General features: G+C 44.5%; 1 protein-coding gene, 1 long non-coding RNA gene and 1 pseudogene across 3 annotated transcripts; 2 read left to right on the forward strand and 1 right to left on the reverse strand.

The window, feature by feature from the left end:
• Window positions 1-9,141: 9,141 nt before the first annotated feature.
• Window positions 9,142-15,288, forward strand: LOC123953089. 2 transcript variants are annotated; one of them, XR_006820805.1, is made up of 4 exons: window positions 9,142-9,307; window positions 10,705-10,791; window positions 13,113-13,454; window positions 14,999-15,288. It is a non-coding gene; the product is annotated as an uncharacterized LOC123953089 (long non-coding RNA). The 2 variants fall into 2 exon arrangements; XR_006820806.1 differs by lacking the exon at window positions 14,999-15,288 and adding an exon at window positions 14,062-14,287.
• A 13,730-nt stretch (window positions 15,289-29,018) lies between these two features.
• Window positions 29,019-104,098, reverse strand: CLIC4 (chloride intracellular channel 4). The gene is made up of 6 exons (XM_046018531.1): window positions 103,851-104,098; window positions 62,888-62,997; window positions 50,868-50,993; window positions 44,758-44,864; window positions 31,888-32,069; window positions 29,019-31,157 (listed from the first exon to the last, which is right to left on the reverse strand). Exons 1-6 carry the CDS (start codon window positions 103,920-103,922, stop codon window positions 30,993-30,995), a joined length of 762 nt encoding a protein of 253 aa, XP_045874487.1. The 5' UTR covers window positions 103,923-104,098; the 3' UTR covers window positions 29,019-30,992.
• LOC123947589 lies at window positions 54,338-59,090 on the forward strand (annotated as a pseudogene).
• Window positions 104,099-144,179: the final 40,081 nt, after the last annotated feature.

Here is a 144,179-nt window from a genome sequence, read left to right on the forward strand (position 1 = left end):
TAACCAGGCTCTGCAAACTGGAATGTGCTGTGCTCACAAAAAGGACTGTTAGGAACAGTCTAAAGATTGTGAGCAATGGACATGGGAAACACACCAGGGCCACGAAACCAGAACGGGCCACGTCGCCCAAGGAAAAGAGCCAAAAAGGGAACCGCGAAAACAGCGCCTCAAGGCTCAAACCCCACTTCCACACATGGAAACATCTGTCAATCTGTGGTTAGAGCCGCCGTCCCAGCTTGGCCGCTTGGTCATCTCAGAATGGAGAAGTGGCCATGGGAACGGCATCCTCGTCTGTAAGGGGCTGACGTAGAGGCTGGGACGGAGGGTGGGGGCCGAGGCGCCAGAAGCTGAACCGAAAGTGTCCCAGTGAGGCCGTTGCACCCTCTGCCCAGCTGTGCTGTGACAAGACCACATGACCCACAGTTAAGGAACATGGACTTCCCAGCCAGAAGCTGGGTTCAAATCCCAACTTTGCGCAGATCCTCCAGCAGAAAACCTGGGATTAATCATAGATACTTTCAGGGTCATTGAGAGGATTAAGTTAGATAACGTATGCACAGCCCTGATAGGCTAGGCATCCTGGAGGTGTCTTTGCAACATGGTGCGGCCCAAGGCCATCCAACTCCGTGTCCCTGGTGAATCAGAGGGGCCGAGCATGGAAGTCCACGTTTACTGTGACGTGGTTAGTGTTAAACAGAGAACGAAGTATGAGGTGCTCTAGAAAGGCACAGGGTGTGCCCGAAGGTTCCTGGAAGAGCTCAAACTCATCAGATGGGTAAATTAGCCAAGCCGTGGAGGGTGGGAAGGGCATTCCTGGAAGACATGAGAGCGTGGGCAAAGCCTGGAGGCTTGAGGCAGCCAACTGTCCTACTATACAAAGGGGCTGATGCTCTGAAGACAGATCCCTTGGTTTAGGTGGGGAGTCGCAGGGAAATTTCTCCCTTATTCTGAGCCAACGTTCATAGTCAGCGGGCAATGAAATGGGCTGTTGCTGCTCCTTCCAGAATTAGAGAGTGAGCTCCCAAACACTGGAAGCATTCAAGGACGGGTCATCACTGGGCCAGTCCCAGTTCCCTCGCTTCAAACACCTTCCTTCCTGTGTTGCAGGGCGGCCGGTGTCTGTGGGCTGCATGCCCAGACTCCCTTGCCAGTGGGTCTCCAGCTGGGTTCCAGCCAGGCAAGGCACAGTTGGGGGAGACAGGAGAAGAGTATAAAGAGAGAGAAGCTGGAATCTTTCTCCCCAAATGAGATCGCATCTCCTCCCGGGGTTCCGGGCTCTGCTGACCCTGCCACCTGCCCAGCTCCCTCCATCCCCAGGACAGTGACAGGTTTCCCACATCAGCTAATCTCTGGACTGACTCGTCATCCCCTCTTGGACTCTCAGCTCTCCCATGACCTGTGTAACTAACTCCCTACATTAAGTCTCTGTCTGAAATACCTAGAGTGTTTCTGTTTCTTGTTAGGCCCTGAAGGACAGTAACCCTCCTGCGGTCACGTGACCGAAAGTCCTAGCCGGGAGGCTGATCCGGAAGGAGACTCTCACCCAGCCATCCACGGCCCCCTCTCGTCCCAGTGCCACTTCTGTCTGATGGGGACCACAGGCAGGCCAGCCCTATGCAGACAGGTCCTGGAACAGAAACCAAACCCCAGCCCCAACTCCAACCACCGGAAAAATCTAAGAGCCCTTCCATGGTTACCCAGAGTGGAGAGAGTCAGCTCTAGATCACAGAGAAGAATTGCACAGAGAGCTGGAGAAGGGCCCTCTCGCTCCAGTTTTAGAGAGTGGGTCCTGCTTGCAAGGCAGGCAAGGCCTCCAGGAGCCCTGGGCCAGCATCCCCATTTGAGGGTCACAAAATGGGCCCAGGGAGGGAAAGTGAATTTTTTGAATTCCCAGCAGGGGAGCAGCAGAGCAGGGGCTGCGAACCAGGTGTCTGGGCTCCTGGCCCGGGGCTCTTTCCCCCTCACTGTGTTATCTTCTCCTAGCCTGCCTCTCAGAAGCAGGAGCCCTCGGGGTCACTGCCAAGACTGTGTGGCCTCTTGATCTCAACTGGGTGTTGCTGTGGTCCAGCAGCCCGTTTTGGGATGTTTCCTACACGGGCCTAAGGGCATCTGGGCGGTGGGATGCCTGTAGCATTGTCTGAGAGTGAAAAGCTAAGGGTGACCTAAGTGTCATCAGCAAGAGATGGGTCACAAGCATGGCCTGTCCTCCCTTTATGTCCCTGGGCAGCCACGAGACCGCATGCGGAATGACCTCCGCCCGTGGCATTTCCACATCGGAGCCCACGATCGGGTGTGCGTAGAGAACTCTGAGCCAAGGTCAGTGCTGGGGTAAGAGGAGGTTCTGCACTGGGAATAATGTGCTTTTCACTTTAAACCCTTCGTGCAGGCACACCATTGTTCTAAGAATAGTTAATAAAATTGTCTTTAGTATGTCACTTAAAACATAAGAAAAAAAATGGGTGTGGGCTTTATGTGCCAAGTGGAAACAGGGCCCAATCAATGAGCTATCACTGTGTGTAGAGTGCCCTTTGGGAGGAAAAAAAAATTACTTACATATGGGGTGGGGGGGAGATGCCCGGAAGGGGCCACACCAAACTGTCAACATACCTTAAGATTTGGGGAGGGGGAGGGCAGAAAAGGACACTGCTTTTTACTTTACAGACTTCTGAATTGTTTCACTTTTTTTTTTCAATGAACTTGTTTTATTGTGTAATTAAAAGAAAAGAGGGGAAAAAAATCACATTTTCAGTTACAAATGCCTACGGTTGGCTGAGGTCACCTGTGGTCTTCTTGGCACATGGCAGACTCAGCCTGACCCTCCTCTGCCTTAGAGGGAGGAAGGGAGGCCAGACTAGGAGCCCTACCTTTATGTTGCAGAAAGCTGGACTTTTTAGGACACCCAAAGAAAGATACGAATGAAGGGGGTGGGCCGCGTCATCAGTTAAGTCCACCCCGCAAAAGGAAGCTGCGAGGGCCCTTGTGTCTTATCTGCTTTCTGCACCCAAAGTCTGTGTTCAGGCCTGCAGGGTGGAAGGTCAAATAAGAAGGTTGGATGTGGGAGACAAGGAGACTGGGGGGCCTGGAGCCGCCTGAGGGATGATGGCTAGAGAGACGAGAGAAGACCGAGGTGCCTGCAACTTGGTAGTGGATTAGACGTGCCTTGTGCTCCACGCGGTCCCAAGAGAAAGGACTGGACCCCATGGGAGGGGACCCCCAATGCATGGAGCTAGACTCCACACCAGAAAGAACGGGCCGTTGAGAAAGAACAACGAAGCTGGAGGCATCACGTGCCCTGATCTCAAAGCCATCGTCATCAAAACAGTGTGTGATTGGTATAAAAACAGATCAGTGGAACACAATGGGGAACCCAGAAATAAACCCACACAGATATTGTCCATAGACCTATGACAAAGCAGCCAAGAATACCCAAGCGCAGGCTCTTCAACCAGTGGCGCTGCGGGGAAACTAGAGAGCCGCCCGCGAGAGAATCAAACCAGACCCCTCTCTTACACCGGACACAAAAATGAACTCAAGGGGATGAAAGGCTTGAATGTAAGACCTGGAACTATAAAACTCTTAGAAAAAACATAGATGGGAAACTCCTTGACATTGGCCTGGACATCGACATTGACATTGGTGATAATATTTTGGACTTGACACCATAATAACAATAACAACAACAAAAAAACAAAAGCAAAAATAAACAAGGGGAACACATCAAACTAAAAAGCTTCCATAGAGTAAAAGAAACCACCAACAAAATAAAAGGATAACCTACTGAGTAGAAGAAAATATTTGCAAAACATATATCTGATAAGAGGTTAATATCCAGATCACAGAAAAGAACTCATAAAACTCCATAGCAAAAAACAAACAAACAATCCAATTTTAAAAAGTGGGCAGAGGAACTGAATAGGTATTTTCCCAAAGAAGATATCCAGATGGCCAGTAGGCTCCTGAAAATACGCTCACGGTCCCTCATTGTCAAGGACATGCAAAATCAAGACCACAATGAGATATGGCTTTACACCTGTCAGAATGGTTATTATCAAAAAGACAGGAAATAACAAGTGTGGGGGAGGATGTGGAGAAAAGGGAACTTTCGTGCATTGTTGGTGGGAATGTAAATTGGTGCAGTTACCGTGGAAAACAGTATGGAGGTTCCTCAAAAAATTAAAAATACAACCACCGCATGATCCAGTAATTCCACTTCTGGGTATTCATCTGAAGAAAATGAAAACGCCAGTTTAAAAAGACATCTGCACTCCGTGTCCACTGCAGCATGATTTACAAGAGCCAAGATATGGGAAACAAGCCGAGTGTCCATCCATGGGCTAATGGCTAAAGAAAATGTGGTCTCTAAATACAAGGGAATATTATTCAGCCCCAGCAAAGAGGGAAATCTTGCCATTTGCAACAACACGGATGGACCTTGAGGGCATTAGGTTAAGTGAAATAAAAGAGACAGAAAAAGACAAACACCGTATGATCTCTTATATATAGAATCTAGAAAAAAAACCCAAAAGTAAAAACAACCGAACCCGTACCTACAGAGAACAGATTTGCAGTGCCAGAGGTTGGGGGTGGGCGTGGGGGAAATGGGTAAAGGGGGTTAAAAGGGACAAACTTCCGGTTATAAAATAACCAAGTCGTGGGGATTTAATGTACGTTATGGCAACTATCGTTAATAATACTGCATAACTGCAGTATTATTAGTAGTATTGCATATTTGCATATTCGTATTGCATAGTATTGCATATTGCATAATTAGTATTGCATATTTGAAAGTTGCCAAGAGACTAGATCTTGAAACTTCTCATGACAAGAAAAACATGGTGGCCCTGTGTGGTGACTGCTGCTCACGAGACTTACTGAGGTGATCATCGGCAATCTACACAAAGATCGAATCATTACGTTGTAGACCTGAAACTAACATAATGTGGTATGCCGATTATGCCTCAATTTTTTAAAAAAGTTAAAAAAGAAAAAAAACAAAAAGCTGCCAATAGACCAACCCGAGATGGAATGAACTGCCTTGAGAGTGAGCGTCCTGTCATTGGAGGAGATCATGCAGACGCTGGGCTCTGGCCAGCAGGTCACCGTAGAGGCGTTTCAATTGCAAGATAGACAGGTGGATTCTCTGACGTCCAGAGTCCCTTCCACCCTGAGAGTCGATCCTGGGACAGGAGGACCCAGCAGGGAGACAGCCCCGTTCACTGAGTTCTCACTATGCGCCCAGCGCTGTGCGAAGGGTCTTTTCAAACTCTAGAGGCTCAAGCCTCCTGGCAAGGCCGAGAGCGGGGCGCCCCTGCTCCACTGTTCTGCAGATGAGGGAAGGGCTCAGGGGACCAGGTCCCTCAATGTCACCCCCATCACCCTCCTAAGCCGCAGGTGCCCAAATCAGCAAGGCCTGCCTCTCACTCGTTTCCCCTTCCCCAAGAAGAAGCAGTCTGTCTGGTTCTCTTTGTCCTCATAAAATACGTATTGTCTTAAATCAGCACACATGCATTTTCATATTCTTACTTTAAATTAGAAAAAAAAGATGAAGGCCTCAAAAAGGTGACAAGAAAAACACAATAAACTCCCATGTCCCTTTCACCAACTATTAACGTTTTGCTGCATGTGCTCTCCCCATGTATCTACACTTCATTTTGGGGGCCCATATGCACACATTAGGACCCTTCACCCCAGATGTCCTGGGTGCCTCCAGAGAACAAGGACATTGTGTTACATAACCCAGGACAGCGATCGCATTCAGGAAAGTTCACATGCACAAATCCGTTCCCTGATATTACAGTCCACATTCCTTCCACCACCTGTCCCAACCCTGCCCTGTGCTGTCATTTTTCCACATGCGTGTTTCCAGTACTTGGGTTCTTTTCCCCATTCCCGCTTCTTCCACTCGGCCCAGGACATGAGATCCCTACGTGTCCCTGCGGCACGCGGCTGCCTTGCCTCCAGCTGTGGCCTCCCTGCCTCCCCCCACCCAGTCCCCCAGCAAGGGACCCCTGCCACAGACAAGCTGTGCGGGATGTCGTCCTACCCTCCCCTAGAGCAGTGTTGCTCAGACTTTGCTCCCAAATGACCTGTGGCTCTTTTTTTTTTTTAAGGTTTTATTTATTTATTTGACAGAGCAAGAGAGATCACAAGTAGGCTGAGAGGCAGGCAGAGGGGGAGGGGGAAGCAGGCTCCCTGCTGAGCAGACACACGGATTCAGGGCCTGATCCCAGGACCCTGAGATCATGACCTGAGCCGAAGGCAGAATCTTAACCCACTGAGCCACCCAGGCGCCCGACCTTTGACTCTTGTGAGAGGTCAGAATCTGGTTCGGTAGGACTGCAGTGGGGCCTGGAGATGGGCATTTTGGACTCACTCCCAGGAGAGGCTGACGCTGTTGGTCCCCTCTTGGAGCCGTGAAGTCCCTGTGCTTGCTTTTGCGGGGGGGGGGGGCGGGAGGTGGGGGTTGGACCAGGAGCATGATGGCCGTGTCTTGGAGCTGGCGGACTTCATTGTCACAGAGCATGGCCACTCTGAGCTCTGTAACAGCTCTCCCTTGTCTGGGCCCCAACAGAGGTCCAAGCTCTGCTGCCTCCCTCGTCCCTCCCCCTAGACTCACCCCCCCCCCCCCCCGCTGTGACCAAGGAGGGTAACTGAGCTGCAGTTTCCAGGGGTCAGCACTGAGTCTCTCTGTCCCCGAGCCATGCTAGCTCCTGCAAGGCTGGTTCCAGCCCTCTGGGCAAGACACAGACCCCTGTCGGGGAAAGGCATGCGGTCTGTGAATAAATGAAGACACCCCGAGCTGAGCATCCCTTACGGTAGTCACAGACCTCGTCCAGCCCTCTGCCTCTAGCTGGCCTCTGCTTCACAGCCAAGGAAACAGAGGCACAGAGAGGTGGTGCCGCTTGCCCAATGCTGCACAGCCAGAAAGATGGGAAGATAGGGACTCGTTCCAGCTCGGAATCACAAGGACAAAGCCAACGACTGCAGGAGCTTAAAAGTAAAAACAGCTTCAATCAGACCAATTGCAGTGGGGAGAAGATGACATTTCTAGAAGGACGCATCTTGCTAAAGCTCATGATCCGTGAAGGGGCACTGGACCTTTGGGGGTTTTTTGAGGATGCAGGATTTCTGGGTTGACCAGGCCAAGCCCTGCCTGTGGGGTGCTGGGGGCAGCCTCGAGAGCCATTCTGGAAATGTGTCCCTGAGCCTCTGTGGGTCCAGCTCCAGGCCCCTGCCTGGCCTGTCCACGCCCCTCCCAGAGCCCTCCCCCTACTGCACCTGCAGACCTCAGGGCTCCTCTCGCCCCCTTGCTGGTCCTGCTTTCCTCCCACACCCTGTTCCTGCCCATTAACCCTTCCCCTTCATCTTCCTGTCAGGCCAGAGGCATGAAGGGCTCAGGCAGAAGCCTCATCCGGCCCTGAGGGGGACTTTGCACGCAGGCAGCACCCAACAGACTCTTGGCCAGGGTGGGGACTGAGAGTCACATCAGCAGCCTTGGAAAAGCCACCTGCCATCTTCCCTCTGGCCCTGCCTCCCATCCCTGCTCTGCCCTGGCCTCCCCGGTCAGACTCGCTCGTCCCTTCCTTGGGGCTGTCCATCATTTTATGACACGTGCCCCAAAGAGCCTCTGCAACTGACCTTTCACATCCCAGCCTCTCTCCAGAGGTCACCTCCACAGAGAGGCCTTCCTGGGCCCAGCCACACCAGCGTCCCACAGCCCGCCCTCACCACCGCCCTCCAAACTGTCTCACTGGCTTCCTGGCTGACTGTCCTGCTCCAGCTCCTGAAAAGTCACCTCCAGGGACCAGAACCTTGTCTGTCATGCTCGCTGCCCTTCCTTCAGGCCCTGGAGAGGTGCCTAGCTGGAAGCAGGTGCATTACAGATACCCCTTTCCAGAACGAGTAAGCAGTACTTTACAGTTTACCTGCTGTTTTCGTGTCCACCACATGCTCACGCCACGCAAGCCTGCAAGGCAGGTAGTTTCTCGCCCCCTTCAAAGATGAGCAAACGGAGGCCCCGAGAGGTAAAGGGACTTTCCTGAGGTCTCTTACCCAGGAAGTGGCACAGCTAGAACACAAACCCAGGTCTTTCTGACATCTTGTTCTCGTGAACACATTCTTCGGGCTTTTTCTCCCCTTGTACGAGGACTGCGCTCTGGATCCCCGCCCTGCTGTGCCAGCCGCTCGGGGACTGCTGTGACCAATGTCCATTTAGGGGCCAACAAGTCCACACAGGGGTCCACCATCTGCGAGGGAGCTGGACCACTAGCCTCTCGGGCTTCATCTTCCTCATCTGTAAAATGGGCATCTTTATAATCCTCACAGCCTGCTACAGAGTTCAATCCATGGAGACTATTACTAATGTTATTCTATTTGTATGTATATGTCTTCAGTACAAAAGTAGAATCCCAGAATACAACAGTAGTATTTCTGTTACAAAAAAAAAAATAATAATAATAATAAAAACACTGCAAATAAAGGGACAAACTAATGCTCCAAAAGGTAAAGACACCTGCCCGAGGTCACATGGGAGGAAGGAGCAGGACCACACCCCAAAGCAGGGTTTTCCAGTACCAGGATGGCTGAACCCGCGTCTTCTGGGATCCATGGACCACTTGGGACTGCCCAGCCCAGCTTCCTTCTTTTCATTCATTCATTCACTCCTTCATTCAGCCTTTGGGACGGGCAGCCCTCCTGTTGTGGTATAGACATTCCAGCAGCGGCCTGACATTCTAGAAAGGGGGTACGAGAAATGGACAGCTGTTCCCGGATGTTGCCAATTCCATGGGTCCTGCGGGGAGACAGACTCAGACGAGAAGAGGGGGGGATCGTCGGTTTAGCCTGCTTATAGTCTTAGAGGCAAAAACACATTTCTGCCGTCACTGTAAAGAAAAACCCACAGCCAGAGCAAGTCCACGACAGGCAGAGGGGAGGCAGGGTAAAGCCCCATGAGAAACCAAGGGGTGTGGCAAGGCCCACCAGAGCTGGTGCCCCGGCACTGGGATTGGGAAGGGGTCAAACGGGGGAAGTGTGAGCCCCATTAAAAAAAAGTCCCCGGACCCAGAGGTCATTTCCTCCTGCACAGCAGATGCATGATTTTTTATATCTGGCCAAACATGGGAGTAACGCAGGTTGGGTAGCCAAGGGGCCAACAGGGTTGGGGGGAGGGAGAAAAGAAAACAAGGTGAAGTGGAGTTTTACGAGAGGCACTAAGTCCCCTCCCACGAGGAATCACGGGCCGCTAATGAGGACAACTCCGGAGAGTCTAGGGGACCGAGTCAGGGGAGACGCAGGCGATCGGAGAAGGGTGAGTAAGAATGCACGTGCAAGTGTGTGCTCATGTGCGCGCGCACACACACACGCGCGCACACCTACGCACACACACAGACACACAGAAAGAGATCCATGTTGGGGAAAAAGGCATCAGGGGAACAAAGCAAGGTAGAATTCTGGAACCATCCCCCGAAGAGTCCTTTCCCGTAGACCCTTCTGCGGTCTGGGACCGTGGGCAATGAGGCAGAGACTGCCACTGTTGCGGGGGCCACCCAGAGTCATGGTCACCTGCAGGGAGCCCGGGGCTCACTTCCTGTCCCCCACGGTCCCCTCCTCAGGCCTGGGAACTATGTCTGGCATAGTCTCTCTCTCACACACCGTGCACACTCACACTCATTTACACACGCACGGCTTTAATTTCTTTTCCTTTGAGTGGGTGGAGGGAGCTTTGAAAGGTCCCCCATGTTCGCCAAAACGGTGGGCTCCCCGCCCCCTGGGCTGCGGTAAGAGATCATTTTTCCCCACACGTGGAGTTGTGGGAGGGCCTAGTGAAGCTTATAGGCACTTAGCACTGTGCCCAGTACAGTCCCGGTAAATGGGAGGCGTTATTTTTCTTTTTTGTTTGGGAGGGAGGGGCACAAGGAGAGGAAGAATCTTAAACAGGCTCCACGGCCAGCACGGAGCCCAGTTTGGGGCTCCATCTCACGACCCTGAGATCGTGACCTGAGCCAAAACCAAGAGTCAGACGTTCAACCAGTTGAGCCACCCGGGCTCCCCGGCATTATTTTTCTTTTTATCATTGGCAGTGACCCTGGGAGGGCCTGTGCGAAGGAGATGGGAAGGGAAAAAGGAATGAGGAAGCCAGGGCAGGAGTGGTCAGGGAGCAGCCGAGGGTAAGCGTCTGCTGTGGGGTTAGGCCTCGTGCAACCATATGGGAGACACCTGGGAGCCAGGGTCACCATGCGCCACCCAGACTGGCAGTCAGGAAGGGAGACTGGAGGTGCATGACAGCAAGGACAACGGGGACACCACGTCCACTGCTGAGCACTCTGGGGAGGGGGCAATGTGCATTCTGTCACCAGGAGGAGGGAAGGAAGGTGGCCTGGGAGATGCCTGGTGTCCACTCAGTTGTGCCTTGCCTTGAACTGTGTGAGAGTAGACTCACCACTGGCCACTCCAAGCCTCAGTTTCCTCTCTGGGTGTCTGGGGGCCCCATCTCCACACAGATCTCTGGCTGGCTCATGCTGGCACAATCCAGCAGCACTCCCTCCGCCCCCTCCTCACCTCCTTACCTCCATAGCTGGGGGCCACGGCCAAGAATTTTTGCAAAGTGCCTCACCCTCCAAACAAACAAACCAGAAGGAGGCACGGCCTAAGTGTCTTTTTGGTCTGCTGCCTGATCTCCTTGAAGCCCTGACTGATTTCTTTCAGTTGTAGAAAATATGAACTTACCAAACAATTGAGAAACAGCCCTGAGCTCTGATGTTGGCTGCAGCGAGACGTTTGTCCTGGGCAAAGGTAATCTGGCAGGTGCCCCTGCCCTTCCGAGCTCCCACCCATCCAAACTGCGGAGGCTCTTAGTGAGTTCGTCAGAGTTGACAGTGGGTTCTGCCAGAAGGGAGTGCTAGTCTGAGCCCTCGAAACGTGGGCCAGCATCTGGGCAGGGGGGGCAGTAATTGCCCATTGTCTGAGGGACGGCCTTGGGGTGGGGGGTGGCCTCAGAAGCTGCTCCCAGACCACACTCCCCTACTTCTTTCTGGAACATGAACCAGAGGCTTCAGGATCCCCTGACTCGGCTGTCAACCCCTGCAGCCCCTCCAGGCCCAAGTCGACGGTCACGGCCAGGATAGGGGGAGCCGAGGGCGAGTCTGGTTCCGCCGCCCATCCTGGGCCGCTCAGCTGGCAGGGTGACCAGGATGACTGGGTGCCCACATGGGCCACACCCAACCACACCTCCTTCCTGCCAGCCATCCCTGCGTCTGATGCTGCAGGGACAGGGAGTGACAAGACTGGGCCCTGTGTTGTCTGAGTCACAAGCTCCTGATGCCTTCCTGACCCCCCCTTTAGCCTTCAGGTGACTCGACTTCTGTCTTAGGGGCTCAGGATGCCAAGCAGCCCCCAGTAGTGACAGTGGCTAGATTTGGAGATGCTCTTGCCGCCCAGTGGTTCTCAAGGGGGCGGGATGGGGGCACATCGGGTACACCTCCGGGGGAGGTAGAGGGAACGACTGCTCAGCTCCCGCCTCAGACGTCCTACATGGAATCCCCAAAACCCTGGCATCCCTGAGGTAGGCTCCCAGGCCCCTGACAATTACAATGGGGGACACAGTTCTTCAGGCTTAATCCCAAGAGCCAGAAGACGCAGGATGGAGCCCTGAGTCAGCCCGTTATGGGGTGTGGAAACTTGAGCACATAGCTGGACCTCTCTGAGACCGTCTTCTCATCCCTAGAGTGAGGGTAATACTGGCACCTCCTCCACGGGGGGCATGAAGAAAATACAAGAGCCCTCCATACAGCCCTTGGCACTGGGCTCGGCACAGAATGAACTCTCAATAAACACCAGCTGTTACTGCTGTTGCCATGGGGCGGAGAGGCCGCTGTTAACCACCACCGAGGCCACCACCCTGCCTGCTCTCAGGACACGGTCTCCTTCTGCCCTGCCTCGCTAGCCAGATTATACCCCTCCCAGTCAGGACTGCCACAGGCGGTTGCACAGCTCGTACACTGCACAAAGTGCTGTGGCTGGAATTGGAGCTCAAGTCCCAGTTGACTCTGCTGCTCAGCCAGGTGCACTGGCATGTGAGCAGTGCCCAGAAGAGACACATTTTCTAATCTGTCCCAAAGGGGCACACAGGCAGCAGCAGGTGACTGTGGATCCCTGGCTGAGCTTGCCCCAGCTTCAGCCACTCTCAGAACCTGGAGCAGTGACTGCCAAGGTCAACCACTCCAGCCGCAGCTCAGCCCCTCAGAGAAGGTAGTGGCCAATGGAAGGCTCTCCATCCTTCTATAGTAAGAAAATGCCTGTCTACAGCACCCACCCCCCTAGCCCTGCACCTCCACAGTCCATGCAGGCTGCAGAAACTGCAGTGTCTCTGCCTGACAGGCCCTGGCAGGAAGACAACAGTGATCCATTGGTTGTAAAACTGTATCTATATATTTGGCAGACAACTTGGGGCATCTGAAAATCAGTTTATTATTAGGTGAGATTAGAACACGGTAGTTAATTTTCTTAGGCATCGAATTGTGTAGGACAATGTCCAGATTCTTAGGAGATGAGGGCTAGATTATTTAGGGATGATGCGTCATGATGTTTACAACTTCCTCTGAAGAGTCTCAGAGAAATTGTATAGATACAGACGTACATACGGATATAGAGAAATAGATGTGGGGAAGAAATGCTCATAAGCAAACAAATATGGCCAAGTGTCAACACTATTATGTCCAGGGTGTAGGTATGGAGATATATGTTGGGCTATTCTATTTTTTTTTTAAGATTTTATTTATTTATTTATTTGAGAGAGAGAGAGAAAGAGAGAGAACACACACAAACAGGGGGAGGAGGAGAGGGAGAGGGAATCCCAAGCGCACTCCGAAATGAGTGCAGAGCCTGACGCAGGGCTCGATCCCACACCCCCAAGATCATGACCTGAGCTGAAACCAGAAGTCGGATGCTCAGCCAACTGAGCCACCCAGGGGCCCTTGTTGGACTAATTTTGCATCTCTTCTGTAGAAGTTTTCATAATAAAAATCATGAAATATTTTTATTTCACGCATAATTTTTGTAAAGGAAATGGTGAGAAATCTCCCAGGGTCAGAGTTCTCTCTGTCTTCCACCCCCAGCCTGCACTGTGGTCTTCCTTTCCGAGAGAGACCCTCCTAGGCAGACCCCTGCCTGCTTCGGACATATGGAGAGTGTCCTCCCAGGGCGACGCCTTAGAGCCACTCAGAACCCAGGACCCGGAAGGGCAGATCATCACCACTTCTGACTCAGTCCTCCCAGAGGAGCGTAGACGCACAGCTCTGTCCCCCGAGTGCCCTCCCCTTTGGGATCCTCCTTTTGAAGTAAGGTCTTCCTTCCTGCATTTTGTATAGTCGAAGAAACTGGAAATTACATGATTGTCCATGAGTAGAGATTGGAGGCCTGAACTGAACAGCTGTGTACCTGCACGTTCGGACACGAAGGTAGGTCTGTGACATTCCAAGTGAGGAAGCAAGCTGCAGAGAAACCTGCAGAATTTGTTGTTTTTAAGAGAAAACACTAGGGGGGACGCCTGGGTGGCTTAGTTGGTTGAGCCACTCAGGTCATGATCCCAGGGTCCTGGGATCGAGTCCCACATCGGGCTCCTTGCTCAGCAGGGAGCCAGTTTCTCTCTCTGCCCCTGCCTGTCACTCTGCCTGCTTGTGCGTGCTCTGATAAATAAATAAATAAATAAATAATAAAATCTTTAACAAAGAAAAACCAAAACACTAGGTACATAATGATCGTTGTGTGTGCCTAGAGAAAGATCTGGAAGGTGGCCCACTGAACTGTTCACAGTGGTTACTTTAGGAGAGTGAGAGTGGGTGGAGGAAGAGAAACTTTCACTCTCGCGTCAAACGCATCTGCGTGTTTGGAATCTGTTCACAATTCTCAAGCACACACCCCAGAGCCCTCACTGCATGTCGGCAGCATAACGACGCCCTCTAACACTCACGCAGCTCCCACTATGTGTCAAACGCTGTTCTAAGGACCTCATGCCTATTAACGCATTTAATCCACATTTTCCCCGCCATCTTTCCCAATTTCGAGGGGACGGAGGCACAGAGCTGTTACGTAACTTCCCTGAGGTCACACAGCCTGTACGAGGCGGAGCTGGGATTTGAACCTGAGCGGTCTCTCTCCAGCAGCGCTGCCACACGCTGTTGCTATCCCCTCGGAGGCCTCTTCCGGCACTGTTTCGAACTCTCCCAAAGCTCCCAGAGGGCTTCTGTGCCGGGCGCAAGGACTCTAAGAGCCGCTGAGGAGGCCGACCCCAGTTGGCCCAGGTACTAACGCAATCGAGGCTGGTAGGTTCGGCCTCTTCTTTTCTAAGAGGGAGGCAGTGAGGGCACCAGAGAAATAAAGAAGGTGGACTCTGGGTAAGGCCCTGCAAATTCCAAAGCCCTTTCTCCTTCGCACGCACCTGCGGTGCCACACAATGTTAGTCCTTGGAAATCAAGGCCCTTCTGCTCCTTCGGCAGATGAAGGAACTGAGGCCCAGAGACAGGGAGAGCCCCACGTCTGGACGGGTTTGGCCGGGGCCTTTCAGGGCAAGGGAGGAGAATAAAGCCCCAACCTGTTGTCCAGGCCTTCCCCATCTTGCTTTCCATGGGTGGTGAGGACCGAGCCTTGAGTCCCGGGGGCCTCCCGCCGGCCACCAAAGGGGAGGCCGTCTCCAGGACACCCCTCCCAGTGTGGGACCCCATGGCTCCCATGCAACCCCCATCCTCAGCGTCTCTGGGTCCTGGACAGAGGTGTCACACTGCCCCAGAGCCACACCTTAGAATTCTGAGAATAAGAAGCGGCCCAACACCCCAGAGGAGACACACCCAGATGTTCGCGGGGGCAGATCTGGGGCGTGAAATTGCGGGTAATGTTTATTTCCTTCTTTGTACTTTCCCACACTTTCCAATTTTTTATTTGGTGAACACGTATCACTATTATAATTAGCCAAAGAATACCGGACTTTTTTTTTTTTTTTCTCCAGGAGAAACCAAGGCCGCATCACAGGACTCATTTCAGCCGGTGAGCGTAAACACTTGTTAACCTAAGAAGAGGACATGGGAGAGGGAGAGAGACAGAGAGCCAACATCTGTTGTGAGGTGCTGGGAATGCTACGTCCGTGATCCCTGTCATCCTCACAACCAGCTTGGGCATTTGGTGTTATGACTCCCATTTTACAGGGGGGTATACTGAGGCACAGAAAGCAACTGCTGTTCCCACCTCACTATGCTGCCTTTCCTTGAGGTCATCTTTTGACTCGGGAATTCCATTCCCAAGGATGTATTTCTTTTTTTTTTTTTTTTTTTTTTTTTTTTTTTTTTTTAAAGTGCCCCAAGGATGTATTTCTAAGAGCTACTTCAACGGAATTCGAAAGCTGGAGGCATAAAGAGGTGTGTGCCAGCAAACTACAACAGCACACACCGTAGGATCCAACAAGGTGATAGAAGACGCTATAAAAAGGGACCTTCGGCCATGGGGAAATAGTTCCTCCATCCGTGGTAGCCAACCCGCACAAAGGCCCTGCCTCCTTCTAGTCGCAGGCTTGTGAGGCCCCGCCTCACGCTGAGTAGGGCTGACTTGGTGGTCAGTGGGCTACAGGGGAGCGACCTCAAGGAGACACCGTGAAAGATGTTGCAACTTTCACCTCAGTCTCTTGATGGCTCCTTCAGGGCTAAGCCGGTGGCCACCATGTCATGAAGAAACACAAGCTGCATGACAGAGGGGCCGGGGTGGAGAGGCGCTGAGGCCTCCCGCCAACAGCCATGCAAGTGTGCCATCTTGGGAACGGAGACCCCGGAGCCCCCTTCCAAGCCCAAATGAGCTGCTCCCAAAATTCTTAACCCACAGAAATGACGAGAAAGTAAGCGTTGTGACTGGGTGTCTGTGAAGCTGGAGAGATCCTGGCCAGACCAAGGACATGGGTTCTTGTGGTCTTCTCGACCCTTGACCTTTCCCTAAAGCTCCTCCATGAAATTCTTTGATCATTAAAAAGAAAAATTAAATTAAGTGAATAAATGTCATTTTTTAAAAATTTAATTTAAAATTTTAAAGATTTTATTTATGTATTTGACAGAGAGAGATCACAAGTAGGCAGGCAGAGAGGCAGGCAGAGAGGGGGGAAGCAGGCTCCCTTCTGAGCAGAACCATGTGGGGCTCTATCCCAGGACCCTGAGATCATGACCTGAGCCAACGGCAGAGGCTTAACCCATTGAGCCACCCAGGTGCCCCGAATAAATGTCACTTTAAGTCACTTGGTTTGGGGCTAACTTGTTCCACGGCAGTGGATGAACCATGCCCCATGCAACGGAATGCCGTGCAGCAACGAACGTGAAGGGGCATCTGCTCCGCATGACGTATGACAACATGCGTGAATTTCCCAGTGTTGAGCAAAAGAGGCCAGATAGCAGACACTATTCTTTGTGATTTTATGGATACAGAGATCAAAAACTCTCAAAATTGGGGTGCTTGGCTGGCTCAGTCAGTGGAGCTGGAGTGATCACGGGGTTGTGAGTTCGAGCCCCACATCTGGTGTAGAGCTAACTTAAATAAATAAATAAATATCAATCAATCAATCGTTTTAAAAAACAGTCAAAATTAATCTGTGCTATCATAGTAGTGGTTCCCTTTGAGGGGTGGCTAATGAGGGGGGCCAGTCAGGAGGGGTCCCCCAGGGCTGATAATGGCCTGCTTCTCCATCTGGGGGCTGTTCAGATCATGGGTGTGTTTAGTGTGCAAAATTCCATCAAGCTATGCATTTGTTACTAGTCCGTATAAACACCCTATTTCAACGCGAAGTGTTTTAAAATGACCATTTTACATGCATTGTAGAAAATCTAGACCCCTGTGACCAGGCTCTGGTCGGTGAGCTGGGAGATCCTGCCCAGAGATCTCTGTCCTACAGCACACATGTGCACAGGAAGGCAGGATGGAAACAACTGGAAATGTCTGTGTGGGGGAGGCAGGGATTCCAGGCCATCCTTACATCTTTAAGGATTTCATTTGCCATCTTTACATCTTTCATGATTTCCTTTAAGAATGTATTATACTGGGGGCGCCTGGGTGGCTCAGTGTGGGTTAAAGCCTCTGCCTTTGGCTCAGGTCATGATCTCAGGGTCCTGGGATCGAGCCCCGCCCCGGCTCTCTGCTCGACAGGGAGCCTTCTCCCCTCCCCCCTACCCCCCTCCTGCCTTTCTGCCTACTTGTGATCTCTGTCTGTCAAATAAATAAATAAAATCTTATAAGAAAAAAAGAATGTATTAAACTGTCTTTTCAAAGGAATGAACTAAAGGGCCAAGAGGTAAGATACGTTTCTGCCCGGAGTCAAACCAGAAACGACAGTGTAGTCCTCTAAGCAGTGAGCTTTCTTATTCACCCCCAATCTGGCCACCCAGAAGAACTTCCCAGAGATTTTACAAATTGCTCAAGTGTGGTTTCTCTGGCAGGATTGGTTATTGCAATTATTGTTTACATTAAAGGTAGAAAAGTGAAGGCCTGTTCCCAAGGTTCACGGAACATAGGGACTGGGAAGGGAGAGAGAAAGTGTCGCAACATCATGGGCAAACAGAGCAGGAAGTATCACTCTGCCATGAAGTAAGAGGAAAATCTGCGGCCCTGGGAGATTCTTGCCAGTGCTGATAGTGACAGAGTCAGATCAGAAACATCACCCTCCAATCCCAAAATGGCTACAGACACGCAAGAAAGAGGAGAGAGTTCTCCAGTTTTTCTGAGCTATGAACTTTGCACTTCCCAGAGAGTTTTCCAGAACAGGTTCCATATTGGTCACAGTAGACCTCCAATGTTCTGATGTTCAGCGACCATCCTGAAGACACAGAACCTGTTCGTGCAGCCCCTCCCCTATGTTCTCGCCCAGCTCGGAAACCCTCAGTAGCTTCCCTGTTTGGAACCCTACAACACAGCTTTTAAAAGCATCCCTGATCTGGCCCCAAACTACCAGTCCATTCCCAGCACCCAGAGTTGCCCCATCTCTGGCCTCCAGGTCAAGGTCCCATTTGTATCCCTCACCTAGGAGCTCCCTTCCCCAACTGCCCTGTACTCGGGCAAGGGCTTTCTAAACTTCAAAGCTGTGGAAGAAACCACAAAGGAAATGTTTGACAGATCCGTGCTACAAAAAGCAAAAAATTCCGGTGTGATTAAAAAATACAAGCAAAATTAAAAGACAGAGAACTGGAAGGAATGTTTGCAACAAATACCACAGACAGATGGTTAGAACCCTTAATTTATGAAGAACCCACAAAAATCAATAAAAAAACACACAAAGATGCTCATGGATGAAAAAGCAAAGGACATAATAAAAAACAAATATAAGAGGCCAGTAAACACATGGAGGGGGAAAAAAGGATGCTCCATCTGTCCAAAGGCCCAAGAAATGCGAATAGAAATAAGATCAGAAGTTAAGATGCCATGAAGTGAGCCCAGACACTGCTCCCTGCTAGCTGAAGAACAGAGAGATGGCATTTGCCCCGGGGTTGGGGGGAGCGGGGGAAGGGTGTAAACCAGTGTGATATTTCTGGCAAGACGCTTAGTGTTATTTATCAAAAGCCTGAAAAATGTTCCTACGCTCTGTCTACATAATTTTTTTTTTTTGTCTACATAATTTTTTAAGCCACTTACTTAGCAACTTTCCAGCAAATAACCTGGTGATACGTGTCCAGACTCTTAAGAGGTTCATATGTCTGGTTCACATTTCTGATTATTTTCTCAGAAACATGGAAGTTGAATGATGGTCAAAGATGCACGCACTGAGATACTCATTGCGATGTAAGGGTGTGATAACAGAAAGCTGGAAACAACCTAAACACCCGTCCGTCAGCTGGGGAATCAGTGAGTCAATTATGATGAATCCATGGGACGGAAAACGTTAGGCAAATAGCCTTATAATAATCGAGAGTTCCAGAGGATGCGGGCAATGCTTAAGATATAATAGGTTTGTAATGGAAAGTAAGCTGTAAATCTTAAAGAAAAAAAAAATCCTAGCCAATAGGTGGGAAAACACATCATGAATGGGTGCCTCTGGTGGTGAATTTGGGGAAAATTTGTGTATGTGCTTCTTTACTTTTTTCTGTACTTTCCAAAATTTCTACAATGGGCAGAATTACTCTGATAATCGTTTAAAGGGTTAAAAACATTTTAAGAAATTATTCTCCTTGATATACTGTTGAGTTTCCCAGTGAAAAAGCAGTTTTCCCATTCCAAGTGGACGGAAGGTAGGTGCCATAAATACGCACGAGGGAAGGAAAGAACGACCGTTTTAAGTCCCTTGTGAATCGTTTCTCACCTTCTGCTTTTATTGCCTGGTTACTTGTGTTTATGTCTTTCTCCCTTGTGATCCTGGAAGCTCCTGGAAGGCAGAAATCACGTGTCTCCATTTATTTGTGATCAGCTGGTCCCTTGTGCCCAGGAGGCACTCATAGTGTTATTTTTTTTTTAATGAATGGAGCATCTGATATAGTTAGGTATGTTTTAACAGGAGATAAAGATTATTTGTTAAACCCCATTCCTTATGAAGTCAGGGGACTCCCTGAGAGTCAAGCAGAGGAGATCAAGTTGTTTCAGGGGCCACTCTGCCCCTTCCTGGTGGCCATCCCATTGTCTAGCTGCCCTAAGGGTCCCCATACTGCAATTAATTAACTAAGGGGGCCGTGGGCAAGTCACTCATCCTTAGTTCCTTCCTGGATGAGCCAAGGGTGCTGGAGTATTCCCAGCTTGCTGTCACCATGAGCTCTGAAAAGCATCTGATAATGAAAGTTGGCTCAGAATATCAAGTTAGAAGGTATCTTTAGAACGTTCCAGAATTTTTCTTAAAAAAAAAAAAAAGGCTCTCTTGGTAATCTAATCAATACTATGCGATTGAGCGATTGAGTTGGGCTTCACTTCATGTACATTTTTGTCTTTAGGTCCAGTTTTAAAAATAATTAAAATAGGCGACCTTAAGATTCTGCTAAGGACCATAGGAGTCTTGGAGCATGTGTAGAGACGAACTATCTCTCTGCAGTGAACTATTCAGGAGAACGACAGGACACGGTTGACATAACAGGGTTTCCAGGGAAGGAAGGGAAGGGAGGGATACCCGGGCTTTTCTTCTCCCGTCCCTCCCTGGATGGGGAAACCTCCCCGCCACCTCCGCAGGACGATTTTGCTGGCTTACAGTGACCTCTGCAGACAGCGGGGAGTTGTACATCCAGCTCTGAGCCAAGGAGGTGGGGAGGCCCCTGACGCTCTCCCTGGGCTCCCGCAGCCCCTTCTCAGCAGGCAGGACCCTCCTCCAAAGCCGCGAAGTGCGCTAGTTACTTCGTGTTGGATCCGCCCACCTGACTTGCGGGGCGCCCACCTGACTGCGCCTGGAGCTGGAGCTGGGCGGGGTACAGTCCTGCGCCTCCCGGATGGCACCCCTGGAAAAGTCGACTTGGGGACCTCCGGGCGGTTCCACCGCTGGGCCCAGAAATCGGCCTTGCTGAGTCCCCACTTGAGCCCCTCCCAACTCAGGGAGGTGACAGCATCCAACCCAGCGCCCCAGGTAAATTCCGGAGCCAGACGGACCTCTGTCACCTTCCTGGGCAGGTGGCCTCGGACAAAGTATTGAACCTTTCTGCGCTTAAACGTCCTTATCTTAAAAAAGGGGGGGGGGGTTAATAATCATCCCTACCTCAATAGAATGTTGAGCAGATTAAAAGATCTGAAACATTTTATTTACATAGAAATCAAGAGATTTTGTATGTTTATATGTACGTTATGTATAAGCTTCACACCGTAACGCACGCACGGTGTTTACTGAAAATTATTTACTCTTCCCTGACTGCGGAAGTCAGAGGAAGAAGGATCACTTCCAAAAATCGAGGTACGCCCGTTCTCCCTGTGCACAAACCAGAATGCGGAATGCGTCGCCGGCCGTCGTCCCCCGAAGGACCGCCCCCACTCCGTCCCGTCCCGCCCCGCGGGGGTCCCCTAGCCCGATGCCACTCGGCCGCGCGGCCCGGCCTGGAACGGTGGCCGCGCGGACCCCTCCTCCGTGGAGCCTGCCCCGCGGCACCGCCCTGCGTCCGCGGCCGCGCCATCCCCTGCGGGGCTCGGGGAGCCGGTCCCAGCGCCGGGGATGCCCGGTGGCCGCGTCGCTCGCCCTCCCTGCCGCCCCAGGCGCTCCCACCCGCGGCCGTCCCCTCGAGGGCGCGCGGAGGGGCCGGGCTGTGCGGGGAGCCGAAGCCCGCGGGCCTCCTGGCCTCCCGGCAGCGGGTCCCCCTCCCCCGCGCGGAGGTGCGGGGTGGCGGGGAGCGGCCGTTCGGCACCGGAAGGAGGGGAGGAGGCCGGAGGTGACTTCGCAGCGCGCGGCAGCCCTGACAGATCTGATAAAGAGGAAGGAAGCCCGCGACGCGGCCGAGCCGAGCTGTCGGCTCCCCAAACTGACGACGGTCTGCAGCTGTCGCGGCCGTTTGCCTGCGCGGGAGCCCCGGCAGGGGAGCCTGCGCCCCCTACTGGCCATTTTAGAACTGCACCCGACGGGCGAAAGGAAAGCCCGCAAAGGCAAGGCTAATGCTTCCTGCAGCACAAGGTGGTGAGCTTTCCTGGGGGAGGCAGGGCTGTCCCGGCCTGGGCCCTCTTCCCTCCGCTCCTAGCCAGGGAGACCTGCCGCAGAGAGCATTTGAGATTTGCTCCCGGTGGAACTCTGCTGACCTGGCCACCCAATGACCTTGGCCGTAAGGGGTCAGGCCTCCAAGTCCACCCTAGTTAAAGCAGAGACACTCAGGCAGATGACGGAGGAAAATCTGAGTATTGCTCCATGCCTTGGGCTCTAACTTTGGCTCTATATCACTTAGTAGCTTGTGACCTTGAGCAACTTTCCTAACCTCCCTGTGCATCAATTTCTGCATCCATAAAATGGGAATCATAGTCTCCAACTCATAGGAGTGTTAGGGAGACTAAGTGAGTTAATATATGGAAAGGCTTAGCATAGTTCCTGGCACATAATAAGCACATATGTTAAAAGGTCTTAGTCTTATTTTGCACTTGCTGTATAATTGGTTCCTCCTCATTCTGGAGATTCTCTTGCTTTCAGTCCGTTTCTAATTTACTTCTACTGTGGTCAGAGAACATATTTTGTATTGTTTCATTTCTTTGAGATTTGTTGAGACTTGCTTCATGGGCCAGCATATGGTCTACTTTGCTAAAAGTTCCATGTGTACTTGAAAAGAATGTGCATTCTGCAGTTGTTGCATATAGTGTTCCAATGTCAATCAGGTCAAGTTAGTTAAGTGAGTTATTCAGATTCCTTAGGGTGTGTTTGGGGGGTGGGTGTGTTTTCTTTTTCTTTTCTGTTGTTCTGCCAGTTACTGAGAGAGCTCTGTTAAAAATCCCTAATGATGATGGTGTATCTATTTCTCCTTCTGGCTTAATTTTTGCTGTATGTATTCAAGATCATGTTAGCGATGCATATAAATTTAGGTCTGTTTTTATCTTCCTAGTGAATAAACTTCATTACAAAAGGATGCTGTAAATGTCCTATATTATAAAATGTCCTTCTCCTCAGGTCTAGTAATACTTCTTGCCTCAAAGCCTGACTTGTATGATAAATGGTTACATTTACTTTCCTTTGATTTACTGTGTCAACAGATTGACTGTTCCATCCTTTAATTTCAGCCTTTCTGTGTCCTTATAGTTGGTTTCTTGTGCATGTCATATATTGGGGTTTGATATTTTTTTAAATTGTTCAACACTCTGACTTTTCTTTTTAAAGATTTTTATTTATTTGATAGAGCTCACAAGTAGTGGAGAGGTGGGCAGAGAGAGAAGGGGAAGCAGGCTCCCTGCTGAGCAGAGAGCCCAATGCGGGGCTCAATCCCAGGACCCTGGGATCATGACCTGAGAGGAAGACAGAGGCTTTAACCCACTGAGCCACCCAGGCGCCCCAACACTTTGACTTTTCATCAGATTGTTTAGTCTCCTTATATTTAATATAAGTACTAATGGTGTATGGTTTATAGCTGACCTTTTGCTTTTTTTTTTTTTTTTTTTTCAATTTGTCCTATCTTTTGTTCCTTTAGTCCTCTTGTTCTTTCTTTGGGATTCATTGGATTCTTTTTCAAACTCCTTTCCCCTTGAATCTTGGATTTTTAAGTTATTTGTTCTTGTAATTATCTTAATAGATACACTGGATATTACAATATTTATTATAGTTTTCTTAAATTAGTACTTTTACCACCTGCCAAAGAATGTAAAGATCCTACAAGTACTTAACTCCACTTAACTTTCCTACTACACTTCCAACAACGTTATATATTTATAATACATAATCAGTTATATATATTCTACATTATATACTTTCTCCATTATATTTTACTTCTATAAGCCAGTTAGATGTTCCACAAAATGTATTTCCACAGAACTCAAGTACGTAAATGTTTACTTCTACAGAAATGAAATATACAGTACATGTCTTCAAGACATTACTGTTGCTGTTTAAATAATCAATATGCTATTACATTTGCCTACAGGTTTTACCTTTCCCACTGCTTTTTATTCTCCCTTCTGGTTCTGTACCTCAATCTGGGGCTCATTTTTCTTGGAGCTGAAGTACGTCCTTCAGTATCTTTCCTAGCACTAGTTTGCTAGTGCCGAGTTCTCTCCGCTTTTGTCTGTCCGAAAATGCCCTTTTTGGCTTAGCTTATGAGAATATTTTCAGTAAGTATGGAATTCTCCGTTGGTGGGTTTTTTCCCTTTTCTTTTTAGCAGTTTAAAGATTCCCGTCTTCTGGCTTCCAGCCTCTCTGCTGAAGAGTTAACCGTTAGTTTTATTGTTACTCCTTCAAAGGTTGTGGGTCATTCTTCTCTGGCTGTCTTTAGGATTTGCTCTTTTGGTTTTCAGGCTTTGACTAGGACATTCTTAGGTGTGGTCTCTTTGTTTTTATTCCATATGGAGTTTGCTGAGGCTTATGAATCTGTGGTTTGATGTCAACAGTTTTAGAAAATTCTTACCTATTATTTCATCAATTACTGCTTCTGCCCCGTTATGTTTCTGTCTGAGACTTTAGTTACACATATGTTTGGATTGTGTTCCTTGTCCCCTATGCTCTTTTCTTTTTTTTTAAGGTTTTTTTTTTTAAGATTTTATTTATTTATTTGTCAGAGAGAGAGAGAGTGAGCACAGGCAGACAGGGTGGCAGGCAGAGACAGAGGGAGAAGCAGGCTCCCCGCCGAGCACAGAGCCCGATGTGGGACTCGATCCCAGGATGCTGGGATCATGACCTGAGCCGAAGGCAGCCGCTTAACCAACTGAGTCACCCAGGCGTCCCCCCCTATGCTCTTTTCTTGTAGATTTCTTTTGTTTTTGCATTCTTTTTACTGTCTTTGCTTTGGTTTGGACTACCTTCAAGCACTAATCCTGTCTTCTGGTGTGTCCATCTTGCTGTTAAACCATAAAATGAATTAATCTCAGATTTGTGCTTTTCAGCCTTTTTTTTTAAGCTTTATTGAGGCATAATTTACAAACTAGAGAATTCACCCATTTTTGGTGAACGCAATTAAATGGCTTATAAAAAATTCTTTTTTTCTTTTTCCTTTTAAGAATTTATTTTGGAAAGTGGTGCCTGGGTGGCTCAAATATCTGATTTTGGCTCAGGTCATGATCTCAGGGTCCTAAGATCAAGCCCCACATGGGGTTCCATGCTCCATGGGGAGTCTGCTTCTCCATCTCTCCCCCTCCCACCCATGCTCTCTCTCTCAAATAAAATCTTTTCTTTTCTTCTAAATAAAATGTTTTGGATGCTGTTTAAATTGAGCTTTAATTCAAACACAAAGGAAATCTACATCACTAACTTTGCCAATTAACCTGTCAATAGACTGATTATCCAAAACTTTAGCGTGGTAGAGCTGCCTCCACACAATTTTTAAAAATTGAGATAAACTTCTATACCATAAAATTCACCCTTTTAAAATACATAATTCACGGGCGCCTGGGTGGCTCAGTGGGTTAAGCCGCTGCCTTCGGCTCAGGTCATGATCTCAGGGTCCTGGGATCGAGTCCCGCATCGGGCTCTCTGCTCAGCAGGGAGCTGCTTCCCTCTCTTTCTCTGCCTGCCTCTCTGCCTAGTTGTGATTTCTGTCAAATAAATAAATAAAATCTTTTAAAAAAAATACACAATTCAGTGCCTTTTTGTATTTTAGTATTCACAAAGTTGAATAACCATCCCTGTTACTTTGTTCCGGCACTTTTTCATCACCCCAAGAAGGAACCCCATACTCACCAGCAGTCACTCCCCATTCTTTCCTCCCCCAACTCCTGGCAACCCACTAATTCATCAGTCTCTGTAAGATTTCCCTATTCTGGACATTTCACATAAATGGACTCTTATGTGGCCTTATTTGATTGACTTCTTTCACTGAGCAAGTTTTCAAGGTTCACTTGTATTGTGCCTTGTGTCTGTACTTTTTTTATGGCTGAATAGTATCCCATTAATGAATATAATGAAAAAAATTATACAGAACATATAAATATAAATATATGTATATATATAAATTTTTTAACCCATTCATCTGTTGACATCTGGGTTGCTTCTGTTTTTTGGCTACTAAAAAGTGAAATGAGCATCCACATACAAGACATATGTGAAGAAAGTTTTATTTCTCTTGGTTATAAACTAAGAGTGGAATTGCTGGGCCATGTGGCTGCTCTGTGTTTAACTATTTGAAGAACTGCCAGACTGTTTTCCAAAGTGGCTGCACCATTTTACATTCCCACCAGCAGTGTATGAGAGTCCTGATTTCCCCACATAATTGCCCACATTTAATATTGTCTTCTTGATTATAGCCATACTGGAGGGTTTTTTGTGTGTGTGGTTTTAACTTATATTTCCCTAATGACTAATGTGAAACTTCTTTTATGTGTCTATTGGCCATCTGTGTATCTTCTTTGAAGAGATATCTATTCAAATCCTTGCTCATTTATTATTCAATTATATATTCTGGACATCAGACCCTTACCTATAATCCATATTTAGAACTGATCCATCATTCCAAAATGATTCCTTATGCTTGTTGGCAATTCCTACTCCTGCCCACAGCACCAGGCAACCATTATGCTGCTTTCTGTGTGTTTTGGTTAAGTCCCTCCTGCTAATGAAATCTTGCCTCCTAAATATGGTGATTATGGGAGATTTCATTCTGCCTTTTGGTAGCCCTGGACTTAGCTTCTAGCATGCCACGTACAGTTCTGGAATTCAACGAATGACCTGTGAAAAAACCAATCATGTATTTGGTGTTCCTGGGTTTCCAGTGTGCCCTATAACCAAGAGCCTTTTGATTCTTTTCCCCAGCAGAGGCCCTCTGTGTGGGCCAAACCCAATCCTCAGTTTCAGGCCCAGAATCAGTAAATGCTCCCCAGGAAGAAAATGGCCAAACCATCAGAAAGGCTTCCTTCACCTCAGAAAGGCTTCCTTCTCTGAAATTCCAATTTATTTAGTCCTTATTGCTTCCAATTTTCTGATGTTCAAAAATATTTTGGTGTTTTTGTTAGTTGCAGTCTGAATGTTGTGTTGCTGTGACCCACTATATCCTACCCATCAATTACTGTGAACTTTTAAGCCTTTATATCTTGTCAGGCGAGCTTCCTAGGTTTTCCTCCCTTCTCAAAACATATATATATGGGTTATAGAGGGGAATAATTCTTCCATATGAATTTTTTAACTTATTTGTCTTGTTCTCACACACACACACACTTGAGATTTTGTTGGAAAACCTACTGAATTTATAAATTACTTGAGACAGAATTAAAACTCTTCTTAAGCTCCCTATCCATGAACGTGGTATACCTATCTATGGAGCAAATTTCTATTCGGTCCTTTGATAATAGTTTGCACTTTTCTTCATAAAGGAGTTGCATGGTTTATTAGACTTGATCTAACATTAATAGATTAATTAGAAGATTAGCTTCTTTTAAAGCATTTTATTTTTTAGAATAGGTAACATATGTTACAAATTTCTCAAATCTCAAAAAAGTATACATTGACAATTCCCCACTCATTTTTCTCAGTCACCCAGGTTTTGTCCAGAAAACAATGTCATCCAATGTTACTAGTTTATTAATTTTAATATAGTTAGTATTAGTATGTAGTAATTATATTTTTTCAATATTTTATCTAGTAATCTGACTAAATTTCCTTATTATTTCTGATAGGTTATTTTGGATTTCCTTTATGTATATGCATCATCTGCAAAAAGCATCCATTTGGTCATTTTTTTTCCATTCCCTATTCTTTCTACAGATTTTACTGCATCGACTAGCACACTTCTAATAAAGTAGCTGTAAAAAGTAGCCAAATAATAGCTGTGATAGAAGGCAATCCTGTCTTATTCCTGGCTTTAGTGGGACGACTTTATTTCATATTTACATATGAAATTAACTGTAGGTTCTTGGCAGATGGCTTTTCAGGTTAAAAATTTTTAAATCTCTGGCCCTACTTTGCTAAGAATGAGAATCATGAACGTTTTTATCAAATTCTTTTATGCACCTAATGAGATGACCATACGATTTTTTCTCCCTTTAATCTATTAAATGTGTTGAGTCAACCCCTCATGGAAAAAAGCAGTCTCAAGTAAAACACTTTTACCCCAGGCTGTTATTTCTTTTCATGAGGTGGGGGAAAAAAGAACATTTTATGATAGTGAAAATATACTTTATTTTTTTAATACAATAGCTGCCAGCAATATACTGGTTCTAGAGAGAGAAAAGAAAATACAAGCATTCTATAATAAGCTTTCATGTGCCTTTTCAAGTAATTCTAAAGAAAATACTCCAATTCTGTTCAACATTAGAACTGAGGGAATTGAAATTTTTTCCATAATAAAAATATAATTTTGACAGCCCCAATCTTGATCATTTGTAAAGGATGGAATTTTTTTTAAAAAAAAGCCTATATAGTATATCAATAATGAATGCTTCCCTCTCTGAATCAAATACTGATTATAACCAGTGTAAGAAAATGGTTAATCAATAAATGATGAAATGTGTATCAAAATGTTCATGAAAAAATACATTGCTATTTCTTCTCATTTTTTACCTTGCAGATATTTCCTAAGTGGATATTTTAAATTACAGAAACAAAAGCTAGCTACGTAACTCTGGAGAGATTCAAAACTCAACAGACGTTAAAATGCCTAAATTCTAGAGTTGATCAACTTAGTGTAAGAATAAATGTCAGAAATCTCTTTATTGTACACAGATTGCTCAAGAGTTTAAAAATAGTGTAAGCTGAGTTATCAAGAAATCGAATCTTATATATATGATTTTCATCACAAAAGTCAATGATCCTAATAAAAGATATTAGAGGGATATAGAAAATCTGAATCTACTTTTTAAAAAAAGGAAGTTATATCAACTGAAATAGTAAAGAGCTTTCCAACTGTTCAACAGAAAAATTTCTTAGAATTCCTTGGAAAATAAGTGAGAGTTTCCATTCAGACTCTAATCTTGCTGAAGTGGAACACAAAGGGCTTAAATGAGGAAATAAATGATCTAGTAGCTGTAAAAACAGCATCGGATGGTCTGCATTATATCAATTCATACATACCACATGAACTGCCATGAAAACTTTCATGCTCTAAAATCTCCCAAGATTTTAAGCTATGATCTTTCCACAAGTATAAAATGGGGGGAGAAATCATGTTCTGGATCATCCTTTTTCCTAGGTTTTGTCCATATGCCAAGCTCAATTTCATCCATCTTCCCTGATAATGTAATAATAAAATCTGTCTTTCTACATCAAAATCGTAACAGACAGACCTGCCTTTCTTGGACATCTAGAGAGAGAGCCAAATACAATCATGGGATAAGTTTTAAAGAGACAATGAAGAGAATAAATATCCAAAGTGAAAATAGTTCATGACTGAATTTCAGAATGTGGTTTTCATCCCTCTATTTTGAGAAATGTTCCTCCGTCCTCATTAGCCCCTCTATTTTGCACCACTCAGTCCCCTGCTCACTGGAAAGAACAGATCCTTCTCTTGAATCTTTCTCATACTTTGAGAGCCATAAGGAGAGGTTCAGTATCACCCGAATGCCAAGTCACTTCCGGTTTAAAAGGAGGTGGGAAGTGGTGATGGCTGCCTGTGTCATTTTCACCCACTGAAACTACTGCTCTAGAATTTCTCAGTGATAACCTGAGTGCTTTTCTTGCAACCAGATAAGTCACTATCCAATATTTAATTACAAAAAGGTGGGTGCCCAGACTTTTGATCAGCAATAAGGAGTTGTAAGAAGGGCAAGGCAAAGAAACCTCCTTGAGCCAAATGGATACAATCTGGAGCTTATCTTTCTATACCAAGGTAATTACTGATAGGTTAAAAAATGCAGTATATGCTTATAAAAATCAGGCTGCTTCCATAACGCCAGTGATTACTAAATGTTAACACACCAAAGGGGGGGGGAAACATTGCCATTTTAAAGCAATAATATAAATTTCCAAAAACAGCCTATGAGAAATAGCACATCTTAAACAAATTACATATAAAAAATTACCAAAATGTATTTTAGTTACAACCACGGTCTTTGGAGCAGTAGTACTTAGAAAGTCCATTTTTAAAAAATGAATAAATATGTAGCAAACTTTTGTTTTATTTTTACCAAGTTCATCTTCCCTTGTTAGAGAACCAATCATTCCTGGTTTAGGACTTCAATTTAAAACAAACAAACAAACAGGCAGAGTGCTATTCCTCAATGTAGCTTTAGAAAAATTTAATCGAAGGAAGTTCAATGATTGAGATTAGGCAAAACTGCAGTAAATATGTACTCACCATTACAACTATAATATAGTTCAACACGAGTGAACCACCTTCTACCCAAAGTTTAACAGTCAGTGGTGGGGGGTGGAGTGGGAAAGCTGGTAATGTGTGTTTTACCTTGTTCTTGATATATGATGGATAATGCATCCTTTAGATTATCCATATTAATTAAATATGCTTCAGAAATAAAATTCTGCCTAATATTTTGACAGGCCCATGCTACATTCCTTAGGTTAATACCTGTGTTAATTTTGACATTCCAAGTTGTTGTACTGCCGTAGCTAAATCAACTACGTATCAGTTTATGTAGTGTTACTCAACACATCTCTGGACAGCAAGGTCTATGCTTACCTAAAAAGGTATTTTTAAAATAAAGGAGGAAAGCACTAAAGTTCCAAACGAATGGCACTGGGCAGGATACACACAAAAAACAACACATGCGGACAGAGTAGCAGGGGCCCACTGGTTTTTCTCATTTGGAGCAAATGCTTGAGGAAGATCTTGAGGGCATCACCCCTCTCTCTGCACTTTTAGCTTCTACAGAGCCTCAGAGGTTATAACTGGCGTGAAGGATAAACGCTTTTGCGCAAAAGTAAAAATCCATGTACAAAGTAAAAACAGCAAACTCTGTAGTGACTTTCTGTGGAAGGCTCTCTTCACCGGTGGTGACAGACCCAGGACAGACTGAACTGAAACAGAGTACTCTGATACAGTAGCGATCCTTTCATATACCCTTACTACATATTATACAATTTCCAGAATACATAAATATTCCTTGTACCATGCACTGTGCACCAGTTTGGGGCTGACTGAGGAGGTTGTGGGTACTATTTTAACAGTTAAACACTGCACGTCCGAAGTTCTGCCCTCTGTCCACCGTGGACAGAGGAAACGGTCAGGGCTCCGGACGGACGGCGATCTACCGCTAAAGTGGGGAGTGTGGCGGCATGTCTCTGAAATTAGAGGAGAGGAGGGTATGGGGCGGGGGAGGGACACAGGATACAAAGTTTTAACATAATACTGCTTAGGAGTGTATACTTAAAGATAGCTACTATACCTTGTCTATCCTTATCCTTATCTTGAATAACTGCACATTCATGCAAAATAAAATTTCTACTTTATAGGAACAGGAGCAGTCTGTTAGGAAAAGCATATTCTTAGGGGAAGATGCGAAGACATCTCTCTCATCAGTGACATTTACTTGGTAAGTCTTTTGGCTACATCACTATAGGCTATTTCGACCTCCTTATCACTGGGACAGGTGTTGGTGAACTCGTCCCTACTGTACGCATTAGTTAAGTATCTCCAGATGCCAGTCATCCCTTTCGGAATATCAAAGTTGCGGTATTTTTTGGCCACCACCTGAAATACAAGGACATCAAAAGTTAACATTTATTTTCCATGGCTTGTAAACCAGACTTAGCTCTGATTTTAGGGCAAACGAATTCTGTGAATCTCTGAGAACTGCTTCTATTTGGGAAGAAGTCCCCTTCATTCTAACCAGAGTTTTAAACGATGACAAGGACGACGGGGTACATCAGAACTTCAGTAATGTGACAAGGATTGCAAACGCCTGCCCTGGTGACCCAGAGGGACAGCCAGGGGAAATCCCCAGGTAAACACTTGAAGGCGCACACACGATTCTGTTTTCCTTGGTCTTGATCTTTGTCACACAACTAGTGTTAACTACGATTCTATTTAGCACAGTGTCTTACGCAATAAATGCTCAGTAAATATTTCTTTGCCTTGTATGGATGTAACCAGGTGATCAAAGAACAGAATTTGACAACCCAAGTCAATGTAGCAAACTCCAATTCAAACTCACCTGCCACATTTTTGAATTTTTAAACAGTCACACACACACAAATTCTTCATATGCTTCAATTTTAAGACATAATTTTCCATTTTACTAACCCTAGGGTATTCCAACTGTTGCCTAAATAGCATTAAGTTATATTGTTTGGGGTTCCTAGTCATATACCAGATTAAAAAAAAAAAAAAAAAAGTATGTCATAGACAAAGAAAGTGCTATCTTAGTACACAGAGAATACGTGGTCTAATGGCAACGTGACACCACATCCAACAGGCCTACCTTGACAATGTGCAGCTTGGGAAGCAGGTTGCAATCAGCTAATGTCATTTCATTGCCATCCAGAAATTTACGCGTAGAAAACTTAATGTCTTCCATACTATTCTCATCAATTTCATCAGGGAGGGGAGAATTCAGATATTCATCCAGTTTCTGCAGGGTTTTCAAGAGACCCCTCTCCAATGCTGAAAGAAAGATGGGGATACTGTAAGACAGAAAACCACCCAAGCCCCAAAGAAGCAGCATTACTCTTCCGGTCAGTAACTATTTTATCAAATGTTTACGCTGACATAAAGTGCCACAGAACAGGACAGACAAGGTTCCTGCTGTCCTGGAGCTTATTTACGAGGGACAAGGGATGAGACAAGGAAGTACATTTGTTCAGGTAAATACAGAAAAGAGCCTGACAGTTTCAAAACCTGGAATCTAGAAAAACTCAGCAACTAAATGCCCCACTTACAAACACACTATGACCCGAGACACTTGCTGTTTAAACTAGAAAAATGAGTGAGAAAGGCAAAGCTATTAATTCACGTCTAGGGAAGAAAATTCTGCCAAGACAGAGATTCTTGCCCTGAATTTGAATGTCTATTGCCCCAGGAATATTTGGATTTGTAACCAAGAAACATGCTAAGATCCAATACAGACCATCCAAGCAGAAAGCCTGAAATTTCTGCACTGTCTTGTAATACACAAGAAGCCAAGAACAGCACTATTTTATAATAACACGCAGGCATCAGAGTAGAGAGTTCAATTTACAATAGTGAATCAGGGGGCTCTTCAACCAAATAGATTAAGAAGCTACGATTGTTATAATTCAGAGACGAGTGGGACAGAGCCACCCCAGTATACCTGGAAAGTCAAGGGTACTGACCTTGAGCAGAGGGGGTGGGGATGTCCTTAGAGAGGAATAGGGAATAACAAGAGACAAGTCTTCTATTATCGCTTATTCTTTACCTCCCAGGCCCCCTTCACCCCCCACTCCCAGAACGCCAAGCTCACATTGCTGACTGCAGTGCTCGGCCACGGAAGGAAGCTAAACGTCACGAGGTGACAACCGGTACAGTTTTAAGTCGAATAAATTTAGTTCCATTAGAGAAAAAGACAAAAGTTTTCTACGCTGCATAGTAGAGGTCTCACCTGCAGCGTAAGTGTGTCCTAACCCAAAACCTCTTCTTCCAAATTGCTCCCACCCACTCGTGCCTCAGCCCCCTCCTAGCAGTGCAGACGACAGATGGCAGTCTGAGCTAGAGAGGGGGCTGTAGGCACCCAAAGGAGTAGGTGGATTTTAGACGTACTTAGGAGACAAAAACCAACAGAGCTTGGAAACAAAACTGAGTATGGAAAAAGGATAGATGTTTTTAACAAAATACAGACATGAGACCCTACTACATGCCAACTGTTACTCTAAGCATCGTTAAACCCGCTCTTGAACAGCTTGCGTTTACATTTTGGGGAGTGGGCAGAGTACAGAGAAACGGCCAACAAACGATTCCCAGGGCAAACGCTGGTATCATTTGCTGCCACATTTCCCTGCCTAGAGAAGCAGGTTCAGGGGGTGCGGAAATGAGTTTAGTACATGCTGCCTTTGAGGTGTCCGTGGGACATTGGCGTAGCAGCGCCAGACAGACAGCTGGGCCGCAGTGTCTGGAACAGTCTGGGCTGGAGCAGGATGACTGGAAATCCTGAGAACATAAATGAACGCCAAAGCCAGGGAAGCGAAAGACAGGCGGAGGGCCCAGGGTAGTGCCCTATGGAACAGCATCTGTGGTATTGTGCAAGGCAGGTGAGCCACAGTCATTGTTATACAGCATTCCACTGTGCGATCATGTAAGTGCTCGTCCATCCCGTTACTAGAGTCTGTGTTGCTTCCGGTTTGAGGCTCATAACTAATCGGGTAGCAAACGTTCTTGGACAAATCTTTCGGTGCACGTCTGTTCCTATTCCACGCAAAAGTGGAGCTGTGGATTACTGGGTATACCTGTGCTCAGGCTGAGGAGAAACTGCGATCAACTTGCCAAGTCCCACACGACAAAGAGCAGTGCAGAGATGTCCCAGTGACGTCACACCTTCAACACCACTCAGTAGGGTCAGCTTTAGTCACTTGGGGGGGATGAGAATCAAGTGTAACACCTTCTCGTATTTACTATTTGGATATCCGCTTTTTGTAAAGTGCCGTTTGCTCATTCTTCATTACATAGCTTATCTTATTTGTAGGAGTTCTCTAGAAATGACAGTTGCAAACCCGTTGTGGTTATACATGTTACGTATACCTTCACCCTTTTCACTCCCTAAATGGTGACTTTTTACAAACCGAAGTTACTAAACCTAGTGTCCAATTAATCAGTTGTTTCTTCCACAATCAGGGCTTCGTCCAGATTCAGGGGAAATCTTACCTATCCCCAAATTATGAAGATACCCTCCATTATCTTCTAGAAGGTGTATTATTTACCATTCATATTTGTATCTACAATTCTCCTCAAACTAGTTTTTGTGTAAGGTGTGAGACAGGGGTATTTCGTGACTCCATATTTGGTTCACTGTTCTGTTCGTCTATTCTCGTATTAGTACCACACTGTTTTACCCACTATGCCTGTATAGTCCTGATATCAGATAATATTAAGTCTCTCTTCAAGATCATCTTTGCTATTCTTGGCTCCTTCCATTTCCCTAATAAATTTTAGAATGAGCATGTCAGTTTACACACACGCGTGCATGTACGCATGCACAGAAAACCGGCCGAGCTTTTGAATGATCTACAGATTCAACAGAACCCAACCTGAGAACGGGCATCTTTACAATACTGAGGCTTCCAGCCTATCAATACCGTTTATTTAAATTCATCTCTTTCAGTGTTGTATGTTTTCTATGTAGAGGCTTGGCTCACCTTTTATTGGATTGATTCCTAAATATCTGACTTCTTTTAAAAATATCTGACATTTTGATGGTGTAAATATTTTTGCAGGTTTTCTATGGTTTGTTGCTAGCATGCAAAACAAAAATACAACTGATTCTTATAATGGCCTCTTATTCAGTAACCTTGCTAATTCATTTTTTTATTCCTACAGTTTATCTGTAGATTTCTTTGGATTTTCTACATACACAATTATATTGCTTAAGACTAATGACAAATTTGTTCCTTCCTTTACAATGCTCTTACCTTTTATTTCTTTCTCTTGCCTATCGTACTGGCCAAGACCTCCACTACAGTGCTGAACAGAAGTGGGGACAGTGAGCACCACTTCCTAGTTCCGAGTCTCAAAGGGAACCTTTTACTAGTTCCCTATTACGTATGATATTTGCTGAAGTTTTTATAGATTCTCTCTGCCAAATTAAGGCAGTTCCCTGCTATATCTAGTTCGTTAAGGAAAAAAAATCATTGTACCCTAAGTATCAAATTTTATCAAGTACTTTTTCTGCTTCTATTGAAATGATCATATTTTTCTCCTTTATTCTGTGAATTTACAGAGATATTTTCATGTTTAGACAACCTTCTGTTCCTCAGTAAACCCTATCTGGTTGTGTGTATTATCTTTTCTCATATTGCTGGATTAGGTAGGTTTTATTTTAGACTTTTGCATCTATGTTTGGGAGAGACTAGCCTGAAATCATCTTTCTTTTGATGTTCTTGTGTGGTCTGAGTGTCAAGGTCGCCCTCAAAAAGCAAGCTGGGAAGTATCTTCCTCTCCTGTTCCCTGTAAGACTGCAACGCCAATGTTATGTCTTCCCCAAATGCTTAGAAGAAGCGCATCGGCGGAGCTATCCGGGTCTGGAATTTTTTTTTAAGAAATGGTTTTAAATTATAGCTATAAGACTATTCACATTTTATGCCCTCCTATAGTAATTCTGTTACACTATACTTTCTGTAAGTTTAACTGATAGTGTTTTCAAATTTATAAGCATAAAAATTTTCACAATATCCTCTAAAAATCACTTCAATGTAAGTCCTGTAGCAATCCCCTTTTGTTCCTAATATTGGTTACTGCTGCCTTTCTCATTTTTCTGGATTTTTCTTGTCAAGATTTATCAATTTGATAAACTGATATATCAATTTATCAATTTATTGACTTTTTAAAGAACTTTTAGCCTTGCTGACCCCTCTGTCATATTTGTTTACTATTTCAAGGAAATCTGCTCATTAGTATTTCCTTTCTTCTACCTTCTTGGGTTTAAGTAGCTGATCTTTTCCTACCTAAACCCTCGATGTGGAGACGGTCGGATTTCCAATCTTTTTTTTTTTCTAATATAAGCACTTAAGCGTTTTCCCTTTAAACACAATGTTAGCCATATCACATAAATCGACATCTGTTGTCTTTCATAATTTTATTTATCTTCAGCCCATGGGTTACGAGAAACGCACCGCTGTTTTCAAAGACGTAGAAATTTTCTAGCTGTGATTTTTGTCATGGATCTCTAGCTTCTTTTCTTTGTGGTCGGAAAAAAATATATTATTACTTCAATTTTCATTTTTTGGAAAAATTTTCGGATTTGCTTTACGGCCCAGCTTTACAGTTAATGTTGATGAAGCGTTCTACGAGCATTTGAAAACCAGATGTATAATTCTGCAGTCACTGGGGATGATGTTCTACGTATCAGCGAGATTACATGTGTTCGTTGCGTTGTTCAGTCCTGCTAGACCCTCTGATGGCTTGTTTTCGGGTGATTCTAACAGTTACTAAGGGAGTAAGTTAAAATCTCCCACCAAGACTGTGGATTAGACTATTTCTCTTTTAGTTCTATGAATTTGGCTTATATATTTTCAGGCTAGGTATTTAGTAATACAGATTCAGAATCATTCTCTCTTTCAGGTAGATTACCCCTTTAAGTCAGTTTGAAACATGCTTCATTATGTCTAGTTGGTGCTTCTTAACGTCTCCTTGTCTGGTATTCAGTGCGGCTTTGCCCACTTCTTTTGGTTGGTATTCACACTACTTTAACTTCACCTTCCCTGAATACATGTGTGTGTTTCACGTGTATGTGTGTATTTGTTCTTGCACATAAACAACATTTTTTTTTAAGATTTATTTGTCAGAGAGAGAAAGCGAGCACAAGTAAGGGGAGCGGCTGGCAGAGCAGGCAGAGGGAGAAGCAGGCTCCCCGCCAAGCAAGAAGCCCGATGCAGAACTTGATCCCAGGACCCTGGGATCATGACCTGAGCCGAAGGCAGCTGCTTAACCCACTGAGGCCCCGAGGTGTCCCAGCAACATATTTTGGAGCCAGCTGCCCAGTGATGTCTTCGATTTGGAGTATTTAAGTCATCTACATTGAATGTAATTACTATAAACTTTGGTTTAAATCTGTCATCATACATTTTGATTTCGACTTGTTCTGTGTTCTCTTGCTTCTTTTGGATTAAGTTTTTAAAATTTATTATTCATTTCTCCCTCTATTAGTGTGTTACACACTCTCTTACTGGTCTTTGTTCCCCTGACTTCTTAAAAGTCCAGCTGTAACTTTCAGCACGTCCAGGATAAGGAAAGGACCTCAGAACCCTCTGCTGTCACTGTCTCCCTCCGTCCTGAAGGCTGCTATTGTCACGTATATTCATTTCACCTGGATTTTAAATTCCACAAGCGTTACTATTTTTTATACAGACAGTATTCATTTACACTTTATAATGTATTTATACTGTCTTTTGCTTTCCTCCCTTCTTGCATCTCTTTCTGTACATCTGAAGTCATATTCCTTCTTGCTGAAAAACTAAATATTTCTTCTAGAGGGAGTCTACGGAGATAGGTACTCAGTTTTTGTTTGTTTAAAAATGTCTATTTCACCATCACTTATTAAAGTTCATAAATAAAAAATTAATGTCTTAATTATTACATTCTTATAGCATTTTTTTCAGCTGAAACACTTGGTGAATATATAATAGAATCAATTTTAGTATATGTGCTGCCGAAGCGAGCACTATATAATAGAATCAATTCTCAGCAGCCACGGGACACAGGGAGAGTAGATAATATCCTACTGGGAAGATACAGAAGTGAAGGAGAATCTGCTTTATTCTGAACATCAAAGAAAAACAACCCTGATTGACATCTTAGAGAACGTGGGTGTGTTAGGACCACTGGAACTGCAAACTAAATGGTGAATTTTAGAGGCTCACGGAAAAGGTGGTAAGAAAAAGCTAACTGGTTTAGCAAGTGTACGAATCCGGGGGAATAAATGTAAAAGTCATTTCTTAAGACAAAAACAAAAAATTATTTGGATGTGCTTGCTTGGAGAGTATTTCACTACTTACAGAATTTTAATTCACTTTTAGCTCTCTGAAGAGCTCTTAAGATTGTCTTCTGGAGGCCATCATGGCGTAAGAACAGAAAAAAAAAAAAAAAAAAAAAGATTGTCTTCTGGATTCTACTGCTGCTGCTGAGAATCTGTGCTCACCCTCGCTGCTTTTACCTTGACGAACTCTCTGCCCCCGTAAGATTCTGTCCGGTTCTCAGCAGGTGCCTATGTACACACAGGTGTGGTTCTCTGTATATTTGTCCTGCTGGGGTGGCGTAATGTTTGACTCCATGGCCTGTTAGCTTTCATCAGTTTTGGAAAATTCTTGGCGATTACCTCTATGTCTTTGGCTCCATCTTCCCTCCCCTTCTGGGACTCACTTACATACATGTGTTCCTCTCTTCATTGTGTTCCGCAAGTCTTACACTCATTCCTCCGGCTTGTTTTGTTTGTCCTTTTGTCTCTGCGCCTCCATTAGCTATTTCCTTCTGACCTATCTTCCAGCTCGCTAATTCTTCATCACTGTCTCGTCTGTTCGGTTCCTATACTGGATTCATAATCTCTGATCTATTTTTAAATTCTAGGGCTTCCATTTGGTTTTTTATAATGTCCAGTTCTTAGTTCAAATTTTCCACATTGTTCTTTTACCTTTGAATATGAATCTCTATATTAAAATCAGTATCTGATAACTGACTATCTTGTCATTTTTAATATGTCTGAAAAATATGTATTCGTGGGGCACCAGGGTGGCTCAGTCGGTGAAGCGTCGACTCTTGATTTCAGCTCAGGACATGATCTCAGGGTCAAGAGATGGAGCCTCTTGCTGGGCTCTGTGCTGGGCATGGAGCCTGCTTGAGACTCTCTCTTTCCTTCTGCCCCTCCCCACCACACCCCCTGCTTGCTCGCACTCTTAAAAAAAAAAAAAAAGTATTAGTTATATTAGTTATGGTCAGTCTTTTAACATTAGGGCTGTTAGATTTTTAGAGTTGTTAAATTTTCAAATTTGGGGATGGTTTATATTAAACTAATAGTCTACTAAATCATGAACCTCTTCCTTCTAATTCTTGTTATTAAATCAATGCATTATTCTTGCTTCCTTAACTGGACTGTTTTCTTTGAAGGTAAAGTCTGTGTCTTGTGCCTCTTCTGTATAGCCCCTAATATTCACAGCATTCTACCCAAGCACAAATTAAACATCTGATCGATATCCATCACAGACGGAGGAAGGCCAATAATTAAATATAAAAGTTTGGAGTTTCTTAAATGTCTAGAGAAGGTTCAAAAGGAAATCAGGTGAATATGTAGAATAGATACTTTTTTAAAAAGTCAGGTGAGTGGAGATATTTGTGTCTGACCAATCTTTGTGGGAAGTTGAAAAGGAGGTAGGAATGGCATATTGCCATAGAACATAAGAGCCATTTTAAAATGTAAAGAACTGGTACAATTTTTTACTTAGGTAACATCAAACACACTGGAATGTATGTATGTATGTCAAGTGACAGATGACAAGATCAAGTTCAAGGATCTACTTATTTTATGAATAAAAGGCACTCTAGCCATAGCCAGGATGAAGCTAGTTGATTTCTTAGAGAAAAGAGTTACTCAGGACACTAGAGCCCAGTAAACCAGAGAAGCTGAGTTGTAGCTGTGGAAGTCACAAGGAATCAAGCCATTTAAAACAAAAGATCAAAAACACAAAAGCAGTAAATATAACCTTTCATTGATTACATGCAAGTTACTGATCACGCACGCAGTCATGAAATGTTAAATTTATAAAGTGCCAAGAGAATGAAATGTGAGGAAATAGCTAGGTTACCTAAGGAGTCCAGGGCAGGGTGGAAATTTCATGGTTGTACTTAAAAGGGGGTGGCGGGTGGTGAGAAGGAAGGGACAGTAGAATCTCGGGACTGTAAAAGAACCAGCTTAAAGACTTGATATGCTTCCTATCAAAATCACTGAGTACAGAATAAATGCACATTAGATATAAGGATTTATTCTTCGACCAGATTAAAACAAACAGTCGTGGCCTCTATGGAAGACAATACTGTCTGAATTCAAACACTGAAACAAAGTCTGGGCAAGTTTGTGACCTTCAACCTGGCCTAAATTCATCCTTTTCCTAGATTAGTTTTCAAATATATTCAACAGAAAAACTAAAATACTCTGAATTTATAAGGTTTGAAATATATGATGCTTATAATCCTAGATGCGATGCACAGACTAAAACTAAGACACTGGTGAACATTAAAATTACTATTCTTTCTACAATTTTGGACCTAGGTAAGCACCTGCAATGAAGCTGAATTGCTGTACCTCCAAGAAATATTAATTTTTCATTAAGAATCTCAGGATAAAGGGTATATTAATGCAAACAAAGAATGGTGAATTAGTTTGATTCGATTTTTATGTAACAACCTGAGGAAGGCCAACAAAACTAAGAAAAACAGAGGGGCCAAGAGGTACTAAAGAGCATCATTCAATATGAAGTTTTAAAGACAAACCACAAAGGAAATGTTAAGATAAAGAAAATGTCAAGACTAACCACTAGGAGGCAGTAGCAAGCTATGAAAAAGGAGCTCCTTGTCTGGTAATGCTAAGGAAGGTATTTGAAAAGCTCATCCCATTAGTTTTAGATTAATTCTGAAAATCAAAACACCCTTTTTTGCCTATGAGACTACAGCAAAATTTTAAAACACGCACAACACACGCACACACATACCCATGCCAGGGTCAGAAGTGAAGGGAAATGAATACTTTCACATTAGTGGGAATATAAACTGGTGTAGACTTTTGAGGAACAAAATCTTCTGACCTATTTGGAATCTAGCACAAGGACATTCACTCGCATTGTTTGTCACAATAAAAAAATTTGAGACAATCTGGAGGACTATCAACAGGGATAGTCATCCGTATTATAGAACATTAAGCAGTATTTATAAAAAGTGAGGAAGATCTACATTTTGATATGGAAGGACTTCTACCAAATAATATGTGAAAAGAACCATTGCAGAATGCAAATATACACATAAATGCACCTTCATACACAATGTTTGCAAAATTACGTAGAAAAAAGGGATGAATATTAACCGTTGGGGAAGAGTTCAAATGAGGTTAAGAAGGGGCACTGAAATTTTACTGAATTTATTTCTAAACGCTTTTAATTTTTTCAACAAGCATACATTAGTCAATTACGTATATAATTTGAGTAAATGCAAAACAGAAAGCATTAGATTTAACATGACCATATTTGCTGTAGGAAAAGACTACAATTCACAATAAAGAGTACCAAAATTATGAGCCCTTACAAGGATAAAACTATTTTAAAGCTACTGCTAATTTCAGTAAAGGGCAGTCTTATGCAAACAATTTTTAAAGGCCAATAGAAAATAGGGAGAGGTCAGGAGTATTTGAAGATGACAGGGCACCTGGGTGGCTCAGTGGGTTAAGCCTCTGCCCTCGGCTCAGTTCGTGATTCCAGAGTCCTGGGATCAAGTCCTGCAATGGGCTCCTTGCTCAGTGAGGAGACTACTTCTCCCTCTGTCCCTCTCCCTGCTCGTGCACTCTCTCTCTCACTCTCGCTCTCAAATAAATTAAATCTTTTTAAAAAAATGTAAAGATGATTAAATAATAATAATAATAAATTTGGTTCCATAGCTACAATGATGAACAACCATCCTCTGATTCCAAACACTTCCACAGAGAGAGAAAAAAAGGAAGGGAGACAGGCAGGGAGGAATTCTGAATAAAAAGGAACGAATTAGAACCTATAGATTCCTTGCCTCCACTTAAAAATGAGAATTTGGACATTATGAAATATGCTTTAGAACATAATTGCAGATTTCATCACTACTAAATTCACTGGGCTCTTAAGAGTATTATAAATACCAACACACTAATAAATTATCTACTAGTTATATTTGGGAGTTTAATAATTTACATAAATTAATGAAATCAAAGAAGCGGGAATAAAAAAAAACCCCAGATCTGGAACAGGTCATATCTAACCCATTCTCATAAAAGGAATTACCTATTAATTTCTTTTAATGCTTCAAAAGATTACACAAACTTACTTCCAATCAGCTTGGACATGTTACCAAAAGAATTCATCCATTCATTCTTTTTTTTTCTCCCTCCCTTTCTCTCTCTATCCTGTATTTCCCTTTGTTTTATTCTTTAAGCCCTATTTGTGTATTTTGTACCCAATCTAAGTACTGACACGTCTCTTTCACTGACCCAATCTAGGCATCGAATCCCTTACTTAGAATTACCTCTTAAAAGGTCTTAAAATCGCCCAAACATATTGAATTTTGTAAAATATTTAGTAGGTCGGTAAAACTGATTAAAACCTTGCCTACTCTGAGTTGCCACGTAAAATGACAATTCCATCTCTTTGTAAGAGGTTTATAGTTTGGGGGGAAGGAGGAGCTGGAACACTAATTTCCAAGGCTGATTTAAGGCATTTTATTGCACTAAACAGACAAGACACCTTCAACAGATCTACATATACTCAGTAAGCTCCAAAGTGATTTGGAATATTGTTTTCTAAAGTCTCCTGGCAGTGACAAGTCCTATGGGGAAAGTTGCTTGGCAACTGGAATTCTTATTTGCCAAGAGGTAATTTAATATAAAGCCTTCTAGTGATCCGTTATGTTGTTTGTTCTTATTGGTTACAACATTCTAAGGACAGTAAGTGTAGGTGGCTACTTAAGACAGCAACAAACTGATAGGAAAAAAATAGAATACAAAGTTATACTTAAATGAGTCACTTTCTCCCATGTTCTCTCCCCTCTATCCCATCCCCAAAGCAATTGTTTCGTTTTGTTCTTTGTGGGTTTTGTGTTTTGTTTTCTTTTTTTAAGCAAACATATTTTATTTCCCTCTCCTCCCCACCAAGTGTCAAAAGAAATTCAACCACCCTCCAGCTTCCAAAAACTACACAGAGAAATGAAAACATTATGAATTGAACTCAGATGGTTCAGGAGCTCAGGAACTACGGGCAAGAGCATCTGGATATAAAAGGATGATTTTGGGGACGCCTGGGTGGCTCAGTCGGTTAAGCGGCTGCATTCAGCTCAGGTTATGGTCCCAGGGTCCTGGGATCGAGTCGGGCATCGGGCTCCTTACCTGGCAGGGGAGCCTGCTTCTCTCTCTCCCTCTGTCTGCCACTCTGCCTGCTTGTGCTCTCTCTCTCTATGTCAAATAAATAAAATCTTTAAAAAAGGGGGGGGGGATGATTTCGTGAAAAGAAATCCTCTGCAGGCAGGAAGGGTATGACAGAAAAGATACTGTCTGTGGAGAGGAGGGGCTCCATCGTAACTGTTTGTTTAGAGTATAAAATGCTTATACTGAAACAGCAGGCAGAAAAAGAGCCAGTTACTTAGTAAAATTGTCCCCATACCAAGGCAGCTACTGGAACACATTGAAGAGCTATGAGCCAGGCCCGGACACTACGGCCTTTCCCTCTTTCCCTCTGCTGCAGAAAAACATCACATGCAGAGAATATCATCCCAGAAACCCTTGAAATTCAATACTAGATTATAAAATGCCGCAATTTTAAAGTTTAGTAATAAAAAAATACTGGCCTGAATGGCTTGGATCTCTGCCCACAGAAATCACATAAGGAAATCAGCGGGTGCTTCCATTTTTTAAAAGATGTTTATTCTTGCTTAACCAGCACTGATAATTTCTTTTCTTTGGTTTTCTTGTTCATTTGCAGCCATAAGCTTCTACCCAAAAGAACTGTACCCAAGCCACCAAATTGTCCAAAACCATGATGGATTAAAGTGTCTTTAGGAGTTGGCATTTTTGCTGCTGTAATTACTTTTAATTAAACAGTAATGTTCTCTCTGGAGAGTTTTACTCAGACAGAACAATGCTCAACATCTCAAAGAGAAGAAAAATGACTGAATGGTGTAGTTAAGACAAGGCTCATTAAATGGACCTCTTTCAAAGAGGCTTCCCTTCACCACACAGTAAGTTTGGTAAACGAAATAATAAGATAGTGTTGTCCTTTAATAAAGAAAATAAGAACTTTGTATCTGTACTATCTTAAACAATTCTCACATGAAAACAGGACTTGAAACTAAAATCCCTTTTTAGGATGCAGAGAAATTAGGAAGACGGGAGGCTACATGCTCTCTTAGAGTAACTCCCCAAATTGCTCTTGAAGGTGAATTATCACAAAAACCCACCCAGGCTGCTATCAGGTGACCAGAACCCAACAAGAAACAAAAGATTTAGTAATAATCTAAAGGAAGTTGTATTGATCTATTCCAAAGCACCACACCCACACCACTCATTGTTTCTGATGTCCCGTTAATTCTCTGTATAGTTCCCCCTTCAGGAAAACAATTCATTCAATAAACATTGTATTGTACATCTACCATCCCAGGCACTGTCCCACTAGCCAAAAACAGGAAAACAGCAATTTAAGGACTTACCCTGGTTTATCATCAAATCTCGAGTCAACTTTGAAAGCCAGTTTTTAATACTTAATGGGAAGGTCTGGACTCCAAAATATTAATTTAAAATCACTGTCCTAACAGGATTTTTGGATTTATTTGGGGCTTTTTTGGTTTATCTGCAATGGTAATCCAATCATTTGGGGGGTTGTGTGTGTGTGTGTGTGTGTGTGTGTGTGTGTTTTACCTTCATTAGCCTCTGGCCTTGAATTCTTGATATATGCGGAGAATTTGGCAAAGATGTCCATTCCAGCAGTATTTGACTCAGGGTGTTTTGGTGAAAGCTTCAAGTACCTGAGGGGGAAAAATGAGAATGGATGATAGATCCTTGTAGGTTCTCTCCATCACCAAACCACTGTGCTAGCAGTTTTCTGACACCTTTTAACAGTTATTACTTTAAGAAATGCCATCATCTGTTTTCTATGGTATTTTTAAGATGTGTTTTTTCTTTAGGAAACAAAGCTCTGCAGTGTTTTTGTTCGCATATTAATTTTCTTGGCAACCAAAGGGCATCCGCACTCCACCTCCATTTTATAAATCAGGATGTTGGGGGAACAGTCTACTTGCTCAGAGGCATTTGCCAAGCCAATGGGCATCTTAGAAAGAGAAGTCTGGAGCAGCATTGTCCAAAAGAACTTTCTGTAATGATGGAAATACTCCATATCTGAATTTCCAATATGGTAGCCATTTCGTGAAGTGTGGCTGGCTATCTGAATATGAATTTGAGTGAACCAGTGTTACAGAAAGTTAAAAATCCACTTCCGCCATTGCGGAAGCCACATTTCAACTACAGAGACTTCTTGAAACAGAAATGCCAACCAGGTCCTTGGCACTGAAACACCCGATGCTACCAGAGAACCCGGACAGCGAGGGAAAGCGAGTCATCCACAGTAGTTTCAGGACAAAGACTGCAGGAAGCAGATCACTCACTTGAATTCCACACTTGGGATTTTCCAGAACCTCCCATGGGCTAGATACTGGTAAGGGTGGTTCTGAGCAACAGAACAGTAAGACACTGGGAATTCTGCTCACAAGTGCTCTTACGAAGTTTATCTGCTTTGAAAATGGACATTCATGACACACAGCCTTTCTTTTCAACCACACAAATGTGTATTTTATATATTTAAATTCCAAACACACATACTCAGTGTCTATTTCCTCCTCAGATTGGAAAATACATGTGAGAAGGCTCAGCTCCTCCCTCCTCTCTTCCGCAGACAGCTACACCCACTGGGAGTCGGCTCCACAGGAATTCTGACCGTTAGCACCATTTTAGGGAACACTTAATCTGTTTAAAGGCCCTGTAAAATTTCACTGGAAACTGGGCTTGATGCAGTCAAGACTTTGGGGGAAAAAAAAACTAACATTAAACTGGTAATTTAGATTTCTTCATGTATTTTAGGATGCTGTCTTGCCACTTTTTTAAAAATTAAAAATGAAGGTGAGGTATTTTTAGGAAGAAATTTAGTTCAGTTGCAAGCTATAGTGTCTGGTTAGTTTTTTTATTCAAATTTTTTTACATGTGCAATTCTGAATTCTAGGAGAGACAGATCTAAAAAACTGGACACCGGAGATTATAAAATACCTACTGAATATATATATGTTCAGTTCAACTTCCCTTTTAATATCTCTCAATTTTTAAGCTTTAAGATTTCTCTTATAAACAAAAATATTTACAGAATGAATTTTTTAGTGAACAATTATAGTAAATGAATTTCATGAAGTTATAGATTATGTACACTATATTACTAATATATGATTGCTTGATTTTTTTTTTCCCCCTCCCCTTAACTGTAGACAACTTTATCCTCTTTTTTTTTTCCCCCTGCTTGGGCTAAAAGAGTTAATTCCAGGTTCAAAATCCCTGAATTCCCTTTGACTGTAAAAACAACCAGACTCCAGTTTAAATGTTTTTACTGTTTGTAATACAGTAACTTCATTGACTCATTCCATTCCAAACAAAAAATAGCACAAAGAACGTAAGTGACTCTTCAATACACTATGTCTTCCACTAGCCAAGTTTCCAAAATTCTTCTTCTTTTCCCAACCAATACTTAGCTGTACCTCCTTTTTCTAATGAAGGCAGCTGGAAGGCAGGCTTACACTGCAGATCATTTATACCTTCATTGTTCACATATATTCATTTATTCTAATTATTAAGGGTCTACTCTGTGTCAGGTTGTACTGATGAGCATATAGAGGCATACTAGAGAACTATTTTAATGAACAGGTAAGAAGGCAGAAGGATTTGCAATTGGCATATCCTTATCCAGATGAAAACAGATGCTACTACAATTCTTAAAAACAAAACAAAACAAAAAAGCACTGTTCTCTAAAGCAGGTTAAACAGGCCCTATTCTTCTCCGAGACAAACCTTTAAATCCATACTACTAATTTAATGCATTTGATACCAGAACTGCAAGAGACCATTCACCTAAAACTCTCATTTTGCCTAAAAGGAAATTATATTCTAGAAAGCTCATATACTTGGGCCCCTCAAATCCCTAGACTAGTTAAAAGTACTGCCAAACTACAACAGGTCTCCTGTCCCCAAATCAAGTGCTGTTTTTGTTTTACTACAGATCAGATTCTCTCTGAAAGATAAACCAAATTCTGAACCAAGAGGTCCTTAATCAGTTGCCAGCTTATTTTGCATTCCCCCAAACACTGGATTTTAGTAATTCATCATTAATCACTGTCCCAAATAGCTTGATAAAGCAAAACTTTTCAATGACTGACAGTCTCATTTCAACATTTGACAAAAGGCAGGCAAATAATCAATAAAAGGCCACGTGTCAACATCATCATGGACACGAGCATCCAGGGCGTGCAGACTTTCAGATCCGTCCTATTAATGCTAAGACTAGCTCAGAATATTTCCATCCTTTTAGGAAAGATCTCATTTTCTTTCTCATGGGAATGTAAGAATAAAGGCTGATTACACAATCCATTAGGTTACCCTTGTAAATTCAACTTTCACTGTATTTCTCAGTTTAAAAAAAAAGGGGGTGGTGGTGCCTGGGTGGCTCAGTGGGTTAATAAGCCTCTGCCTTCAGCTCAGGCCATGATCTCGGGGTCCTGGGATTGAGCCCTGCATCAGGCTCTCTGCTTGGCAGGGAGCCTGCTTCCCCCTCTCTCTGCCTGCTTCTCTGCATACTTGTGATCTCTCTCTGTCAAATAAATAAAATCTTTAAAAACACACACACACACAAACACACAAAAAATACATTAAAAAAAAAAGGCTTACTAACACTTTATAGGGTCCTTCTCTAAAACTGTCAACTCCCCTTCCCTTCTATCCTGTCATCAGAAAGTGAGCCATGCACACAGGTCTGCCTCAGTTAAAAATCCAGGTTTCAAAGCTTTTCTGGACAAAGTACTCCTTCCATTCAAGCAAGGGGAATGAAATATATATTTATAAATACTTTCCACAGAGGAGAAGATAGATAAAGTTTCTTCTTTCTATGTATACTGGTCACAAAGACCAGCAAAAGTTCCTTGCTTTAAGCTCTTCACTAGTCTCTAGATTCTGAACAACTCTGGAACAAGCAGTTGCCTGTATTTATCTTTGTCATGACTGAATCAGAAGTGCTCACACAAAAACACTCTGTTCTCAGTATCATCAAATGCCAAAAACATGTTATTAGAAAATGCTAGATTCTGGTCTGCCAGCTTGTGCAACTCCTCTGCCTTTTCTCTTCATTCGGTCTAGAAACAAGAAGGCTCTCACTCAGCGTTAGGAGGAGGATCAGCCCTAGTTAAGGACCCGAGGCCCTCCTTGTTCTGGAGGGGAAAGGCAGAGAGCCAGGACCGTCCCTGAATGCCCTAGAACACAGGAAAGGGAAAGGAATGCCCCATGGTCCTGGTGGTCCTGGAAAGAACTTCCTCCAGCTCCTCCTCTAGAAACAATTCTGCATGATAAAGACTCTGCGGTCTCCGTCTGTCGTCTGTCACCTCAGGGGCTGTGGAGCCCAATCAAGGGACAGCACTCCCAGTGGAAACACGCTGCTCCAACGCAGGGAAATAAAAACTCACTGGGGGGACGCTTGGGTGGCCTAGTTGGTTAAGCGTCTGACTCTTCATTTTGGCTCAGGTCTTGATCTCACCCATCTGAAGTGAAGCCTCACCTGTTTCCTAAAATGGATTCATTAAATTTAGTTTGACAGCCACCTTCCGTCCCACTTGCTCCTCGCAGGAGAAACTATCTTTGACTTCTCTCCTGCCTTTCCTCCAAGCCTGAGCCGGCCTACAATTTTACACTCACTAAAGCACAATCCCAATTAGAGACTTACATTTCACCTCTTCCGTAAAAGTCAAACTCAACGAAATAAAAAATACAAAAAGAGGAGGAGGAAAATAGAAGAAACACGGGTTTTTGAAGTCTTATAGGCCAGGCTTTGAAGTTACTGCCACCAGTAACTATAAAACTAGGACAAGTTAGATTCCTCGTCTTCAGTTTCTCCACAAAGTCTTGGAGAGGAGTGAGATAATCCACAGTGCACAGTGCATGGCACATAATTAGCACTGGAATGTTCGTTAGTAACAGCAGAGGCATCAGCAACATCTAAAGTACTCGCTTCTATAAACAAAGTGAAATTTTTAAAACTTTATTTAGAAACTCTCTTCAGAATATAAACTATAACAGAAAGACAAGGAAAAGAATGGAAATAGGGACTGGGATTAAAGAGTACATTTAGCATGATAAAATAAAATAAAATGATTTACAAGAAAAATACCCTTCAATTTAGCACACAGTGAACCCTTTAGAACTGAAAGATCTCTAAGTTTTAAATTAAATTATTTAAACTGAAAGAAGAGACAATCTCTGGTTAGAGTAGCTTATGAATATGCCCAAACAAAATCAAGTTGAAATTTCTATATATAAAAAGCAAAGTGAAAATATTTATTTTGGGGGTGCCTGCCTGGCTCAGTTGGTGAAGCATCCAATTCTTGATCTCAGGGTTGTACATCTGAGCCCCACAGTGGATGCAGAGATTACTTAAAAATAAAACATTTAAAAAAAAAAAAAAAGAAGGAAGAAAATGTTTATTTGCAAGGTCTAATTAAAAAAGCTATGATACATCTTACAGAAGCTGCTTAGAAACCAGAATATGTTTATATTGGTTCTACCATTATCTTCATGTCCATAACCTCTGAGAAAAATAGCAAGAAGGAATAATTACAATTGCTGTTCCTACAGCTGAAGAAAGCCTGGAATGCCCGTCATTCCTTCATTCACCTGTGAGATGCCACTCTTTGTACATTAAAGCTAATCCAAGTGTTCATTCTTTTTTAAAGCCTTTCCTCGTTCCACTCACTTTCCCTCACCACACCACGACCTCTCTATCCAAACTGGAGTATGTTTCCTGAGGATAGGAATTATGTCTTATTCACTACTGTATTCTTGAGGCTTTGTTACCTAGTAACTGTAGAATAAATGAATGAGTAAATTCTGAGTAACTGATTATTTTAGAACCCTCTGACCCAATAATCCCATTTCTGGGAAATTTATCTGGATATGGAGAGTCAATCTCCAGTCAAATCAACTAGCAAGAAAGGCTTGGGCCAGAAGAAAAACATTTCAGTTTTTCAGAATAATGAAACCAGAAAAGCCTAAAGCAAACCCTAATGTGTTGAACCTATGCCAAGATTCCAGTATAATGCAAAACGGCACATTTGCAATTCAGGTAACTGTCATTATAGTCCATCTATCCCTCACCTGTACCTCTAGTTGAGTACCTTAAAATCATTGACCATGTGGACTAATGCGCAGGACCTGGGAATCTAGAACACTTCAAAGAAATACTTAAATAAAAACTGAATCTCAGGGACACAGTCTAAAAAGTCAATTCCCTTGGGTGACAGCTTCAGACAGTTACCTTTAAAATGACCTGATAAGAAATCCCCCAGCAACCTGCACCGCCTGCTTGGAGCTTCCAGCTGGGTTCAGTTTGAATCTGTCTCTCCCCATCTCTTCTCTTCTCTGTTGGGGACCAATTCCCCTCAAAGAATCAGTCTTTCCTAACTTAGCTTTCACGTCCCAAACCTATTTTCAGTGCATAGTCTATAGCTTAATCACATTCCTACCTATGCTTATTGGCCTAGCCGGTTCTGACATCAGTATAGCATTAATTGTAGCATTAATTATAGTGAATGAAGAGAAGCCCTAGTCACTGAAACTTAATGCTGTATGGATTGAACTTCCGTACCATCCAGAGAAAGATCTCTAAGGGCCAGAAAAGACCAACTTTAAAGAGAATAGCAATATTTTCATGCGTATCTTTCTCTGATACTCACTTGGGAGGGCATAAGACCTCTTCGAGAAATTCTTCAATCTTATTTACATCCGTTTTGACTTCATTGTTGAAAGTTATAAATGGTGGGTGGGTCCCAGGAGCCAAGTTCTGCAGGTCTGCAGGCTTCCTGTTAAGCAAAACAGTCAAAATTGAATCATGTTTTACTCTGGGAAGGCAACAATACTTTAAATACTCAGAGTGTTTCTACATGTTTATGTATATAAAATGAAAATGAGTATAAGAATTAGCATTTTCGGGGGACGCTAAGGTGGCTCTGTCAGTAAAGCATCGGACTCTTGATTCCAGGTCAGGTCATGATCTCACGGGTGTGATATCAAGCCCCGCATCGGGCTCCATGCTGGGCACGGAGCCTACTTAAGATTCTCTTTCTCCCTTTGCCCTTCCCAGCTCGCACTTGCTCGCTCACTCTCTCTCAAAGAAAGAAAGAAAGGAAAAGTAGCAGTATTTTTTCTACTAGTTTAACAGCTGCAAAACTATTCTACTAAGAAGCAAACCTTCACAAAGCATAAAATTCATAATAAGAAAATCAGGAATCTCTGACTCTAGCCAAAAGACAAAGGCCCCCATTCTTATTCTAAATTCAATTGAAGTGCTTATTAGAAATGGGGGCAGAATTGAGAGGAAACAGTCTCTTGTCTCAGCTCCAGCACCAACTCTTTGTAAGGATGAGTAAACCATAACTTCTCTAGGTCTTCCTTTTTTTCTTTTCTTGTAAAGTCAGGAAGAAGAGCAGCTCGTTCCTACAGTCCTTTCTAACTATGAGATTCCAAATTCAGTGGCTACCAATTTTCCATTTTCCTAGAAGTTCACACTCAACAAGGAAAACGATCACCAGTGAAAATGACTTCAGTATCTAAAACATGGCATAACCAAAGGTAAAACACAACACAGAAAGGGCAAAATATTATAGTGAATAAGAAAGGATCAAAATATGTCTTAGATTAAGAATTTTGTCCAAGTTCATTAAAAAGGCATCAACAAGTCAAACAGATAGGCGCCAACATAAATTGATACACAACAGATAAAATAAGTGAACACACAGCAAAATGTAAAAAATAATAATTAGCAAAGAAACTGAAGAGTAAACTATGATGACATCTCTCTTCTATTAATTAGGAAAAACTGAAAATACACAGAGCACTGATAAAGATGGTGAAAATGTATACTTACAACTACTAATAGCATGGCATGTTGGAACCACTCCATTAAAAAACAAAATGGCTCACTTAAGCCCACCAGTGAATCCTAGGATCAATAATAATGACAAGATAGCATGTGCATCCTAATGATAAAATACAAAGCACACATCAACATCTATGAAGTAATCTTACTGAAGTTGAACGTGAATCTAGAATCAGGCCTCTTAAAGCAGCTGTCTCTCAAAGTACCATCCAGGGGACCCTTTCACCAGGCGGTCCATGAGGTCAAAACCATTCTCATAATACTAAGACATCATTTAGTTTTTCCACCCTCATTCTCTCATGCCTGAATCGCAGGGTCTTCCACAGGCTACTAGTTGTGTGGTATCACAAAGTGATGTATACACAAACAGACATGAGAATCTGTCTTCTATTAAGGCAGACATAAGAAATGTACCAAAATGTAAAACAATGTCACTCTTCTAACTAACTTTATTTTGGAAAATATAGTTTTAATTAAAAACATATTTTTGTGGGGACGCCTGGGTGGGTCAGTTGGTTAAGCCACTGCTTTCGGCTGAGGTCATGATCCCAGGGTCCTGGGATCGAGTCCTGCATCAGGCTTCTTGCTCGGCAGGGAGCCTGCTTCTTTCTCCGCCTCCGCCTGCCACTCTGCCTGCTTGTGTGCGCACGCGTGCTCTCTCTCTCTCTCTTTAAATCTTTATCTCTTTAAATCTTTAAAAAATATCTTTGTGGGGTGCCTGGGTGGCTCGGTGGGTTAAAGCCTCTGCCTTCGGCTCAGGTCATGATCCCAGGGTCCTGGGATCGAGCCCCACGTCGGGCTCTCTGCTCTGCAGGGAGCCTGCTTCCTCCTCTCTCTCTGCCTGCCTCTCTGCCTAGTTGTGATTTCTCTCTGTCAAATAAATATTTAAAAAAAAAATCTTTGTGATAACAAAATTACAATTTAACAAAATCACGGTTGTTCTAACTAGTATATATGTTTTAAATTTCTCAGCTTTAATTTCTAATACAGTAAAGTTCATAGATATAATCCACATAACTGAAAGCTCTTTGAGGTCTTTAATAATTTAAGAGTATAAAGGAGTTCCGAGACCAAAAATTTCATTTAGTAAACTTGAGGAGACGCAGGACAAAGTTAAATGATACCACAAAGAAGCAATCAGCCAAATACAGAATTCGGGACACTCTACAGTTCAACAGAATGGATTTCTACCAGTCAATGGCATGAAGGAAAAAAGCCACAAATGGTAGTTGGAAGGGAAGGCTGCAGATGAAGAAAAATTTAAGAGACATAACAACCAGATATAATGAGTAGAATTTGTTTGGATCCTGATTTGAACAAATCAGGCAAAGAAAAAAAAGATATTTTGGAGCTAATTTGGGAGATCGGATCATACGCTGGGGACTAGACGTGATAATGACAGGGTGGTTGGGTAAGAAAATATATGTGCTGCTTGGAAATGTACAGTGAAGTATGGAGGGTTGAAATGACAGAATTTCCGGGATTTGCTTTAAAACATATCAGGAGGGAGAAAAAGAAGAAGAAAAATGGACAAAGCAAATGGGTAAAATCTCAATAACTGAGTTGAAGTTAGAGGGAAGTTTATTCTATTCTTGCGTATGTTCAAAAGCTTTCATAATTAAAAAGATAAACTTCAAAAAACTGAATACTTTAAAAAGGCATCAAAAAACTGCTTCAAAGAACTTTCCCCCCTACCTATTATTATAGCCCTTCCTCCTTCCTTCCTTAACACAAATGCACAGAATTTGAACAAAGGATATCTCTAAGTGTACCGTGAAGGTGAACTACTTCATCACTGAAAAGAATTTTAAAAATAGAGTGTACCTCAAAATCTCTACTCATCCCAGCTTATCCGTTTTTCCTTGGTCTTACACATACTCCTTCACGGTCCCTTGCCCTTTTTTTCTCCCTCCATCCCATTAAGATCTGGAATGTGCTGCATCTATGACTACATTCCAAAAATACAAAGGCTTATTAATGATCTGATCAGTCCAAATTTCCTAGTTCAGAACGCCCCCATCCAAGCTCTAGAGCCCATCTCCCTCCCAAACCAAAGAAAAATAAAACACATCTTCTATCAACTTGTATAAGTACCTAAGCTCTGAAAAAGGGCTTTTAAAAGTCAAAATCTGATTTGATATTCAATTCTGATTCCTTTCCTGAGCACGCTTTGGTCTGAGAAGATAAAACTGAGCGCAGAATGAAAGGAATATGAGAAAGCTGAGCGAGTCTTTCAGATCCACATTTATTTAAATGGTGACTTGTGCCATGAGACTCCTGGAACTCATGTAAGTACTCGACTCCAGATCAGACCTAGTCCCTTTCTAGGTTTCATTTCTTTGGTTTGTTTGGTTAGTCCTTTTTACTTCTCACGCTGACCACCTGTTCTTTGATCACCAATAAGTCTAAAAGGTCCTAGACCACCTTTAGTCTTCCAGCCCCCTCACATTCCCACTCACAGCTCACAGATGTTCCCAGTTACACTTTATTTCTTCCTCAACTCACCAAGACCTTGTACATAACCAAGGATCCAGAAACCCTAACAGTTCAGGGTGTATAATTTATTTTCAAATCTTAACATTTTAAAGCTAAAAGTAGTGGGGGGGGGCAGCTGGGTGGTTCCGTTGGTTAAGCATCCGACTCTTGATTTCAGCTCTGGTCATGACTCGGGGTCATGGGATGGAGCTTCCGATTGGGCTCCAAGCTCAGCAGGCTGTCTGCTGGAGATTCTCTCTCTTGCCCTCCCCAACCACCGTCACTCTCTCTAATAAATAAATAAATCTTTTTTTTAAGGTTTTTTTTTAAATTATATTTTATTATTTGACAGACAGAGATAACAAATAGGCAGAGAGGCAGGCAGAGAGAGAGGAGGAAGCAGGCTCCCTGCCAAGCAGAGAGCCCGATGTGGGGCTGGATCCCAGGATCCTGAGATCATGACCTGAGCCGAAGGCAGAGGCTTTAACCCACTGAGCCACCCAGGTGCCCCTAAATAAATAAATCTTAAAATAAATAAATAAATAAGACTTTTCTCATTCCAAAATTATAAAATATATTCATCAACATTTTTATGACTAACAGTCCCTTAATGCCTGAATGTAAGGTAATAATATACATCTGTGTTTTACAATTTTTTCATGAACACGGTAGAGTTATTAAAGGGAGAGAGAGGATAGATGCTTTATAATAACCCATGAGGGGAGGGCAACAAAATAAGTAACGGCTATTCTATAATAAATTATGAAAGCTTTTTGCTCTCCAAATAAAAATGTTTATTAGGGGAGGGACAGAGTTAGCATGTAGAGAAGAAAGAGCCAACGACTGAATAAAAAGGACCTGGCTGATTAAAGCCCCAAATTGGATAGTTCTGCCATCCACCAGCTACGTGACAAAGGAAATCACAATCTCTTTGGATTTCCTGCTCTGTACTGCGATGTAAGAGCTGCTTTGCCTGTGAAGATCAAATCAAATAAGAACATGAGCTAAATCAAAGCATGCAAATGATATGCATGCCTGCTTTCAGGCTCACATTAACATAGCATTATGCAGGAGATGAGTCTTTGCAGTTTTAAACTCTACTTGAGTCTGATGGTTCAAAACTGGTTATCTAGCATTAACTGAATGGCAATAAGAAATTGGATTAAGAGAGGCTTATAAGTTACGTGTCTGTGTGGCTCAGTCGGTTAAGCGTCTGCCTTCGGCTCAGGTCATGATCCTGCAGCCCCAGGATCAAGTCCCACATAGGGCTCTCTGCTCAGTGGGGAGTCTGCTTCTCCCTCTGACCCTCCACTCTCTCTCTCTCAAATAAAGAAATCTCAAAAAAAAAAAAAAAAGTCTTATAAAGTAAAGTGAAATCAAGCAAAGGACTACCAATTTTCTACTAATATCAGGGACTAGTGAATAGTCCGCTTTGTTTCTGCTGAAAAGCTGTATCAATTTTTAAAAAACAAAAGTGATGTAACTATTCTCTAGGATTAAGTGTTGAGATGAAGAGCAACCATGTTGGGTCCTTACTCCAAGTCAAGTAGGTCCCAAAAGAAACTTGGACACATCTAAATGGATCAACGGACCTCAAGCTGCAAGCACAGAGGTGACTTAGAAGCTGGATGGAGTCATCAGCCAAGCAGAATCTCACTCCGTACTCCCAAGGCCTCAGGTGTTTTGTTTGACCCACAAAGGCTCATTTTACAGACGCTGCACAGAAACTTAACATTTCTGAAAGTGCAGTGGACAGAAATGAAACCGAATGGACAGGCAATGGCTAAGTGTCAGGACATCTGTGGTTTATCTCATAAAAGCCCTTCAATAAATACTCAACGATTCATTCAAACTCATTCCCTTAAGTGACATCTAGAAAAAGCAAAGTGCATATAATTCATGCCATGAGATAAGAGCACAAATACTCTTCAATGTCTGGGGGTTTTCTTGTTTTTTAATGTTACTTATCTGAGTAGTCGCTCTCTCTTTTCAGAGTAGATGAAAAAAAAAATTCTTCTGTTCTCTCTCATTTTGCTTCTCGTTGAAGAAAAGGAAATAAAGAGAAACAAACTATCACAAGAGACAGAGAGGGAAAGGAGGAATAGGAGGAACCTCATGGGACCTAATACTTTAAGCAACTTAAGTGGCTTAACTTCAATTAAAGTTTAATTCGGCTCCCTTGCGACAACTGGAGAACACGGGGCCAGTGGCTCAGTTCCAGCTGCTTTTTTTTTTTTTTTTTAAATATTTTATTTATTTACTTGACAGAGAGAGAGAGGTCACAAGTAGGCAGAGAGTCAGGCAGCGAGAGAGGGAGAAACAGGCTCCCTACTGAGCAGAGAGCCCGATGCGGGCCTGATCCCAGGACCCCGAGATCATGACCTGAGTCCAAGACAGAGGCTTAAACCACTGAGCCACCCAGGCGCCCCCCAGCTGCTTCTTATAAAATGAGTGCAGTAGGGCCACAAGACACTGGGGCTGGGGTTTAAAGATGACCTCATTTTGTAACAAGCTGACTCCACTAAATGGAGGGGAAAAATATTAAGTATGTAGAACTTGTATTTTTTTAAAGGTTTAATTTATTTATTTGAGAGAGAGAGAAAGAGAGAGCGTGTGTATGTGTACATGGTAAGGGGTGAGGGAAGAGAACTTGAGTCTGCTGAGCATGGAGCCCACCTGGGACTCAAGCTCACAACTCTGAGACCATGACCGGAGCCGAAACTTAAGAGTTGGATGTTTAACCGAATGAGTCACCCAGGGCCCCTCAAAACTTCTATTTTTAATTGAGTTCTTTTTGAAGGTACTGATTTTCAAGGCATAAAATTCATCCACACAAATCAAGAAAACACTGGACACTGCATGGCGAGTATTAAAAAAAAGTCAGCATAAAAAAACCCTCCGTTTGTTTCAGAATACTTTACTCCTATTAATTATTCTTCACTAAGTTTGCCATATTCTGACTAAAGTCACCAGCTGAATGAATGAATCAAGGATTCACCAAAATATACACACCAAGGTCCCAGTTACTAAGCCCTGGTCTATGTGTCCCAATGCAATAGTTAAAGGATTTTATATTGATGACATGGTATACTGCTAAATCTTTGTCTGCTTTAACGTCAATTTGCAGAGCAATCATGTTAAAACAAAACAGGACCCACCGAAAGGTTTCAAATATAGCTTCTATAATTCTTAAGAGATTGTCTTAACAGAGTTGAGGTGATAGGTTTAGAAAAACATTCAGCAATAATGTTTTTGTACTTCAGCTCTCAGGGACCTCAACAGGATCTATCATCTTTGAAATCATTTTGAAACAGACCATAAGACGTGGCAGTGAAGCATGCTCTCGCTCTGTACGACTGTCCATGTCTGTCTGTCTCTCTCCGTGTTTCTGTCCCCTCGCCCTCAAAACACACACATAGGGCATCCCTGTGATTCAGAATGCGTTTGTGAAACACGTCTCTTGATTTGCAGGGGTAACAAGGGCTTCACGTAGCTCAAGTCAACCTCACGGAGGGAAAGAAGGGAGTCTGTACTCCTGACTGGCCAACAGCAGGAAATGCAGGGTTTCTCGGAAAGGCTGGCCTGTTCCATTCCATTCAGTCTCTCTGTATGTGTCATTCACACCACTGTCGCCACCTGGAAATCAAACTTATCTCTCAGCTTGCTGAGACATTTTTCAGAAGGAAGGAACGACAGAAACATGACAAGGAAAGCAAACGATCTGAAGAATCTATTTAGAAATCAGATTTTATTCTGAGTTTATAAAGGACTTTCAAGATACGCAGCACTACCAGTTTTATGGCTCTATGGCTCCATGTTAAAGGGTTACAAAATTGTTAAAGTTTAAACTATCATAATAAGCTTCCAAAACTTTGGTATTATTACGGCAACTTACAAGTGAGTCTTACACAATACCCTGCAAATGGTATGCTGATATGTGAAGCAGAAGGAAACCATTCGTGACAATGCAGAGGAAGAGAAAGTTTCAGCGTTTAAGGAGGAAATGGGAACAGAAGCATACATTTCCCAGATTTTTTAAAAGCAGTCTTCTCCAATTTATTTATTTTCTCAGAGAATATGATGGAAGAGGGATTTTATTCACTGGTAATACAGCAGATATCACTGCTTTCACAATAAAAAGCTAATTAAAAAAAAAAACAACAACAACTGATTTCTTTCCGTACCGACAGCACTCTCACAAACGTGGTGAACGCTCCTAAAACCCACCGGACTTTCTAGAAATGTGGCAAGCACCAACCCCATAAAGTGGCACAGTACATGAAGGAAAAAAGATTCTCTTTACGCCCAGGGAAAGCGGCGTTATGACAGGAAGCAGAGTGGCTATGGTTGGCTTACGAAGCTGGTTTTCCAGAAAAAGGCTAAAACTACAAAGAAGACTGTGCTGAGGCTTGAATGTGTTCAGCCCAATTGCAGATCTAAGAGAATGCTGGCTATTAAGAGATGCAAGCGTTCTGAACTCGGAGGAGATAAGAAGAGAAAGGGCCAAGTGATCCAGTTCCAAGTTTCATATTTTATTATATTATGAAGACAATAAAATCTTGAGGTTATGTTCACTTCATTTGGTTGCAGTTGGTCTTTTAAGAGGGAAATAAACTGGTGTCATCAATTAAAAAAAAAAAAAAAACTAATTTCTTCTTCATTTCCGCTCTCATTTCTCAAAACTAGAAAAGCTAGGGCACCTGGCTGGCGCAGTTGGTTAAGTGACAGCCTTTGGCTCAGGTCATGATCCTGGAGTCCTGGGATCAAGGCCCATATCCAGCTCCCTGCTCGGCAGGGAGTCTGCTTCTCCCACTGACATCTCTCATGTTCTTTCTCATTCTTTCTCTCGCTCTCTCACTCAAATAAACAAATAAATAAATAAATAAATTTTAAAAAAATAGAAAAACTTACCTAACAAGTATGTGACACTCAGTTATATCCAAGTCGGCATCGTGTGTGTGTGTGTGTGTGTGTGTGTGTGTGTGGTGTGTGTGTGTGTGCGCGTGCGTGCGTGTCAGAGAAACAGAGACAAAGATAATAGGGGTGACGGGGGATTACTGTTGTCACACCTTCTTCTTTCTCTTCTCTTTGCCTGCTTCTTAGGCTTATCTGTGATTGCTGATCTAAAGATGCTGATCATGGGGCACCTGGGTGGCTCAGTGGGTTAAAGCCTCTGCTTTCGGCTCAGGTCATGATCCCAGGGTCCTAGGATGAAGCCCCGCATGGGCTCTCTGCTCAGCAGGGAGCCTGCTTTCGCCTCTCTGTCTGCCTCTCTGTCTACTTGTGATCTCTGCCTGTCAAATAAATAAATAAAATCTTTTTAAACAATTAAAAACAAATAAAAAAATAAAGATGCTGATCATTGATTTAGAAAGTTCTGGGCATAATGAAGGTAGCAGAAGTCTTCAAAGATTTTCATCACTGCCACAAACCTGTCAGCCTAGAAGTAGGATATAAAACAATGAATTTTATTCAACAACAGGTCTGAAAATGGTCTGATGAATAGTGAAAAGGACCTTGAATGATGTTTTAGCACATAGTAAACACTGAAGAAGAAGATATGTTAATGTCTTCCTTCCTTTTTCATGAATTTAAAAATGAAATAACTGACCTCCAAAGATGAGGCGTCCTGCCCAGTGTCCTAGGGAAACCAGTGACAGGGCTCTCTCCCAGAACCAGGTCTCTTTCCCTCCTCCACTGCTCCCATTTGATGACACGTGATAACATCTCTAAATATGCCCCCATATTTTAATATTTTCATTTATATTTACTTGAAGGTTTTGCTTAAATGGTGGTTGATGTAAGCCTAAAATCCTTCTACAACCTGGGCACTTTTTTTTTTTTTAATCTACAAGTTCTGTCATACAACTGCGATGTGAACAGAAAATGAGGTTTAGAAATGACTCCCCCCAAAGCATGAAGGCAGCGCTGGCAGGCAAGCAACAGGAGGCTGTGCCGAGCCTCGCAGGGGCACAGGAGTATCACCAGCAGAGCCATTAACACCAACTGCCATTCAAAGAGAACGTGTCACATGGTGCCAAAACTGGAAAGTAGCTTGTTCTGATGGATGAAATGTCATGTAATGATAATTTTCTCAGAGCACAGAGTGGGCCTCTAAATAGCTCGCGATCGAGTCTTACTGCTTTCCACCAACGGTTAGTTCTGTGATCAGTCCTCTTCAGCAAGGAATTAGCAATTACTGGGAAAGGCAAGAAAATAAGCACTAGAGGCATTTCCTCCCCCACAGTTTTAGAAGAACAGTCATACCTAAAGTTTTAACATTAAGATTTTGAACGGCACTTTTTGACTACAGAGTGTTTTACTCCTCTGTGACTTTACCTTGCAACAGTTTTTTGAGCCCATGTTCACTCTCCTGAAATCTTACTCAAGACTCTAAGTGTCTAAGTTCATAGAAAAGGTCCGGAAGGATAAAGGCCAAACTGAAATGCAGTGGTATCGGCGAGGGGGAAGCGGATGGCCGGGGCCTGGGGCTGAGGGGATTCATGGTCATGTACTACTTCTGCACTTTCCCTGGCCCTCGGGAAGCATGTTTTAGAGGCACCAGTGACCTAAGATTTCTAGAGAAACCCAGTATAGGCTCCAATTGTGTTTTCTGTTGATTTTATACCAAGTCCTAGAAAATAAACAGACATCTTCTTTGGATGGTAATACTGACTAATTAGGAAGCCCTGAATCTTTCATCCTGCCTTCCATGGGTCACTTTTTACACGTAGGTGTATTACTCTGGAACTTGTTAAGTCCTCAAAGATCAACCGACATAAAGAAATAACGTCTTCAGGAGTTTGTACAGGAAAAGGGAAACAGCCACTCTGAGTCCACTTCCTCTCCTGAACCAGAGTCCCTGGCTCACGGCGCTATCACCGGTAGGGACCACAATCAAGCACTGTGTTGAGCTGCTCAAAGAAGGCTTTCTCGAAGCGTGGCAGTCAACTCACTTGCTCTAAGCCAAAAACGGAATGGGAGAAATCCATGTATTTTAAGACACAGTTAGGGTGTGTGCCTGGTAGCATGGTCTATTTTTGGAAGTTACATTGAGAAACTTCCTTTTTGAGTGCACGAAAGGAGAAAAAAACAGTAATAGAAGGCTAACTGCATGAACTACTTCATTCTTACAGCAGCTCTGTCCAAAATGAAGTAGGTAAATCCCTGAAAGAGTCTGCAGTTTGAGCTCTCACTATCCCCAGACGCTTACCTCTGCATTCCCGTACATAACTGAAGGGGTTCCTGGAAGACTCCACGGCTCATTTTCAATAAACAGACCTTAAGTCTCCAAAAATCTCAAAGAAGTGCACCAGCAGTAAGTAAAGAGTAAAGAGTAAGGAACTGACAGAAGTCCAGGGAATGCCCGCTGAGGACCAGGAACGGGATGACAGCTCCCAGATAACTCGCTTGGTGACACCCGGAGCGATCACACACATGAATTCCACCACGCATCATGTGACAGCCCGTCCACAGTCTTTCCTGGACACTGGTCATGACTGACTCGCTTAAAATAAAAAGCAACAAACCATATTGCTGCCTTTGTGTCAAGAGGAATACATTTCACCACTGCCCAATCCTAGATTTTCTGTTAGTCTAACTGCTCCTAACCCTTGATTTAAGTGTCTTTTTCCCTAAGTATGAACGTCCTTCACCTCAAACCTGTTTGCTAAGGAAAAACAGAAGCTCCTGAGTAAAGGGAGAGCTTACGCTTTATCAGGGCTCTTCTCAGCCCTCTCCACTCTGGTCTGTGGAGAGACAGAGACAACTCTTCAACTAGCATGTCCAATCACAGGGCCACAGATAACCACTCTTATTTTACAATATATTTAACCAAATATGGTTAAAATCGTATTACAGAAAATTCCCATTATTCCCTGAAAAGCAGAATAAATCAAACAGACCAGAGCAGCATTCATCCTCGTAAAACCCCACTCTTGTCTTCAAGGATCCAGATTATACACACCGTGTGTTTGGGACATTCTAAACCAATAAGCTGTCTGCTTAGAAAGTTCTTCAGAGCTCCACGTTTACACTGGAAAGTCAAAACTGTCCCTGAATCCTCACTAAAACTTAGCTCCTGGTGTGGCTCTTGAAATGAAAGGTAAACAAACAATACGTTCTTAAAAATACTGAGTGGCTAGTAAACGCAACTTACTGACACTGTGAGTTATCCATAGTATTTATACAAGTTAAATTTGTCCACAAATCAGCTCAACGTTAATAAATATATTTATTTCCTTTAGAAAACATTCACACGCAAAGTGAGGAATGGGGAGAGAATCAAACTGAAAACAGTATATACTCAACTCAAGTTGATTTCAAACTGCAGCGAAGTCTTACCTCTTCAGGTCCACAGTTGTGACACTAAATACAACTCCTTTGAGCCAAAGAATCATGAAGAGCCTCTGGGAAAAGGGGCAGTTTCCTATGCTTTCACCATCACTGCCAGCCTGGGAAAGAGAAATCAACATTGGAGAACAGGGTCAAGGTGGTGATACTCAAAACGATAGACCTTTTTCTGACTTATACGCAAGGGTTCGAGAAAACAGAAATTGCACCGTAGAAGGAAGGGTGGAAACTCGGGTCTCTTATTCTGCTCTTTTATTTGCACGCCCCGCCTCTCCCACCTTCTTAAAAATGGCCACTCTACTACAGCACGGTCCTAGAGAACTTCCTGCAATGGTAGAAACGATCTGTACTACCACTGACCAAATACAGTAGTCATTTATGACGTACAGCTAATGAGTGCTTAAACGTGGCTAATTCCACTGAATTTTTTAATTTGCCTTTTTAATTAATTTTATGAAATGTTAAGTCATTTCCTGTTCTGTGAGACGGTATTTTTTTTTTAAATAGGGCATTATAAAGGAGAAAACTTGCAGGTTTCCAAAGAGTTAATAAAAGTAATCACCAACCCCCACCCATTTAAAAAAAATATTCATTATAAAATCCCAGATCCTGTTTTACACATTCCTTCAAGGAGCAAGAAAATAACAAGATATCTTTATTTAAAAAAACTATCTGTAACCCTACTTAGTATGAATGGAGCAGCTGACAACTTCCCCTAGCTCAATGATGAGAGAGAATTTTCCTAAAATCAGGGCGGGGCAGATCTTTGCTTCCCTCACGTATGCCACCAGTTTACAAAGGAGGGAGAGGGGAAGCCGGGCGCAGGAGCCAGGAAAGCAAGCCAGCACGCTGGAAGAGAACCTTCTGACACTTGCTACGGAGCAGCACAGCCATCTCCACCACGAAGTCCGTGGAGAAAGCCAAGAATAAACTTTCAACAGCTCATTCAGAGATGCATGGCTCAAGTTCTGCTTATGATCCTAAAGTAATGCTCAAAATATTCAGAAGCCATTTCAGTAAGATGCTACATTAGTAGAGTTACTAATTCCTAAACTAATGGGGAAACAGGGTGGAGTAAAACAATACATAAATAAAAGCAGTTCCCTGATGCAACATAACACAACTAACAAAATACATGGGCATAATAAAAAGAGGATCCCAGAACCCTACCCTAAACAGAGAGCATGAGAGAGTTACAACTGAATTCATTTTTTTTCTTTTTTTAATCATTCTTTACCAGAAACGAAACATACACAGAACTGTAGCCAGAATGAACCACATTAATTCCTAGTACTGCAACTTGCAAGAAACTTGTCGTCCTAAAGGTCTAGTGCTTAAACTCTAATGTGATTAAGAATAACCTAAATAAGCATTTTAAACGAGGATCTCTGGGCCATCCTCTGGGCCTTATAGCTGGAGATACTGATTCAGAAGAATTCCTGGGTGGGGCCTGGGAATCCTCGTTTTCTTACAGGCACCCAAGGAGATCACAAAGCAAAGCATTTGCTCTACACACTGGGAGACACTGGGGTGGGAAGGTCAGGATGAGTCCTTTTTCAAAGCACAAGTCAGTTCGTAGTACTAAGTCATCCTATGGTACAGAGTAACTGGAACTCAAAGTTGCTTTGTCGAAGATGCTGGCCATCCCAACACCTAGAACACGAATAACATACAAGCGAGTTTATCAGAGATAAGAAAAAGTTAAGATATTATCTTTCTATATAGCTTGATGATTAATATTTTTATTCAAGGTTGTGGCCTTAGATACTCAAATCTTATGGGATGCCTGGATGGCTCAGTGGGTTAAGCCTCTGCCTTCACCTCGGGTCATGATCTCAGGGTCCTGGGATCAAGCCCCGCATTGGGCTCTCTGCTCAGTGGGGAGCCTGCTTCCCCTGCCTCTCTGCCTACTTGTGATCTCTCTCTCTCTCTGTCAAATAAATAAATAAAATCTTTAAAAAAAAAAAAAAAAGATACTCAAATCTTATTATCATTCTTGTTTCGTTTTCCCCTCCTGGTATTAACATGCTTAGCAGCAGAAACAGAACAACAAGAAAACATGTACCAAATTTCAGACTTACTGAAAAAGCAGTAAAGGGTGGTAGACAAAGAACAAGTCTGACTCACCCTGTCCTACTCCATTTGTTTAATCTGTAGAATGAACCATAATTTCCCAAGATGGCTGTCACATCAGTGTTAAAAAATTATATTGGTAAAGAATCTGTAATAAAGATATTATATACAGGCACTTGGAAAGACATTAAACCCAAGGCAAGCTGGAGAAAAACTGTGACGGGCTACAGATCAAAATCACCACACCACCATTTCCTACGACAGTCTGCAGAGCCTACGCCGGAGTTCAGACAGAAGGATCTTGGGACATGGATGCTACATTAAGAGTTAGTCCGGATCCAGGAGTCAAGATGGCGGAGAAGTAGCAGCCTGAGACTACATCAGGTAGCAGGAGATCAGCTCGATAGCTTATCTAAACATTGCAAACACCTACAAATCCAACGGGAGAGCGAAGAGAAGAAGAACAGCAACTCTAGAAACAGAAAATCAACCACTTTCTGAAAGGTAGGACTGGCGGAGAAGTGAATCTAAAACGACGGGAAGATAGACCGCGGGGGGAGGGGCCGGCTCCCGGCAAGCGGCGGAGGAACGGAGCACAAAATCAGGACTTTTAAAAGTCTGTTCCACTGAGGGACATTGCTCCAGGGGCTAAACCGGGGTGAAGCCCACGCGGGGCCAGCGTGGCCCCAGGCCCCGCAGGGTCACAGAAGGATCGGGGGTGTCGGAGTGTCGGAGAGCTCGCAGCTATTAGAACGGAGAAGCCGGCTGCCAAGACAGAGCCGAGGACTGAACTCTCAGCTCGGGGTTACCTTGAACTGGTCGCGGGCTGGGTGAGCTCCGAGCGCGGCTAGAGGCTGGGGATACGGGAGTGATTGGGTGCTGTCCTCTGGGGGCGCACTGAGGAGTGGGGCCCCAGGCTCTCGGCTCCTCCGGGCCGGAGACTGGGAGGCCACCATTTTCATTCCCGTCCTCCGGAACTCTACGGAAAGCGTTCAGGGAACAGAAGCTCCCAAAAGCGAACCCGAGCCAATTACTTAGTCCGGCCGCCGGTAAGGGCGGTGCAATCCCGCCTCGGGCAAAGACACTTGAGAGTCACTACAACAGGCCCCTCCCCCAGAAGATCAACAAAATATCCAGCCAGAACGAATTTCATCTATCAAGGAGAAAGCAGATTCAATTCCTAAGACAGCAGAGCAATTCCAGAGGAGGAGAAAGCAAAGCACGGAACTCATGGCTTTCTCCCCATGATTCTTTAGTCTTGCGGCTACTTCAATTTTTTTTTCTTTTTTCAATTTTTTTTTTCTTTTTTCAATTTTTTTTTCTTTTTTCTTTTTTCTTCTTCTGCTAAATTTTTTAAAACTTTTACCCTTTTCTTTTTTAACATTTTTTGACTAGTTCATCTAAATATATATATTTTTTCTTTCTTTTTTGTATTTTTTAATTTGTTTTATTTTTTAAATTTTTTTCTTTCTTTTTTTTTTTTCTTTTTTTTTCAGAAGCTGTTTTATCCCCTTTCTCCCCCCCACAATTTGGGGTCTCTTCTCATTTGGTTACAGCGCATTTTTCCGGGGTCTTTGCCACCCTTTTAGTAGTTTATTTGCTCCTTCATATCCTCTTATCTGGACAAAATGACAAGGCGGAAAAAATCACCACAAACAAAAGAACAAGAGACAGTACCGAAGGCTAGGGACCTAATCAACACAGACATGGGTAATATGTCAGATCAAGAGTTCAGAATGACGATTCTGAACATTCTAGCCGGGCTCGAAAAAGGCATGGAAGATATTAGAGAAACCCTCTCTGGAGATATTAAAGCCCTTTCTGGAGAAATTAAAGAACTAAAATCTAACCAAGTTGAAATCAAAAAAGCTATTAATGAGGTGCAATCAAAAATGGAGGCTCTCACTGCTAGGATCAATGAGGCAGAAGAAAGAATTAGTGATATAGAAGACCAAATGACAGAGAATAAGGAAGCCGAGCAAAAGAGGGACAAACAGCTACTGGACCATGAGGGGAGAATTCGAGAGATAAGTGACACCATAAGACGAAACAACATTAGAATAATTGGGATTCCAGAAGAAGAAGAAACAGAGAGGGGAGCAGAAGGTCTATTGGAGAGAATCATTGGAGAGAATTTCCCTAATATGGCAAAGGGAACAAGCATCAAAATCCAGGAGATGCAGAGAACCCCCCTCAAAGTCAACAAGAATAGATCCACACCCCGTCACCTAATAGTAAAATTTACAAGTCTTAGTGACAAAGAGAAAATCCTGAAAGCAGCCCGAGAAAAGAAGTCTGTAACATACAATGGTAAAAATATTAGATTGGCGGCAGACTTATCCACAGAGACCTGGCAGGCCAGAAAGAGCTGGCATGATATATTCAGAGCACTCAACGAGAAAAACATGCAGCCAAGAATACTCTATCCAGCTAGGCTATCATTGAAAATAGAAGGAGAGATCAAAAGCTTCCAGGACAAACAAAAACTGAAAGAATTTGCAAACACCAAACCAGCTCTACAGGAAATATTGAAAGGGGTCCTCTAAGCAAAGAGAGAGCCTAAAAGTAGTAGATCAGAAAGGTACAGAGACAATATACAGTAACAGTCACCTTACAGGCTACTAATGGCACTAAATTCATATCTCTCAATAGTTACCCTGAATGTTAATGGGCTAAATGCCCCAATCAAAAGACACAGGGTATCAGAATGGATAAAAAAACAAAACCCATCAGTATGTTGCCTACAAGAAACTCATTTTAGACGCGAAGACACCTCCAGATTTAAAGTGAGGGGGTGGAAAACAATTTACCATGCTAATGGGCATCAGAAGAAAGCTGGAGTGGCAATCCTTATATCAGATCAATTAGATTTTAAGCCAAAGACTATAATAAGAGATGAGGAAGGACACTATATCCTACTCAAAGGGTCTGTCCAACAAGAAGATCTAACCATTTTAAATATCTATGCCCCTAACGTGGGAGCAGCCAACTATATCAACCAATTAATAACAAAATCAAAGAAACACATCAATAATAATACAATAATAGTAGGGGACTTGAACACTCCCCTCACTGAAATGGACAGATCATCCAAGCAAAAGATCAACAAGGAAATAAAGGCCTTAAATGACACACTGGACCAGATGGACATCACAGATATATTCAGAACATTTCATCCCAAAGCAACAGAATACACATTCTTCTCTAGTGCACATGGAACCTTCTCCAGAATAGATCACATCCTGGGTCACAAATCAGGTCTCAACCGGTATCAAAAGATTAGGATCATTCCCTGCATATTTTCAGACCACAATGCTCTGAAGCTAGAACTCAATCACAAGAGGAAAGCTGGAAAGAACCCTAATACATGGAGACTAAACAGCATCCTTCTAAAGAATGAATGGGTTAACCAGGAAATTAAAGAAGAATTGAAAAAATTCATGGAAACAAATGATAATGAAAACACAACAGTTCAAAATCTGTGGGACACAGCAAAGGCAGTCCTGAGAGGAAAATATATAGCGGTACAAGCCTTTCTCAAGAAACAAGAAAGGTCTCAAGTACACAACCTAACCCTACACGTAAAGGAGCTGGAGAAAGAACAAGAAAGAAACCCTAAACCCAGCAGGAGAAGAGAAATCATAAAGATCAGAGCAGAAATCAATGAAATAGAAACCAAAAAAACAATAGAAAAAATCAATGAAACTAGGAGCTGGTTCTTTGAAAGAATCAATAAGATTGATAAACCCCTGGCCAGACTCATCAAAAAGAAAAGAGAAAGGACCCAAATCAATAAAATCATGAATGAAAGAGGAGAGATCACAACTAACACCAAAGAAATACAGACAATTATAAGAACATACTATGAGCAACTTTACGCCAACAAATTGGACAATCTGGAAGAAATGGATGCATTCCTAGAGACATATAAACTACCACAACTGAACCAGGAAGAAATAGAAAACCTGAACAGGCCCATAACCAGTAAGGAGATTGAAACAGTCATCAAAAATCTCCAAACAAACAAAAGCCCAGGGCCAGACGGCTTCCCAGGGGAATTCTACCAAACATTTAAAGAAGAACTCATTCCTATTCTCCTGAAACTGTTCCAAAAAATAGAAATGGAAGGAAAACTTCCAAACTCATTTTATGAGGCCAGCATCACCTTGATCCCAAAACCAGACAAGGATCCCACCAAAAAAGAGAACTACAGACCAATATCCTTGATGAACACAGACGCAAAAATTCTCGCCAAAATACTAGCCAATAGGATTCAACAGTACATTAAAAGGATTATTCACCACGATCAAGTGGGATTTATTCCAGGGCTGCAGGGTTGGTTCAACATCCGCAAATCAATCAATGTGATAGAACACATTAATAAAAGAAAGAACAAGAACCATATGATACTCTCAATAGATGCTGAAAAAGCATTTGACAAAGTACAGCATCCCTTCCTGATCAAAACTCTTCAAAGTGTGGGGATAGAGGGCACATACCTCAATATTATCAAAGCCATCTATGAAAAACCCACCGCAAATATCATTCTCAATGGAGAAAAACTGAAAGCTTTTCCGTTAAGGTCAGGAACACGGCAGGGATGTCCATTATCACCACTGCTATTCAACATAGTACTAGAAGTCCTAGCCTCAGCAATCAGACAACAAAAAGAAATTAAAGGCATCCAAATTGGTAAAGAAGAAGTCAAACTATCACTCTTCGCAGATGATATGATACTATATGTGGAAAACCCAAAAGACTCCACTCCAAAACTGCTAGAACTTGTTCAGGAATTCAGTAAAGTGTCAGGATATAAAATCAATGCACAGAAATCAGTTGCATTTCTGTACACCAACAACAAGACTGAAGAAAGAGAAATTAAGGAGTCAATCCCATTTACAATTGTACCCAAAACTATAAGATACCTAGGAATAAACCTAACCAAAGAGACTAAGAATCTATACACAGAAAATTATAAAGTACTCATGAAAGAAATTGAGGAAGACACAAAAAAATGGAAAAATGTTCCATGCTCCTGGATTGGAAGAATAAATATTGTGAAAATGTCTATGCTACCTAAAGCAATCTACACATTTAATGCAATCCCTATCAAAATACCATCCATTTTTTTCAAAGAAATGGAACAAATAATCCTAAAATTTATATGGAACCAGAAAAGACCTCGAATAGCCAAAGGAATATTGAAGAACAAAGCCAAAGTTGGTGGCATCACAATTCCGGACTTCAAGCTCTATTACAAAGCTGTCATCATCAAGACAGCATGGTACTGGCACAAAAACAGACACATAGACCAGTGGAACAGAATAGAGAGCCCAGAAATCGACCCTCAACTCTATGGTCAACTAATCTTCGACAAAGCAGGAAAGAATGTCCAATGGAAAAAAGACAGCCTCTTCAATAAATGGTGCTGGGAAAATTGGACAGCCACATGCAGAAAAATGAAATTGGACCACTTCCTTACACCACACACAAAAATAGACTCCAAATGGATGAAGGACCTCAATGTGAGAAAGGAATCCATCAAAATCCTTGAGGAGAATGCAGGCAGCAACCTCTTCGACCTCAGCCGTAGCAACATCTTCCTAGGAACAACGGCAAAGGCAAGGGAAGCAAGGGCAAAAATGAACTGTTGGGATTTCATCAAGATCAAAAGCTTTTGCACAGCAAAGGAAACAGTTCACAAAACCAAAAGACAACTGACAGAATGGGAGAAGATATTTGCAAACGACATATCAGATAAAGGGCTAGTATCCAAAATCTATAAGGAACTTAGCAAACTCAACACCCAAAGAACAAACAATCCAATCAAGAAATGGGCAGAGGACATGAACAGACATTTCTGCAAAGAAGACATCCAGATGGCCAACAGACACATGAAAAAGTGCTCCACGTCACTCGGCATCAGGGAAATACAAATCAAAACCACAATGAGATATCACCTCACACCAGTCAGAATGGCTAAAATGAACAAGTCAGGAAATGACAGATGCTGGAGAGGATGTGGAGAAAGGGGAACCCTCCTCCACTGTTGGTGGGAATGCAAGCTGGTGCAACCACTCTGGAAAACAGCATGGAGGTTCCTCAAAATGTTGAAAATAGAACTACCCTATGACCCAGCAATTGCACTACTGGGTATTTACCCTAAAGATACAAACATAGTGATCCGAAGGGGCACGTGTACCCAAATGTTTATAGCAGCAATGTCTACAATAGCCAGACTATGGAAAGAACCTAGATGTCCATCAACAGATGAATGGATAAAGAAGATGTGGTATATATACACAATGGAATACTATGCAGCCATCAAAAGAAATGAAATCTTGCCATTTGCGACGACGTGGATGGAACTAGAGCGTATCATGCTTAGTGAAATAAGTCAATCGGAGAAAGACAACTATCATATGATCTCCCTGATATGAGGACATGGAGAAGCAACATGGGGGGGTAGGAGATAGGAGAAGAATAAATGAAACAAGATGGGATTGGGAGGGAGACAAACCATAAATGACTCTTAATCTCACAAAACAAACTGGGGGTTGCTGCGGGGAGGTGGGATTGGGGGAGGGGGAGCGGGCTATGGACATTGGGGAGGGGAAGCGAACCATAAGAGACTATGGACTCTGAAAAACAACCTGAGGGTTTTGAAGGGTCAGGGGTGGGAGGTTGGGGCAACCTGAGGGTTTTGAAGGGTCAGGGGTGGGAGGTTGGGGGAACAGGTGGTGGGTAATGGGGAGGGCACGTTTTGCATGGAGCACTGGGTGTTGTGCAAAAAGAATGAATACTGTTACGCTGAAAAAATAAATAAAATGAGGGGAAAAAAAAAAAAAAAAAAAAAAGAGTTAGTCCGGATGCGGGGCGCCTGCGTGGCTCAGTGAGTTAAAGCCTCTGCCTTCGGCTCAGGTCATGATCCCGGGGTTCTGGGATCGAGCCCCGCATCGGGCTCTCTGCTCAGCGGGGACCCTGCTTCCTCCTCTCTCTCTGCCTGCCTCTCTGCCTGCTTGTGATCTCTCTCTCTCTCTCTCTGTCAGATAAATAAAATAACATCTTTAAAAAAAAAAAAAAAAGACTTAGTCCAGATGCAAATGGCCCCTTTCCTTTCACCCCCCCCTTGCCTATAATTTTCTAGCAAATTTTACCAATTTGCTAGTCTCTCAGGCATATCCAAAGCTTGTTGCACATCTCATACTCCCTACAAAACTATTCTTTTACACACACACAAATAAAAGTAGGCATTTTTCAAGATAGATCTGAAAAGCTGCTATTTTAATCAACTACTCCCAAAACTCATGACAATTCAAATAAGTTTTTTCTGAACTTTTTCTGTTTTTCTGAACTTTTAATACCATGAGAAGATTGAGAGGTAATAACCAGATAATGTTTTCATCAAGTGTAGTGAAACTGGAAAGATTCAGATCTCCAGAAGTCATAAATCAAAAAACTTCCTCCTTTACTGAATGTTGTCATAATAAAGTTCCATTTCAACATTTCGATGAAATTCCATTCCAGGTAAAGGATCAAAAGCATGCTCTTCAGTATGAACTATGTTGAACATAACCTATTGGTACAATCGACTGAGGAGGACATTCTGGCATAGTGGAAAGCATCATACCCTGAAAATCAGGATACCTTATACTACATCCAGTTTTTTATTACAACAAAAATTAACATGTAGGTATATCTAACAATAGTGTCTAAGAAAAGTTTACCTTAAAAAAAAAACTTTGCTTTTTACTGCTTCGAACAGTACACTCATTATTTTAAAAGTAATTAAAAACTGAAACCTTGCAGGTCAGAGTTCTCCTAACCTTTGAACCATTCACTAGTTGCTTAATCTTCTAGATTTTTATTTTCTGTGTATGTACTATTTTCTCTCTTAAAAATGTGATCACACTATATATAACTTTGTTAGGATCTACATTATTTTATTCTCAATTCCATGCAATCAGCACTCTGGAGGCTGTAATGTGCCCTCCAGCATGGTATCCAAGAGGGCCAAGGAAGGAGCCAGATGTTTCAACCCTGTTAGCCAGTAAAAGGAAGACTTATTCCTTCCTCCCCGCTGGGGGTTGGGGTGGGGGGGTGGGGTGTCAGAGGAGGCCCAGAATACAGTAGTCGGGACGTTCATGATCAACCAGAGGTAACGTCAATGGAGACTACGTAGGGAACTGGAACCCCCACCCCCGCCAAGCAGAAATAGTAGCTACCCCAGGGGTATAAATGGAGGCCACAAGCTATTCATTCTCTATCTGGTTGTAACAAGGCAGTGTCCTTGTCACCCATCTCTCCACCCACCCTCCTCTAGAGCCCTGGCAGAGAAGTCTTTTTTGAGTGTTAGAGAAGTTTAAACCAAGCTTAAACAAGATCCAGAGTCTCCTAACATAGTATGAATGAAAATGTCGAAGTTTTGATCAAAACTCACGTGTCATATCAAGAACCATAGCAAACTAAATGAAAAACGGCAATCAGTACTGTCGCCCTCAGGATGACAGAGATGTCAGAATTTGCTGATAAAGATTTTAAAGCAGCCATGGTAAAAGTGCCTTAATGAGAAATTATGAACAGCTTGAAACAAGTGAAAACACAGAAAAAAGCCTCAGCAAAGAAACAGAAGATGTAAAGAAGAACCAGTAGGAAATTCCACAATAAAATAACAAAAAAAAAAAAAAAAAAAAACCTCAGAGGATGAGCTCACAGCTGAACAGCCAAATGGAAGGGACAGAGGAAAAAAAATCACTGAGCTGGAAGATAGACTAGAAGGGACCTGCTCTACACAGAGAAAAAGTTGACTGAAAATACCAAACTTCCTCTGTATTTCCATAGTTTGAAGTCATCAATCTAACAGTTATTTTTGAAGGCTTCCTTTGTGTTATTCATCCAACAATTTCACATGTATAAATTTATTCTGTAGAAACATTTATACAGATGCCCAAAGACACCAGAGAGAAGAACACTGAAGCTCCATGTATAACGGCCAACCACTGGAGACCACCCAATGCCGATCAATAAAGGATCTGTTAACTAGAGACCACACTCAGACGGTGAAGTCTGGGCTAACCATGTGGCCTTTGCTGGCCGGGGCAGAGCACAGTCACATTCTTCCCCGCGGTGTGTAGAGTAGAGCAGCTACTGTCTGAATCTTCTGTCTTAAGCCTATGCTGTCCCTTTCCTGGTCCTCTGGCTAGAGAGCATGGACTTCTGTTAGAGTGTTCCCTGCCCCTTTTGGTGTTTCCAGCGGCCAACTCCTCTAGTTCTGAGTCTGTGATAGATCAGGGCAAAAACAAACAAACAAACAAAAAACTCATCTACTCTGCGTTCCCAAAAGCAGAAGTCTCTCAGACATATTAAATTTAGAAAGCAAAATTAAAAATGTAGAAAGTGTGGTATATCCATACAGTGGAATAGTATTCAGCAATAAAAAGCAATGAGGTATTCTGATACATGCTAGAAGTTGGATGAATTTTGAAAAAGTATGCTAAATAAAAGGAACCGGTCAGAAAATAAAATCATAGGACATGATTCCATTTATATGAAATGTCCAAAATGGGCAAATCCACAGAGATAGAAAGTAGATTAGTAGTTACCTACTTAGGGCTTTTGTGGGACAGGAAGGAAGAAGGTTTGGGAATGACTGCTACCGAGTACAGGGATTTCTTCTGAAGTGCTAAAAATGTTCTAACGTTGGACTGTGGTGATGGCTGCACAGCTCTGTAAATACACTAAAAATCACTGAACCATACATTTTAAATGGACGCATTATATGATACATGAATCATATCTCAATAAAGCTGTTTTAAATATATAGACACAAATTACAAGTATAAATATACACATACTAGACAAGATTTTAACTTGGAAAACATAGCTCAAATATTATGATTTCATATTATATAAAAAACATACATGTCCATAATGTTTTCCCCAAAATTAGAAAACCCAAATAAAGCAAAAACTTGAAGAATTCCACTGACAGAAATAATCGCCAATTTCCAGATAAAGGATGAATCTTCCCATTCATTTAGGTTTTGTTCTTCTAAAAGTGGTAGTTTTGTTTAACTTGCTATCAGAGGTTTCTCTTACACACTCACTGTTCCTCACCCTTCTCCCCCCAGGCCTCTGTTGTAATTCCTGAATTGCCTAATACAGGTATTTAATCAGAAACTGCCAGATTAACTCCTACCTTGCTGAAGAGGGGTCAGTGGCACATGCCATAAATATTTTAATGTTTTACTAATTCAGGATTAAGGAATGGTTCACTCGGAAAACCTAGTTTAATCAGTTGCTAGAACAGTCATTTTAAAACACCCAAGAAGGTGAGCTTGAACTTCGTTCCTCTCTATTTCTTTGTGTTTAAGGGACTGATGGTGGGGGTGATGGTTGACTAGGGTAAGAAAGACAAGCCTGGGACCTGAACGTAAAAATGGGCTCCTAACCATCAAATTATCTTCCGTGACACATTTTCTAGTGACATATGCACACAACGACATGCCACCAAAAGAATAATCTTAAAAGCTTTAAGGCTTCATTTACCTTTAGTGCGGATCCTATTTCACTTAGCTGTCTGAATACACAAAATGGCTTGCGTTGACTTAGATTAAAAGTCTCGGGGCGCCTGGGTGGCTCAGTGGGTTAAGCCTCTGCCTTCGGCTCAGGTCATGATCTCAGGGTCCTGGGATCGAGTCCCACATTGGGCTCTCTGCTCGGCAGGGAGCCTGCTTCCTGCTCTCTCTCTCTCTCTCTCTCTGCCTGCCTCTCTGTCTGCTTGTGTTCTCTATCAAATAAATAATAAAATCTTTAAAAAAAAAAAAAAAAAAAAAGTCTCAAAACAACATGATAAATGGGCAAAATCACCTCCTTTCTATTACTCATTTCTTCAGTTTTTCCTAACCACATGCTAGGTCCATGCTAGGTCCTCAGGTTCAATAAGCCATCGTCCTTCTACGGGCTCTGCAGAGCATGCAGGAAACAAGGCTGAGAATCAGACTCAGAGGATTTGAATCCTGACCTCATTACTTATTAGATGTGTAATCTTCAATGAATTACTTAACATCTGTGAAACTTGACTTCCTACACCACATTACTAGGGGGTCAAATCAGTTAGTGTACACACAGTTCCTGGCATATGGTAAGAGTTTAGTAAACGTTACTTGACTATAAAGATGCTTCATGCACAGAACTCAAGGCCTAACGATGCGTTCTTCAGTTCGTGTACTTAGTCATTAGAATCCCTACTTTATTCTTCCAGAAAGTAAGAAAGGGGAAAGAATTGTGGAACGAATCCCACAAATGGAGCCAAAGGATACATGGTGGAGCATTTACTATATCTCAAGCTCTAGTGATGTAAATAAAATACAGCCAACGGCAGGGTTTGGGAAAGACCTCAGATGCTACCATTTTCTGGTTCAGTACCACCAGGCCCTTAAGTCTACTCTCCAGGTTTGCTTCTATGCAATTTACGGAAGAACAGATTTGTGTGAAATGACATGAGGATACCCAGCGACCAGGGTTAGATGAAACTGCAGGCTAGGCTGTTTGAGCTCCACATAAAACATTTACCTTACTGAAAAGGAATGCTCTACTCTCCCCAAACAAGCTCTTCACATGTATTCATCTAGTTCATCCTTATATATTTTGACTCAGCAGAGGAAGGTGGTTAACTAAGGGCCACCCCCATAGAATGCCACCACTTCCTAGCTGTGTGACTTTGAAAAAGTGATTCAGCCTCTCTGGGCCCAGTTTTCCTCTTCCACGAAATGGCAACAATAAGATGACCTACCTAGTTGGACTGCTGAGGGGAACCGAAGGAGTTAACAAATACAGGGGCTTAGAACCCTTTCAAACTTTTTGATATTTGTACTATGCACATGAATCTTTCATTTCAAAAAAAAAAAGCAGGCAAACAAAAGTCTTCCACCCCAAACATATGAATAACGTGAAACAAAAGTGACAGGGGTATCTGGGTGGCTCAGTCCGTTAAGTGTCTGCCTTCAGCTCAGTTCATGATCCCAGGGTCTTGGAATCTAGTCCCGTATCAGGCTTCCCTGCTCCCTCCCACCCCCATGTACATGTGTACACACACACACACACACACACACACACTCTCTCTCTCTCTCTCCCTCTAAAATAAAAAAATCTTTAATAAATACAAAACTAAAATAAAATACAGACTACCAGGCCTCACCTCCAGACATCTGGATTCAGTATGTCTTTGGTGGGGTCCAGGAATCTGCAATTTTTAACAAGCACTTCAAGCAATTCTAATTCTGATGCATTTGGTGGACAGACCACACTTTGGTAAATACTGACACAGAGGAAAAACATGCCAAAAATAAAGACTGGAAAGAAGTTTACTCCACAGTTAGACTTTGAACTTGAATTCCTCGTGATGTCTTCCGGACTCTGCTCTTTGTAGACCAGCAACCCAGTCACCATTCGTTAGACACAGTTTTGGTAAATAACAGCCTCCTCTCTTACTTTAAAGGAATACTACTCTATCTGTCCTCAATGCAGGATATATCGAAACTTAAACCAAGGGAACCTAAAAGCCCTTAAAACGTAGACACTCAAGGGCGCCTGGCTGGCTCAGTCAATTAAGCCGTTGGCCAAGGGACAGACTCTTAGTTTAGGCTCAGGTCAAGATCTGAGGGTCTTGGGATTGAGACCCACTTGGGGCTCCATGGTTGGTGGGAGAGGCTTCTCTCCTTTCTCCCTCTGCTCCTCCCCTCCTCCCCCAGCTTATATTCTGTCTCGCTTGCTCAAATAAAAATCTAAAAACAAAACAAGACAAAACAAAAACACCTAGACACTCAAAATCAAGAACATTCTTATTTATACAAACTAAGAAGCAGAAGCAAAACAATGTAACAATAACTATTCTAAGGACTTATTTACTGCCAAATATAATGTTAAGGACATTATGGTGACAAAGATCCCTCCCAAGATCAAGTCTTTTATTCTGTGGGATGGTTGTAACTGGTTTAGAAGAACAATTACAAATTTTAATTATTATATTACTAAATGATTGGACTTGTTAAGAGAAAAAAAAATTCTTCTGTGATGTTAGGGACAGGGACCAACACCTGACTTGAAAAACAGGCTGGGTTTTCCACTTAGAAACCGTGGAACTTTACACTTGGGTAAGTCACTTAAGCGTTTTGGCCTTTTAGTTTTCTCTTCTGGAAGGGCAGCGGGGGGTGGGGGCGTGGTCTGGGGCAAGAGGTCGGGGGTTGAAGCTTGCTTTACAGAAGCCTGTAACTATAATGTTGTGATCCCAGATACATATTCCTACTCTTAGGGAATACAGTGTGTGCAACTTCAAGAGAAAGAGCAAATAATAAAGGGAATGGGGTGACATGTTAATAGGTAAACTGGGCGGTTTCTGTTCTTATTCCTGCAACTTGAAAGAGGAAAATTATTTCCAAATTACTGGTTTTTATATTATTCATCTAATTTCCACTTCTGTACTAATAGTTTCTAATTATAACTCATTTTTACTGTACCAGTTATATATTATCTCCAAGGACAGACAAAAAAATCAATATTTTTAAATTAAAATTTTTTATATTTCTTAATCATCCATCAACCATGTAAGGCCCTACCTACACTAAATACTGGAGATCAGTGATGAATAAGAAAAGGCATGGTTCCTACCTTTGTATTACCTATGTTCTACAAAGTTGAATCTGAGTAATTTAAGAATATGAAAACACACTAAAAATGAAACTCAATATAAGATACAGTGTAACTCAAAATACATTCCCCCTCTGGGGCACCTGGCTGACTCAGTCAGGGAAGCATGTGACTCTTGATCTCGGGGTTCTGAGTTTGAGCCCCACGCTGGGTACAGAGATTACTTGGAAATAAATCCTTAAAAAAAAAAAAAAAGCCACATTTCCCAACAACTGAAATAACACTTTAATATTTTCTCGAAAGTGTCATAAACATCCCCCAATAAATCACAATTTTGAGAGTTTCAGTTTTAAGAGCTTGCCATGGCTCCTCCTCTGAGTTAGTGATTCAGCTTTTTTTTTTTTTTTTAAAGATTTATTTATTTGACAGATAGAGATCACAAGTAGGCAGAGGGGCAGGCCGAGAGAGAGGGGGAGGCAGGCTCCCAGCTGAGCAGAGAGCCCGATGCAGGGCTCGATCCCAGGACCCTGGGACCATGACCTGAGCCAAAGGCAGAGGCTTTAACCCACTGAGCCCCCCAGGCGCCCAGTAATTCAGCTTTTAATAGGAAACTCAATGTTCTCTTGCTTTAGTCTTAATCATTAAACTGAGGAATCATTCAAAACTATTCAAAAATATGTCCTTTCATTTTATTTTATTTTCAAATATTAAAAAAGGAAGGAGTAACTAAAAGTATAAGACAAAGATGATTGTGCTTAACCATATAAAATAAACTTCTAAAATTTATAGGAATTACTAAAGTCATCAAGAGTCAAGGTTACTTGAAGACTGTTGGAGGAAATCACTGAAATACACAAATTAGCCCACAATTTGGTCTTAGCTAAATGTCCTGGTTTAGCGATACAGCTCTGTTTTTTAAGCGTCTTCCACCTACAACTGTGGATAATTAAACCTGTCAAATGTGAAAGAATTCATTTTCCTGTAGTTTCTCAGTTCTGTTTCTGTTAGTAAATGACCAAATTATGATTCAATAACCTAATGCGGCTGAGAGTTGCACTAACAATAAAAAGCAGCCTGTAAACATGTACAATAGTCTTTAAAATTAGATCTTTGCGAAAGTTCTCACTTCTCCTTTCCCAAGATGACTTCCCCACCCACGTTCTTGAGGGCCCTATACCGTGATCCCATTATCCCCTCCCATCTGTCCTGTACAACGGGCCACATGAACCTGGACACTTCTGTGACTCAAATCCCCTTTTCTCCCACAGAAATACCCACTGCTGCCCCTGTTCTTCAGGTGAAGCTCAAGCTTCATCTCTAAGAAACCTTTCTAGATTACTCTGGCCCAAACCAGTCACCTGTCCTCTCAACTTCTACTCTGGCTTCTCAGACTCGGAGATCAACACAAATCATCAGAGGATCTTGCGAGGATGCAGCTTCTGATTCAGTAGATCTAGGGTGGAGCTCAAGATTCTGCATCTCCTACAAACTCCAAGGAACAGCAAGCCTGTGCCACTTAATTTAACAATTAATATTCAGTTGTCTTGTGATCTCTTAAACGGTTACTGTGTATTATTACTTTACTGCTCATATCCCTGCACTGTATTTCCTGGCGTAGACTGTCACTTCACTGTGATGGTATACATTTTTTTTAACCTTCCCATAGGACCTCATCTGCTACAGATGCCTTACTATGTATTAGCTTTCCATTGACTGCTAACAATGAAAGCCTCAGGAGTTACAAAGAACTCCAGGTTATCAGTACAGAAAAAAAAAAAAAAAAAAAAAAAGGCAAATCTTTCAGATTAAGGCTTCTCAAAAATTTAAATTAGTTCTCCAGGTGAACTTGGGACAGAGCTAACAAACCACAGAAACCACTATAACAAACTCTGAGAGTTGCCTGACCAACACCCATTCTCCCACTTTTTATTGCTGCTAGAACTCCCATTTTTGATCAGGCATCTGTTCACCCTCCCCTCATGGAACACAGTGGGTGATGACCCAATTCCCAAAGCTGGGAGTAATCTGGACTGATTCTAAGTCAGTCTTGATCGTTCCATTCCTCTTGCCGGTGATAAGCGGCAAGACTCCGTGATGAGATCCAGTCCCAGTCTTTGCTCTTAAGACAAAGGTACTAGAGGAAATCCTTGGATGTGAATGAAACCTGTGGCTGCTGTGGCCAACGTGACTGAAGCCAGAGGCTGCACCGAGCACCAAAAGACAACAGAGCCAAGAGAATCGCAGAGAAGGGAGCCCAACCCAGACCTATTTCACAATACATACGTTTCCTTGGTAGCTAAAGACAATTTGAGGTAGAGTTTTCGGTTTTTCACAATCATAAATCATTCTCACCATTTATCTCCCATTATGAGTAGCAGGAAGAATAAAAACATTTATTTGGTAAGGAAAGAAAAAACACAGTTCTCAACATAAGTTAAAGGAGACAGACTAGCCACTCGGGGCTCTGGTTTGTTTACAATTAATCCTATTTTCTACAGGCTGTCATTTAGACTTTGCTCTGGGATTTCAGTGGGCTGGGTAGCACCTGCAACTGATGTTCAAGCTATGGGCTCTCTTCCTCATTTATGGGACAGCTCCCAGAAAGAGCACCCCCGTGCCCAGGACCCAGGCATATTTATTCCACACGCAACACATACTTACTGAGGACCTCCTGTCTCCCAAGCACTGGGAGTTGGCAATGGGGAAACAACTGTGAATGAGTCAGATAAGACCTAACACCTCATGAAATTCCGATGTTTATGGAATAAACAGATAATATATCAAGTTAAAAACGTATACTATAGGGGCGCCTGGGTGGCTCAGTGGGTTAAAGCCTCTGCCTTCGGCTCAGGTCATGGTCCCAGGGTCCTGGGATCGAGCCCCGCATCGGGCTCTCTGCTCCGCAGGGAACCTGCTTCCTCCTCTCTCTCTCTGCCTGCCTCTCTGCCTAGTTGTGATTTCTCTCTGTCAAATAAATAAAATATTAGAAAAAAAAGTATACTATAATAAGTGCCAAAAGCGAAACAAAGCAGTAAGAATAAGGATAAGGAGCACCTACTTTAGAGAAGATGACATAAAAGATCCCTTAGACGTACAGAATGAGAAGGGGCCCAGCTGTGCAAGAGCCGGTGAGAGAATGAGAGAAAGCAGTATCAGCCGGGGCCAGATCATGAAAGATCTTCCAGACCAAATTAAAGAGTTTGAATTTTATGCTTACAGACGGAACATTTACTCACTTATTTAACAAATGTTCACCAAGTGCCTACCATGCAGAAAGAAATCATTTAATACAATGGTTAACAACAAGGACTCTGGAAGCGGTGTCTTCTGTGATATTCTACCTGACCTACTGTGTGATGCCTGGTACACTACTTAACCTCTCTGGGATTTTGTTTCCTTACATGTAAAATGGGGATTACCTACTTCATCGTCAGGAAATTAAATGAGTTAATAGGACAATCTCTTGAAACACTGCCCAGCATCTGGTTAAGGGCTCAGTAACAAAATATGTGCTAAGTAGAGAACAATTTCACGACTTCATTGAGCTTGGGGGAAATGCCAGAGAATGGAGTAATGGGATACCACTGAAGGGCAGGGGCATATGAGGGCAAAATCCAACTTCCATTTTAAGACAATAAATAACACTTGCTACCATATGGAGAACAGGCTGCGGACATAGAGCTGGCAAAGAATGTACATTGGGAGACTTGGAATGTGGCTTGAATTTGAGACAATGGAGTTAGAAAGAAATGCATGGGTTAAATTGAATTGGGAGGGTACAATCCTAAAGACTTGTGAGGATGTGAACATTTACATGTGGAAAGTGAAGGAAAGAAAGAAATCAACCCCAAGATTACTGGTTTGAGCAACTGGGTAGAGGAGAGCCTCAAGACAGGGGTGGCCGGGGTGCCTGGGTGGCTCAGTTGAGTAAGTGACTGCCTTCAGCTCTGGTCATGAGCTGGGAGTCCTGGGATCAAGTCTTGTGTTGGGCTCCCAGCTCCACAGGGAGTCTGCTTCTCCCTCTGAGCTTCTCCCCTTCTCATGCTCTCTCTCACTCTCTTTCTCAAATAAATAAAGAAAATCTTAAAAAAAAGACAGGGGTGGGGGTATGCCTATACTCTGCTGGAAAACAGAGAAATCCCTTCAAGAGATAACCGTACAATTACCACCTTGACTTAAAACCAGTTTTTAAGTGTGAAAGGCTACAAACCAAAGTTGATATGTTGACCCCACGACATACTTTTGGAGAGGTGGGGACAGTATTAACTTTATACACCTCTGTACAGTTTTGCTTTTCCTTTTTTTTTTGGTGGGCGGAGGTTTTAAGAAAATTATAAAAGAAGATAAATGTTCAAAATGTTTACACATGACAATCTTAGTCCTGTCCTTAACCACTGCCAAGATACTAAACTGCTTAAAGATGACAGAACTTCTTTAGAATTCTTCATATTGCTTGAAAAAATGCTGAATGCAAAGTAATCACTCAAAAATGACTAGCTTAAATAAAGTAGGGAATGAATGACAGTTGAGAAAGAGGCTACTGAGTACTTTTGTACTGTTACATACTCGAAACATAAGCTGAAAATGAAAACAAACACTCTAATCTATACTCAAATCAAATCTGAAATGTCTCAGCTAGAGTCGTTTGTTCAAACAAAGTGTCAGATATACAATGACCAGACTTTCCATCTAAGCACGACCAGAACCATAACAAAAACAAGTTCTGCCAGAATGTTTAAGTTATTCACCCATCAAAAGCCTAAGAAGGAACAAAGTTTCTTATCTCTTCGGAGCAAATTATATGTCATATAGAATTAAAAACACTGACAATAAAGGGAAAAAAAAAGATAACCAAAAGTAGAACCCTTTTCTTCTGTCTGGATCAAACTTGATTCTACTCCCTATGGGAATCAAATACAACAAATGAAAATGTCTCCAAAGTGGCCTAGAAACAAGTTAACAGCTACTGTTTAATTCAGCAGTTGACTTCTCACTTGATATGCACTATTATGAAAATGTTTTATATATGTTAATCCTCACAATAACCATAAGAAGTCAGATACTGTTTTCCTCATATTTTGGATAAGGAAACAGATTTTTTTAAAAAAATCAGGTAGAGTGAGGAATTCTTTTTAAAGATTTGATTTATTTATTTGACAGAGAGAGAAATCACAAGAAGGCAGAACAGCAGGTGGGGTGGGGGGAGCAGGGTCCCCACCGAGCAGAGAGCCTGATGCAGGGCTCAATCTCAGGACCCTGGGATCATGACCTGAGCTGAAGGCAGAGCCTTAACCCACTGAGCCACCCAGGTACCCCAGGAAACAGATTTTAAGGCAGCCTTAGGAATCTGCCTTAGGTCATACAACTGAGGAGCAGCAGAACTGAAGTCTGATGTCTGATGTCCATTCTATCAATTGCTTTTACAATTTCTTACACCAAGGTGAGAAAGAGATGCTGGATCTTACCTGCTTAATCTCATGATTTTATGGTACAACCACCATCTCATTCCTATGAACATTACTACCAAGTAAGATAAATTACCTGAACTATATTCAATATAAAGTAATCTATAAATGTTATCTCAAATTTTTTAGTAGCCAGATTTTTTTTAAAAAGTAAAAAAGAAACAGGTGAAATTAATTTAAATATTTAATTCTATATATCTAAAATACCATAATTTCAGGGCTCCTAGGTGACTCAGTTGGTTAAGCGTCTGCCTTTGGCTCTGGTTATGATCCTAGGGTCCTGGGATCAAGCCCCACATTGGGCTCCCTCCTCAACGGGGAGTCTGCTTCTCTCTCTCTCCTCTGCCTGCTGGTTCCCAACTTGTGCTCTCTCTCTCAAATAAATAAAATCTTTAAAAAGAAAAACAAGAAAAGGAGCGCCTGGGTGGCTCAATCAGTTAAGTGTCTGCCTTCAGCTCAGGTCATGATCCCAGGGTCCTGGGATTGAGCCCCACATCGGGTTCACTGCTCAGCGGGAAGCCTGCTTCTCCCTCTCCCACTCCCCCTGCTTGTGTTCCCTCTCTTGCTGTGCCTCTCTCTATCAAATAAAATAAATTTTAAAATCTTAAAAAAAAAAGAAAGTATCATAATTTCAACATGTAACTGACATGAAAAATAACTACATTCTTTGTACTAAATCTTTGAAATCTGGTACAGATTTTATAGTACATCTCAATTCAAACTAAACACATCTTGAGCACTCAAATGCCACCTATGTGGCTTTCATATTGGTCAGCACATGTCTGGAGAAAAAGCCTCTGAACAACCAACACCACTATCATCAAGACCATGTACTAAATGAAGGTCGTGTACCTGGACTCGTCAACTCGACATTCAAGCTCTCAGGAAAGATTTAGTCTTATTCCGAACATATTTGAACAAGTTTGTCTGGCTTACCAAACTACAACAAATTACAACAGAAAAGTCGGGGCTGCATCAACAGAGCTAAGCTGGCAAGGGAAGAAGTAAACACACACACACACACACACACACACACACACACACATCTCACGCATGCACACACACAAAACAGATCTAGATCCAAAAAGCATAACAGCTGAGGCCACTTAGCAGAAGAGCAAAAATAGTCTTCCATATCTCAACAGTTCCCCAGGTCATTGCCACATTACGGAATTCATCAGAATGCTGGCATTAATGGGCAGTTAAATTCAGCATTTTAAGAAGTCAAGGAAGCATTAATATATTTCGGAAATATTTTCATTTAGGGGCACCTGGGTAGCTCTGACTTTGGTTCAGATCATGATCTTGAGTTCTCAGGACTGAGCCCCTCATCAGGCTCTGTGCTCAGTGGGTAGTCTGCCTGTCCCTCTCCTGCTGCCTCTCCCCTCAACTCGTGTGCTCGATCACACTCAGGTGCTCTCTCTCTCTCTCAAATAAATAAAATCTTTAAAAATTTTTTTTCATTTACAATCAGTTTAAGAACTCTCTGTACTTACTACCTTTGCAATTTCCCCATAAATCTAAAACCATTCTAAAATTATAAAGTCAACTTTAAAAAAACAATGCAAGGGTCACCTGGCTGGCTCAGTTGGTTGAGCATACGACTCATGATCTCAGAGTTATGAGTTTAGGCCCCACACTAGGTATAGAACTTACTTTTAAAATCTTTTTAGAAAGTAAAAACAAATGAACAATTTGAGACTTCTGGTATGGCAAAAAAGTTCCCAATGATCGATCCTCTGCCCGCATAACAAGAATAACTTCTAGACCAAAGCAACCATTTGACGGCACTGGTGAGTAAACAAAAGCAGGCAAATGTTGGAAGGGACCGAACTGACATTTGGAAGAAGGGAAATATGCTGGACAAGTTTCCTCAATGTTTATCTTTTCATCTCGTGCCACGCAGGGCAACTAAAATTCCAATGGAAAATTCACAGTTCTGCTGGTTTTAAGAATAGTATTCAGGGTGCCTGGGTGGCTCAGTGGGTTAAGCCTCTGCTTTTGGCTCAGGTCATGATCTCAGGGTCCTGGGATCGAGTCCCACATCGGGCTCTCTGCTTGGCAGGGAGCCTGCTTCCTCCTCCTCCTCTCTCTCTGCCTGCCTCTCTGCCTACTTGTGATCTCTGTCAAATAAATAAATAAAATCTTAAAAAAAAAAAAAAAAAAAGAACAGCATTCAGAGCAACCATTGCCACTGGAAAATAAGGTAGAAGACCATAAAAAAGAAAACCAAAGACAGGAGCCCTATAATTGGAATAAAACTCTGCCCAAGTCTCTAGCTGATCCCTGACATACATATGTACAGTACAGACTCCAAGCAGGACAGCTAAAAGGACTGAACTGAAATCTGAACTGCCACCATCACAGGGGAAAGAGTGCTGCAGTTTGAGTTCAGCTGACTTAATTACCTGCTTTAAAAAAAAAAAAAAAAAAAAAAAGAGTAGCAAAATCAATACTCTTCAGAAGAACATAACAAAATCCAAAGTTCCTACAACTTGTCACTCAAAATATCCAGAACACAATCCCAAAGTATTCTCCACAGGAAGAAACAGGAAAACACAACCCATTCTCAAAAGAAAAAATAATCAAGAAAACACACCTTCTGCTGACCCCAAACACTGTAATTTGCAGATAAGGACTTTCAAGCAGTTATTATAACTATGCTCAAGAACATAAAAGAAATATATGCTCAGGGCACCTGGGTGGCTCAGTTGGTTAAGCATCTTACTTTTGATTTGGGCTCAGGTCATGATCTCAGGGTTGTGAGATCAAGCCCCATATCAGTGTGCACCTAGCAGGGAGTCTGCTTCTCTCCCTCTCCCCTATGTTCCTCTCCCTTCATCCCCAGCACACTCTCTCTTGCTCTCTAAAACAAACAAATAAATAAATAATCTTTTTAAAAAATAAATATAAATAGATAAATCTTAATTATATAACTAAAAAAGAAATATATGCCCTTTACAATTAGTTACTTGCACTTTGCTCACATATGAAAAATGTACTTCAACTTTTCCATTGCCTAAGACTAATTCTTTTTTTTTTTAAGACTCATTCTTTTAACATCTCTAACCAAAGATAAATTCATTAACTTCCAGAGTCTTCCTTTATCAGCCAAAGACAAATACACTGGGGGAACAGGGGATGAAATTCTTATGCAGCAGCCACTTTCTCTAAGGGTAGTTTAAAAATATACACGCTGTACTATAAACTAGACTCGGAAAAAGACCTAGGATGAAAGAAAACTTCCTTCCCAATCTGTGTTTATGGCAGCTACCCGGTTTTAGTGGATGAGAGGTATCTCTCTTTATCAACAAGTTCCCAGACCTAGATATTCCACTAAGAGTTCAGCCACGGGACCAAAATTCCAAATTCTCCCTTTATAAAAAAATCTAAATTCTCCAGGAAGTTCTTTTTTAAGAGATTACACTTTAGGTAAACAAAATAAAAATGAAGAATTCAGAGGATAAATAAGATATGTGAGCAACTCTAAAAACAGAATTATATGACATGGTTATGCACAGAGAATCAGCTATAAAGACACACATCACAGTACTGTTTAATAGGCAAATTTTGGACCTATAAATAGCTAAGAACAGTGGATTAAAAATAACAATGAACAATGAAAAACTGCAGTCATAAGAATGTATAGAATCAGGGGTTTCGGCATCAAACAAACAGAAAACAAAAATGCTATAGAATTTTAACATAAAATATTCTCAGTCAATAAACATATGAAAGAGTGAATTTTTATCTGGTATTTTATTTTGGATTATCTATGTTTATTAAAATATATTTACAAAAAAATTTTTTAAATAACATACTCAACAATGTACTGCAGCTGTGAAAAGGTAACATTTAGAGTTCTTATCTATCTTCTTAGCTGGTCTAAAATAAATTTCAAATATCTGAACAGTACAAGATGCATGTTTATTACTGAAATGCTTACTTGCCATTTCAACACACAGGTGCCTTAAATATGATAAATAGGCAAATTCTAACCTAGAAAAAATAGTTCTGTATCTGTCTTATTTTAGACACAACAAACAAAATCTTGCCTTTATCTTTCAGGTAGTTCATTTGGAAAATAAAACATTTCTAGTCAACGAATTCACTCTTGAAATATTCTTCATTTCACTGACAAACTGCATTATCACTGAGAATTGTTATTACTTCCATTTATATGTTTTCTAATAAACTGCATCTAATTATGAATTTAATTATCTGGATATGATTTTTGAATTACAAGTCTCAATTTTCTGTCTGGACTTAAACACCCATGACTAAGACTATTTTGGTACATTAAAATACATCTGGACTAGATTGGACATTAGTTCTAAGAAACACACCCACTTTACAGATAAGAACAACAATTTGAACCTGGTCTTCCAGTTATGTAATGTGAAGATTCTAGATGTCTAAACCCATCTGTTATTAAGTTTGGATCAATGGCTATCTAGTGAGCACCAGACATAAAACCCAAATTATATGTCTCAAGTTCAATAATTGAATACTATTTTTATCTCTGGTGTTTTACTATGAGGCAATACAGAAGCCAACACCAAAAACAGCCTTAAAACTCTCTTACATGCATCTGTCCCCAGACTTCACATATCAATTTGCCCCAAAACTCCAATAGACATTTACTGAATTACAGAGCTTTCTACTATGTAATGAGATTATGTTGGGTGGAAAATATAAAAGATGAAGAAAATAGTCCCTGATCCCTGATCTCCTAGAATTTACACTCTGGCCTGAAACAAACAAAGGATGAGACATGATTCAGATGAATAGCAGAATAAGCCAATGCACAAAGCTCCAGACAGAGAGTGGGAAGGATTTGCTCTGCCGAGGGAGCAACAAGGTCAGAGAAGGAGCTAAAACCCTAGAGGGCGTTTGTTTTCATGAACTAAAACCCTTGAAATTGTATGTTAAGCTAAACTTCCTACAGAGTTGGGGGTACTCCAAAATATTTATAGTAAAATATACCATAAAGGTATATGGTTCTTCTCTTCAGAAACATAGCACAATCCTAAGTGCCTGAACACTCTGGCAAGCTTGCCAAGAGCTCTGGGAAGGAGCTCAAAAGCTGAAAACAGTGACTGTCAGTAAGAGTATTCTGGGGGGCTTTTAAGAGTTCTTATTTGAGAACAACAAGTGCTTTGGCCAGAAACAGATTTATTCCTTCATTCTGTTCTACAGTATCTGTGACCAATCCATCAGAAGAGTCCTACTACCACTTGACCACACTGAGATCTGGCTTCATGGTTAAAAAGTGAAAAAAACAATCTCACAAAAGGCAAAAGAAATCTAGTCTCACACAGTAAGGATACATGTGAAAAGAGATGTAGGGATAAAACCACCTTAAAAAAGAGAGAGAGAGAAGATTTGGGGATAGGAAAATAACAGGATCAAGAAACTAAAGAAACCAACATATTTATAACCTACCTCAAAAAGGAGATAAGCAACTCTTCTTCATACAGAGAGAATTTGTGTGTGTATGTTTGTCTTAAAGAAAAGATTCCTTGTAAACTGTTTGGTTTTTCTTTAACAGACAAAGGAAGACAGACCATAGGACTAAACAGTTTGGTGGCCTTTTTAAGTGACCCAAAAGTTAAAAAAACAAAACTAAAAAAAAAAAAAAAAGTGAAACAAACAAACAAACAAAAAAACCCAGATCCAAAAGCACTGGCTGATCTCATTAGCTCTGCTTAAGAAACTTCATAGATGTGACCTCACCATGGGTTACACTTCTATATTTAGTTTATACCTAATATGGATAAAGTCCCAAACTAACAGCCGTTTCCTCTCTCCACAAAAAAGAAACTTCCTTGCTCTTTTTTTTTTTAAATCAACAATGCAAAGACTAGTGTAGGCCCCTCTAAAGGGAGAGGTTAAAAAAAAGAAAAAGAATTAAAAAAGGGAACACAAAGAAAATATTAACAATTTGGTATGTTATTTCTGTTAAACTTGGACTGCTTTGACACTTATAAATTGTAAAACGATCCTAAAATCAAATATGTGATGTTTCAGTCAAGTTCCTTAACAAGTTTATAAATATACCCTTTAAAGAACTATACGAAATACTAATTAACCTGGCCCCAAAAACGCACAGAGGTGAGGTCATGGAAATTTTACAGTTTCCTTTCAAATCTAACCAAGAGAACTGAAAGCAACCGAACTCATTTAACAAACCATCCAGACTCGTTAATTGTTAGTATGTTTTAGGAATACCCTTAAACAGTCTCGAAGTTTTTATTTTTTATTTTTCAGAGTGACTGAATACAGCAAAGAGTGAAAACAAAACTATTTTAGATAAACATTTGAGTTTCAAATAAAGAAAAAGGATATAAACAAATAAAAAAGCTCTTAGCGGTTAAGAGTCAGGCTCTGGATAACAAAGACCTTGGTACAAATCCAAGTTCTGCTACTTAACCCGCCCCCCCCCCACCCCCGACCACACAGAAGCAATGACTTCTGTAAGTCTCACATGTAAAATAGTATCCATAGTACCTATTTCAAAGTTTATAGGAGGATTAAATTAACTAACACGTAAAGGGTTTGGCACACTGTGCCTGGACCAGAGAGAGTAAGCCCGTAATGTTAACCTACAACTCTTATTCTGACTTTAACAGAAAAACAAAAACTTACTCTTCATTCTCATGTATCAGTGTACTGTATTTTATATAGGAATAAATTAAGTAGTTTCTTTTTTTTTTAATATATTACCCAACCAGACGATCTTTTTTTTTTTTTTTAAGATTTTATTTATTTATCTGACAGAGAGAGGTCACAAGTAGGCAGAGAGGCAGGCAGAGAGAGAGGAGGAAGCAGGGTCCCCGCTGAGCAGAGAGCCCGATGCGGGGCTCGATCCCAGGACGCTGAGATCATGACCTGAGCCGAAGGCAGAGGCTTAACCCACTGAGCCACCCAGGTGCCCCAAATTAAGTAGTTTCAAGAAGCTTAAAGCATTATCATAAAATGAAGTGTTTTAAAATCAGTTTACCCTTCTATCACCCTTCTACCACCCATCAATTACAACCATGCTAACGTTTTAAAGTTTGATTATCATCCCATTGTGGTACAAAGTAAAAATTTAAAACAACAACAACAACAATCTCGGGGTCTAGAAATAAATTAAGAATTAGGAGACTTCAACTCTCTCTACTCTTGCCCCTTAAAAATTACTAAGCATAAAACCTGTCAATCTACCCTAGCTCCATTTCTTCTGCTACAAATTAAGTAGAAAGAACCTAACCTCTCCTAAACATGTCTGTATTTCCCGTAAAGAAAGCATTACACAAATGTCAGTTAATATATGACCTGCTCAACTTTAAAAGTCAATACCACAAAAATCAAGGAACAGTACAATGTAGTAGAGCACAAGGAGCCATTATGCCAAATCCATAAATCCAAAGTCCTTCCGCAGAACCACTAGATCCTACAAATCACAGATTACTCCTCTTTACTTCGTTTATGCTCTCACTAAAACAGTAAGGAAGAAAAAAGAAAACCACTCTTACTAATAATAGACCCTTAAGCTTTACCTACTAGTCCAGAAAGCTGCTGAGGCAGAGTCTAAGACAGCAGAGTCCAACCTGAGTGTCCTTTAGTTATCTAGAAAGTGTCAACAGAATCATGGTTCACTTAATTCAGGAATAAATTCGAGTCTAATCTTGGAATTTTTTTTTTAACACTAAATATACACTCTTCTGATAAAGAATGTTAAGTTCCCCCGCCTATTTTTTTGTAGTGGCAGCCTGGCAGATGCTTCTCTTAGTAACATCCTGGAAATTGAAACCACATATATTGAACATATAAACTAACCATGAGAGGTGTCTAGGTGGCTCAGTCGGTTAAGCAACTGCCTTTGGCTCAGGTCGGGATCTGGGGGTCCTAGGATTGAGCCCTGTGTCAGGCTCCGTGCTGACTGTGGAGCCTGCTTCTCCCTCTCCTTCCTGCTCATATGCTCGCTCTCTCTCTCTCCCTCTCTCTCACTATCTCCGTTGCTATCTCTGTCTCTCTCTCAAATAAAACAATAAGTAAACAAATAAAATTTTTTAAAAATAGCAACAAAATAAAATAACCATGAGCCAATACAGTCTTAACTCTGCATTCCAGAGGCCCATGGAATAATAATAAACAAACAATGCTTACTATAGGTCAGACTTTAAGGTTTTTTCCTTGTATTAACTCTTTTAATCTTTACAAAAGCCCAAGTAATAATTACTATTGCCCTAGTGGAGACCTGAAGGCAGCTAGTGAAAGGTAGCACCAGTACTGAAATAGTCTATACGGGCCCAGAGACCATGCCCCTAACTACCACAAAATGACAACAGTGAAACAAAGATCCAGTCTTCCAAATGACAACTCAACTGCCTACTTGAAATATTATTTCTAACCATCTTCAGCTCTGAAATAGACTATTTAGTGCCGACAGAGGGAATACAAATGATACTTCAAGTCAACCATCATCCCCCCTGTCTTTGGGATCTCGAATCCCAAATACTACCGAAGGCTAGAAAGAACCTTCACAAGCAACACCAAGGCAACACTATGATCGAACACAGGAGTCCCTACTGAGTCATCAAGACCGTGACTGCAACTCTTCACTCCACTGGCCGTCAAGCCACACACTCAGGGACAGGACACAATTGTGGACTTTCCCTTAGCTCTTTTCTATTGTGCAAGAAGAAAAGGTAAATCTTCATTTCAATCTAAAATAACAGTCTTGAGGCACTAAATCAGTATGAACTGAGCCCAGTGATTAGCATCATATTCTATTTCTCTGGTCTCTTGTATGAAGATTTCTGTGAATTTAATAAAAATTTGCTTTTCCCCAAGCACACATTTTCTCTCTTCTTTTCCCACCAGCTTCCTCAGGAATCAACCCTGTGCAAGGGAGAAAAAAAAGCTTCTGTATATTCCTTCGGCAAACATTTTATTGAGTTAATACAAGTAATGCAGTTAACACAGTGTCTGGCATGTAGAAAGCACCCCATAAATGTTTATATTACTTCCATTAAGTATGAAATACTCTTCTATATATCCATTCTGGCTCAGGCATTTGGGAAATGCAACAGAAAAACCAGTCAGTGGTAATAAGCACATCTATTCTAAATATACACAAAACAGACCTTCCTCGCAGTGAAAAAGGCATCCCGGTGAATTATGATGACTCCCATGGGAAATATTTTCCCCTCTAACATGATGGTGTAGTGTTCCTTCCAACATTGTAGCTCTTTCAGCTCATAATTTTTAAAAACGTCTCCCCTTAAAATGTATCCCCTTCTGTCCACCAACCCATCTCTTGTACATTGCCAAGTTCCTTATTAGAGCTGGCTTTACACTCCCACCCCCCTTCTTGTTTCTCCTCATTCTTCTGCCTACGCCCCTCTGGCCTCCCCACCAGAGGACTACCATACAGACCAAGGCTGCTACAGTGTTACCAGTGACTTCCAGGAGGATAAATCAAATAGATCTTCATCTTACTTGACACAAAGAGTCACTCCCTTCTTCTTAAAAGTCTGTCCTGGTTTCTGTGGTACTTCACTCCTGTGGTCCTCCTCTTTTCCATGCTGCCCTATTGCAGCTCCTCGCTCTCCTTCCCCAGTTTGTCTAATGTTGCACTCCCAAGTGTTGAGAGCTCCTCAGAACTTGGTCCTGGGCATTTTCCTTGCTACTCCTAATTCATCCACTGCATGATCTCACATACGTTAAATACCACATAAATATCATATATATGTATCAAGTCTGAACATCAGATCTGTGTATCCAACTTTCTACTAGACATCTCCACTTGACATCTGTCATCTGAAACTCATCAAGTCAAAAACCTGAACACTGTCTGCTCCTCCTCCATATCAACGAAAGGCACTGCTACCAATCAGCGAATCTGATTAGAAACTCACACACAGGGGCGCCTGGGTGGCTCAGTGGTTTAAGCCGCTGCCTTCGGCTCAGGTCATGATCTCGGGGTCCTGGGATCGAGTCCCACATCGGGCTCTCTGCTCAGCAGGGAGCCTGCTTCCCTCTCACTCTCTCTGCCTGCCTCTCTGCCTACTTGTGATCTCTGTCTGTCAAGTAAATAAATAAAATCTTTAAAAAAAAAAAAAAAAGAAACTCACACACATCTCCGTCAGTATCTTCCTATTGACTCCACCTTCAAAATTTATCTCAAATCCATTTTCTTCTCCCCATCACCACCCTAATCCGAACCACCATCATCTCTTTCTCAACTACAATGGCCTCCATATAATTTGCCTTGTTTCCACTCTTGCCTCTCCTCTCCAATTCCTTTTCCAGACTGCTCATCTTAAAATGCACATCAAATCATGGCACTCCCTTGCTTAAACCCTTTTGAGACCTGCTCTTTTTACTAAGGATAAAATTTACCTGACCTCCAAAGACCTCCATGACGTGGTTCATCTAGATCTCACTCTGTACCTCGGTTTTGTTCTCTCTATTGCAGTCATACCCTCAAACAAAAATATTTCTTGAATATTCCTAGCCTTCACATATATCAATTCCTCTAGCCTGGAATCCTCTTCTCCTCATTCTTCTCTTAATCACCATTCATCCGAACATCAATTCTAAGAGAACCCCCAATCAGCTTCTATTTAATCAGATTTCCCGTCATTCCTTCTCAAGATGTCCTATTCTTGTCCTTACTGTAATTATATACTGTCTTTATTCGTGTATTTCTTTAACGTAAGCCTCTCCCATTAGACAAGGGATTACATGGGGTCTTAACATACTCAAATATAACATGTCAAAAACTAAATTCCTGACCTCCTCCCTGTCAGAACCAGCTCTCCACAGCCTTCCCCATCTCAATTAATTCTACAATTTCTTCAGAATGAAAATCTCAGAATCCTCTCTGACTCCTCTTTTTCTCATATTCCACATCAGGAAATCCTGTTATCTCCGTCTTAGAAATACATCCAGAATCAGACTACTTCTCAACTGAGCCCAAGCCATCATCTCTCGCCTGAATAACTAAATACCACCTAACTGGTCCCTCTGCTTCTGACGATGCCTCCCTATATTCTGTTCTCTGCGAGGCCATCCGAACGTCGTTAAATCAAAAACAGCGGCACCCTCTATCATTCTCCATACTCCTTACCCTACTTCAGTTTTCCTCATAGGCCTTATCACTAGCAGACATACATTTCTCATTTGCCTCCCCCACCTGGATATCAACTCCAGGCTGTTCCTTGATGTAGCCAAGCCACCACAACACTACCTCAATATCTGTTGGATAACTGAATAAAAAAAAGAATGATGACTGTTCCGGCAGGCAGAAATTGGGGGTGGGAGATGGGCTGGAGAAGTCGAAGATACTTCAAACGAAGGAAACACCCGCAAAAATCTTACATGAAGGCCAAGAAGTCCAGGGCACGTGCAGGATGAGTCTAGCTAGAATAGGAGGTAAATACGCAGCTGCGGTGGGAGATAAGACCCGGAACATAGCTGGGTCACGATCCGAAAAATGCTACCAGATCAAGTGGTTGTATCTAATTCAGTAAACATTTACTGAATTACAGTAACATCTGAGGCAAGAAGTATCGGTTTTATTTTAGGCAGATTAAAATTACCGAATATTAACACATAACTTAGTTATTGAGGGAAAAGATACCGGTTTCTGCAAACAACTGATAATATACCACACTTAGTAGATTCCATAATACTAACTACCCTTCATCTGTCAGCATACAACATAGACACTTCACTCATCTCTGAGTCAATCAGTTCATTTAGGTTGTCACATAAATCATTTCTTAAGATCTTAACTCGACTGGAATTTTTTTTAGAGGTGAGGGGCAAAGGGAGAGGGAGAGAGAATCTTTGGTAGGCTCCATGCCCCGCACAAAGCCTGATACAGGGCTCCATCTCACTACGCTGAGATCATGACCTGAGTGGAAATCCAGAGACAGACGCTCAACTCACTGAACCACCCAGATGCCCCTCATTTTTAAAAGCACAAGACAAAAAGTTACTATACTACATAGGAAAAAGCCATCAACTACGGGGCATTTACCCACCTGCTGCTTGTCCATTAGGCTATACACTGAGCTCCTTGGAGACCAGAGACCTCCTCTTATTTCTTTATCTCTCCAGCACTTACTGCATGGAATGTATTCAACTAACATTTGCTTCTGTTAATATTCCTATACTATGCTGGACCATTTCTAGACAAGATTGTATCTTATCTCCTCTAACTATAAAATGGGCACCTACCACAAGGTTGAAGAGGAAAATTAATACCCAAAACTAATTTTGATTTTCAGAACAGATTTCTGCTAAAGAACATAAAGGAACAGCCTACCTTCAAACCATTTAATCAGTATCTATTCTATGAACAATTCTAGGTTTCGGCAAATTTCACCAAAAAAAGCTTGCTTTCTTCCAGCAAAGATCAAACAGGGTAAACACTCTTTTAGTGCGACTGGGAAGTTAAATACAGATACAATCTGAGATGCTTTGAAAAAAATGACATAAAGTATATCTCCTTTAAACCAATTCACAACGTAATACATGTTACACACTAGACTAGTCTTCATTTTTCATTCCAAGTATTTGCTGTCATGAAGAACATTAAAATACTCTCATCAATAAATCATGCAAGTTTATAGAAAAGACTATGACACACAACAAAACAGAAATAGTAGCCATTTCCAAAGGAGGGGTTATAAGTAATTTTATTTTACGTGTACTTTTTTGTGTTTTCAAGGTTGTCTACAGTAAATAAATATGGTTTGTTACAACTATGGGAAAAAAACACATATTTTTTAAAGAACCCATTCCATATAAAATGAATATACTATGAAGTGGAAAGGATATGACATTACTTTCCAAATTGGAGGCCAATATTTAAAAGAAAGCAGACCAAAGTTAGATACTATTTATGTTAAGTGATTTAAAAACAGTGTATTTGTAAGCAAGGGTCCTGCAGACAATTACAGAATGCAAACAAAACTTGTGTGACTGATGGCTAGCAACCGTTTTTGCATGGTTTAATGAAGAATCAATAAGCTCTCAACATTTCTAAGCCAATATTCTGAATCTCTGTATTAAATAAAATATGCTGTAAATCAGAACTGCACATTCTTCCTAAGTTCATTTCTTTGAAAATTTTTCAATTCCATCTCAGACATCTGTATGCTCAAAACCAAACTTTCAATTGAAAATTTTTCAATTCAAATAGATTTTATTCAAATAAAATTCAATTTTACTTAAAATAAAATAAAATTTAAGATACTCCTAGCCCATCTTTGGTACAACTTTCACATACAGTCTTACTTGTCTACATTAAGTTGTTACTTTCATAAATTTAGACTAATACAGTCTCCTGGTTTTAAATAAAAGGGAAAAAACCCAAAAACCAAACAAGGCTAATTGATATTCCTTATACCAATACTCAGTACTGAGCACTGAGGGATAAAAGCCAAGTCTTTTTGACGACAGGATTAGAAGTTCCAAGAGAATTCACAAACTGATGCCCTGAATTAAATTTAGATTCCTGTTAATTCATACTTGGAAGGTTTGTAATGATGCTATTTTCCTTTAGAAACTCCCTTTCCATTCTCTACAAGAGTCTCTAAAATGGGTGAACTCATCATAACTTACCCCTCTCTTTGATCAAAATCTTAATTAATGCTTTAATCACACTTCCCTTTCTGCCTCACATATTTCCCTTCTATGGACTCACTAATTCCCTATCCAGGCAACACCTGACACTGAGAATCCAAAGCACTAATGAAAGAGGAAGTGGGAAAGTCTTGCTCATCATTCTTTTACTGGCTTCTCAGCATCTCTATAAGCATCCTTTCAAACCAACTGTCATTTTCAGGGAAAGCCAGGTTCTCCCCACCGTCTCTTTCCTATCATTATTCATATGGTGCTAGGCTTCCCATTGGTTCAGTCCCCTACCTCTGTAGCCCCTTGTCTCTTCCCCATCTGGGGTCCCATTCTCTCAGAATTTTACAGTTAAACCAAAATCATAACCTTGGCCTTTACGAAGGCCTTCAGGAATAGGTGAGACATGTAGAAAGAATAGAGTTCCCAGTAACTTCACATTTTACATTGATTTTTTTTTATCTCTTGAATTTCCCCCTCTGGAAACCTCAAAGGAATGGCAAACCAATTAGATCCAAGGTAACACTGTCTTACTGTTGAATTCATTTTTGTTCAATTATAGAACAAAGTTCTCAGCATTGCTTCCTATAAAAATGTATTTCATTTGTGTTAAAAAAAAAAAAAAAGGAGGTTGAAGACTGCTCTTGATACAAAATATACAGAACTAACTTTATACTGGCAAAATAGATGAGGGTCTGCTGGTCTCTGAGATCTAGCTTGACCCTCCCAAATGCCACTGAGAAGTTGTTGGATAGATAGCAATCCAAAACATAGGGAGTGTTAGGAGAACAAACAAGGCTGGGAAAATTGTATTCATGAGCAAAAACCTAAGATAGGTTTTAAAAGTCTCATCCTCAACCTTTAAATAACTTGTCTCCTTGGCACTACAGATTTGAATCATTCCTGGCTCCTTCTTTCAAAAGGATCAATCTATCTACTGTTTCCTGAATAATGAGTCTACAAATAATGTCAAAACTAGCATTTCCCTCTATCCCTCTCTGTCAAATAAATAAATAAAACATTTTTTTAAAAAAACTGACACTCCCATTCTTGGCTTTTCCCAATCCAACTATTCTACCCACTTTTTCAAGGTCAAGTCCAAATCTACTTCCATCTTTCCCCCAACTCTTAGCTAGGTATGAATAACACTTGACTCCTTATGCATGTACCATCCTGTGTTGTTTTCTTTCCAATAAAATTTATAAACCTAAAGACAGGAAATGTTTAAAAATTTCTTATAACTGCCATAGTACCTAATTCAGTATGAGGCACTTAATTCATTTCAATACATGCTTTAAGTCACAGATAATCAGATAGAAGTGTCCTTAATGATAACCTAGGCCAAACCCCTCTTTTACACCTTGCTCATATGAATTACGCTTGACAATCAGAACCCCAACATTTACTTTTTTAAAAGCAATGGTTCTTAAACCTGTGTCAGGAATCCCCAGAAAAAAAAGACCCATATAGAATTTTTATGTAATTTCAAGGATTTATAGAATCTCCTGAATCCTATTAATGAAGCCCACATTTAAGAATATATTGTCACTTAAAAAAAAAAGAACACTATATTGTCATCAACAACAAAAGTAAGTCTTTACTGTTGCTAAGCCCTATTCCTAATGCTTTCCAGAGAATGATGTATGGCTAAATCACATTTCCCAGCCTTCCTTGCAATTAGATAAAGCCATGTGATCAAGTTCTCCCCAGTGGAATGAGAAAGGAAGTGAGAGGCAGAAAGTCTGGGCTAGGGCCCTTAAGAGACATGTGCCTCCTACAAATTCTCCACCTCCCACTGGCTATAAACAGGACTTCCCTGCCATCAGCTTTGACGGCTTAGGGGAGTTCAATGCTCTCGGGGTTGATGGAAAAACAAGTTGCTAATGCTGTGGTCCCTAAATGACTCTAAGAAAGAACACCACCTCAGTGTCTAAAATACTCTCCTTGGACAGCTAAGTGAGAAAGGAAATAAAACTTTCATCTTGTTTGAAACATTGTTTGGGGTGAATTATTTACTAAAGCAGCTCAGACTACCCTAATTAATACATACAGATTAGCAGCTGATCCCCTCAGCAACCCTATAAAATTGTTGTTATTATTATTATCCTGGTATTAGAGGTCAGGAAATTGAGGCACTGAGAACTTAAGAAACTTGCCTGATACACTACTGGAAGCCAGAGTCAAGCCAAGTAGTCTGGCTCCAGGGTCCATGCACACTGGAAATCCTGCCAAATATTTCAAAAGGAACAGTTATTCTTGTGTGTTATGCCGCCCTGCACCAGACTAATTTTTACAACCACCACCCCAATCCCAGCAGTTTACTGACCATTGTCAACAGGGACTGTACTGGTTCAAAATTGTGCATCAACAACTTTAAATTCCAGCCCATAAGGGGCGCCTGGGTGGCTCAGTCATTTGAGGGTCATGGGATGGAGCCCCAAGTAAGGCCCTAGGCTCAGCAGGCAGTCAGCTTCTCTCCTTTTCCCTCTCCCTCTGCCCCTCCCCCTGTTCACAAGCCTGTGAGCACAGGCATGGGTTCTCTCTCTCTCTCTCAAGTAAACAAATCTTTAAATAAACAAATTCCAGCCCATAAAACTAAACTCTACAGAGAGAGTCCTTCTATGCTGAGATCAGAAATACCATCGCATCATACCAAAGCTACTAGTAGGGGCTGGGGAGGCAGCGGGGTCAATAGGAGTTGGGCTTATACAAGCCAAAGGAAAAAAACAAAAATAAGTCATTTTCAATTTCTCTCATTGTGTGATTTAATAACTAATATTTTTACTTAATACAGAAATCTTGGTTTCCAAAGTCTGAACACGGCCAAGAAGAAATACTGATGGAAAATATGGCAGGTACAAGAAAAGACTGGAAGTACTACAAACTGGAAGGAGGGAAAAGCAGGTAGATCAAACCACACAGGGTTTTAGAAATAAAGGACCAAGGTTTGAGACTCAGACTATGAAGATCTAAGTAGTTCCCAATTCCAAAGCATATCAACACATATATAAACAGCAGAGTGCTAAGAAAAAAGGAAACAACCTGATTTCAAACATTTGGTACCCTCTTATTTTCCAGGCACTTAGAACAGTATGTAGACTTTACCTTCAAGGAATTAAATGTCTATCTACACGGGGAGATATGCATATAAATATGTACATACAAAATGACACACACTTAGCATCTATTTTCTGTGTATCAGAAACTGTTCTAAGCTTATTACATGCTCCATATACCAACTAATTTATTCCTATGAGCTTGGTCTACTAATATCCTAACTGTACAGATGAGGCACAGAGAGGTTTAAGTAGTGTGTCTTAGAACACACAACTCATAAGGGGACAAAGTGGACTAGAAATTTTAATTACATTCAAATTATAAGGGGCCTTATGTCCTTGCTAAAGGATCTGAACTTCACCCTATTGGTTAGTGGTTCCCAATACACACCTACCCGGCCCCCTCTTGGTGAGGGAAGAAGGCATTCTCACTGTTGAGGATGACTGCCTTTGTATGCTTCTTTTATTATTGGGAGGGTGCTCTACCCTCTAGGTGTTGGAGTAAACACACACAAATGTAGAACTGCACTTATCCAGGTGATGGGGAGCCAAGGGACTCAAGGGTAGAGAACTCCAAAAACAACACTCACCAGGAAGGCAACGTAGTTGTGAGTCCAGTCACACTAGTTAGTAACGTCCTGGCCTATTTCTCTTCAATTTAAAGCTACCTAAACCGGGAAGCTCAATATCCTTTTCACTCACATGCTTTAAGTGTAGATAATAGTTTTTGGCTACAAATTCAGATACCTCTTGGCAGAATAATTAACATTGCTGAACATACCATGCTAAACAACCATGGCCTCCGCCCACTCGCTGCTTTCAAAATAACCGTATTTACCAAGGTATCTTCCCCCATTTGCATTTCCCATATATAGGTTTGGAGAAGAAAACAAGCACACTCTTTAACAACAACAACCAAAAAAACCTCCACCACGATTTACCTGGCCCTTTTTTCCTTCTTTGAAACAACTATCCTGGTTTATATCAGCACAATGTTTTACCTAAGCAGAATCACAAGGCAGCAGAAAACCTTTCACGTCTTATTGCACAAAAAAAGAAAATAAGTCTCAGAAAGGGAAAACAACTTGCCCAGGGAGTACAGAACTATGTGACCTGAACCCTGGGTCTCTGCCACTGAGCCCTGTGAAAAAGGCTCACAATGAGTGGTAAGCAGCACTGTTAGGTGGATCACAACATTTTTTACTTTAATAGTTACGCACAGGAGAACTATATTCACCACATCGAAACAGCTTCAGATATTACTGCAAGATACACTTAGTAAATGATAATACACATCCAACGCAAATATGGAAAACTGGGAAGCAGGATACAGTCACTCAAGTTTGAGAAACAATGCACCGTGCCGCTCTCATTCTAACTAAAGGGTTAAATTAATAGTAGGCAGAGCATTAAGCATAGATCTCTTCCTCTCTAATTCATACACTTCGTTTCTTTTTCTTGTCTTGTTGTATGGGCTAGGACCTCCAGAACATGGCTGAAAAGAAACCATTACTGATAGTATCCTTACCTGATTCTAAATTTAATGCTACCTCTAAAGTTTCACCATTAAGTATCATGGTGGTTTGTTGTTGTTGTTGTTGTTGTTTTGTTGTTTTGGGTTTTTTTTTTAGAACTTCAGTAGATACATCGCTGTTGAGTTTATGGAAATTCCTTCCTATTCCTAGTTCAATAAAACTTTTTGAACATTGATCTGTAACCCACCCTTCTGCCTTCCACCCATCCTACTTTCTCTTATTTCACCTTCCTTCCTACGTCCTCTGCACTTCCCAGTACTGTATCTGCCACAGAAACAAACAGAATCTTTGAAGACTTTCTGGAGGTTCTGCACCTGTCTGCTGTACCAGTTCCCCCAACCACGTTTCTAACACCAAAATGTTTCTAACACCAGTAACTGAAAGAAAATCCTAAAACATTGTGCTGATCATGTCTTCTCTCCCATCTCTCAGACACACCCTTCAGTATCTTCCCTTCTTTAAAATAAAAATTCAGGGAAAAAAGAACAAAATTGTCCTAGATTCCTGTTAACTTTCCAATTCACAGCCTAGCTCCGTGTAAGTAAGTGACTGAGAATCTCAAGGATTTTGAAGTTTTGAGGGAGGCAGCTGGAGCCAGACGCTCATAACTTCTCTCTCCTTTGCTAAAAAGAAAAATATTAAGGAAGCTAGGAAAGAGAGAGGGATAATACCTGTAAGCAAATAAGGTAGTTCCAGGAAAGCGACCAGAGGGGAAAATCAACTGTTTAAAGCCCAAGCAAGTTATGAATTCTTCCCCTCATCAGCTTTTCTTTCAAAACAAAAGGTCACTCAAAATCTTTCCCGAGGCAGCAACACCAAAGGGAGCAGCCAAAATGTTGCATCATACAAACCACTCCGAGTTTGAGAAACAAGAAATCCAGATCGTGGTAAAATACCTAAGACAGGAAAACCCAAGTTGGGAATCTCGGTCCTTCCCGGAAGCCCTGCTGCTCTTCTTCAAAAAAAAAAAAAATTTTTTTTAAGATCGCATCGAAAATTAAACTTAAGAGTTTCATGCCAGCGGGAAGCGAAATGCTCTCTGACAAAGCATTCCAAGAAGTTGGGTTCATCATCTCCCGACCGAGAGGTTTCGGCCCCGGCCCGGGGAGACGCGGGGGTGAGGGTGGGGTGCAGTCGGGCGGGCGCCTGGGCGGGAGCCGGGCTGGGGGTGACGGGCCCACCCCCGCCTGGGTGCTGCGGGCAGCGGCGCGTCCAACCTAGACGCGGGACGACGGTCTGGCAGCCGCCAGAGCCCGCGCAGCTGGAGGCGGTGACCGCCGCTCCGCGTGCCGGCTGCCGGGGGGTCCCGGTCCCGCCCCGGCTCCCTCGACCGGCCTGGGCGGCGGGAAGGCGCGGGTGGGCCGGAGACAATGGGCCGGGGGCGCGAGAGCAGCTTCTCTCGGCCGGAGGGCGGGCGCCGCGCGAGGGCGCAGCGGGGGCGCGGGGGCCGAGGAGCGTCCAGGGTGCAGGGACGCCGCCCCGCCACGGCCCGCCGGGCGGACGCCAGAGGCTCAGCGCGGCGGGATGGCGGGCGAGCGCTCACCTTGACGAAGAGCTCGATGACGGGCTCTTTGTCCTCCTCCTTCAGCCCGTTCAGCGGCATCGACAACGCCATGGCTGGTTCGGCTGCGCTCCGTGGACGGCGGCGGCGGCTGCTCCTGCTCCGGGGGCTGCTCGGGCTGAGGGCTCCCGCCGCGCTGCGCTGCGCCTCCCTGGACAGTCCCGGCGTCGAGCTCGCCTCTGCCTCCGCTGCCCAGCACCGCCCCACGCCCCGCGCGCGACTCGGAGGCGGCCCCAGCCTGAGCCGCTTCAAGCCGCGGGGCGGGGACCGGGGGCGGGGCCTACCCGGGGGCGGGGCCAAGTCCCTGCGTCTCGGGACCCCGGAGGAAACCGGGAGGCCGAAGCCCGGGGGGTGTGGCCTCGGGCGAGGGCGGTAAAGAAGCTCAGGCTAGGGCGGTAGGTGGGCGGGACTCCGAGCCACGCCTCCCGAGGGGGCGGGAGGGAAATTCCCCCGGGGGGCCGGAGCCTGACACCGCCTCCCGCCGCTGCGCGGGCGAGTCCTCGCAGCTGCTGCTGGCGCCCTGCCCGGTGACCTCATGCCTTCGGCTGGCCTGGGGGAGTGAAGAGGCGCCTCCCGCTCTGTCCCCACGCTGCAGCCCACTGGACCCAGCCCTTTCCCGCGGACGGCCACCTCCCCAACTCCGGTAGGCGGAGCTGCCTTCCGGAGGGACAACTCTTTGGAAAGTTTTCATCCCCTTAGAAATCCCTATTTTGGGACGCCTGGGTGGCTCAGTGGGTTAAGCCTCTGCCTTGGCTCAGGTCATGATCTGAGTCCTGGGATGGAGCCCCCCATCGGGCTGTCTGCTCAGCGGGGAGCCTGCTTCCCCCCCACCAACACACACACACTGCCTGCTGCTCTGCCTACTTGTGATCTGTCAAATAAATAAATGAAATCTTAAAAAAAGAAGAAGAAACAAAGAAACACCAATTTTTCCCTCTGACTTCTGTTTCCTTCGACTCTCAGGTCACTTCTATCTTGGGAGCCAGCATATTGACAAATGTGTCTTCCAGGCCTTAGGTGGTAAACAGCAGGGACAGGATCCCTTTCCAAGAGCCTGCTGTCTTGAGCTCCAACCCCAGTGCCTAAAGGCCAAGAAGGATTCCCAAGCCACTTCCATTTCCCCCTACCTGGACTGATCTCTTACCCCCACTCACCTGGCCAGCTTGAGTGTCCATCAGAATCACCTGAGTGCTACACCCAGACCTGCTTTATCCATCTAATTCCCCTTCTCTGGAGAATCAGGAAATTCACATTTTAACAAGCATCAGGATAATTTTGATATAGGTGGTCCTCAAACGGAGAAACTGCCCTTGGTTTTCAGCCCCTGAAGGCAGGGACTGTTAATCTTCGAGCCAGGCAGGAGGTAGGAACCTAGTCCAGGTTTGCTACTGCTGAATGCCTGGGACAAATGTCGTCCCCACTCTGGGAAGAGTTACTCGTTCCCTGTTCTGACTTTCGATAATACTTGACTCACAACTTTTCCCCTCTTCCCAGGTGAAGTTGAATGATGAAGACCAGTCGTAGGAGGTTTGTCTCTCTATACCCTTAGTGTATTAACACATCTCAGTGTTGGAACAAATTGAATGTATGCATGAAAATACTGTGAAACGGGGCGCCTGGGTGGCTCAGTGGGTTAATGACCCACTGCCCACCCTCTGCCTTCGGCTCAGGTCATGATCCCAGGGTCCTGGGATCGAGCCCCGCATCGGGCTCTCTGTTAGGCAGGGAGCCTGCCTCCCTTCCTTTCTCCCTGCCTGCCTCTCTGCCTACTTGTGATCTCTGTCTGTCAAATAAATAAGTAAAATTAAAAAAAAAAAAAAGAGAGAGAGAGAATAAAGAAAATACTGTGAAACGTTCAGCTTCCTCCTCTCCCAGACCATAGCCAGTTGCTCAAACATTCTGGTAGGGACTCTGTGAATGAGACAGTGTCCCCAGAGGTCAGGAGCACTGCTCTAGAGTCAGAAGTGCTGATTGGGATGCCTGGGTGGCTCAGTCGGTTAAGCCACTGCCTTCGGCTCAGGTCGTGATCCCAGGGTCCTGGGATCAAGTCCCACATCTGGGCTCCTTTCTCAGTGGGGAGCCAGCTTCTCTCTCTGCCTCTGCCTGCCACTCTGACTGCTTGCACTCTCTCTCTTTCTCTCTCTCTCTGACAAAAATCTTAAAAAAAAAAAAAGGAAGAAGAAGTGCTGAAACCCCTAAGCTTTGTTTCATTACGGCGGGAGGGGCGCTCTTAACCAGTCTTTGTCTTACTGCAAGTGCTCTTCAGTCACTGGTGGCTGTTAGCTCTGCCCTGAGCCTTGTATCATCCCCATTCACCCCTACAGGCTAGGATGATGTCATATTCAACTCCCTCCTTGACCAGCTTGTATGTTGAAAAGAAATAAACGCCAGGTTACTGCCCCCTAGACAGGGACTCAAGCCTAAAACAAACTGCAATGCCTGTCTGGACTCTGAGTGGGCCTCAGTATTCGTTTTTCACGAAATTATGACCTGAATCCAAGGTCCCTTCCAGCCACCTCCCTCCACCCTGCCCGAAAAGCAACCACAGTTGTCTACCAGTTCAAAGCAAATCCCAGTCCAAAGTGGTCAAATGAGGGGCACTTGGGTGGCTCAGTGGATTGCCTCTGCCTTCGGCTCAGGTCATGATCTCAGGGTGCTGGGATCGAGCCCCGCATCGGGCTCTCTGCTCAGTGGGGAACCTGTTTCCTCCTCTCTCTCTCTCTCTCTGCCTGCCCTCTCTGCCTACTTGTGATCTCTGTCTGTCAAATAAATAAATAAAATCTTTTTTAAAAATTTCTTTTAAATGGTCAAATGAAACCTCAGAAAAGGCCCCAAACTGGCCCTGGAGCCAAGGAGCTTTTCCAGGCATCCTAGTCTCTCAGGTGTGCCTGAGGGTTTATCCAGTTCAGTGTGAATCAGCAAACATTCCCTGTGGTGTCTGTTGCAGGTCATGTTCTGGTCTCCCAGCACCAGGATAAGGAGATGGGGAAAGCCTGGGAGCAGGGGTCTTTAGACCTTCTTGACTACACTCAGATCTTAGCTGAAAGGAAACCAAACATTCTCCCCCACAGAACGCCAAGGCAGTGGTGGTCTCCAGGGCTCAAACCCCAAGCCTGTGCTTAGAAACCCAGTCAGAGTCACTCTTAACCTGGTTTTCTGAGTTTCAACCCCATGGGCTCACAGGGATGGGCAGAGAGGGGGTGAGTTGGGATGTTTATGCAGGGGAGGCTCCGTGAGCACCTTGCATTCAAGTCTCATTTTCCAATTGTGAAACGTATGCATAGTTTGCATTCTAAACTCATGTTTGTTTCTATAGCACACACACCAACTTTAAAGATGGGTGGAGATGTGTTCTCTTTCCCACCTCCCCCACACCCATCTGACCTCATCTTAACTGCTCTCCCCTTTGCTCTCTACCCCAGCCACACCTATCTCCTTGCTATTCCCTCAATAGCCCAAACACACTCCTGCCTCAGGGCCTTTGCACTTGCTCTTCTGCCTCCCCCAGAATTCCGGCGACTCCCACTCCCTTGCCTCCTTCAGGTCTTGGCTCTCATGCCACCTGCTCTGAGAGATCTCCCAAATACCCTCCTGTCTGACAGTGCAAGCTGTTCTGTCTCATTCCATCCTCCTCTTTACCCCCTCCACACCACCATGCTCAGTTATCTAGTCTACTTATTTCTTTGCATCTTGTCTGTGTCCCCGCACTAGAACATCAACTCCATGAGAGCAGGGATTTTTGTTGGATTTTGTTTATGGCTGTATTTCCAGCTCATGGAACTGCTCATGGTACACAATAAAAACTTAGGGAATGAGTGAACGACCGTGTTCACGCTATGGTTTACTGTACCCCAGGCATACTCCGGAGGGTCCTGCTTGCCTGGTCTGAGAAGCCAGGTGCTTTGTGTGTGTTATGATTGCCACTTGCCAAGGAGTCATGTTTTCCAAAGGACAAGATGGCGCCTCCAGAAAGCTTCCCCTAATGACACACTTCCCTCGTCCCACTCTTGATTATGTGGCGTGACTGGCCAACGGTCTCCACCCCCCTTTCTACAATGGAGGCGGTAGAGAGGTGTTATGCGCATACACTCAGGGCCAGACTGCCCGGTTTCCACCCGGTCATGTCCTAGCTCAGCATACTTATTCAGTCTCTCTGTGCTACAGTCTCTCATCTGTAAAATGGACCTAAAAATATTACCTATTTGATAAGATCATTGGTGAATGAATCTATGTTCAGTGCTTGCAATGGTGCCTGGCATGTGGTCAGTGCTCTGTAGGGACCGTTGATATTATACCCATATGTGCATTGGCTTTGACCACTGAGTTCCCACACTGCATGCCAGACACCTAGCTGGTTGTTTCCAGAACCAATCACATCTACTCCTCAGGGGGTGTCAGAGGAATCGTTTTCATGGTCCCCATTTTACAATTAAGGAAACGGGGTCAGAGGAGATAAACAGAAGCTGTTCAGCTGGGAAGACGGTGGGCCTGAGATTCAAACCCATGACTATCTCTTCACTACACTGTCCACTAAGTGGGTATGGGGAAAGGTGGGCTCCTACTCATCCTTCAAGACCCACTCATATATCCCTCTTCTCCATGGAGCATCTTTCCACCATGGCGTTGGTCTGGATGCTACACCACCCAGCAAAGTCAAGGTCAGGGTGGTGGTGCAGTTCTTGACAGCATGTGCTTCCCTAGCAGACTGCCTGATTTCCAACCCCAGCTTGGGTGGGTTACTCACGTATGTTCCCTCATCACTACAGCAGGCCGTATAAGAGAACCTAACTCATAAAGTCATGTGAGAATTAAATGAGATAATACCTGCATAAAGCATTTCATGAGAAGCATTTATTTATTTATTTATTTAGATTTTATTTATTTGACAGAGAGAGATCACAAGTAGGTAGAGAGGCAGTCAGAGAGAGTGAGAGGGAAGCAGGCTCCCTGCCGAGCAGAGAGCCCGATGTGGGACTCGATCCCAGGACTCTGAGATCATGACCCGAGCCGAAGGCAGCGGCTTAAACCACTGAGCCACCCAGGCGCCCCATGAGAAGCATTTAATAAATGTTAGCTATGATTACTATTCATATCAATGTGTTCTGGTTTTCTGTGAGCTTCTCAGAGCACGGTGAACGTGTCATATACATCCTTACTTGAGCTAAATATTTCACTTTCTGGCCATGTGATTTCTAGCAAGTTACTTTCTCTGTACCTTTGGTTTCCTCATGCAAAATGATGATAATTACAATCCCTAATTATACAATTGTGATGGAGATTATACAAGTTAATAAATGTAAAGCACTTAACATAGTGCCTGGCATATACTACGAGCTCAATACACATTAATTTTTATTTATGTTCTACTATCTTAACTTAGTGACCGGTGCATTATATAGGATAACAATAATTAGACTAAGTGAAAGAATAAATAAAATAAATTTCAAACATTGCCTTTTAACTTCCCATTTCTTAAGTACATATTATTGTTTCTCTCACTGCACATATTATAGGTGTTCAATTATTCTTTTTTTAATGATTTATTTTTTTATTTTTATTTATTTGACAGAGAAAGAGAGAGATCACAAGTAGGCAGAGAGGCAGGCAGAGAGAGAGGGGGAAGCAGGCTCCCTGGTGAGCAGAGAGCCTGACTTGGGCCTTGATCCCAGGATCCTGGGATCATGACCTGGGCGGAAGGCAGAGGCTTAACCCACTGAGCCACCCAGGTGCCCTTAATTATTCTTTTTTTTTTTTTAAGATTTTTTTAAAATTTTGTTTATTTGAAAGAGAGAGAGCATGAGAAGGGGGAGGGTCAGAGAGAGAAGCAGGCTCCCTGCCGAGCAGGGAGCCCAATGAGGGACTCAATCCCAGGACTCTAGGATCATGACCTGAGCCAGAGGCAGTCACTTAACCAGCTGAGCCACCCAGGGGCTCTGGTGTTCAATAATTCTTTGGTGATGTCAGTCAGTCAACCCACCTATGGAAAATCCCAACACAGCTTTGAATTTCAACTCTGTTCCTACTGATGTGTATTAGGTCCTATAAAGTCTTGCTAATGGTGACTTAGCCATAATTCTGGCTAAAGTTTAACCCAAATGCTGTGTCCACAGGAGAACCAAGCTTCCAGCCTCCCTATAGATCTGGGCTCCGCTGGAACAGTCAAGCAGAGGAGCTGGAGACACATTTCGGTTTGGCTTTTCTAGACCCTTGGGAGAGCGTTCTAGTGTGTTGGTCCAAGGACTGACATGTTCCTCCTGGCCACGAGCCCCACAAGCCCCCTTCATTAGGAAAAGGACCATCCAGGTACCATTTGAAACAAGGGTACAATGGAAACAACGGGTTCAGAGAAGTTAAGCAGTTTGCCTAGGGTCACACAGCTGGTAAGTGGCAGAGCCAATAATCAAACCCAGATCTCTTTATCCATGTTGCTCATACCCTAGCCAACCATCTGCTCATAAAGCTGGTCTTTTTTTTTTTTAAAGATTTTATTTATTTATTTGACAGGCAGAGATCACAAGTAGGCAGAGAGGCAGGCAGAGAGAGAGGAGGAAGCAGGATCCCCGCTGAGCAGAGAGCCCGATGCGGGGCTCAATCCCAGGACCCTGGGATCATGACCTGAGCTCAATCCCAGGACCCTGGGATCATGACCTGAGCCGAAGGCAGAGGCTTAACCCACTAGGCCACCCAGGCGCCCCTCATAAAGCTGGTCTTAGAGAGTTCTTATGAGAGTTTAAAAAGATGGCACCTGGTTGGCTTGGTTAGTAGAGCATGTGACTCTTGATCTCAGGGTTGTGAGTTTAAGCCCCATGTTGGATGTAGAGATGACTTAAATCAAATCAAATTTTTAAAATGGTACATCAAGTTTTTAGCACAGTGTAGGCATTCAAAAACTGTCATCTTCTGCTTATTTGGCACAAAACCCTCCTCGACTCAGTTTCTCCTTTGCCTCTTGATCCTAAGGTCAAAAGATGTTGCATAACAGGCCTTGATTCAAATTCCACCTCTGCCACTCACTAGTTTGGGCAAATTGTTCCACCTTATTAAGCCTCAGTTTCTTCTTCTGCCAAGTGTCAGAGGCTTATGTGGGATCAGGGAAGGAAGGGAAAGTTTACACAGATGTGAGAGGCCATTATTCATATCGAAAAGAATTTATTAACATACTCACAGGGTCTACTGGGTTGGCTGTCTTCAACATTATTTCCAGAGAAAACCAGCTGGAAAGCTATTGCCAACAATAGGAGACCTCACAAAAAGCGATGAGATATAAAGTTAATATTCTTTAAGAAATCAGTGTCTTTCTATATACAAACCCTATACACCATCTTTTAAACTGTAATGGGACAAAACGTCTCATTTATTAGAAGTGACCAAAAATATAAAAACATTTAAAAAGTAGGAGAGCATCTTAATAACATGTAAAGGTTTCCTTTGGGGAAAATAAATGGTTATGCTTTTGAGAAACATGTACGTATGAAAATATATATATATTCACAAAAAGCTTTGAAAATACTTGGACAAATCGAGAGGCATGATTTATTCTTGGATAAAGAGAGTCAAAATCGGGGCACTTGGGTGGCTCAGTGGGTTAAAGCCTCTGCCTTCAGCTCAGGTCATGATCCCAGGGTCCTGGGATCGAGTCCTGTGTCGGGCTCTCTGCTCAGCGGGAAGCCTGCTTCCACCTTTCTCTCTGCCTGCCTCTCTGCCTGCTTGTGATCTCTGCCTGCCAAATAAATGAATAAAATCTAAAAAAAAAAAAGAGAGAGAGTCAAAAATCATTGTGATATTAGGTCTTTCTATATAATCCAAAACTTAATGCGATACCCATGTGTCATCTTTGCACGTCTGTATTTCACATACACACACCTGTGAATCATCTTTTCATAACCTGTAATTTATCTTTCATCGCATATGCATTTTTCTCTGGAAAGAGACACAAGAAATTGCTAACGGTATTTACCCCCCTAGAGGAGAACTGCTCACAGGGGACAGAGGTGCACCTTTGTTTACTATACACTGTTTTGTTTCATAACTGAAAAAGTCTGCCCTTCCATATGTATTACTTATCCAAAAATTGGTTTTAAAAAGAAATAAACAGGGGCACCTGGGTGGCTCAGTCAGTGAAGTCAGTCTGCCTTCAGCTCAGGTCATGATCCTGGAGTCCCCGGATTGAGCCCAGGATGGGGTTCCCTGCTCAGCAGGGAGTCTGCTTCTCCCTCTGCCCTTCACCCCATTTGTGCTCTCTCTCTCAAATAAATAAAATCTTAGAAAGGAAGGAAGGAAAGAAGGAAGGAAGTTGAAAGAGCATTCTGAGTGCAATTAAGACTAAACTTGTGGACAGTTGCCTTTCCACTTGGGCTGTAGGGAGCTATGTGACCTCGAGCTTTCACCAGCTTGGTTTCCGGTCCTGCCACACAGTGAGGTGGGAGCAGGAGAACTCAGGTCTCCTTGCTTTCATCTCTTTTCCAGTGACTGCATCCAGCTCCTTCCCTGTAAGGACTGGTCTTGAGGGTGGTGACCCAGGCTCTGATCCTGGCTCGTTCTCTCTCTCTCTCTCTCTCTCTCACACACACACACACACACACACACACAGAGTATTAAAACAATTTCGGTGCAAGGCACATCTGCTTCCCTGGGAGCAGAAACCCTACCCGCAGCCCCTTCCCTGCCCTGCTCGCCTGGAGACTGTCTCGTCTTGGGAAAGTTACGGGTTTCATTTTGTCACTTGGAAGCTGCAGCAGCCAGGAAGGGAACCCGAGTTGACTTGGAGCCAGGGCCTTAATTGGATTGGATCCCTGTGGAGGCCATTAGCCTCTTGCTGCAACTTGGCAGGGAGGAAATATTTCCTCCCTCGTCCCAGTCCCCACTTGCCCATGGCCCGGCCAAGATCTTCAATGGCCTACCACCCAAATAAGGTCCTGTATTAAGTTTCCAATTATTATGACTCTCCCTTCCGTGTGAGCAGGTTTTTACTGTTTCCAGGCACTAGCAAATACTGTGAGTGTTGTGAGTAGTCTCATTTGATCTCTTTATTCACTCATGCCATAAAGTTGTGTTGTGAGCCTACTGTGTGTCAGGCACTGTTCCAGGCCCAGGTCAGGCAGCATCTTGGCTTTTATGAAGATTACATTTTATTTGAGGAGACAGACAACAAACCAATACCCAGGACAGTTTGCCTACATCCAGAGGTAATAAGAACTACCACGGAGAACAAAGCAGAGTCAGAAGTTGGGGGGGGGCGGTGCTGGGGGCAGGGAGTAAGAACAGCCTCTCTAATAAAGTGACATTTGAGTTAAAGATCTGGAGGATGTAGGACAATATCGGGCCAACAGCGCTCTAGGCAGAGAGAACAGCAAGTACAAAGGCACCGAGGCAGGAATTTCCTCAGGGTGTTGGAGAAATGGTAACTGAGAAATCAAACCTTCAGACAGTTTGGTGACCTGTTTGCTGACACTTCCTGCCAACAGTTCAGTGGCTCTTACCCCCGCCTCTGCCCAGTGAACACTGAAAAGTAGCAGAGGGTTTAGAAAAGCTTAGTTAGCTGGATAACAGAAACCATCCCAGGATGATAAATAACCCTTGCACGAAAAACAAAAACAAAAACAAAAAAAAACAAAAAACCAACAGCAACAACAAAATGAAAAAAAGCAAACCCAGACATTTATGAGGCTATCTATGGCTACAGTGTCCTTAAAAACAAAAGAATAAAAACTATGTATATCTCTCTATATATATATTTAAAGTCACTAAACATTACAAGAGAGAAGTAGTATTTGTTGGCTGAATACTGTGCTTGTAACACTGTATATTGAGCTTTCATTATGAGGAAAGTATGACTCAAGGAGGACACGGGACTTGCTTAAGCCCACATTGCCAGGGCTTTAAATTCAGGTCCCATTTATATGCCTGCCTCCACTGTGGCCCATGAGCATTGTGGGAGCAAGTCCACATCTGTCCTCTTTACCCTGGCACAGAGCACAGGGCCTGGCCTGGAGTCAAGGCTGAAAAAAATTGTCGATTAAATGGTTATGCTCTCCATCTTCAAAGCCTTTTCTGATTCTAATGCACCCCTTTTGCTTCCCTGCTAAAATACGATCCATCTAATCATGGAAATATTCCGCAACTGTTAAAAGTGATTGTTTGGGGGTGCCTGGGTAGCTCAGGGGGTTAAAGCCTCTGCCTTCAGCTCAGGTCATGATCCCAGGGTCCTAAGATGGAGCCCCGCATCGGGCTCTCTGTTCAGTGGGGAGCCTGCTTCCCTTCCTCTCTCTCTGCCTGCCTCTCTGCCTACTTGTGATCTCTGTCTGTCTAATGAATAAATAAAATCTTTTAAAAAAGTGATTGTTTGCTTAAATAAGGCATAGTTCATCCATATGGTGGAATAATACGCAGTCATTAAAAATAAGGTTGAGGGTTTCGGCGAATTAGTCTACTGACAGGGGCTGGCCACCAGGGTGATGGCTTCCTGCACCTGCTGCTCTCAGCTCAGTGCCCCTGGATGCTCCCTTAGCCCAGATCCCACCCCTACGTCACCCCGGCTCCAGCGTCCCTGTCAACCCTAACATAGCAGCCTGAAGGCTCAGAAAGAATAGTGATCATCGCCATTCTCACCATAATTATTATTCGATCTTACACTATTTTTAGAGGTTCACAGGACACTTAATATCTGCCTGATTGAGTGGATTGTGACCACATTCTCATTTAATACCCACGACCCCATTTAATACCTGTGATACCTACAACCTGAGTTGAGTATTATTATTTTTTATTTGTTTATCTTTTTTAAAAGATTTTATTTATATATTTGACAGGCGGAAATCAGAAGTAGGCAGAGAAGCAGGCAGAGAAAGAGGGGGAAGCAGGCTCCCTGTTGACCAGAAAGCCCAATGCGGGCTCGATCCCAGGACCCTGGGATCATAACCTGAGCCAAAGGCAGAGGCTTTAACCCCCTGAGCCACCCAGGCGCCCCCCCCACCTTTTTTTTTTTTTAAGAGTATTTCTGAGTAATCTCTACACCCAGTGTGGGGCTTGAACTCATAACCCTGAGGTCAAGAGTCATGTGCTCTATGACTGACCCAACCAGGTACCTCTGAGTTGAGTATTATCATTGCTCCCCATTTTACAAAGGAAACAAGCTTAGAGTGGTTAAATCACTCGCCTAAGTCAAACAGCTGGTAAATGAGCGGCGGAGCTGGGATTTGAACCCGAGTTTAGACAGTACACTGCGCTACACTGTTCTGCCCCTCTCCCGTCACCCACAGCCATCCTGTGGGCATTACCCCGCGTTCAGCAGTGTTCCTCCGCTAGATGCTTCCTCTGCCCTCTAACCTTTGCCCTAAGACTATGAATACAATCTTCCAACATAGACAAATAGCTCTGACCACATAGGGTCCCACCCAGAGCTAGTGGCCCTGACTCAGAGGAGCTGCTCATTTCCTTCCACCTAAAGGTGCAGGGACAGACAAGCTGTTGCCCCAGGAGAACCCCAGGGCCGGGTAGTCTTTCCCAGTTGTTTTCTTGTTACCGAAGAGCAAAACTCGGCAACCATCTCCAGCCATAAGGTTTGATTTGAATAAGGACATTTCTTCCCCATCCTTGGGCATTCATAGTTCATTGATTCGGTACTTTGAGGCCTGAACAATCAGTCCTTTAGATCACAGCTAGGTAGCAGAGGGGGCGTTAAACTATTTGAAATTCAAGCAGGCAATGGTATTTTTTTCAAAGCTGAGAAGTGTCCTTCACGCTTCAAAAGAATAAATGCGTTCCCCAGCTCTGAGCTGTGCTGAATGTCAGCAGCCAGAGGAGACCTTGCAAATGGGGAGGGAGGGGGGTGCCGAGCCTGGAACTGATGTTTTCCCAGATGCATCCCACGCCCGGGGCTCACCTCCCTCCCTTGTTGGCTTGGAGATACCTGGAGGCCCACAGAGCTAATGCAAGATCCGAGTTTCCACCAGGACCGCCTAGTCTTTGTGTATTCACCGGGGACAGTCCCTGACAGAAGGACAACAGCCTTGTCTGAGCTGATCCCAGACATGGCCAGGGTCCTGGGGGATGAGCCCAGTACTGTTTTCTTCTCTCATTTGGTTCACCTCTGCATTTTCAGGTGAGGTTCTTTCTTCCCCTGCCGTTCTTTTCAGCAGCTGGAAACACCACTGCCAAGACAGAGACCAGAGTCCCTGGAGCCACTCAGCGGGGCTCCCCAGGAGGTGAGCATGTCCAAGCGCCACAGAAGGCTGATCTAGTATGTGAACAGGGCCCCATCTCAGTCCCTCAATAGGGGAGGATGACAAGGAAAAGGAAGTTGAAAGGGGGTCGGCACCCCTTCCTGCTGATCAGAAATAAACACTACAAGAAGGGCGTCTGGGTGGCTCAGTTGTTTAAGTGTCCAACTCTTGATTTCAGATAAGGATCTCAGGTTCAGGGGCACCTGGGTGGCTCAGTGGGTTAAAGCCTCTGCCTTTGGCTCAGGTCATGGTTTCAGGGTCCTGGGATTGAGCTCCGCATTAGACTCTCTGCTCAGCAGGGAACCTGCTTCCTCTCCTCTCTCTGCTTGCCTCTCTGCCTACTTGTGATCTCTGTCTGTCAAATAAATAAATAAAATCTTAAAAAAAAAAGCATATCAAGTTCACGGGATCGAGCCCCATGTAGGGCTCCACACTCAGGGAAGAGTCTGCTCCAGATTCTCTCTCTCCCTCTGCCTCTCCCCGCAGTGGTGCTTGAAATAAATAAATAAATAAAATCTTTAAAAAAAGGAAAGAAAGAAAAACTACAAAAGTCAGCAAGATCAGGATATTTATGTGACCTTAAAGTATTCCTACAGATGGCTTACTACTTGCAAAGAAAAAAACAAAAACAAAAAACTGTAACATTCAGTGTAGAAACCAAACCACCTCTTAACTGCTGATCAAAATGAACATCACCCTCTCTGGGCAGACAGACATGGGGGGGGGGGGGGGCTCCTGGAAGTGATGCTCACAGTACCAGTTTAAAAGCTATTCCAGCTGAGGGGCCCCTGGGTGGCTCAGTGGGTTAAAGCCTCTGCCTTCAGCTCATGTTATGATCTCAGGGTCCAGGGATCGAGCCCCGCATCGGGCTCTCTTCTCAGTGGCGAGCCTGCTTCCTCCTCTCTGTCTCTCTGCCTACTTGTGATCTCTGTTAAGCAAATTTTAAAAATCTTAAAAAAAAATTCCAGCTGAACATGTACAACATGACTCTTGTCCTGAGGAGCCATCAGACACACTCAAATCGAGCAACATTCTATTAAATATACCTGGTCCTTATACTTCTAAATATCAATGTCATGCAAAGCAAGTTGCATTCAACTTGCCTCATTCCTCCTGCATGATTCCTCCCCTCCAGAGCCTTCTGTCTAGCACCCCACCTCCCATTGTCTCAAGTGGGGCTGGGAATCCATGGAACCAGAAACCCCCTTTTCTGTTTCCTACTTGTCAAGGCATTCGGGAGTGTTTCCTGCTCTGTCTGGGGTATAGATGACTGTTGTCTTCCCCAAAGAGCAATGTGTGTAGTGGTTAAGGACCCCAGTGTTAAAATCAGACTGCCTGGGTCAGGTGCTGTTAGCAGGTGACTAGCCCGTGACCTGCGGTAAGTCTCTTCACCTCCATAAGCCTCAGTTTCCCACTGTTATTCCTAACCTGTCCTCCCCGAGTTTGCTGACTGGCCAAGAAAACCACACATTTAAGAAGGAATATCACGGAAGGCTGATAACTGCTGGATTAGGGGGAAGTACTCAAAACTTGCACGAGTTCAGACTCCATCTGAGGCTGGGACGGAGAAGAGTCAACAGGGTTTCCAGAAGCAAGGATGTTTAGCACAGATATAAACCAAGCATCTGCTGTGTGTCAGGCCCTGTGCTAGGCCTCATGAACACCACCAAAATAAAACCCAAGTTCTTATCAGCTTCTGTTCTGGCGGAGTGACAGCCAAGTTCTGTTACTAGCAAACAAACAAACACATAATGCGTGGGCAGGGGGAGGGGATGTGCTATGATGAAAAAATAAAATGGGTGTCAAGGCTAGAAGGTTTACCCACCTGTGAAATGGGGATATTGCAAGGATCTAACTCATAGCCCCCTCCCAAGGGTTAAAGGAAATCGTGTAGGGAGGACGTGTAGCTCGAAGTCTGACACAGAGCACTCAGTACCTCACATGCTTTGCAAATGCTCAAGAAATGACTATTTGAGTGATTGGATCATATCATTTCTTTAATAAGAATTTTTTAAGAATTCTTTAATAAGCACCAGCCCCTGAGCAACTGTCAGGATGACGTGTCTCACGCGTCCCAAACTAAGTGTACAAGAGGCTCAGAACAGTCTAGCAGGGGGAGACGGATCCACGGGCGGTTTCAAGTACGATAAGAACCAAGAGTTATCGAGCGTTGACCATGTACCAGGCACTATTTTGAGCATTTTATCTGTATAAAGTCATATCTTTTACAATTCTGAGCTAAGTGCCGTTTTACAAATGAGAAAACAGGATCAGTGAGGTTAGATAATGAGCCTAAACTCAGGAGTCCTGGTACGTTACGGGAGTTCTGTGGAGGGCTCCCGACAGGACCGATCAGGGAAGGCTTCTTGGAGGAGGGCCCATTTAAGATTAGGTTTTCGTAATGAGTCGATATGAGCGAGGCAGGAGGGGGGAGGGAGGCTGTCCAGGTACAGGGAACAGCTTGTGTGTGGGCCTGAGATGAGAGAAGAAAGGCTCTTCTGCTTCCCAGCCATTCCTCTGGTGATGAGGGAATGGAGAGGATGACGGGGACAGAAGGGCGGGGCCGGTCAGGGAGGACCCTGTGCTTTCTGAAGAAATGTGGCCTTCCTCTTGGGTGTGGAGGTGCAGTGAGAAGCCTGGGAGGAGCATCTGCCTGCCCTGGTGGGTGTCCTCCAGGCAGAGGGACGCCCCCACGGTTTTGCTCCCTGAGCGGCCAGGTGCCCACTTTAGGAGGAACAACCTCTTGGCTGGGAGACTCCCAGTTGACCTAGGGTCTCTCCCAAGGGATGTCTCTTAAAGAGCCAGAACAGAGAATGAAGGGGGAGCCCATTGTCGAGTCCCCAGGATGGCAACTGTGGGACCCAATGGAAATCTGGGGCTTGGGTCTGGTTGATATTTTCGACTAAAAGCAAACTGAAGGGGCACCTGGGTGGCTCAGTGGGTTAAAGCCTCTGCCTTCGTCTCAGGTCATGATCCCAGTGTTCTGGGATCGAGCCCCCGCATCGGGCTCTCTGCTCAGTGGGAAGCCTGCTTCCTCCTCTCTCTCTGCCTGCCTCTCTGCCTACTTGTGATCTCTGTCTCTCAAATGAATAAATAAAATCTTTAAAAAAAATTAAAAACTAAAAATAAAAAGCGAACTGAAACAAAACAAAAATTTTAAAGGGCCCCTGGCTGGCTCAGTGGGTACAGCATGTGATTCTTGATCTCAGCATTGTTTGAGCCCCATGCTGGATGTGGAGATTACCTAAATGAAAAAGAAAAGAAAAAAAAGAAAATCTAAAAAAACCCACACTCTTTTACAGAGTTATGCATTCATATGGTGAGAGAAATGAATAATAATTCAAGCAGTTCCATGGACATTACAGCCCAGAGGCCCCCCCCCCTCCAATTTCCCTTCCAACCAGCCCTATGCTTGACCATTTTTCTAGGTTGCCTTCCAAACACATTCTATGCATATATGCATAGGTTTATGTAGACATATCCCACAGAGGAATTTTAATAATGAATTTGAATGTTCTTCCTTGTTGGGGGCAGGGAGTCCATTAAAAAGTAAAATACGTTCGTTATAGAGAACATTGGTGGGGGAAAAAAACAACACAAAAAGTAGAAAAGCAGAACAAAGGCTGAGCAGCAAAGGCAATCGCTGCTCACATTTTCAACCCAGGATTTCTGCTTTAATAAGAAAAACAAATAACATTTGAATGGCATGGTAAAAAGCCGCTGGGCGTTCTTCACCGTGTTCCATCTGCCCCCTCTCAATGGCATAATATTTGAAATAATGCGGGTTCTTATTCCTTCAAGTGAGCAAACAAGGATTTGGGGAACTAGTCCCAGAAAGCAAGATCTCAGGGCTCTAGGGCGCCTTTCCACATTCACTCCCCCGCCCCCCCCACCTCATCTCTCAGGCCTCTCGGGAGGGGGGCCACCTCCCTGCCCAGCAGAGACAAAACCTGGCTTCCCGCCTTTGTCTGCTAGAGGCAGGTTCCCCTGACAGCGGCCACCACCAGGCACAGTGACTCATGCTTTGACGCCCTGGCCCAATGGGGGGTCCTCTCTCTCCTCCCGCTGCTGAGATGGGGACCTGGTGAGGAAGGTATGGGGCACATTGAGAGCCCTGGCACTGGGGCCAGAGGGCCTGTTGGCAACTGTGGGACTTCTGCTTTCTGTATCTCCTTGTCTTGAATGCCTGAGAAGTGCGTGCACGTAATAAGTGCTCGGCAATGCTAACTGTTACCATTCTGGTGCTCTCGGCTGGGGAGGAGGCAGAGAGGACCCGGGTCTGTCTTCGGAGGGCCACGTCTCCACACTTCCCATTCCCAGGCTACTCTGCCCATACGCCCCAGCTTCCCAGAAGCACACAGATCTTTGCTCATGCCTTACCCTCTGACCCTCTCCTCAGGCTTTCCCGGCTGAGGAAATCTTTCTCATAGTCCAGGATGCAGAGGTGAAGCCTCTAGGGATCTTCCTACAAATACACCTCCACCCTCAGTCCAAATAAACCTCTTCCTCCTCTAGATCCGGCACCACCGGACGCTGGATGAACACGCTGGATTCAAAGGATTTGGGTAACCCAGGGGTCCTCCCCAGATCCTCCAGCTGACAAGGGTCATTAGTTCCTTAAAGTTGCATCCACAACCCTCCTTTCTCCCTTCCCAACAGAACCCTCTGGCCAGCCCCCTTAGTCTGAGAAAGCCCACCCCCATATTAGTTCCAAGCATGTAGACGGAGAAGGCAAAGCCAACCAGCTCCTGGCATTGTTTTGGTGCTGTTATTGGTCCAGGGATGACCCTAGGACACAGTTTGCCCAGTCAGACTGAAGGGAAAACCTTAGATGTCTGGTATAGAGGCGCAGCCTCTTCCTTTTGCCGGGGAAGAGTAAGGATGCTCGACAGTCTACGTGTTGCCTGCAGCCATCTTGCCACCAAGAGGGTAGCTGACTTTAGACTGGTTCCAACGTGCAGAACAGGACACAGAAAACTCCTGGATCCTTATACCATCATCAAGCCATTGAATCAATCAATTCTGAGGCCAGGAATACGTCAGGACTTCCTGTTGGTGAAATAATAAATTGCCTTAATGTTTCAGCCTACTGAGTCAGGTGTCCACATCACTGACCGCAGCACAAGAGCTCACATTAAATATTTTGAGCCCTCCCTATGCTCCAGGCACTGTTTTGAGAGCTTTACGTGCCTAAATTCACTTAACACTTACAACTGCGCTCATGGGTAGATGTGATCCGTGTCGTAACTCATAGCACATTTTCTGGAGTGAGACCTCCTGGGTTTCCGCAGCTCTGCTACCTACTGTGGAAACGTAGCCAGCTGCATCCCCTTCCTCTGCCTTGGTGTCCTTGCCTGAAAATAGCACCTGCTTCATAGAGTTGTAGTAAGGGTTAAAACAGGATAATCCACAGAGTCCTTGTACCTTAGCCTTTATGCCATTATTCTCATTTTACAGGCGAAGCCAAGGCCCAGAGTGTCTAGGACAGGACCTAAGTTTCCATGTGTAGTACGTGAGTCAAACCTGCACGATCGAGCTCTTCAGTCTGTAGTCTCGACCACCGGATTCGGAGCCCTGGTGGCCACGTGGGGAGAAGCCCGGGAGATGAGCAGGTTACAGCTGAGTGGCCCATCTCATTGGCCTCCCGGGACTGCATCCACTGAATTGGCACTCTCCAGACCCGTCTAGGGCCTCTTGTGTGCTGTCCACACCCCTACTTCCAGTTCCGGAACACCACCGCCCATAAATAGTACGAGGGCCTGGGTGTGGCCGGCGGTTGATCTGGAAGGTTAGAAGTGACAGTGTGGGGAGCCACTGCTAATAATCAATTGAAATTTGATTATCAAATATCCTTTGTCTCTAAAGTCCAGCCAGCATTTCCACCCAGGGGAACACAGGACTCTGGACAGGGTGCCTCTTTCTTCAGGCCCCGTTTTGCTGCTCCTGTCCTTTTCTCCCATTTGCAGTCACAAGTCTTCCCTATTTCCTTGGCCAAGGCCTTCCTGTAGGCTGTGGCCAGGGAGAGGGCAATGCCCTTCGCATCCGAGATGGCCACCCATGTATATGGCCATGCAAAGACCCTCCTCTTCCCGGAGGAATACTGGGACCAGGTTTCAATGTAACATCCCTCTCTCGGCCAAGTCTGTCAGCATCTTGAGGCTCTGGGTTGGGTGGATTCCGGCCTCTGGCTCCGGGCCCCAGTCTTATTCCAGTGAGTGTCCAAGGAAGGAAGACAAAGTCAACGCACGCTGAGTCTTCCCGACTCTGCGACTCCCCCCACCTCCCCGGCTCCCCCCACCTCTCCATGAGTCAGTACCGAAGCCAGGCCCCAGAGCCTTTCCTGTTCCCTTCCCAGGCTCCGGAAGAACAGCAGGATGGGAGCTGCACCCAAGCCATTTTTGGACTTGGCTGAGTGGCAGGTGTTGGCAGGCCGTCTCCAGGGGCTAGGCGCATTGCTCAACTCCCCACATCCCACAGCCAACCCCCTCCTCCTGCCCCAAAAATGGGAGAATCCCGTCCCAGGAGATGAGTAAGGGATGCCCATGGATGGGTGGGAACATTGTGCACCAACCTGAACAGAGGGGACAGGGTCAGAGAAGTTCAGAAGATGAATCTGGAACCAGAGGACCTGGGTTCAAATCCCCTAGCACATTCACTCTCTGCCTCAGCTGCCCCATCTGTTAAGAAAAAAAAAAAAAAAAATGGGGGGACTCCTGGGTGGTTCAGTCAGTTAAGATTCTACCTTCGGCTCAGGTCATAATCCCAGGGTCCTGGGATCGAGTCCCACATCGGGCTCCCTGCTCAGCGGGGGCCTGTTTCTCTCTCTGCCTGCTCTGCCTCCTGTTCCCCCGCTTGTGATCTCTCTCTGACAAATAAATAAATAAAATCTTAAAAAAAAAAATCAACAGGGATACTAATAGTCCCTCCCTCCAAGGTGGCGAGGAATAAATAAATTCATATCTGTAAAGCACTCAGAAGAGCGCCTGGCACATAAAAAGGACGAAGTTGGTGGCTGGCTGGCTCAGTGGGTGGAGCGTGCAACTCTTGATACAGGGTCATGAGTTCAAGCCCTTACGTTGGGTGACGGAGCCTCCTTATAAAAAAAAAAAGCACTAAGCCAATGTTTGTCTAATGAAAAACATAGATTTGGTAAATATTTAGTGAGGGCCCCCCATGTGCCCGATTCCCATGTGCCATGTTCTGAGGATACGTCAATAAGCAAGAACAAGAAGGACAGACCGATTTGGTAGGGTGGGCTGGAGCCCGGAAATCTGTTAGCACATAGCCCCCACAGTCAAGTCTAAACTTCACGGAACTAGTGATGAAACTGAGGCATGGGAAGGGACAGGCCATGGCCAAGGTCTTGTAGCTGGAGAATAACAACAGAGGCACTAAAGCTTACAGAGTACTTCTAATGGGCCAGACACATCGTTTTTTTATTAGTGTCTTGTCCTTGTCCCCAGGGTATAAGCGAGGAACGGAGCACAGAGAGGTTAAGTAACTTGTTCAAGATCACACTGTTAGGAAACGGTAGAGCCAGGACTGGCCCTTAGGCAGCCTGGCTGAGCAAACAGCCAAATAAAACTAATAATTAACTGTTGTCTATTGGGTGCCCACAAAGGTACTGCAAAATACATCACCTTCTTTCACCCTCCCCCACCCGATAAAGTGGGTACCATCACTGTCCCCATTTCACAGATGAAGGAACTGAGGCCCAGGGAGAGGATGCGATTTACCCAAGTTCTCGCAACGAAGCTGTGGCACAGCTGGGGTTTCTAGAAACTAGGCTAATCCTGCCTCCCCAGACCTCTTAATTCCCAACTACTTTCCCTGGCCTGGCTGGAGCCTATCCTGTCACCCTCCATCCCTTCTGGGCCCAGGGCAGTACGTGCAGAGAATGCAGACGCCATTGAACCACAGTCTGGACAAACAAGCATTATGAGCAGAGTCCTTCTGACAAGCAGAGAGAGCCCTAGAATGTAGCCAGAGCCAAGGGGATGCTGTTCTGGCCCAGCCGCAGTCCCACTCCCTGCAGCCGGACCCCATGATTCTGGATTCTCTGAGAAGCCGAGACTCCTCCAGGCTCAGAACACACCAGTGGTAACAGCCGTGCTCAGCTCTGCTGGATCGTCCACACACCTTCTGTGAGGGTTGGACTTCACAACAACCTTATGAAGAAGGTTCTAGCATTATGTCCTTTTTGCATGGAGCAGGACAGTTGAGTGTGAAGAGCGTTGACTCTAGAGCCGGAAAGCCCGAGTTCCAACCCCAGCTTGGCTGCTTCCGGGTCATGGCCTCGGGCAGCACTTAACCTCTCCGGGCCTCAGCTCGCCTGTCACTAGAATGAGGACAATAATAGTTCCTCAGCCTCACAGGGCGGGTAAGAAACTCTAAGTGCCAGGACATGGAAAGCACTTAGAACAATGCCCAGCACATAAATAAGCACCACGTGTTTGCTATTTTTTGACCATCCCCATCCCCACAGCACCAACACCCAGCCACGAAGGCAAGACTGAAGGCAAGTCACATCAGTCCAGAAGCATCCCTTGAGCACTTACTCTGTGCCGGGCCAGGCACCGGGTACTAAGAACAGAACAAATACCAAAGGTTTTGCTCTCAAGAAGTTCAATAATCTAGTGGAGGAGATGGGTATAGAAGCAAGCAGATCACCAGGAACCAGTCAAATAATGCTTCCAGAGGGGACAGAAGCAAAGAGCAAATTCTCCCCAGGGAGGTGCTGGGGAAGGCTCCATGAGGGAACTGGCATTTGAACTGGACGTTTAAGAGCTGAGCAAGTACAGGGATGCCTGGGTGGCTCATTTGGTTGAGTGTCTGTCTTCAGCTCAGGTTGTGATCCTTGGGTCCTAGGATCGAGCCCCTTATCGGGCTCTCTGCTCAGTGGGAAGTCTACTTCTCTCTCTGCCTCCCTCCACTTGTGCTCATGCTCTCTCTCTCTTTCTCTCTCTCTCTGTGTCAAATAAGTAACTACATCTTAAGAAAAAAAATGCTGAGCCAGTACAAAAGGGGTAAGTGAGTCCACCCCAAGTAGACTGCCCCACAGAAGTCACCAAGCCCGTGGGCTGTTTGGGGGAGTAGCGAGTCCAGAGCAAGGCAGATGGGAATGCAGAAGTGGTTTGAGGCCACAGGAGGGAAGGCCACTGTATTGGTCATAAATCCTGGGTTGCAAGGGACAGAAAACACAATTCCAAGAGGCTTAAATGGAAAGGTAATGTATCGACTCAAGAAACAAACAAACAAACAAACAAACAAAATAATTCAGCTTATCTGCTTCAGGTACAGCTGGATCTAGGGGTTCAAATGATGCCACCGGGACTTGGTCTCCCATCTTTCTGCTTCCTTTGTTGGCTTCCCTGCAGAGCAGTTTCTTTCCAAACAAAGGCAGCTCCAGGCTTATACTCTCCCAGTTCCAAGCCCTATGGAAGGAAAGAATCATTTGTCCAAATGTTTAAACACAGATTCTGAAATTGAATCACCTTGGAGTGGTTTGGGTCACATGCCTGTGCCTGAACCAGTCACTGTGTGGGGGTGGGGAAGAAAACGCTCATTGGCCAAACTGGGGTCACATGCCTATCCCTAGGTGTGAGCCCCACCCAACCCACAGGGATTGAGAGTGGGGAAAGATGGCTTCCTAGGAATAAAAGGATCTGAAGATCAGAAGAAGGAATAGATGCTGAGTGGGCAAAGATGGCAGTCTGGACCCCAAGGCCATGGTCCTTTGGGCAGTGGGCAGCTGGTGAGGGCTTTAATTCACTGAGCAGCTTAGATTAGATTTGTGCCTTGGGAGTGGAGAAGGGAGAGCGGACCGGGACAGATATATTTGTAGGAAGATGCAAGTCCCTTTAAGAGATCCTGGAAGCCGGGGCACCTGGGTGGCTCAGTAGGTTAAACCTCAGGTTTTAACCCAAAGGCTCAGGTCATGATCCGCCCCCTGCTTCGGGCTCTCTGTTCAGCGGGGAGCCTGCTTACCTTCCTCTGTCTCTGCCTGCCTCTCTGCCTACTTGTGATCTCTGTCTGTCAAATAAATAATAAAATAAAAATCTTAAAAAAAAAAAAAGAGAGAGAGAGAGAGGTCCTGGAAGCCTGGGCAGAAGGCATAGAGAAGAGGGGGGATGCAAAAGATGCCTGGCTGGGATGCCCCAGTTGTTACTGGAAGGGTTTTTCAAGGACCAACACCACGTCACCCTCTTGCTATGGACCCGCAGATGCCAACAAGAGCGTGGGCTGAAGGCCCAGCCTTCCTCCCCGCTCAGAACCCCATGACTAACTCTTTCCTTCCATCTGCTCCCACACTTACTCACCCCCCCATCCCTACTCTGGCCCCGGGCCCCAGAGACCCTGATGTCCTGTGGCTCCCATTGTGGGGTGGTCAGCTTGACATCAGGTCGTCATGAGGGGGTGGCTCAGCACCTCTTCTTCTCCCAGCCTTGACGGCCCCCTTCCTTAGTTTCTGATCTCCCACCCCACGCCCCCAGGGCCTAGGACATCACCTCCCGGGCTACAGGCAGGCCAGCTCCTCTCTCTGGTGAAAGGAGGCATTGTGAGATCAGCCTGAGAGCTGGCAGGCACTGGGCTGGCCCACGTGGCTCTCCCAGAGGCCTTCATCCAGCCATTCCTGTTTCTGGCCACTTGGGCCTTTCCTGAGAGCAGGGAGGAGGCCGAAGGGGGCTTGGGCCGCTATGGGGGACTTCTGGGCCTGCGGCAGCCAGGCTCCCGGTATAGGCTACATCCTGGTTTCCATCTGCCTGGGGTCTGAGGGAGGAACCTGGGGGGCAGGACTGGCTGCTGGAACCTTCTGAAACTTGGAACAGGAGGGCCTTGCCAGCTGGACCCCAGCAGATCTGGGGCCTTCGCCAAACTGAAAGCCGCCGTGGTGTGCCAGACAAGGCCAGAACCCTGTTGCCCAGCAGCCCAGCCAAACTTGGAGAGCTATGGAGGGAGAGGCAGGGCACTGAGGCCATCCAGGAAAGGTTATGAGGTTTGGGGGTGGGTGGTGAGAAAGGGAAGAGCTTAGGATTTATAGCGTCAGCACAGACTGCCAGAGACCTTCCAGACTGAACCTGTGGTGTTGTGTCACAATACTAGGTTACTGTTTATTGAGTACTTACTAAGTATCGGGCACTGTGTCAGAAACTTCATATACATTATCTCATTTATCCTCATACTAACCGTATAAGGCCAATACTATCTATCCATGGGGCTGTCTCGTATGATTGTTCAGGTTGTTCACTGCACAAGGGTCCCCGCCAAGGAAGACATGCGAAGGCCAAAATCCCCCCAGCACTCCACTAACCGACAGTACCATGCAGACCTGTGTCTATACCAAGATCCTATTCGCCTTATGTTCCAGCTGAGGGAAGCGGGCTCTGAGGAGATGAAATGATTGGTCCAAGGCCCCAAAACTAACACATCGCAGACAGAAGCTTCAAACTCAGGTCCGTCTGACTCCGAAACCTCTAGCTTAACCAGTACGCTCTCTGTTCAGGCCTGTTCACCTGGACTCCTCTCTACTTTCCTCTTTCCTTCAGACGCAACTGCTCAGAGTTTGCAGGGTAGTGGCAGCAAAAGCCTGGACTGGGGAAGCAGGCCACTGGCTCACAGTCCTGGTTCTGCCTCTCCACATTTCCTCTCCACGCTTCATGCTCCTCACGAAGTGAGGGGTGGGTATGCCAAGCAGAGCTCTTCAGGAGGAAGCACCAGAAACCAGCTTTGGCTTACTTAAACAATATCGACAACAAAAACAAATGCCCTGGAAGGATCTAGGGCTGCCCATAGAATGGAAGGAGGAGGTAAACCAGGCCTGGGAAAGGCCAGAAAGCATGGCCACTCAGGGATCCAGCAGTGGGGACCAGGGAATGGGACCTTGAGAGGAAGGGTTGCAGCAGTCTCACACAACTCATGCCGTAGCAAAGGGAAGGATGGTCTCCTGGTAGGAATGACCTAAACCATGTGGGCTCTGGGAGAGAAACTTCTCGAAGGCCGCAAAGTAGCAAAAGATGCAGGTAACATCTCTCTGTCTCTCCCAGCTGGGGTGGAGAAGGAGGGTGAACCCAGCTGCCTTCTCCTCCCCGCTCTGCCACTGACTGGTCATATGTCCTTGGGCAAATCACTTTTCCTTTGGGAGAAGACTTTCTTCATCCATAGAAGGAAAGTGATCATCTTCGGGGCCTTTAGTAACCCATCACAGAGGAATTTGGGATGTTAAAAGATGGTCCTGGGAGCAATTGCTCAACCTGAAAGAATGAATCACGAATGGTGGAATTTCAGGCATCCGTGAAGATGGTATTGGGTGGGGTTTTGGGTGTCACACCCAGTGGAAAAACACCCACCATACCTGGGAGACTGAGAAAGGAGAGGGGCAGCTCACGCTCAGGGCCCCCACCTCATGCCTCTGGAACCTTCGGCATGAGAGGGCTGTGGGGCCCCTCGCTCGGGGGCAAGAGGTGGGTCACTTTGGAGATTTCATTCCCCGGAGGTGTTCCAAGGCAGAAGAAAATATGGCCAGCCAACCGGAGACATGCAGCCTCTGGACCCTTCATGTCCCAGAGCCTTTGATGAAGGAACACACAGATTTGTGACGGCACATGGAGGATATCAATTGTGCAAGGAAGACAGCAATTCTCCTCTCTGGGCCTCAGTTTCCACCTCTGTCAAGTGGGGATAAGGTCACCATTATAGCAGCTTTCTGGGCCCTTCTGAGGAGCAAATGGAACCACACATAAGAGAGAAAACCTAAGGAACTGTAGGGCCCCGGTGCTGAGTAAGGACTGGCTTGGAAGCTTCCAGGGCAGGGCCTGTGTCTGCCTCGGTCCCTGCTGTGTCCTCCGTGCAGCATGGAGTCCCGCCTACAGCAGGGGCCCCAAGTGTTGGTTGAATATTAGTAGCTCACAGGTCATAGGTACTTATGTTTCAAGCTCCGCTCTGAGAATTTTCCACGTATGTACTTTTAATCTTTACAGTAATATAGATACTGTTCTCTTTTCTATTTAGAGATAAAATCGGAAGCACAGAGCCTGCGTCGCCTGCCCATGGCTCTGCCACTAGGAATAGGTCGAGCTGGGCTTTGAACCCAGATGGTCTGGCTGGGGGGGGGGGGGGTCTGTGCTCTCAGACATAACTCGAGCTGCCTAGATGGCTGAGTAAGCGAGGGAGTACATGAATGAATGCTCAGGGGCATTTACAGATGAGTTCTGGGTTTAGACGTCTCCAATCTCTGTGCAAGCCGAAACTTCTCATTTTTATTAATCTATCAGCAGGTTCTGGTATTTCCAGAAGGTGCATCGCAAATGCATCAATGCCTCCCAAACCGGTCTTCTCCCCTTCCTCCCAACCCACTCATCCATCCTCTTCCTGCCCCCTATTTCAGCTCATGCTGTCCCTGAGACAGCTGCCCAAGACAGAAACTTCCAAGTCTCCGTGGATATCTTTCCATCTCTCACCTGGACAGTCTTCAAGCCCCCTCCTCAAGGTCACAGCAGACACTTTATCTCATACCAAATTCATCTAGATGTTACCCCTGTCGGCCTCGCAGTAGGCCCCACTGTGCTCTAAGAGTTCCTGAAGTTGGCTCCCCTATCCCATCCCACCGTGATGGGATCCATGGCTTGTCCCCAGGTCCAGGGAGACTTGTTGCGAAATGGCGTGACCAAAACTCGGTAGCTTAGAACAAAATCATTTTATTGTTTTTTTTTTTTTTTCTCACAGCTCTGGGGGTTCACTGGGCCTATTGTGGGACTCTTGCTCAGGGTTTTTTTGTGTAGTTACAGTTGTGGTGAATGGCGTTGAAGTGATCTCGAGGCTTCCTCAGGCCCATGGCTGGCAGCTGTAACTGGTTGTCAGCAGGAATCTTGGTTGGGACTGGTTGGCCAGAACCCCTACACTTGGCCTTTCAGTGTGCCCTGGGCACAGCGTGGCAGCTGGATGCCAAGAATAAGTGTCTCTAGGAATAGGAAGTGGAACCTACCAGTCTCTTAAGATTTAGGTCTTTCTTACCATATTCTATTGGTCAAGCAGTCACAGGACCCATACCTGAGAGGAGGTCATAGAAAAGGAGTGTCAGAGCACTTGGGGGCATGTTTTATTTTTTATTTATTTTTTTAAAGATTTGATTGATTTATTTATTTGAGAAAGAGGGAGAGGGCATGAGCAGGGAAGAGGCAGAGGGGGAGGGAGAAGCAGACTCCTCGCTGAGCAGGGAGCCCATGCAGGACTCGATCCCACGACTCCAGGATCATGACATGAGCCAAAGGCAGACGCTTAATCAACTGAGTAGCCCCCCTGTGCCCCACAGTGGGGGGCATGTCTTAGAGCCACCACACCTTCCCATCTCTCTGGGGACTCTCATGGTGGGGGTCCGTTTCCCCCAGCTTGCCTCTGCGATTCTTCTTTTCCATGCGACCTTCTTCTGCTGGATTTGCTACCCTTCTGCTTTCCACTCGCCTCGCTTGAAGGCCCTTTCCTGGCAGCCGAAAGGTCAAAGCCCCCGTTTCTTGAATTTCCCCAATGTCACGTGTCCGGATGCAGGAGACAAGCACTGACTCGTGGGTGGTGGGTGAGGGGCGCTACATTGCCCTGCAACCGCGAGCAGATGCCTTCCAGCTGCCTTCCAGACCTCTCTGCTCTCCACGGTCCTTCGGCCATCCTAGCCACCCACCACGGCCTCTCTCCTGCCCGGGCCCCATCTTCCCACTAGACTGCTAGACTTCCTTACTAGACTGCTTCCCACTAGACTCACCTCTCCTCTTTCCTCTCCCTTTCCTGGTTCCACACCCTTTCATACCACGAACCACTACGTTCTCTCCCCACTCCTTCCCAGGGCCTCCCAGCTGCGTCCACAATTACAGTGTCTTTTTAGCCAAGAGAGCTGCTGCGCACAGGCGGTTCCCTCCCCTAGGAGGAATTCAGTTACCAGAATGTTCCCCCTTCTTCACTCTCGGGAGTTGGAAGGGCCCCAAGAGATTCCTCTCGCTCAACATCTGACCATGTTCCTGGGAGCCGTATTACTTCTCATGTTGGTCGTGGATGTGCCCTAGGGGTAGTGTGTGTGGGAGACCCTGGTTAAGTTGGAACAGGCCTCCTCTGATGGCAGCTCCATCTACTAGCACTTTCTGTGAGCAAGGACATTCTCCGGTTGCTTCTGTACTGCATGGTAACCACCAGTCGTACATGTCTATCAAGCCCTTGGGTTTATGGCTGGTGAGATGGAGGTAATGAATTTTATATTTTAATTGATTTTAATTAATTTTAACTTAAGTCATCACATGTGACCAGTGGCTACCATATTGCACAGCCCAGCCTCAGTCAGAGTCATTAATATTCGACTTAGTGTTAAATGTTTTTTTCCCCAACATGTTTGGCGAAAGATTCAGTCTCTCTCTCTCTCTCTCCCTCTCTTTTTGTAGTACTCCCTTAACCCTTTTCTTTTTTGCAGTTTGGGAAATGCTCCTCTGGTCCAATCCTTATTTGACAGCTGAAGGGACTGACCCCTGGAAGGAGAAGGGACTTTCTTAAGGTCACACAGCAAGTCAGATGCCCAGCTGGGACTTGAACTCAGACCTCTTCTCTCTCCTGGTCCAGCTTTGCCCCTCTGGTCTTCCGACAGCTTTCACGGCTGAAACCCGGAGGAAGGGTTTGCTGAATGTTCAGCTCTGGGGCAGGACCTCACACATACATGGACTCCTTTCCTCCTCTCAATAATCCTGGGAGCTGGGAATCATGGGGAAACTGAGGCTCAAAGGGAGGCAGCGACTTACCCAAAGCCATCTATGTGGCCACACTTGAAATGAGCAGAGCTGTGCCCAAAAGGTACAATCAGCAGGAAAAAGGCGGGGAAGCGCCAGGAAGGAGAAGAATAAGTCTCCGTAAACAATGAACAAAGTATTGGGGTGGGGGCAGGAGCACAGGGAACTGGCCTAGGCCCAGAGGAAAATCAGGATAAGCAGAGAAAACGTTTGTATAAACCAAAGCTAAAAATGACCCCCAGCCCACGCAGTCCAGGGATGGGCAGGCCTCCGGTCTTGGGCGGCCATTCTATAGGTTGGCTGGCATCCAGTGGGGAGGGTGGGGCGGGCAGCTTGGCGAGTGGGAGAACCAATCAGATCCTCTCTTATATGGGGTTTGGATTACAAGGTGTAAAAGTTGTTTATAGCCACAGAATGAGGGAGCAGTTGGGTTACCTTGACCTAAGCTTGCGTCAACACTGCAGTCACGGACTTGAGCACATGAGCAATGGCTGGTTCGAAAGAAAGGGTGACTTAAGAGCCCTCCACCAGTAATGAGTAATTAGGGACAATGGGAGATATTGTGCCGTGTGGGTTAGTAGGAGCTCCATCATGGAGATATGCAAGATTTCTGTCTGGGACGGTGGGGTGTCTGGGATGTCTGGGATGGGACTTAGCCCTGCTGACTGGACTGGGGAGGCATCGCTTCCTCCACCCTCCACTTTGGCCTTAGAGAAGCCACCCCGTGCTCAGCCTGCTCCCGCAGCCCCCTGGTCGCGGGCGGTGGGCGGTGGGCGGTGTCCCCTGGCCCAGGGGTGGCTGCCAACCCCAGCTGCTCAGTCAGGTTCACTCTTCTAGAATTTGCGATAGAGACCTACCTAGGTACCAGTCCCTGTTGACTGTCTGAACAGAGAGGACCCGGAAAGCTGGACTGGAGGCAGCCAGGAGCCCTTCCAAAGCTAGTGCCCAGGGGCGGGGGTGGGGGTGGCGGTGGCGGGTTGTGGCATTTTTGATTTTCTGGTTTTGTTTCTGGCCTCTTGGGAGCTCTGGCTGCTGTTTCTTGCCCTTGCGTTGCACAAGGATCCTGCCAGTATGCCCATCCCCATTTATGCTTCAGCAGGCTGGGCTGAGTGGGTTCTGTCCTTGTAACTGAAGTGAGGCCAGTGTGAGCTCGGTGTGTCTGGGCGGTGGGGGAGTCATGTATTAGCTGTTGTGCCCCGGAGAGCCCCTGTTCCTTGTGAGGTATATACTTGACCCTGGACAAGCCACTTGTGTGGGGAGGCGCTGGAGAAGAGGCGCTTCTGATGGCCAGCTTTCTGTCGCAATCCTAAGTGCCTCAGAAAAACGGCAATCACTCAACGAGTCAGTCATTCATTCTGCAAATGTTTGCTGAAAACCTCCTATAGGCCAAGCATTGTTCTAGGCAACAGGGATGAAGCAGTGAATGACACAGACAAAAACAAACAGAACCCTTTATACAGGTTGGCCTTGGTTTCCCTATCTGGAAAATGGTGCATGGACCCAAAAACTTGAAGTTCCCCTAGACTGAAGTGTCCGTGGTTCACTGACCTGCTCCTAAAACTTGCTTGGCCTTAGCCCAGACAACCTGAATCTGTACTTGAGGCTCTTAGAGGGGGCGGCACAGGGGAGCTGGAACCTGAGAGCGAGGTGGGTGGGCCGGGATGGCTCCCAGGCTCATGTTGCAGACTCCGCTGGGCCTGCCAGCTGGCCTGGCCGCAGCCCCATTCCCGGCCACCCTCCGCCTGTGGTGGCTCAGTGCTCCCGATTTAGCCCTGGGGCTGCCCCACCCGCCCTCTGACTCAGCCGCCTGGGCTTCCCTCGCAGTCCACCCTTCACCTGTTGTTGGCGTGGTGGATCCCCAAATTCCAGGCAGAGGTCGAATACCAGGGCCACCACTTTCTGGCTGCATTACCTCAGGCGAGCTTCTTATTCTCTCTGTGCCTCTGTGCTTCCCTCTGTGAAATGGGGATGATAATAGTATCTTACGTCATAGGTGATGGAATAATATATGGCTGGCACGTAAAGTGTTACTATCTTATTACACACAGGTTCCTCGTGGAGCAATGGGGCTGGCCTGGGTTCCACAACGGAGCCTGTTCTCTCCTCTATGGAGTGAGGATAATAAAGATGTTGGAAGGATACTAGGCAAGGCAAAATGTCTCTGCGTGGGTTAGAATTCAGCTCTGCCTCGACAGATGGACGACCTTGAACAAATCTCTTCTCCTCTGAGGCAGACCCCTCCTTCCTCACAAGCAAAACCTGGATGTTGTTTGTCCTTCTCTTGGCACCTGGGGCTGTCAGGAGAGCCTCAGCCCAGGCGCCCCCCCCCCCACACACACACACTTACCCCTGCCCTCCCAGGGGTGTTGTTCCCTTACCCACTGATCAGTTTAGGCAATCTTGGCCAATAGGAGGTGAGGGGAAGTCTGCAGGGATGCTGAAGAGGGTCTCACCCCTCTTAAAATGGGTGACAGGGAAGAGAGAGTTCCCTGCTTGCCTCTGGGTGCCATTGTGGGCCGCTGACATCTTTGCAGCCATTTGGGGACTGTGAGGAAGGGATGGGCCAAGGCGCCAAGGAAGGAACCCACGGAGAGGGAAAGAGCCCGTGTCCTGATAGCCTGTGACGTCCCTGGATTACTGAGCTGGAATTCGCCAAATCTAGAACTTCGGGCGTTTTGTCAGATGAATGCCTTTATCATTCCGCTTCCTTGAAGCCAACAGAATCCTAACAGGTAGACTCCCCCTGAGCCCCCGTTTTCTTACCTATAAAATGGAGAGGACAATTCCCACCTCCCGGTTACTGCGAACAGTGAAAAATCTAGTGGCCTCTGCAGAACCAGGACTTGCTCTCGTTTCTCTCTGCCAGGGCCAGGCCCAGGCGCCCTGGGGCCACGTGGCTGAGTCACTTCTTCCTCCTGGTGCGGCCCCAGCTCCCCGGTGTGCCTCCCAGGCTGATTGCGTGATCCCAGCGGGTCAGGTCGGAGAGCACCAGCGCCAATATCAACCCCCCCACCACCACACACACACACACACACACACACACACACTCAAAGCAAAGCAGGGAACCAGCGCTGGGTCTTATATAGACAAGTGGTGGCTAGGAGGCTGGGCTCCGCGGCGGCCAGACCTTGGGTCTGAGTCACAGCGGTGCCACGGCCTAGAAGTGCGTCATCAGTTACATTCACCGCCTTACGTCTCAGCTGTTTGGCCTGTCACCTGGGGCATCACAGTGGCACCTGCCTCACGGACGGGCTGTGATTAAACGGGCAAAGTGGTCAGGTGCTTGGCACCTGTGAGTGGCCCGAAAGGGGCAGTTCCCTTCCATCCTTCAGTCCCCAGCCTGGCCCACTGCAGCTTCTGGGTCCTTCAGAGCCTGTCGCTTCAGGGATCATCTTGTCCAGCTCCTTTTTGGTTTTGTTTGTTTGTTTGGTTTTTAGTAGTCCAACTTCCTCAGATAAAATCTTGTGCGAAGGAACATTCATAGCGGCTTCATTTCTAACAGCTAAAAACCGGAACGATCCGAACTGCCCCCAGCGGGTCAATGGGTGAACAAATTGTAGGGTTTGCCCACAACAGAACACTGCCCAGCATTACAAAGGAACGACCCACTGAGCCAGGAGCCGACACAGAGGAATCTCACAATAGTTACGCTGAGTAAGAGAAGCTGGACGAGAGAGAGTACCTAGTGTGGGCTCCCACTTACGTAAAATTCTAGGAAAGGCAACGAGAGACAGAGATCAGTGGTTTCTGGATCACGGAGTTGGGGGGGGGGTGGTTAAAGAAGGACAGGGGGAAACTCTTGAGTGGATGGATATGTTCACGTGTTTTGACATGTTTTGACTGTTGATGGACAAAATTTATCCAATGGTACACTTTAAACACGTCCATTTATTATCTGTTTTCCCTTGGTAACGCTGTCAAAACCCAATAATCTCATGTGAAAACCGAATGTGTAAAAGTTACAAGAATGGAACGGCTCCGGGTGGTGGGGGCGAGGCCTGGAATCCCAGCGCAGGCCCTTGGCCTCTCCTCTCCTCCGCCCCCTCTCGCACCTTCCCTCTACCGCACGCCCCCACTGAGGAATATCCACGGCCCGCTTGGCCTTGACTTAGCACAGTTGAAAGAAACACAAATGCTTCTGAGGAAGGCAAAGGGCCTTGCTCAGAGTCACACAGCCTGAGCGGAGCGCAGTCAGCGGCAGAAGCCGTGTTTCCTTCCTGTGTAGCCAGGACTCTTTCGTAGGTGCCTGGACTCGGGGATCCGGTGCATGTCCATCAAAGACCTCGAGGAGGAGCCCAGAGCAGGAGCAGGACCCGGTCTGAGGTTTGAGTGTGTGCACAGCCCTAGACTGGGCTCTGAGGGGAGCCCAGAAGCAAGCAGGCCCCAGGCTCCTGTTCTTAAGGACAGTTTGCTCTCGCTGGGAGCAAGACAGACTTGGGGTTCAGAAGGAATCGGGGACATGAAATTAAAAAGGTGGCTTGGTGTGGAGTACTATTGATGGCCTCGGTAGGGCTAGGAAGTGTCTTCTCTGATGGAGGCTGGTGTCCTCTTGGTAGGACAGGCTGTGGGGGCTGGTCAGTGAGACCAGGGTGCTGCAAAGACAGGGACTGAGAGGGGAGGAGTAGAGCCAACCCATCCAGGCCTTTCTATGGCTGATGCTGGGTCAGGCGATGACAGACTTCCTCACCCGTGAGCCCTCTGGAATGCTTGGAACTCAATGATGACAGTCCAGAAGTTTCCCTTCCCCTGCAGGGCCCTAGAATGGAGGGAAAGTTCTAGATAAGCACCCAGGGCTTTGGCCTTTCGTCCTGCTCTGCCTCCTCTCTCTGGGACCTCTTGTGTGCAGGGGTGGAAACAGCCACTCTGGGCCACTTGGCCTGCCCTCGTGAGCCTGCCCACTTCTGGCCTCAGCTCCTGCGCAGCTGGGGTTAAGGAAAACAATGATCTATTAGACTTGGACAGCTCTCAGCAGTCTGCAAGAAACGCTCACATAGGTCTTCACTAAAAATGTCTCTCCCCAGTCCTCACAATTCAGGCGAGAATCCTTCTCCCCATTTTACAGACATGGAAACAGAGGCCCAGAGAGACATGTGGTTTGCCCTGGCCACGGGATAAGTGCTCAGTTTGTTCAGGAACCCAAAGCTCTGGCCAACTTGCTTTGGGCCAGCCTATTCCCACCTACCCTTGCTCTCCGTAAATACCCAGAGACACTGTCGTGGGACAGGCTCGGGGACATTCAAGCTGTGTTGGAGCTTCCTTTTGCTGCATTTTCTGTATTTACTTTACCCCCCACCCCGGGTTCCGGTTTCTGTAAAAGGGGGTAATAATAGTAACCACCCAACAGGGTTGGCGTGCGAAGGACCACAACGGTCACACATGAGGCACTTGGCACATGGTGGGCGAAGAGCACTCAGCGAATGACAGCGGTTGTTTTGTGACAGGCCCTGGAGGGGAAGCTTTGTGGGCCCTGCAGCTCTGGCTCGTCCCAACTCCATCCTGGCTGTGCGGAGAATGAAAGGAGATGGCAGACGGCAAAGGGCGCGCCGTGGGTGCCTTTCTCTCCCCTGGGAGGTGGATGGCCACACAGGACCCAACTGTCTGAAGGGAGGCTTCTCCTGAAATTTCCTGTCTGCTTTGGACCACAGGGAACTAAGAACATCCGAAAGCATCTCAGACATGCTGGTCCAAACTTCTGCTTTCCTCAGGGAAAACCCCGAGGCCCAGAGAGAAGCAGGGACTCGCTCAAAGTCACAGAGCAAGGCAGGGTGGAGACCGACCTGGAATTCTTCCCACTCGGCCTTGCGATTTCTCGGTGCACCCCCCGCCCCCCCCCTCCCCAAAGCGGACTGACCAGGGGAATCCTGGGAATTGTGGCCGATTGTTCAAGGGCAAGTCTAGGACATCAGACTCATGTCTTAGCAGGAGGAGCAAGTGGAAGGACGAAGAGGATGGGTCATGAGTCAAGAGAACAGGGTGGTTCTCCCACCGCCATCTTCACTGGTGATGGAACCATGGCATCTACTTTGCTGTTGGATGAAGGACCAGAGGCACAGAGGGCCTGTCCTTCCTCTCCCGGAGCCTGGGCCCGGCTCTCACCACAGCATTTCCAAGGGACACAGCCAGACAAGGTGGATCTGGAGAATGAGGTGAGGAAGAGAAAGGCGCTTCCCAAGAGACACGGGGGGCTATGAATTAGGGCTTTAGGATTTGCATGAATCAGAAAACCCAGTTCAAACTAGCTTAAACAACAAGGGGAATTGATGAACACTAATAACTAATTAAATAATAATGTATCCAAGGGTTCAGAGATGGATCCTCAGGTATGAGCTGATCCAGCAGCTCAAGTGATCTCCCCGCAATGATGATTGAAAACTTGTCCACAGCGTTTTTGACACTGCCTTGAAAGGGAGCCTAATCAGGGCTGCCTGGGTGGTGCAGTCAGCTGAGTGTCTGACTCTTCGTTTCCGCTCAGGGCGTGAGCTCAGGGTGGTGAGATCGAGCCCCACACTGGGCTCCACGCTCAGCAGGGGGAGATTCTCTCTCTCCTTCTGCCCCTCCCCCATAAATAAATAAGTCTTAAAAAAAAAAAGAAAAGGAAGCCAAATCATCCTCCCCTTGAATGGTGGGTTGGACTTAGTCACTTGAGCTTAGAAAAGTGGAAATGACAGTACACAACTTGAGAGACCAGACCATAAAAGGCAGTATTTTTTCCTTCCCTCTGTCTTCCTCATCACTCATTCTGGTGGAAGCCACTGACCACAGAGAGGCCCCCTTGGTGAGGAACGGAGGCCTCCCGCCTCTAGCCATGTGAGCACGTCATTTTGGACGGGGATCCTCTGGCCCCACTCAAGCCTTTGGATGAGTGAGACTTCAACATCTCTCTACAAACTCATGAGACCCTCAGCCAGAACCACCCACCTGGGCCTCTTCCAAGTCCCGACCCTCAACCCTGGGAAATAACGTTCGTTGTTTTAAGCTGAGATTCGTTACCCAACAATGGTAACCAATAAAACCATGGACCCACTTCTATTCTCAATGAAGTCTCTGGGCTCTGCCCTCCTCTGTATGTTGGTCTCATCCCCAGAAGGAAGGAGCTGCTGCACTCCCATCCCCTCCACGGGCCGTGCGGGGAAGCCCTCTCCCCGCACTCCTGCCGAAGCCAGCAGCAGCTTCTCTCCCCGCCCAGGCCTGGCTACTTCTCTTGACACGGCTGGCTCCGACTGAAGATGCGTCCGTCGTCATGACGGGGGAGTGGGATGACGTGTGGCTGGATCTAAGCCCCCGGAGCCTGCCCCCACCCAAGCCCATGAGATTGCAATAGAGCTAAATTCGGCTCCGGTGGGAGGGATGGGGATCCGATGCAGGAAAAAAAAAAAAGAAGTTAAAGTGTGGACTTGCTGTCAGCCGGGATCCAAATCCTGGTTCTACTGCTCACCAGCTGATGTGACCTTTCTGTGCCTCAGTTTCTTCAGCTAGAAAATGGGGTCAGGATGATGCCCAGGAACACAGGTAGGAGAATGAAATGAGGTGCAGTGAAGGCCACTCTTCATCCCAAGTACTCACTGGGCACTCACTGCTGCTCAATTGTCTCCTGCCCTGGCTAGGCCAAAAGGCACCCAAAGGAAGAATCTACAGTCATGTCTGTGTCTTGGTGACCCCAGCGCTTGGCACACAGGGCATAGATGTATGCTAAGCTGAGCGGAGTCCTTTAGAAAAGGCTGTACATGTTCTTTGTGGCTCCGAGGGACAGAGCTAAGCCCAAGGCCAGTGTGTTGAAGTTTTAGGAATCGGGATGCAATGTGTTCTAAAGGAGAACTTTCACGTCATTCGAGTAGAGCCACCCATAGGTATCAGCGGGAAAAAAGGTAAGAAATACCTGTTGTTGAAGACGTACTGTGGGCCAGGCACGGGGCTAAGCTTGTCTGCAAGTCCTGTGTCATTTAATCCTCACAACGTTGAGGTAAATACTAGCATTTCCCAGGTGAGGAAACTGAGGCACAGAACAACTGAGCTTGTTCACTAACTCGTTCAGCAAATGAACGCCGCGCCTGCCCCAGGTCCCGGGGAATCAGCCAGAAACGTAGTAGACACACCTGCTGGACAAGTAGCAAAGTGGGGACGTGAGAGCCCAGCCGGGGAGTCGGCAGAGCCCCAGTGCCCGACCATTACCTGGATTCCTTCCAGAAGAGGAGCTTCAGAAAGCAGGGAGTCTCCAGTCACCAAAGGTGTGCAAGGAACTGGAGAGATCTTGGGGGCTGGCTCCGAAGGAATTCTGGTTTAGGAGGTAACGCACGGAGCCAGGGGGCTGTGAGCGCCCTGAGACTGTAAAGCTCTGGAACCCTGCGGAGCCTTCCAGCACAGGGGCCTCTCGTGGCCAGGAAGAAAGGGGTGAAGGGAAAGGGACAAAAGGAGGGAAAGGGACAAAAGAGGAAAAGTCCGGGGCTGGAGGATTGACTTTCAGGGCGTCAGCTCCCGCGGCCGGCACCCAGGGCCGGGGCGCCACCTAGTGGAGGAGTGTGGGAACACCGCTGAAGCCGGGGAGCGTTGGAGACCAGAGGAAGGAGCCGGGCAGCAAGTGGAGAGGTTTAAAGTGATAGAGGAGTGTCGCTGTGTCAGGAGCCCTTCCTCGACGTTGCAGGCCTTTCTGGGCATAATAATACTGTATAGAGTGTGAGATGTACACACTGGAAGATGGAACCCAAGATGCTTTCTTCCTCTCCACATTGTAAATTCCCTAAAATGGGATGCAGTTTCAACAGGCGACAATGTAACTTCCAGTCAGCGCCATCGCAGATGTGATGACGCATGGTCCTGACCCCCACTGGTGGAGCCCTCCTGATGGGCTGCGCACAGGCCAGGCCCTTCACATGATGCTCTTCCTCAACTTACAGAAGAGGAAACGGAGGCTGAGGGAGGTGAAGTGACTTGCCCGGGCTCACAGAAGTGGCTGCAGAACATTATTCTTGTCTGTGGACGCACGGCCCTGCTGTCTTGGTCTTCTGTCTGCAGTCACATGGTTTTGTCGCCACTGACGGCTGATGGCCCTCTGCTCACGTCCCGCTTCCCCATCAAATGCCATGAGCTCCTGGGGCAGCACCTCCTGGATTTTGTTCATCCGCTCATCCTCCCCCAAGCCCTGGGAGAGGTGTGCTGTTGTTACCAATGTACCTGTAGAGCTGAGAGTTTAAATAGAGAGGCATCCACAAATCTTGTAAAATGACTAGGGAAGAACCAGGGAGAACTGTAGCTATGTTTTGCTGTTGGCATGGAGTGATTTATCTAACTTCCAAATGCCCTGGTTAAAACATTTAAAATGTATTCTGCCATTTTAGTTCACGATATGCCCAAGGGAAAAAAAAAATACTGATTATGTGTATATGGTATGACCTCGATGTACACTTATAAACAGGTGAGAAAAAAGCCTGGTTTGTTCCATATGTAAGAGGGGAGCTCGGTGTGAATTGGGTACAGTCAGGTGGAGAACTTGACCTGAGACAGGCGGCCTTGGTTGTATTTGGATGGTGGGGTGGCCAACAAATTTTTTTCTATTTTTGGTCCCCCAGGTCTCTAAGTCAGCATGTGTTTTCTTTATAGTTGGAAAACATCATCTTAAATACATTTGTAAGTCCAAAAAGGATGTGGACATTAGGAGATAAGAAAGGACATTCCGGGCAGAGAAAAGCAAGAGAATGGAAGTGGGGAATCACAGGCTATAAGCCCTGACCCGGCCTTGGGCACCTGGCACCCGGCAGGTGCTCAGCACACCCTGGCTGCTTGGGGAGGTCCCGCTGGTCTGCAGGGCTTTTCCCCACCAGCTGGGGCTGAGACCAGACTCACCTCCCATTAAGACCTGTTGGTTACGTAGGCCAAAGCCTCCATGCTTAAAATGCCAGAGGGGTCCCCTGCCTGGTTGTGTGCAACGAACAGATGTCAGACTCTTGGGACTCATAAAGGCCATTCTTGCATTATGTGTCTAGATGAGGGGTTTTCCTTCCCATTACCAAGACCTACTGAAAGCTACCCTCCACGCCTTGCTTCAGAGGCACCTGGCTCACTGCACTGGGGCTGCTTCCTCTCACCACAGCACAATTAAACGTTGGGAGACATTAACAGCCCCAGCCGAGGCAGTGCGATGAAGTGGGAAAGTACCCGGGGGAGCATTTACTATGGTGTGTGGGACCGTGGGGGCAGTCTGTTCCCCTTTGGACTTTCTGTAGACAAGGGCTAGGCTAGATCCGTGGTTTTCACACAGTCTGGGGTTGTGAATCCCTTTATTCAAACAGAACACAAGGGGAAAAGCCCAAAGTTAAAAGAAAAAAAGAGGCATCTGTACGTATCTCTAGATCTACGTAGCAGAGTCAAGGCCTTGCAAGGCTTAGGTTTCTCGTCCAGTCCTTCCACAAAGGTGGGCATACCCACTGTACCTTCCTCTCAGAGAAAATCTGAACTGTAACTCGCCCCACTTAGGGCACTGCGGGGCAGTTTATAAACTGGTGGACCAGATGATCTGCGACGTAGTGGCTTTCTGTTTTGCTATGAATGACACTACATTTTACTCTGTAGCCCAGGACACAAAACACACACATGAACACACGGGCACAGACACACACGTCATCAAACAAGACTTAACCTACTGCAATTCACCCTTATATTACGATTTCATTTTTTTTCTTCTAATGCTGGTTGCAGTTCAGTACATTTTACAATCCCTACTGGCTTTCAGCCTGAGGGCTCCCAAAACCGCTAGTTTCCACCTGAAGAGTACGACTGCTCCCTCTAAGGAATCCACAGCTACTCCTGGGAGCACGTCAGCTTCTCCTCCCCTCTCGTACACCTGCAATAAAAGGACATCTTGGCAAAACCCTCTTATGATATACTAGACAGATATATTCAGAAAGACACTGGGTTTCGGGCACCTGGGCGGCCCAGTCAGTTAAGCGTCTGACTTCAACTCAGGTCATGATCCTGGGGTCCTGGGATTAGGCCCCTCGCTGGACTCTGTGCTTAGTGGAGAGAATCTGCTTGAGGATTCTCTCTCTCCCTCTGCTCCTCCCCCAACTCACACACTCACTCTAATAAATCAATCAGTTTTAAAAAAGGGGCTGCCTGGGTGGCTCAGGTCATGATCCTGGAGTCCCAGGATTGAGTCCCCTCTGACCCTCCCCCCTCTCATAATCTCTCTCATTCTCTCTCATATAAATAAAATCTTAGAAGTCAGTAAATAAACAAATAAATACAAAAAGGGGAAAAGAACAGGGCACCTGGGTGGCTCAGCTGTTTTAGCTCAGGGAATGATCCCAGGGTCCCAGAATCAAGCTCCGCATAGGGGTTCCCTGATCTGCAGGGAGCCTCCTCCTTCCTCTGCCTGTGCTATCAAATAAATAAAATCTTTTAAGAAGAAAGAAAAATACTGGTTGTCAGATGGTAGGAGGAACAATATAACTAGACCTGCATCTACCCCTTACCTAAGTAAGGCGCACTCTCCCTAACATCCTGATCTTCTTTATTAAAGATGACAAATTCTGTTTGGCTACAGCCCTCCAGCCCCAACCTCCGAAGTGGGTATGAGAACGCTACCAATCACTTGACAACGAATTATTAGCTCTACTCTATATATACTTGAGTCCTGGATCCAAACCTACGGAAATTCTGAAAAATTTCCATGAAGACACAAATCGGCTTCAAAGGATGTTGTGGTTTATCAACAGATGAAGACGTACTCAACATCATTAGCCATTGGGGAAATGCAAATCAAACCCCAATGAGATACCACTTCACACCCACTAGGATAGTTATAATCAAATGACAGATAAGCAGCGCTGGTAAGGATGTGGAAACCATGGGAACCGTCATACACTGCCGGCGGGAATGCAGGAGGGGGCACCAGCTTCAGAATGGTCTACTGGTTTCTTAAAAAGGTAAGTCACTACATGACCCAGCAATTCTACTCCTAGGGGTATGTATACACCCAAGAGAAATCATGTCCACAAAATTTCATGTGCAAATGTTCCTAGCAGCTTTATTCGTAAGAGCCTCAAAATGGAAACAGCCCGAATACTCAACTGAGGCATGGATCAACAAATATGATATATCCATACAAGGGAATGTCAGCTGGCAGTTAAAAAAATGAGGTATTATGAACCTTGAACCTTGAAACATTATGCTAAATTAAAGACACCAGATACAAAAGGCTACATCTTGTATGATGCCAATGACATGTCCAGAATAGATCTAGAGACAGAAGTAGTTGCCAGGTGGCTGGGGCTGAGGGGACCATCAGGAGAACGGGAAGGTACTGCTCATGGCCACAGAGTTTATTTCTAGGGCAATGA

Source organism: Meles meles, chromosome 1, assembly GCF_922984935.1.
Source record: "Meles meles chromosome 1, mMelMel3.1 paternal haplotype, whole genome shotgun sequence".
NCBI lineage: Eukaryota > Metazoa > Chordata > Mammalia > Carnivora > Mustelidae > Meles > Meles meles.

Bases quoted from the DNA above. Each gene is read 5' to 3' on its own strand.
- CLIC4 (XM_046018531.1), bottom strand. From the start codon at position 103,922: ATGGCGTTGTCGATGCCGCTGAACGGGCTGAAGGAGGAGGACAAAGAG. The intron at 62,998-103,850 runs GTGAGCGCTCGC...TCTCTTTCCCAG, and splicing joins TCATCGAGCTCTTCGTCAAG to GCTGGCAGTGATGGTGAAAG. The intron at 32,070-44,757 runs GTAAAACACACA...TCTTTCTTTCAG, and splicing joins AAGGCCAGAGGCTAATGAAG to CATTGGAGAGGGGTCTCTTG.